At 44.6% G+C, this 144,179-nt stretch overlaps 4 protein-coding genes and 1 pseudogene across 4 annotated transcripts; 4 read left to right on the top strand and 1 right to left on the bottom strand.

The window, feature by feature from the left end:
• Positions 1–20,514: 20,514 nt before the first annotated feature.
• On the bottom strand, positions 20,515–93,654 carry LOC147432659 (protein kinase family protein / protein phosphatase 2C (PP2C) family protein). Its single transcript, XM_086492507.1, has 12 exons — positions 93,499–93,654; positions 62,663–62,780; positions 62,382–62,548; positions 23,789–23,856; positions 23,485–23,708; positions 23,081–23,132; positions 22,485–23,010; positions 22,247–22,319; positions 21,947–22,166; positions 21,745–21,849; positions 21,466–21,561; positions 20,515–20,949 (listed from the first exon to the last, which is right to left on the bottom strand). Exons 1-12 carry the CDS (start codon positions 93,641–93,643, stop codon positions 20,755–20,757), a joined length of 1,989 nt encoding a protein of 662 aa, XP_086348633.1. The 5' UTR covers positions 93,644–93,654; the 3' UTR covers positions 20,515–20,754.
• On the top strand, positions 54,708–55,559 carry LOC147432660 (uncharacterized). Its single transcript, XM_086491488.1, has one exon. It carries the CDS (start codon positions 54,708–54,710, stop codon positions 55,557–55,559), a length of 852 nt encoding a protein of 283 aa, XP_086347614.1.
• On the top strand, positions 55,852–56,848 carry LOC147432661 (uncharacterized; annotated as a pseudogene).
• On the top strand, positions 59,601–60,572 carry LOC147432662 (uncharacterized). The gene has a single exon (XM_086491622.1). It carries the CDS (start codon positions 59,841–59,843, stop codon positions 60,555–60,557), a length of 717 nt encoding a protein of 238 aa, XP_086347748.1. The 5' UTR covers positions 59,601–59,840; the 3' UTR covers positions 60,558–60,572.
• A 32,704-nt stretch (positions 93,655–126,358) lies between the features above and the next one.
• LOC147432663 (uncharacterized) lies at positions 126,359–127,290 on the top strand. Its single transcript, XM_086492508.1, has 2 exons — positions 126,359–126,500; positions 126,596–127,290. Exon 2 carries the CDS (start codon positions 126,662–126,664, stop codon positions 127,112–127,114), a length of 453 nt encoding a protein of 150 aa, XP_086348634.1. The 5' UTR covers positions 126,359–126,500; positions 126,596–126,661; the 3' UTR covers positions 127,115–127,290.
• The last annotated feature ends 16,889 nt before the right edge of the window (positions 127,291–144,179 follow it).

Below are 144,179 nucleotides of genomic sequence, written 5' to 3' on the forward strand. Positions count from 1 at the left end.
CCCGATTGACTAATCCCTATTGCAACCATGACTATCAAGATCATTCAGACCGAAATGCTGCAGTCATTTCGTCTATCAGGTCCCGCACTTAAACAAGTCAAGAAAAAGTTAGTTTCATATTTTCCAGGATTCTATTTCATAAAGTCATCCAGTAGAATACTGTCAGCTCTCAGTATCCCTGAAGCTCAAAGAGACATCAGTGACTAGTATTCAAAAATCGAGGCATCTGTTGACAAAGGAGCGGAGTAACTCCCCTCTCGTTCAAACCCATTGTACCAGATCTCCAACCAAGCTGAATTCTGGGTTCCATTTGAAGTAGACTATGCTAAACCAAAAGCTTCAAGGTAAAGTTTCACAATCTGAGGAGTATCTGCTAAGTCCTCCTCCTCCATCCACTTTGCATCCAATGTAGGATAGTTCTTGAATTTAACCAAGAACTGCCTTCTTGCTTTACCCTTACTTTCTTTCTGTGCCAATGTCTCTTCTGGAACGAGTATCTGCTCGTTTTTGTCCATTTCGTGTTGTTCATCATCAGGCACATCGCCTTCAAAAGGCTTCAAGAGACTCACAAGAAAAACATTGTGAATCCTCCAAGTATTCTGGCAGCTTTAGTCCAAAGGAGACATCATTGATCTTTTCGGAGATCTGGAAAGGTCTGTAGTATCGCATACTAAACTTTGGAAAAAGCCTCTCCTTTCCCTTCTTCTTTCTCAGGCGTGCCTTCTCAAAACGTAAGAGCACCCAATCATCCTCCTTCAATTTCAAATCGCGAAGATGGCGATCCGCTGCCTTTTTCTGTCTTTCCTGAGATTTCTACAAAGCCTCGCGGACTTTGGCAAAAGCCGTGTCTAAGTGGCGCATATATTCATCAGCTTCAAAAATCTTACCTTTCGTGCTAAGGAAGGGTGGAACCTTCGTAGCAAATTCAAGAATCTCAAATGGCATCTTCCCCATCAAAGAGTTAATCGTGTTTTACTGAATTAGCAATCTCTAATTGCCCGTCAGTTTGCAGGTGGAACGATGACGAGAACTGCAACCGCGTGCCTATGTTCTCCCAAATAGCTGTCCGAAACAAACTCGTGAACCTTGGGTCCCTGTCGGAGACAATTGTCTCAGGCATGCCATGTAATCTGTAGATCTGGGCAATAAACAATCGTGCCCACACTGTGTTCTCGGGAGATTAAAAAAAATGAAATCCATTCTAATACTTTCCCAGGGGCGGGTGGGTATGGGTAAAGGCTGTAACAATCCCTGTGCTTTATGCCTGTCAAACTTGACCTTCTTGCATACCAAGCAACTGCACACAAACTCGTCCACATCCTTCCTGAGTCTCGGCCAAAAGAAATATCTCTCTACCCCTTTCAAGGTGGTAGCAATGCCGCGGTGACCCGCAAAAGGCGGACAGTGGCATTCGGTTAGAACCTTTTCCCTCAACGGCTGTGTAACACACAACATGGTTTTCTTCATTAAGTAGCCATCCCGAATGAAATAGTCCACTACTATCTCCCCTTTCTGTATTCAATTGAATACATCTGAAAAATCTGTATTTGTGGCGTACTGACCGACCATATCCTCAAAGTTTCTATGATGTATCGCGGAAATAGCCAGAACCAACGGCTTTTGGAACAAAGTATTTGCCACCAATTTCTTATGCCCCTGCACAGGACAATCCAGAAGTAAACTGTGACAAGATGTTTGCCCACCGTATCTGCTTTTCCGATAGCTGCTTCTGTGACAAGAAGTAGCGTAAACTCCCATCATCTGTGAAAACTGTAAAATCGGCTCCGAGTAGGTAATATCGCCACTGAATAAGAGCATGGATAGCCGCCAAAATCTCTTTCTTATAAATCTGTGCTGTCAATTCCGGCCTTGAGAACAATCGGCTCTCGCAAGCAATGACATGGCCTTCTTGCATTAAGACCGCACCCAGACTACGACCACAAGCATCACAATATACTTCAAATGACTTCTACAAATCCGGCAAAGTCAAAACTGGTCTGTAGTCAATTTCTCTTTCAATGTCTAAAAAGCAGTCACCTCTGTGGGTCCCCACAAAAAAGTGACTCCTTTCTATGTCAAGATATGCAAAGGGGAAGCAACCTCTGCAAACTTTCGAATGAACCGCCTGTAGTACAAACACAATCCCAAGAAACTTCCAAATTCATGGACATTCTTCAATCACAGATAGTCTCTATCTTGGCCGGATCCATCTGCACTCCTGCTGTTGATGCAATGTGTCCCAAAAAGTGCATCTCTGGTAGGAAAAATTCACTTTTCTTTGCATTAATCACTAACTTGTGATCTCGAAATGCATGAAAGACTTGAAGCAAATGATCTCTATGTTCTACCTCATCCTTGGAGAAAACAATGATATCGTCAAAGAAAGTGCCAACAAATAGTCTGTACTCTCGAAAAAAAATAAAAATCCTGTCCATTATCCGGTTAAATGTCGAAGTAGACTCGCGGCTTATTAAGCAGATAGCACAGGGCATGGTGATCAGTAATAACTGTGAAATGGACTCCTAATAAATAATGGTGAAATTTTTGTAAAGCATACACAATAACCAAACCTTCCCTCTCTGTGGTGCTATAGTTGCGCTCTGCCTAGGTGAGCAAGCAACTTGCATAGTGAACAGGGCGATCCAGATTGTACTCCTTACTAGGTTGAATCAGCACAACACCCATAGCCAGTTGACTGGCATCAATATGCACATAAAAAGGAAGAGACCAATCGGGAGCCACTAGAATAGGCGCTTCAGTGAGGCGTTTTTTGAGGTATCCAAAAGCTTCAGCCTCTGCATTGGACCATTGAAAGGGAACAGTAGCATTGGTGAGTTGGGTCAGTGGTTGAGCCACCTATGCATACATGCGTATAAACCTGAGATGATAGCTTGTGTGGCCTACAAAGCTCTGTACACCTTTTGGATTGATGGGAGGCGGTAACTTCAAGATTGCCACGATCTTCTCTGGGTCAGACGCTAAACCTTTAGTAAACACCACATGGCCTAGAAGTGTGCCCTCAGTGACCAAAAAATGACATTTGTTAGGATTGAGCTTTAGGCGTGCCTCTCTGCACTTGAGGAAGACATCAGAGAGCTGAGCGAGGTGCTTCTCTAGATTTTCCACCGGGGTTGAACATTGAGCACCTGAGAAGGTCGAAAAATCGTCCATGAAGATGCGAAGATGATCCGTAAGTGTGATATACTGCTCGATTGAATGAAGGTGGAGCGTTTTTCAACCCAAACGACATTCTACTGTAGATAAAAATACCCCAGGGAGTCACAAAAGCCGTTTTAATCTGATCACCTGGATGGATGCTGTAGCGCAGATAACGTGTCGTGCTCTCTACAGTGGGTGGTCCTCAGTGCAATGTGCGTGACAATCTCACTCAAACAGACTGAATCTCCCTCAAACAGATGAACAGAAAGGAAACAATAGACGTCAACAGAGCTCTCAAAGACACAACAGCAGACCAGAATATATGACTCGACTATCTCAAAGACTGATACAGACTCTGGTATGGCAGCACACTCAGCTCCAGCCCAGGACTCTCAGGTACAATGGGGGTGTCGAGGCTCAGATGTGCCGGGATGGTGCAGACGTGCTCTGTGTAAAAACCCACTCTAGACGACTACTACGTACAAAAGATAATGCCACTGGCCCAAAAGGACTACTCATATGTACAATCATCAAGAGCCACCAACGGCTCATAAAGAACATCATCTAAGTCTATCCCCACTTGGGTGGCGGTGGTGACCTGGCCACGATGTCCACTAGACCACCCTGCCACGTGTCTCTGCCCAAGTGTGAACCGACCAGACCAAAGACCAATTGACCCAAGCCCAACTGTAAACTACTGTCGTATGAAAGTGAAAGTGACACTGTAGCAGGCTACAGATTGCCTGCCACAAGACCGCTGCCCGTCCTGGAGAGCGGAACTGAAGAACTACTGTTGGTGGTCGGATGATGGAGGAGGAGGAGGCTGATAGTAAGGTGGGTAGGAGATGGAGGCCAAGTGTATGGTGAGGGGTAGTGGCCATGAGGAGGGTACATCGGGTATGGAGTAGCCACCCCATGAGCAGCAACCCCATGAGCAGCAGGCTGTGTCATGTGAGACGGTTGACTGTGAGTAGGTGGAGCTGGTGGAAACCCAGGAAAAGACTGCGCAGGCTGCGAGGGTGGAACAGGTTGTTGGAATCCAGGGAAGCCGTAGAAGTGCTGAGGAAAGGATGGAGACTGGGAGGGGGAGGCCATAGAGGGACCCTGAAAGTGTGATGAGACCGATCCTGTTGGTTTAGACTCCATTTTGGTAGGATTTGCTTTCTCTGCTGTTTGAGAATCCCCTGAATGTGCTTTGGAAACGTCTGTCTTTGTCGGTACCTGTGTTGCCATAGCAGGAACTTGCTGAGAAACCGGGGTTGTAGTTGTAGCTGTAGTTGGAACTGCCTGTGAAATGGCTACAACTTGGTATTTTGCGCAAGAAGGACATAGTGTATGTACCATCGGAGAGAGGTCCTGAACTGCTGCGGTCATATCATTTGCCTCTTTTAACTGTTTTTGCTGAGTGTGGACAATATGTTTGAGGTCCACTACCTGTTGAGTTAAGATTCTTATGCGATCTTGAGCTGTAGCAATGAAATTGTCCCTATCCATCGCTCGTTGAAGATGTGTTTGCACTTCCCTTGTCGTACCATCATAGCAAGCGCGATGCCTCTAAAAGTCTGTCGGCCTGAGGCGCAAAAGTATCATACATGTCATGCTTGTCAGATGTAGGCGTCCCAGAGCTAGATGCCCCTGCAGTATCCTTCGGTGCCCCTGCAGTAAGAGTAGTACGTGGTGCTGGCGACACAACTGGAGGTTGTGTTTTAGTGACTGCAATACTACTCACAAGAGGTGGTGTGAAAGTGGAGGTGGCCACAGAAGTAGTAGACATACGCACTGCTGGTGTTGTAGTATGGACGTCCGAGATTTTGACCTGTGATTCTGAGAAAGGTAGTGTTGCCAGCTGCTCAGATGAATCTTTTTGTACCTTTGCCCTCTTGCGCAAGATGCCTTTCCCTTTGGCCATTTTGGAACGTTCTTGTCTTTTGGATCATCTTGAAGGGTGAGAACTGCTTTTGCATCTGTCTTTTGCTGCATAATCTGTACTACCCAATACATAATAGGCGCTGCATAGCAATTGAACCTTTCCGCTTTGCCTTTACGCTGAGTCCGAAAACGCTTTGCCCTGTCCTGTAGCGCTTTAAACAGCAAATTGTGAAATGGGTATGGCAGGCAGTGGTAGAGACAAAAAAGAGCATCGCATATTGCTGGAGAACCTGGAGAAGATGGAACCCCTGTTCTTTCAGGTGCTCGCAGTAAAAAATAGTACTGTAACACTGAATACAATTGCTGACTCCTGTGATAGTCTGGATGTGAGTCCAGCAAAAGTTCCTGACAAGCATTTGCAGTTTCTTCTGGTGAGAGATTCGAGAAGGTTTTTGTTGCGGGCAGAGGTGCCACCACAGTCAATATTCCCATAGCCTGTCCTATATCCTCCGCTGTAAGTGCAGTATCATTCAGCTTTGGAAAATTTAGCAAGAGGGAACATAGCTTGGCAGTAGAGATATTGGCAAACAAATCGGTCTGAGCCAAATTTTGAAGACCCAAGTGTATCAGTTGCTGTTGAGAGAACACATCCTTGAGTGCTGGATTCGGAGCCTGTAAATGATATATCATTATTAGAGGTACCTTGGAGAGGGCCCCAGACGGGCGAGGCACCTGGAGAGTGGTGACCCTGTCAGCAGTGACTGACTGGGGCGACTCTTCCTCTGAAGATTCCTCTGAAAGCTGCTCTGAACTAGGAGTGTAATCTGATTTACTGTCAGAGCTATCCCCAGAGGCCGAGGACTCTTTCTCAGATTGGAGATGCTTTTCTTTATTGCGAGTTCTAACCATCTTTATCAAGTGTGCCTGAGAATCTATACTGATTGATGAGTCCCACTGTAGCAGGAGCAAGGGCGAGACCCACTTCGGTACTGGATGACGGACTGAACAGAGTACCAAGGCTATAATAAAGGCTCTTTGCTTTTCGCGTTGGCTTTTTGCATGTAAAACGTTCTCTCCTCTTCTTTGTTGATTTTCGCAGGTAAAATATTCCCTTGCTGAGAAGTGAGAAACCGCTCGAATTGCGTTTCGCAGATACGCGGCGCTTGCTTGCTTTTAAATATATAAATATATATATATATATATATATATATATATATATATATATATAAAAAGAAAAAAGAAAAAAAAAGCGAAGGGTGAGGGGAGGAAGGGCTCGGTCTAGGGACCAGGGCTAGAGGCTAGAGGCTAGGGACGAGGGACTAGGGGCTAGGGGCTAGGGCGAGAGGGTGAAGGGAAGGGCTAGGGCTAGGGCTAGGGGATGGACAAGGCGAGAGGGTGAGGGGGGCTAGGGCGAGAGGCTAGGGGCTAGGGGCGAGGAAATAGGGGTTGAGGGCGAGGGAATAGGGGCGAGGGAATAGGGCGAGAGGGTGAGGGTCTAGGGGCAAGGGCGAGAGGGTGAGGGTCTAGGGGCAAGGGATAAGGGGGCGAGGGCGAGGGGCTAGGGGCGAGGGAATAGGGGTTAAGGGCGAGGGCGAGAGGGTGCGGGTCTAGGGTCGAGGGGCTAGGGCGAGGAATAGGGGGTGAGGGCGAGAGGGTGAGGGTGGTTGAGGGATAAGGGGGCGAGGGTGAGGGGCTAGGGGCGAGCAAATAGGGGGTGAGGGCGAGGGGCTAGGGGCGAGGGATAAGTTAGGTCAAGGGCGCAGCAGGCCAAGCCTAGGGCGAGGGTGGGAGTAAGGTCAAGGCTAGGGCCTAGGGCCTAGGGCCTAGGGCCTAGGGCCTAGGGCGAGGGGATAGGGAAAGCACTAAGGCTAGGATTAGGGCTGGGGGTTGAGAGGATAGATAAAGTCGAGGGTAGAAAAAATAACGAGGGAGTTTTAACACGTAGGAACTATCCTAGAGATCTTAAAGATTTAGCGGCGACCAATACATAGACTTGATTAATAGAAAGCATGGATAATTTCGAGGTACTGAGAAAGAATGAGCAGTGGCAGATAAAACGCGAAGTACTTTCATAAATATCCCACTCAATGATACAAAGGCATTTATGCATATCAAAGAACTGTGATTCACTTGAGAGGCAAAAGCTGAGAAAAGGTACTGAGTCGAGATTGAGGACTGAGGGGATTTGGTTATGTCCAAGACAGACAGGGATTGAAGACAGAGTGAGTGAAGGATAGAGTTGATCCTAATCCAGAATCAAACCTATGAGCTTAACAGAGTCTGCAGAAGGAGAGCTGTCTAAGGAGAGGGTCTAAGAGATAAGATAAAACGGAACAGCAAGATGCGGAAGATAGTGATTCCGAGGCTATTTAAAGGTTCAGGAGTCGACGAAGCTCAACACTTGATTGTCGCGCGGTTAGACCCTTGAGCGGCTTCTTAAGCATGATAGCATTTGATCCGAGATCCATTGACTAAAGGCAGAGAAACTCCTTCGAGAGTGGCTAATTGTACAGCGCCGTGGGGTAGAATCTCCATCACCTTATATGGTCCTTGCCATGCTGGGACCAACTTTGCTTTTTTCAGAAACTTGGCCTGATAAAGTAGCACCAGTGCTCCTTGCGTTATTTGCGGCTTCCTGAGATGGCGATCATGCCAGGCTTTACGACGAAGCTGCTCTGCTTCTAGAGCCAGTGAAGCCAAACCTCGGCTTTCCTCCAAAAGGAAAAGACGAGAGACAGATGCCGACCCCAAATTTCCATTGGCACGAAGACTCCCCACTCGCGGGGATCCTGAGTTGAATTCAAAAGGTGCTATCGCTTCCAAACCGAAAGCCAATTGGAATGGGGTGTGATTGGTTGTGGCTTTGATAAGCCCAAAGTGTACCGTGGATAGCTTGAACCCAAGTCGAGGGATGAAGATGACATGCTTTCCGCAGAGTGCTATCAGAACCTTATTAGTGCTCTCTGCCTGCTCGTTTGCTCTAGGGTAATAGGAACAAGATTTTCTGTGAAAAATCTTGTAGTTGGCCACCAAGGTAGAAATTGTTTCATTCACAAAGTGACTACCCCTGTCACTGGTGATTTCCAAGGGACATCCAAACATGCACAAAATATTTTCGTAGAGAAACTTGGCTACCGTAGTGCCGGTGCAGTCCGTTGTTGCAAGTACCTCTGCCCACTTTGTTGCGTAGTCGGTAGCCACCAAAAGATACTTCCGATTGCCGGGTTGGGCAGAGGGAGTAATTGGGCCTACAAAATCTATGCCCCATCTCTCAAAGGGTTGCCATGCCATAGAGACCTGCAGAGGACGGTTTGACTGTTTGCTTGGTTTAGGGCCACAACGTTGACATACATCACATACCTTTACATAGGCAATTGCATCGCGGAAAATATAGGGCCACCATAAGCCACACTGGAGAATCTTCTGTGTAGTAATATGGCCAGGGTAATGGCCACCAGTGGGACCACTATGGGTATCCTCTAAAATATACTTGACTTCATGAGGGGAGACACACCGCCGCAAAACACCATCCTGCCCTGATTTGTATAGTTGGCCCCCCGATGAGAGTGAAAGACCTAGACTTCAACAACAGGCGTCTCTTCTGCAGGGGAGAAGCATTCTCTGGGTAGAGGCCAGTAGAAAGCAGATGCAAAACATCGCCGTACCATTCCGGAGTGGTATCCACCTTAAAGAGACTGCTATCAGGAAAGTCGTCAGCAACCCCTGTTGCTTCTTCACCAGTGTGAACGGGAGAAAGGTGGTCGGCAAGGACATAATGTTTGCCGGGCCCGAGTACCACTTCGAAATCGAACTCTTGAAATAAGAGTAGCCATCGCCATACTCTACCTACAACCTGCGGCTTGTTGAGCAGATATCGCAGGGCATGGTGATCAGTAATAACTGTGAAGTGGACCCCTAATAAGTAGTGCCGAAATTTTTGCAGAGCATACACAATAGCTAAACCCTCCCTTTCTGTGGTGCTATAGTTGCACTCTGCCTTGGTGAGTAGGCGACTTGCATAGTGAACAGGGTGATCCAGGTTATACTCCTTACTAGGTTGAGTCAGCACCGCACCCACAGCCAGTTGACTGGCATCTGGATGCACATGAAAGGTGAGAGACCAATCTGGAGCTACTAAGATAGGTGCTTGAGTGGCGTTTTTTAAGGTATGCAAAAGCTTCAGCCTCTACCTTTGACCATTGAAAGGGAACAGCAGCACTGGTTAGGCGCGTCAGGGGTTGAGCCACCTGTGCATACATGCGTATAAACCTGCGATGATACCCTGTGTGGCCTACAAAGCTTTGTACCCCTTTTGGGTTGATAGGAGGTGGTAACTTTAAGATTGCCACAATCTTCTCTGGGTCAGGCGCTAAACTTTTAGCAGACACCACATGGCCTAGAAGTGTGCCTTCAGTAACCAAAAAATGACATTTGTTCGGATTTAGCTTTAGGTGTGCCTCTCTGCACCTGAGAAAGACAACAGAGAGCTGAGCGAGGTGTTCCTCTAGGTTTTCCACTGGGGTTGAACATTGAGCACCTGAGAAGGTCGAAAAATCGTCCATGAAGATGCGAAGATGATCCGTAAGCAGAGGACAAAAGATGAGATATACCGCCCTATTGAAAGAAGGTGGGGCATTTTTCAACCCAAAAGACATTCGAGTGTATATCAAAATACCCGAGGGAGTCACAAAGACCGCTTTCAGCCGATCACCTGGATGGATGCCCAACTGATTGTATCCACTAAACCCATCCATGAAACTGTACAATACATGCCCTGCTACATCTTCGAGCACACGCTCAGTGAAAGGTGTTGGGAAACCATCGAGGATAGTTACCTTATTCAGAGCACAGTAATCGACGCACACACGGATTTTGTTGGATTGCTTCTTAGGTGCTATCACCATGGGTGATAACCACTCAGAGTGCTCCACAGGTACTGTGATCCCTGCTTCTTGCATTTTTTCTAACTCTGCCTTGACCGCCTCAGCATACTTCGGGTTGAGCTTCTAAGCTCGGCCTCTTACAGGCTTAGCCCCTTCAACCAGAGGCATAGTGTGGACACCCAATTCTGGTGGAATCCCCTCTAAATCCTTGTAGGACTAAGCAAAAACATCTTTAAAAGAGTGTATGAAAGAGACTACCTGATTGAGTAATGCGGGATGCTCCCATAACCAAGCTGCTAACAGTACATGCTGAGGGTTGTCAGGATCTCCCAGGTTGACTTCTCTGACCGGGTCTGGGATTGTAGCTGGAGAGGGTGCTTCAGAAGATGAGAGGTGAGTTGCCTCTTGGAGCTTCAAGACATCATGTGCAGGTGTTTGATCGATTGGAAACTCTGCATACTCTTCTTGTAACCATCCCTGTGGGAGCTCCTCGAAGGGTAAATCTTCAGATGCAGACGACATGACAGAGTGCTTTTGAAGGGGGTCCGACTTGGGAGATGCTCCAGGAAGGGGGAAATCTTTGGCTAGTGCATGCAGAGGAGATTTCTTCCCCCTTCGGTGATGTGTTATAGGTTCCCCAAGACCGAGGGCTTCCATCGGCGGGTCATTCGACGCATGAGAATTTGGGACTGACACACTTACTTCTTCGACTACTGTACTGTCTATTGTAGGACTTTGGACATCAGTGTCCTCCTAAGGATTTTGAAGAGAGAGTGTTACTGGCGGCACAAGTAAGTTTTGAGTAGAGACCATGTAGCATGGCATCGAAGTGGTAGCTTCCAACCACTGTAACAGATCCTCGTCAGACCCGTCAGGTGGGATGGGCTGCTTAGGGTCGAGGTTGGACTGTCGGGGTTGGACTGTACTGTCAATGAGCTGTGCTGAGCCACTGGATCCATCCCTCCTTCAAGCCGGATTGGTTGCATTTGGGAGCCGGGAGTGTGTATCCACATGGCGTCGTTTCCCCAATCATGAAGTGCCTTAGTATGCCGCAACCATGGTCTACAAATCAGCAAGGGAAATCCTCCCTCCACCTGAGGAAGACTCACCACCACAAAATCCAAGCTAAATGTGAAGTCTTGTACCTTCAAAGGCACCTTCTCTACTATGCCCACGGGATAGCCTGTCCTCTGGTCTGCCAATGTAACAGTGAATGGAGCAGGGCGAGTAGGTTGCAGACCTAAGGCTGACATGGTAAATTTAGGCATTAGATTGATTCCAGACCCACCATCCACTATGACGCCTGAGAATGACTGCCCAAGAATAGATACAGTAAGACGTGGACTTTTATGTCGATGAGGGGAGCAGCTGGATATGAAATCATGTAGGACTCCAGGGGCTGCACAGGTAGGTGCCCGCCACTAGGCCCTGTACCAGGGTACAAAGATTGAATTATTGAGAGGGTGTCACTTCTAAGAGTTGCATCTAGCCGAAGCATCTCATAAAGAGATACTTGCTGAAAGGTGTTCTTCAAGATTGCTTCCGCAGTGGGCCTAGCTTCTACAACCTGGGCCTCCTCGGAAACTTTGACCTGTTGCAAGTCAGCTACTGCTTCCAGGAAGGCTCCATCAATGTCCGAAAGCATAGAGATTGGCCTATTCTTTGCACCATTTACGGGTGCGACATTTTGAACAGGTTGCTGAAGTGTTGGACCGGATGGTCCAGTTGGCAAACTTAAACCCAGGGCTGCTCTTTGTGCTCGAGTGAGCACCCCAGTAGGCTCTGCTGCTTGTTGTGGCTGAACTGTATGTGTAGCAGGTGCTGGCTGAGGGGTGGTCTTCACTGTGATTAGATTGATTTTCGGGAATGTAAACTCTTGTTGATTTTGATTTGGGACTGAAGATGAGGATGCCCTTTGTTTGGGACAATCTTTACTGTAGTGGTCCTTAGACTCCGGACAATGTCTGCAAGGAGGAGACCCTTCAGGTAAAGGACACTTACTTTGGTAATGCCCATATTCACCGCATCTATAGCATAGGATTGGCCGATTAGACGGACGAAACGGGGGACGAGGTGGTCGCTGCTCTTGTTGTTGCATGGTGCTGGAGGCTGAGGTGTAGAAACTTTGGGGAACTAAGGGAGTATTGGCATGATAAAAACTGTGGGGTGCAAAGTTGTTGTGCATACCTTGCTGCATAGGGGGTGTTGTCAGTAGAGGAGGCAACGGGTTTTGATGGCCGTAGGGTAAGACCATGTTGGATGCAGGTGCTAGCCCTTGTTGGAGAGAAGGACCTAGATTTTGTTGTATTTGCCGCAATCCTTTGATATAGTAACAATCCTTATCTTCGTGCCCAGATTTTTCGCAGAAGTGGCAATAAGCCCGAAGGGCCGAAGGGGACAGTCCTGTGGAAGATGTCCAGGAGAGCGACAAGAGCTGCACCATACCATAGCTTTGGTCTCCTGCTAAGACCGAAGCTCTTCTAGTTCTCTTTTGATTTGATCGAAAGCCTCCAGGTGCGATGGTTTCTCTTGTCTCAGAGAGATTGATTTCTCTTCTTGGAGGGCGCGTTGTAGTTTGAGGGCTTCGAGTTCCCTGTGCAAGGAAGTCAAAGGATCAGCAGGACTACCTTCCGAGAACACAGAGGGAGTATCTATGTGAGGAGAGTTGTTGAACAGCTTCCTAGCCCCCTATATTCTGGTAGCAGCTGCGATGAATTCCTCCAAAGTGGCGTCAGGTCGGAGGCTCTCCCAGAGTTTTTGCTGAGAGGTTTTTGGAAGCGCCTTCTCCACCCACTTCTTAACCATGAATTCACCGGGTTGCTGGGGAAGCTTGGCAACCAGAGACTTGGTTTTGGTCATAAGCTCTGCAAAAGTCTTCTCTGGCTGGAGCACCATGTTGGTCAACTCATCCAACACTTTCTCTTGGTAGTCGCCCAGCCTGAAAGCTGCACAGAACTGTTGTCTTAAGTCTGCCCAAGTTGCAAAATGATTCTCTGCAAACTGGCTGTACCATTTGTCTGCTAAGCCGTCAAAGGTGGAAGGAAAAAGTACCAGATAAGCATCTTCCCTGATAAGACCACGTCCTCTACAGAGAGATACGAACCTCTGTGCATGGTCGTCCGCATCTTCCGAGGAGAGTCCTTTGAAGGTGGGGAACTTGATGTTTACCTTGGCCAACACGCTAGCCAATGCCTCCATGGCCCCTTGTTGTAGCAGAATAGGAGAGAGCTTTACTGGAGAAGGTGATCTGGAAGATGTGGAACCTGATGAAGGAATGGGGAATGAAGGAATGGGAGATGAAGGAATGGGGGATGGCGTATGTGGAGGTAAGGTTGATGAGGTTAATGGACTTCTACTAGATACCACCGGGCGTCTTCTGTTATAATGCTTCAGAGGGCTCAGTAGTGCGCTTTGACGCTCAACTGACCGCCTTGTATGTGTCATGCAGTAAACAGTGAAGAGCACAGGTCTAACACAGAACAAGTGAGGATAGTGGCTAGACCACCTGGTCCAGGACCAATGACTAGAACCCCTAGCTGGCAGGACGAGGAGGGCTGAACCAGGGCGAGGACTAGACCCAGGACCAAAGACCAAGGACCAGGGGCGAGGACTAGGACTTGGACCAGGGCGAGAGAGGACCAGACTTGCAGACTATCTACACAGTGTAAGCAAGTGTGCAGAGCCAGGTAACAACTGATTAGCTTCACGATTCTATCTCCACAAGAGTGAGACTTCCTTTGAGGTCCCACCGTGATCGCCAAAATGAGAGCACCTATAGCGCGGATAACGTGTTGTGCTCTCTACAGTGGGTGGTCCTCAGTGAAATGTGCGTGACAATCTCACTCAAACAGACTGAATCTCCCTCAAACAGATGAACAGAAAGGAAACAATAGACGTCAACAGAGCTCTCAAAGACACAACAGCAGACCGGAACATATGACTCGACTATCTCAAAGACTGATACAGACTCTGGCATGTCAGCACACTCAGCTCCAGCCCAGGACTCTCAGGTACAATGGGGGTGTCGAGGCTCAGATGTGCCTGGATGGTGCAGACGTGCTCTCTGTAAAAACCCACTCTAGACGACTACTACGTACAAAAGATAATGCCACTGACCCAAAACGACTACTCATATGTACAATCATCAAGAGCCACCAACGGCTCATAAAGAACATCATGTAAGTCTATCCCCACTTGGGTGGCGGTGGTGACCTGGCCACGATGTCCACTAGACCACCCTGCCACGTGTCTCTGCCCAAGTGTGAACCGACCAAACCAAAGACCAACTGACCCAAGCCCAACTGTAAACTACTGTCGTATGAAAGTGAAAGTGACACTGTAGCAGGCTACAGATGCCCAACTGATTGTATCCACTGAACCCATCCATGAAACTGTACAATACATGCCCTGCTACATCTTCTAGCACACGCTCAGTGAAAGGTTTGGGAAAACCATCTGGGATGGTTACCTTGTTCAGAGCGCGGTAATCTACACACACACGGATTTTATTGGACTGCTTCTTAGGCACTATCACCATGGGTGATAACCACTCAGAGTGCTCCACAGGTACAATGATCCCTGGCTCTTGCATTTTTTCTAGCTCTGACTTGACAGCTTATGCGTACTTTGGGTTGAGCTTGTAAGCTCGACCTCTGACAAGCTTAGCCCTTTCAACCAGAGGGATAGTGTGGACACCCATATCTAGTGGGATCCCTTCCAAATCCTTGTAGGACCAAGCAAAAACATCTTTAAAAGCGTGTATAAAAGAGACTACCTGATTGAGTAACGCGGGATGCTCCCACAACCAAGCTAGTAAGAGTACGTGCTGAGGGTTGTCACGATCGCCCAGGTTGACTTCTTTGACTGGAGAGGGTGCCTCAGAAGATGAAGAGTGAGCTGCCTCTTGGAGCTTCGAGACATCATGGGCTGGTGTTTGATCGATTGGAAACTCCGCATACTCTTCTTGTAACCATCCTGGTGGAAGCTCCTCGAAGGATAAGTCTTCAGACACAGCAGAGTGCTTTTGAGTGGGCGCGGCGTGAGATTCGGGAGATGTTAGAGGAAGAGGTGGAACGTTGGTGAACTCATGCAGAGGAGATTTCTTCCCCCTTTGGTGATGTGTTATAGGTTCACCAAGGCCGACGACTTTCATTAGAGGAACACTTGAATCATGGTCATCTAAGACTAACACACTTGCTTCTTTGACTTTGACTGACACTTTTTGTTGTAGGACTTGGTGCTGCAGGACTTGGGTCACTAGTGTCTGCCTGAGGAGCCGAGAGAGAGTTTGTTCCAGGCGGTGAGGTTTGAATAGAGACCACATAGCACGGCATCGATGTGGTAGCTTCCAACCACTGCAGAAGGTCTTCTCGGAGCCGTTAGGTGGGATAGGCTGCTCGGGGTCGAGGTTGGACTGTACTGGACAACGAGCTGTGATGAACCACTAGATTCATACCTTCTTTGAGTCGAATTGGTTGCATGGGGGAGCCAAGAGTATGTAGCCACATGGCGTGGTTTCCCCAATCGTGAAGTGCCTTAGTATGCCGCAACCATGGTCTACCAATAAGCAAAGGAAATCCTCCCTCCACCAGGGGAAGACTGACTACCACAAAATCCAAGCTAAAGGTGAAGTCTTGTACCTTCAGAGGCACCTTGTCTACTATGCCCAACGGATAGACTGCCCTCTGATCCGCCAATGTAACAGTGAATGGAGCAGGGCGGGTAGGCTGCAGACCTAAAGCCAACATAGTAAACTCTGGCATCAGATTGATCCCAGATCCAACATCCACTATGACGTCTGAGAATTGATGACCAAGAATAGACACAGTGAGACCAGGACTTTTGTAGTCGGTGAGGGGAGCAACTGGATAAGAAATCATGTACGACTCTGAAGGCTGTACAGGGAGATGTCCGCCACTAGGCCCTGCACCCGAGTACAGAGACTGAATGACTGAGAGGGTGTCACTTTTGAGGGTTGCATCTAGCCGGAGCATCTCATAAAGGGACCCTTGTTGAAAGGTGTTCTTCAATATTGCTTCCGCTGTGGGCTTAGCTCCTTCAATCTGGGCTTCCTCTCTAACTTTGACCTGTTGCAAGTCAGCCACTACTTCCAGGAAGGCTTCATCAATGTCTGAAAGCATCGAGACTGACCTACTCTTAGCACCAATGAAGGGCTCGTCAGTTTGGTCACGTTGTGGAAGTAATGGACGAGATGGACCTGTTGGCAATCTGAGACCTAGAGCTGCTCTTTGTGCCCGAGTGAGTATGCCAGCGGGCCCCGCCACTTGTTGTGGCCGAACTGTATGAGTAGCAGGTGATGGCTGAGGGGTGGTGTTCACTGTGATCAGATTGATCTTTGGGAATGTGAATTCTTGTTGGTTCTGAGTTGGGCCTGAAGATGAGGATGCCCTTTGCTTGGGGCAATCCTTATTGTAGTGGTCCTTAGACTCCGCATAGTGTCTGCAAGGAGGAGACCCTTTAGGTAAAGGACACTTACTTTGGTAATGCCCACATTCTCCACATCTGTAGCATGAGATGGGCCGATTACACAGACGAAACGGGGGGCGAGGTGGTCGTTGCTCTTGTTGCTGCATGGAGTTGGAGGCTGAGGTGTAGAAGCTTTGAGGAGCTGAAGGAGCATGGGTATAAATTTTTTGAGGTGGAAACGTACTTGACTACCTTGGACAGTAGGGTATTGAGCAAAGGTTGCATGTAATTTTCATGGCCATAGGGAGAGACCATATTAGATGTTGGTGCTAGCCCTTGTTGGAGAGAAGGACCTAGACTTTGTTGTATTTTCCGCAATCCCTTGATATAGTAGCAATCCTTGTGTTCATGCCCAGACTTTTCGCAGAAGTGGCAATAAGCCCGAAGGGGACAGTCCTGTGGAGGATGTCCTGGAGAGTGACACGAGCTGCACCATACCATAGCCTTAGTCTCCTGCTGAGACCGAAGCTCTTCTATCTCTCTCTTGATTTGATCCAAAGCCTCGTGATGTGGAGGCTTCTCCTGTCTAAGAGAGATTGATTTCTCCTCTTGAAGAGAGCATTGTAGTTTTAGGGCTTCAAGTTCCCTACGTAAAGAAGTCAAAGGGTCAGATGGTCTCTCCATAAGTACAGAGGCAGTCTCTACCTGAGAAGAGTCGGTAAACAGCTTCCTTGCCCCCTCAATCCTAGTAGCAGCCACAACAAACTCCTCCAAGGTGGCATCAGGTCGGAGATTCTCTCTCAGTTTTTGCTGAGAAGTCTTTGGAAGAGCTTTCTCTACCCACTTCTTGACCATAAATTCCCCTGGTTGCTGAGGAAGCTTGGCAACCAGAGACTTGGTTTTAGTCATAAGTTCTGCAAAAGTCTCCTCTGGCTGGAGCACCATGTTGGCCAACTCATCCAAAACCTTTTCTGGAAGTCACCTGGCCTGAATGCTGCACATAACTGTTGTCTTAAAGCTGCCCAAGTTCAAAGTGATTCTCTGCAAACTGACTGTACCACTTGTTTGCTAAACCATCTAAGGTTGATGGAAACAACACCAAATAAGCATCTTCCTTGTTAAGACCACGACCTCTACATAGAGATACAAACCTCCTTGCATGGTCGTGTGCATCTTCTGAGGAGAGTCCCTTGAAAGTAGGAAACTTGATGTTTACCTTGGCGAACGCCTCCATGGCCGCTTGCTCAGGAGCCCGTTGCTCAATAGCTTGCTGTAACAAAATGGGAGAGAGCTTCACGGGGGAAGGTGACCTGGAAGATGTAGAACTGGATGGAGGAATGGATAATGCCGTATGTGGAGGTATGGGTGATGAGGTTGGTGGACTTCTACTACGTCTTCTGTTGTAGTGCTTCAAAGGACTCAGTAGTGCGCTTCGATGCTCAAATGACCGCCTTGTATGTGTCATGTAGTGACCACAAACCCAACCAAACTTTGGGCAAGAAGGCCTTTAACTGGCTGAATAAACACAGGTCTAGAGAGTCACAGGTCTAGACTCTCTAGACCAGGACAAGTGACTAGACCACCTGGTCCAGGACTAGGGCAAGCGACTAGACCACCTAGCTGGACCAGGGACGAGGACTTGGTTGGACGAGGGCGAGAGAGGACCAGACCAGAAGGGCGAGAGACTAGGTCAGCTAGAGTAAGCTGTCTAGGGTGGAAACCCAGGTAGCTCCTCGATTTGCACCTCAACAGAGAGTGAGACTTCAGTTGAGGTCCCACTGGGCGTGCCAAAAATGAGAGCAACTGTAGCGCGGATAGTGTGTCGTGCTCTCTACAGTGGGTGCTACTCAGTGCAATGTGCGTGACATCTCACTAAATAGAATGAAAACAAGGAAAAATAGACAACAGCTGATCAACACAGAGACACAACAGCAGACCAGACCAGAACATATGGACTCGACTATCTCAAAGAACCGATACAGACTCTGGCCTGGCAGCACACTCAGCTCCAACCCAGAACTCACGGGTACAATGGGGGTGTCGAGGCTCAGATGTGCAGGGATGAATAGCCGTGCTGTGGGTATAGACTCGCTACTCTAGACGACGACGTGAAGAAGATGAGTCATGACCCAACCGCTACTACTCATATGTACAACCATAAAGAGCCACCAACGGCTCATAAATGTCAGCATCTAAGTCTATCTCCACTGAGCGGTGGTGGTGACCTGGCCACGATGTCCACTAGACCACCGTATCCCTACCACGTGTCACTGCCCAGCGAGTCCGTCTAGTGTGAACCAGACAAGACCAAACTGTACTAACTGTATGTCCTGTGAAAGTGACACTGTAGCCTGCTACAACATTCTTGTTGACATTAACAGGAGGAACATAATTACGAGAAGAGAGTGGGGTATGAATCTTCACTAACTTTTTCGGCACCACCCATGAGTTAACATTAGTAGGCCCAACATTTTTGCCTTTCGCAGTAGTCCCATTCCCAGAATCAATGAGTTGTCGTGCCTTGTCTTTCCCTTTTTCCACATTCGGAACCACCTTAGCAATCCTGCTTAACTTCACCTGTAGGTTTACTTGCAGAGATAGAATTGGATGAAGGAACAACCGAAAGAGGGGTTTGCAAGACTGGCTCCGAACATTCAGATTGCATATGACCGAATTTGCCACATCGAAAGAAAGAATTCGCAAATTTACCCAATTTAAGTTTAAAGGGGCGCTTGCCCACCCATGGATCTCCTAAATCAACCATAATTCCTTCAGGGGTTTGTTTGTCAATGTCCCAAAGAATGCAGTATTTGCATCCAATTTTGGGGGGCAAAATCACCTTACCAAGCTGCACGGCCAACAACGGCAAGAAATGTCTCCACGTGCAAGGGAAATCAACAATTTCCACCCACACCGGGCATTTGTGATGAATAAGACTTTGATAATCTTTAGTGAGTGCTCACGGTAGAACATGCATCATCTGCGTATTAAAAAAGAGAGGAGACATCTCAAGCAAAAGATTTCTGGCTTCTGTATCTGCGAGCAAAACTTCATAAAATCCACATGCCCCGAAGTAAACGCCACGGACAGCTTGACGTTTAAGAAGAAAATCGACCATGTCCGACATCTTGTGCAGTAGGCATTTTCCTCGGGAAAAACATGATAACTGCATTCATAGCATACTGCGCAACTGGGTCCGTAAGGTCCTGCACGCGAATGCACACCTCAAGAGCAGACGCTTGACCATTCCAGGCTTGCCGAGCCTCCTCAAAATCCTCGTATAGGCAAGCTTTAATCTCTGAAGCGGCCTCCGAAGTAGGTTCCATTGCTTTCCGACGCTTAAACACACACAGAGTGTCGAACATATATCAACAAGACCTCGCCCAAGAAAACCGAGGTGTAGAAAAACACTGCAAAAAACTGCGAGACTCTATACAGAAATTGCTTGAGGTTGCACCTGAAACCACAACAGTCTTACATCAACCCAAATTGTCCTTTCCTCACTTGTGTACATGTCACACTGCAAGTGCTGACAAATTTTTGTACGAGCTGAGGCACAGAACGTCACACTTAATATGTACAGAAAGACCAAACGGCACCCAGCAGCTAGAATCATGCTCACTGAAGGCTGCCAAAGCTGAGGGCCACGCACGCACGCACCCTTTGCCACAGTATCGTGACTCGCAAAACGACCTGCTACAAGGCACCTCGCGCTGCTGTTCTGCCACAGAGCAGTGGGCTCACACAGGAGACCTGGCACTTGCAGGCGCTGAGGCGCGCGCAGGCAACGTAAGCGCAGGACAGCACTTCGCGAGCAGACAGAGCAGACGCAGGGCAGAAGTACGCGAGCAGGCGCAGGGCACAGGTTCGCTCTCTCACCCCCTCTCTCTCTCTCTCTCACACACACACACACACACACACACACACACAAACAAACAAAACCACATGCCATGGGTCATAATCGCCATTGGGCATGCAAGACAATGCAATTAGCATGGCTCACCTAAATAGTTTTGGCTTTCTAAAACAAGCCTTAGAGAAAAAGAGAGTTAGGCATACATTTGATATTCAAAAGATCCCTTCATTTCACAGCCTTACTTGACTTCATTCTCATTTTATTGTTTTAGAATGCCAACGTGAGCCTTCACCTTGTTTAAAACCAGAAAAAGAAAGGGGACACTTTGAAATCTCCTATTCTTAAGGTCAAATTTTCATGAGTGTGCAGGTTTTACACCGAGACATTCGAAATTTGGCAGTTTTCTTCGAGGTAAGCTTGGAATCTAGCTGGGATTTTGCAATTTTAGCCAATGAAAAATACGCTAATGGTAGACCTTTGGTACAATAGAATCCATACACAAGCTAATCATAGAATAAATAAATAACCACGAATATCAGCCCAAGACAATATAAATTTAAATTAAAACACACGCTCCAATGTGGAGACATGTTTTAGAAAGACTATGATTACTGTGATGTTGTCAGTGCTGCCACGTTCTACCGCTTCAGTTGCTAAACGCTTGGAGGACATGGTTGGTTCCTTGACGGTGTCTTTGACAAAAGAAACAGCTTCCTCATTGCTTATTTTGTCCCAGAGTCCATCACTGGCTATGATCTGACAATAAGCACACCATAAATGATTATTCTTAACAAACATTTTTGTCATTTGCATCTACTAAAGCATACCACATAGCATATACTTGGAAGTTTAGAGCTTATAAATAGCCTTCTCTTTTGTAGGGCGTCCGGGACTGCAATATGCTTGAATTTACTATGTTGGATATGGTCTTTGGTGAGGCTAGTTGTGCTTTTGGTGGTCGCATCTGAGAGGAGTACTAGAGGATGGAGAAAGGCCAATATCTGTAAGCCCTTGACAAAGCCAACCTAATTCACAGGCTTCCAAAGATGCTGCCGCATACTCAGACTCTATTGTAGACATTGCATGTGAAACCTTAGGTATAAAACCTACCTTGTAAAGATGTGAAAACACTTTCATGATTATGCACAATTTCAATTAATGTTTATGTCAGGCTACAGATCATGCACTTGAGATTATTCATTTATTTAGGGAATTGATCTGACAATCCACAACCGTTTTAACACAAAAAAACTAAGTTGCAAATTGTCCTACCAGAAACTCATCATTTTCTGTGAGGATAAGTTCCGTAACTTCTGGCTCAGCAGTCACCGCAGGCTTCAGGTCATCATCTCCAATTGATCGAGTCACCTTCAAAACACGAGCACAGTGATACAATTTTCACTAGAAATATCGGTGTATACTCTAACTTGATGCTTATTACAAGCAACTGAAACAAACAGATATCAACATGCTCTGTAATTGACAGGAGCAGCAAAACTAGGGGAAAAAGAGAGTTGTTCTCAAAAATGAAAGGGAAAATGGGATATACACCTGAAGAGCCGCAGTACCAACACGCCAAGTGTCTACCTGCCATGTTACTTGACCTCCCAAACTCGTAACCCGATCTCTTTCAGTGCAGCAGCTGGCTGTATGATCCTTCAATGTTTGGAAGATAATAAGACTCTTTACAATTTCATCCTCTTGTTATACGAGGCAATGACACAGAACAAGACAAATTTTACTGTTTCCATACCTTGCTAAGAGCCGTTGCTTGTCCATCTCTACATAAAATTGTCCTGCAATCACCGGCATTGGCTACGAGAAGCAAATTATTCACAAGTAAAACAACCGCAGCTGTACACCCTGGATGCCAATTCTTCACCTGACCCTTGCTTCTTTGCCTTTGAAGATCAAGTTCATGTCGGAAGGCAGAATCAGTGTCCGTGAAGGCTGCTGAGAGAGCCTCTAAGGGGCTGCAAAAGAAATTTTGAGGCAATAAAATGACTCTCTGTCAAACCGTAGTATAACGGATGTAATTTGGGTCCACATGTACCTGCATCCCATGTCTGCTCTAGCAATTAAATGGTTTGGAATGGCATGAGTAGCATACTCTGCAGCCTCAGGTCCTGAAACGAAGATAAAAAAGACGTTGGGTAAAGCTAGCTTGTTCTACAGCATAAAGAGACTCAAATTGATGTGTAGGTGTAATGCTCTTTGTTCGAATAATTGTTTGGCTAATGATAGACCTAAGGTTGACCTAAAGGTAGATCTAGTATATTCAAAAACATCACCTCGATGGCCATCTAGAACACCAAATAGAGATATGTTTGTTGCTCCTCCCACTTGCGGTAAAAGGAAACAACTATCTTCCATTGTGTCCCTGCCACCACGGGCAGCGAAAAATCCTGAGGATATTGTAGGCGTACAAGCTGTCTTGTCAACAGAACGTTTGCACCAGCTTGGGCCCCAACTTAAAACAGAATCTTTTGTATTAGGTCCAGCTTTTCTGGGCCAATGTGAATCATCATTCTGCAACTGCACACCCAAGTTCGCAGAAACGGTATTAGAGTCGTGTGTCACTTTTTTAACATCTCTGATTCTTCCCATGTTTAAATCAGTGCAAATTCGATGCAGCTCTTCCAGAATATCATGAAATGATGGTCGCAACTTTGGATCATCGTTCCAACAACGCTCGATCAAAGATGATAAACTAGATGGTATCCCCCATTGAGCATCTGCAAGAACAGGCCGCAACCCCGAGGTAATTGCCACTGTCAGCTGTTGTTCTGTATAGTTCATTTCAAGTACAGTGTGGGCCTGTTAGAACATGTACATGTACAGTCAGCACCTTCCCCATGTGCAAAGTAAATAGAGAGAAAAGCCCTACCTGAGCTTCTGTCCTCCGGTCAGTGTAGGGTAACACACCTGTCGCAAGTTCACTGCATTCATATATATTTCACCAGAAGTTAGCCTATCACAAAAATTACTTCTTCCAGCTAAAGCTTTGACTTCTTTGCCTTCCAGCATCTGCTAGACATTTTTCTTACTCCTTGTACGTTCTAAACTTTCTTTGTGGTGTAGGCAATGCAAGATTTGTCACAAGGAAATCAACGCTGAAGGATCACAGAAGCACCGCAGCTATGGATAGACACACATTAAGACTAGGTGAACTGTTCATGACTCATGAGCCATTTGTGGACTGCTTGATAAAGTTCTTGTAAAAGACCAGTGTGTGAAGTGCAACAAATATATATATCTTTCAAACATAGACAAATTGGTTGATTCCCTTACTTTATGGTAACTGCAAAACCATAGACATCAGACTTCTCTGTCTGAACTTGTTTTCTGAGCACCTCAGGAGCCATATAGAGGAGAGTTCCCACCATGTTCTTTTTATAAAACCCACCGGTTGGTTTTCCTGTAGATTTCCAGCTCTGCAAATTAGTCCCTTGAAGATCCTTCTCAAGCATCGCCAATCCGAAGTCTCCTAAATATGCATTCATCTCAGAGTCCAGCTACCAGACAATGTCGTTTGCATCAGTTTATGTTTAGTAGCAAAACAAAAATCACGTAGCTTTAAACGAAACTAACTTACAAAGATATTGGCAGGCTTGACATCTCTATGAAGGATTCCTAACTTGTGAAGATAGCCTAAAGCATTAGCTGCAGAAATGATTCAATCATATATACTATGTCAATAGAAATACAAAAAACCTGTCTTTTTACAGAAATGCACGACATATGATGAGTTTTGAATAAAATTGAGAACCTAAAAACTACAATCTCACACAAACTGCAAATCTTACAAACACCGTCATATTGACAAATTGTAATAAGTATAATGACAACCAGAAAAATGAAGACGAATTCCTCCTTTTTTTGAACCTGTGATAGAAAATGAAGGCCAAGGGAGGCCACCCTGAAGTGTCTTTTTTATAGCTTCCAATCAATCACAGAATTAAGAGTGTCATTTCAGTTTCTCTGATGAAGACAATGTAGGGTCTTTCATGTCCCATAGTTGCAACATAAAAGAAATTTTAAGGAATGCACAATCAGAGAATTGAGGTACTTGAGACCATTAAATAAAAATGTCATCCAGTGGAGAGGTGCCTTGCTTTTCCCCCACAGTAAATATCTTCCATTTTCCATGCTAGGTTACCTCAGCATCATCAAGTATCAAAACGATTTCTAATCTAGTCAAAATGCCTCAGGGCCCAGAAGGTACCTCCCTGCCCACATTTAGGACCCCAGCTTGGTTGCCTGACCCCCAGATCAGCCCTACAACATGGATAAACGGAGGAAGAAATAGGAAAAAGGGGGAAATTAGGCTTAAGAGGCCCCTAGGGATCTGGAAAATGTACAACAGGCCAGCAGGAGACTCCATAGACACAAAGAGCCTCAACATGGCCATACATGACCCAACAATGAGAATATCTACCTCACTCAGCTCTGGAGTGCGGATGAAACCGGCCCGTTGACTCGCTGAAGGGCTGTCATAAACAGTGTTGCCAAGAAACGCGTTTCTTCACTCATGAAACGTACAAAACGTTTCAGAAACGTTTCTGTATGAGTTTGGACGTTTCAAAGGTAAAGTCAAGGCTCATGTTACATGTAAACCTTGAAGCCTCTTGTTCTTTGTTTCGGTCATGAAATCCTCAATGTCATTAATGTAGCTTCTATCTTGCTTCTAATGATGAAAGTTAGTCCTATTCTCCCTCTTTTTCATGTCTAATTATATGCTAATGCTTAAAACCAAGATCTCAGCTTATACCACTTAAACTTACGTACATTTCTTTACTTTCCACGAAACTTCTGTTTTGACGTTTCTTTCTCATAAGAAACCGTTTAGAAACTTCTGAAACTCGTTTCAAACGAAACGTTTCGAAACTCCATGGCAACTATGGTCATAAACGGGAGCGCACACGAATAATCAACAAGCTGAAAATAAATAAACTTTCAACTCAAAAGAGACGAGTGAGAAGATCAACACAGAATTTGAAACCAGAAGATGGGCTGGTCCCCCCCTTAAAGAGAATCTTTATTAGGGAGAATCTTTTTACAAGCACAAGAACCGGAGTGTCCTCCTCCGTTCTAAATCATCGGACTAGATGGTCAATTCCTTCCCGTGCGGGAAACTCCCGAGAGACAAGCTCTCAATTCTGTTATTGTTTGTTCCTTGAGCGTGAAGCTCTACAGACCGTTCCAGATCCGAGCATAGGCCGAGGCCTTTTTGGTCCTTCTCCGTGAGGGGGGTCGCTTTTATAGGCACCCGCACCTGGCAGGAATAGCTGATGCGGTGCTGGCTGGAATAGGGGTGGGAGGAAACGCTAGAGATATGGGAAGGCTAGCGGCTGAGTTTGCGAGAGAGAGAAATGAAATGAAATGTTATATTAACGTCTTCAGAAGGCCAGAATGACCTATGACACCAGAAAGTTACAATGTGGTGGATCTGATACAAAGTCAGAGTAACAGAAATGGCAGAATAAAATGCTATGGAATCTGAAACAGCTAGGTGTGATCTAAGCAGATAGGTGGGATAGCTAAATCACAGATCACAAAAGATCCAGCGTCGGTCGTTGGCGGATCTCATCAATCTCCTCCATGGTTTATAGCCTGACCGGGCGTCGTGCATGCTGGGCCAAAGTGATCCGAATCCTCTGATGCAACCTCCGTCGATGTTGTGTGGTCCTTCGCAGTCGTGGGCGTCTGGATCTCCCTAGCTCAGTCGCTCGGTCGATCAGTGTGCCTCCAGTGTGAGGCGGCGAGCTCTCCTGTGGTAGCAGCTCCTCCGGGTGTCCAGTGTCTGCTCTAAAGAAGTCTGTGATCTGTCTCTGAGATTGGCTGATCTCTCCTCTCATCAGGCTCTCTCTGTGTCTGCGCAGCTCGAGCAAAAACAAACCCAAGCATCTTTGATCCTCGTACCGCATGACTCTGGAGAGTGGTCCGAAGCCCTCTCTGAACAAGCAGTGGAAGCGGCCGCGTATCTCGTAGTAGACGGGGCAATGGCATGTGTAGTGCAACTCTGTCTCAGGCTCCAGGTCACATAGGAGACATGTCCTGGCCTCTGCTGGTACTCTGCTGTATCTCCCAGTCTCGATCCGCAGCTGGTGTGAAGATGTGAGAGAGAGAGAGAGAGAGAGAGAGAGAGAGAGAGAGAGAGAGAGAGAGAGAGAGAGAGAAATGAAAAGGAATATTATATTAACGTCTTCAAAAGGCCAAATGACCTATGAGACCAAACTGTTACAAAATTGTGAATCTGATACCATGTCTAGGTATAAAAATACTAGAACAAAAATACTACTACTAGAATCCATCCTCATCTGCACTCTGGATGTCGAGAGAGTATGGCTCGAATCCTCTGTTGTAGTCTTCGTCGATGCTGTGTAGCCCCTCTCCTCAATCGTGGCCGTCTGGATCTCCGTAGCTCCAGTGCTCGTCGATGAGAGTGCCGGTAGTGGTCGAATGAGTGTGGGCCGAGCTCTGTAGAGATGGCTGCTCCTCTGGCTGTCCCATATCTAGTGAAAAGAAATCCGTAATCTGTCTCTGGGACTGACTCTCTCTATGTAACAAACTTGGACACTCCAAGTCAAGATTCTACCGCGACACAACAGAGATTCACTTCAAAACAGTTCACAATACACAATTTATCCGACACGGCCCGACGGAGTTCTGTGCCAAGAGGTATTGGCCCCAAAGACTGGCGCCCCTTTCACTATTTCTTTTTGTATTAATCTGTGTTCAAAGTACAAGACAGTGGGAGGGTTCTCACTCTCAGACTCTGCGTCCAGATGCTCTGAGTTGTGAGGCCCTGCCCACTAAGTTACAAGGGATGCCCAAACGTAGAGCCCCAAAAGCTTCTCACTTAAAAGCTCTTAAAATAAAGCAAGTGGCTCAAAAACTGCCAAAATCAGCTTGCGTAGAATTCAGCCTGCTGCTTTTTCCGTACGTTCTGCCACGTCAGCAACTCAGTGCAAAAAGCGGGATTTCCGTACAACAGTCAGCGTGAGAATCAGAAATCTGTATGGTATTGCCACGTCACCCATTTGTGACATACCCCCCTCTTGAAAGCATTGTAATCGTCCTCGATTACGCCTACAAAATAGACAAAGGCCATAAACTGTCTTAGCAGACACTGAGTGTTAGTACCGACGCACTAGGAAACAACACATCTAGCACATGTACCAATCGACAGTCACATCACAGGACATCACTTGACATCACAGGACATCACGTGACAAATCACATTCAACAATCATTCCAATCTCAGACCATGATTAATCGGCAATATATTTAGCAATCGCATCTAGATGCAGTTGGGATCTCTCAGATGCCCGATTAACTAATCATTAGTGCAATCATGTCTATAAAGATTTATCAGACCGAAATGCTGTAGTCATTTCGTCTATCAATTCCTGCACTTAAACAAGTCAAGTACGAATCAGTATCATATTATTGGGAATTCCAAATCTTAAAATCATTCCAGCACAATACTATCAGCTCACAGTATCCCTGAAACCCAATAGGGACATCAGTGACTTTAGTATCAAAAATCGGGGCAATCTGTTGACAAAGGAGCAGAGTAACTCCCCTCTTGTGAATACCCGCTGCACCAAATTCCGCCCAAGCTGAGATAGGGGTTCTATTGGAATAGACTATGCTAAACCAAAGTCTTCAAGGTAAAGATTGACAATCTGCCAAGTCCTCCTCTTCCATCCTTTCGCATCCAATGTGGGATAGTTCTTGAATTCAACCAAGAACCGTCTTATCGCTTTACCTTTTATCTTTCTATCTTTATGTGCCAATATCTGTTCTGGAACGAGTATCTCCTCGCTTTCCTCCACTTCGGGTTGCTCGTCTGGCTCCCCATATCAGGCACATCGCCTTTAAAAGGCTTCAGGAGACTCACATGAAAAGCATTGTGAATTCTCCAAGTATTGGACAGCTTTAGTCAAAAGGAGACATCATTTATCTTTTCTTTTATCTGGAAAGGTCCATAGTATCTCATGCTAAGCTTTAAAAAAAGCCGCTCCTTTCCCTTTTTCTTTCTCAGGCGTTCCTTCTCAAAACGTAAGAGCACCCAATCATTCTCCTTTAATTTCAAATCGCGACCATGTCAATCTGCTGCCTTCTTATGTCTTTCTTGAGATCTCTTCTAAAGCCTCCCGAACCAAGTCCAAGTCCCTCGTGAATTGGTCAAAAATCTTATCTTTAGTGCTTAGGAAGGGTGGAACCTTCGTAGCACCTTCTCAAATGGCGCCTTCCCCATCAAAGAGTGGATCGTGTTACTATAGGCAAATTCCACCAAGGGAAAAACTTTTTCCATTGAGTCTTTTGATCCGAAATGTAAGACCTCAATAAATCCCGTACGACTGAATTTGCAATCTCAAATTGCCCATAAGTCTACGCGTGGAAAGATGACGAGAACTGACCGTGTGCCAATGTTCTCCCAAATAGCCTTCCAAAACAAAGTCGTGAATCGGGGATCTCTGTTATAGAGACTATTGTCTCAGGCATGCCATGTAATTTGAATATCTGGGTAATGAACAATATTGCTAAATGATCCGGCTTGACAGTTTTCTTCACTAAAATGAAACGAGCTTGCTTGCTAAATCTGTCAATAATAGTCCAGATAACATCGTGCCCACTTTGTGTCTTCGGGAGATCAAAAATGAAATCCATAGCAATACTTTCTGAGGGGCAGGTGGGAATAGGTAAAGGATGTAACAATCCCTGTGCTTTATGCCTGTCAAACTTGACCTTCTAGCATACCAAGCAACTGGGTACAAAATCGTCCACGTCCTTCTTGAGTCTCGGCCAAAAGAAGTATCGCTCCACACCTTTCAAGGTGATATCAATGCCGCGGTGACCCGTAAATGGTGGACAGTGGCATTCGGTTAGAACCTTTTCCCTCTACGGCTGTGTAGCGCACAACATCGTTTTCTTCATCAAGTAGCCATCCCCTACGGAATATATCGCTACTACCCTCCCCATTCTGTATTCGACCGAATACATCTGAAAAATCTCGATCTGTGGCGTACTGATCGACCATGTCCTCGAAGCTTCTATGATGAATTGCGGAAATAGCCAAGACCAACGGCTTCCGGGACACGGCATCTGCCACCAAGTTCTTCTGTCCCTGCACATGGACAATAAACTGTGACAAGATGTTAGCCCATCGCATCTGCTTTTCCGATAGCTGCTTCTATGACAAAAAGTAGCGTAAACTCTGATGATCAGTGAAGACCGTAAAATTGGCTCCGATTAGGTAATGTTGCCATTGAGTAAGAGCATGGATAACCGCCAAAAGCTCTTTCTCATAAATCTGTGTTGTCAATTCCGGCCTTGAAAACAATCGACTCTCATAGGCAATGACTCTCATAGGCAATGACATGGCCTTCTTGCATTAAGACCGCACCCAGACTACGACCACAAGCATCACATATACTTCGAATGACTTTTGCAAATCCGGCAAACTCAAAACTGGTCCCGTAGTCAATTTCTCTCTCAAAGTCTGAAAGGCAGTCACCTCTGTGGATCCCCACGAGAAAGGGACTCCTTTCTGTGTCAAGATATGCAAAGGGGAAGCAACCTCTGCGAACTTTCTAATGAACCGCCGGTAGTAAGAACATAAGCATCATCACCTCGCAGTTGCGTTTTTGGGTGGACAGCAGCCTCTTGGCTTGTTTTTTTCACAGAGGATGAAGTTACCTCCTGACAGGACACCCCTTGGAGGTGGTCCATGGGTCTTTCAGTGACTCTTGCAGTACACGGTAGCTTTTACATCGGCTTGATCATCTACGGGTGTACGATCCTTGGGAGATCCATTCATTCCAGCCATCATTCGGCGGTTGCGCACTCCAGAGAGGGTGGTGACTTGTGGTTTCCTAGAGAGAACACCACCATCTTGGGTGGACAGACTTGACCTCGACATGTCAAATCACTGGCTTACACAGGAGCATCCACATGGACTTAGGGAGAGGATCTTGGATCTCTTCTTGGACATGTTCATTGCTTGGATCTACAAACTGGAGTGGGACTTCAGTGCTTTGGACTCCCTTGGAGAGTTTACCCGCGAGATGCGAGAGATCAAGCATCCCGCGACTACATCTGGAGTCACCCCGAGCTTTTGGCTTGGACGGTAGTGCAATTGCTCTTCTACACTCCTCATCATTTGGATTGCTACCTTCAGAGTTGCTTACACTCACCCTCGGTAACCTTACAGCAGACTTATCCCTCGACCTGGGTAGTAGGCCACTCCTAGCTCTTTCACATTGAGCGCCACACCGAGTTGCGGTTTGGTGGCCTTGTTGGCGCGGATTCTGTTTTGGTTGATCGCACCAGAGGATTGGAGGCAGGAGATACAAGCAAGACGGTGCAGACAGATTGGTCTGGCCTTTCCTCTTCTCAGAGGATCTTCATAGCGCAGACTTCTCAATTTGGCTTCCCTTCTTCATAGAGGATGATTACGGTGCACATAGCTTGCTCTGACCACACCTCTTCTCAAAGGCCCTTCACAGCGCAGACTGTTGAGTCTGGCTTTCCCCTCATCTTGGATTACCCTACCCACTGACAGGACACCATCCGGTGGTGGCCCGTGCCGTCTCTCGGTGAATGCTACAGCTTACGGTAGCTTCTACGGTGCAGACTGTTTAGTCTGGCTTTCCTTGTTTCTGAGGACGTTTACGGTGAAAATTGCTACATCTGGCCTTCCTAGAGTTTTACACAACTTAGCCACCTGGCCACACTGGGTTACAGGTTCATGCATTGACAGGCTTCCGATCATTCTCATGACGGTTCCTAGGCTTCTCCATTTTCTCGAGACACCATAGATCCTATTGGGCAGGACACTTGCAGGTCTATTGGCACTTCGTTGTCACACTCAGTTTGGAACCTTCACGCAGTATCTTCACCCTATATCGACGGAGTAAAGCAGTTTGCTACACTGCTTGTGATGGCATCACACCATGGAGATTTCTTGGCGGTTGGGACACCCTAGACTGTTGCAGACATCGTAGTAGACATCTTCATCATTTGCCTCACATCTTCGCCATCACGCAGTTTGTTTAGCATCAGGTGCTGAGAGGGGGTGTTAGACTTACACCACTCTGTTGCTTCACAGGTCTAGGGCATACTTGTACGGCTAGTATGTCTCCGGACTGGCCACCCGTAGTCTAGGTTGTACCTGGTCGGGCCGCCCGAGTTTGGGGCAGGCCGCCCACTTTTGTCCGGGTGCCTACATATAGTTTCATATATCATTTTACTGTTGGGTCGTTAGAATTTTTATTAGGCCTTGCCCTACCTCCCCTTGGGCACCTATTTATAGGGCCAAGGGGGTACCCACTTCCACACCTCATCTCATAGAGATCATACTGATTGTACTGAGGGTCTTTTGCTCATGGTAGTCATGGGGAGCTGATCGCCCTCTCTCTCTCTCTCTCTCTCTCTCTCTCTCTCTCTCTCTCTCTCTCTCTCTCTCTCTCTCTCTCTCTCTCTCTCTCTCTCTCTCTCTCTCTTCCGCACACGCGCACTCGCACTCGCACAGTATGTACATTTGATGTGCTAGCTCCTTTATTACCCCTCTTTTGAACACATTGAGTTGGGCCATATGTAGGTTGTAACCCAAAGGCCTCAAGGTAAAGCTGCAGTACATTCGATGAATCTAGCAGTTCACACTCTTCCATCCACTTTGCATCCATAGGTGGATAGTTCCTGAACTTCACCAAATATTGTAGTGCAACTTTTCCCTTAACTTTTCTTTCCTTATGTGCCAAAATCTACTCAGGTACCAAGATCTCATGAAGCTCCTCAACTGCTAGTTGATCCTCATCTGGCATATCTTCTGGCACATCTCCCACGAAGGGTCTTAGAAGACTCACGTGAAATGCATTATGAATCTTCCAAGTATCATGCAATTTCAGCCTATAAGCAACATCGTTGACCTTGTTAAGTCCTTGAAAAGGCCCATAGTAACGCATGTTGAGGTTGGGTAATAACCTTTCCTTGCCCTTCATCTTCTTTAACCTTGCCTTTTCAAACCGTAAGAATACCCAATCACCAAGTGAAAACAACAATTCACATCAGTAACGATCAGCAACCCTTTTCTGCTTTGCCTAAGTCTTCTCCAAGGCAAGCTTGATTTTCTTGTACATTTCATCCATATTCTCAACTTATCATTTGCTTCAAAAAATTTGTCCTTCGTGTGCAAAATGGGAGGAACCTTTTTGCCACCCTCAACAATCTCAAAAGGTGCCTTGCTTGTTGACGGATGCACTGTATTGTTGTACGCATACTCAAGCATGGGTAGATATTGTTCCCACTTGCCCTTAAAATCTGACATATAGCATTTCAGGAGATGTAAGATAGTAGAATTAGCCTCTTCTGATTGTCCATCAGTTTGTGGATGAAATGAGGAGGAAAACTTGAGCGTGGTGCTCATGTTTTCAAACAAGCCTCTCCAAAACACGCTCATCATACGAGGATCACGATCACTGACAAACATTGTATATAAACAATTGTGCCATCTAATCAGATTTTATCTTCTTCCTGATAGGAATAAAATGGGCCTGCTTGCAGAACTTGCAAATAATGGTCTATATACCATCATTCCCTATCGACGTTCTTGGAAGATCAAAGATAAAATCCATAGCAATACTTTCCCATGGCTTATCTGGAATAGGTAGTGGCTGTAACAATCGTGTGCCTTTTTCCTGTCAAATCATAGAGCATGAATTTCATGTGATGACGTCTTCCTTTGGCAAACAGAGTCTGCCATCTCCCTAGTAGAAAATGCTTGTTCCTTGCTTTTACGCAAGGTAGGCTAATTGTTCCGATCCGAAGATCCCCTGGTGCACTGCAACACCTCTTTTCTGTCCATGAACAAGTGGCTAGGACACCAATTCTTCAGGCTATACCAGTTCAGCCAGCCACCTTTGAGCATCTAAATGTTGGTCTAAATGGACAGGGAGCTACCTTCAAGGCTATGCATCAGGTATTTCCACCACCTACTCCTCGATATTTTGGAGGTAGATCTATGTTTTAAAGTATGGCTGGTTATGTAGCACTATATGCCAAGAACGGTATGCAAGGCATGATGCCAAACCCCATGTATGGTAATGTTGGCTTACAACCAGGGTTTCAGGGTACTCAGGGCCAACTTGGGGTGCCATAGGGCAATTTTGGAATGGCTGGTTTTTCCAATCAGTAAACAAAATATGGCACTAGGAGGCCAAAATGTTATGGTCAAGGAGAACAAATGATTCCAACCAATGTACCCATGTCGCAAACACTTCCTTATGACAATTTGAAATGCTTAACAAGCCGAAACCATACAAAGAAGGTGGTGCAGCTGTAAAGTTCGTTCAGTGGTTTTGATGACAATTCTTTCCTTCCTTCAACAATTTGATATTGCATATGCACGGGATTTATTTTAAACAAGGTTTCGCATCTGCATGGTTGTCAAATGAGTTTGAAGTTGATGTTATGCCAGAGCAAGTACTTGCTTCATTTCTTGCACCAAAATGCTCATACAATGATGCTAAATGATGAGATGATGAGATGCTAACGGGTACTTGATGCTACTAATGTTGAGTACTGCTAAGGTGTTGATGAGGTGCTAAGGGGTACTTGCTTCATTTCTTGCACAAAAATGCTCACACAATGATGCTAAATGATGAGATGCTAACGGGTACTTGATGCTACTGATGTTGAGTACCGATGAGGTGCTAAGGGGTACTGCGTAGATGCTTGATACTACGAGGCTAAGGACTGGGTACCGTTGGTACTTGGTGCTTGGTACTGTCGGTACTTGGTACTGCTCGTGCCTGGGTGCTAAGGACACAGAGGTTTTCAGCCCTCAGCGTTTTCAGCATAGCCTCGTAGCCATGAAAACGCTAATGGCTGCTGGAGAAAACGTTGGCTGATGGCTGCCCAAGCGGTGGTACTGCTGAGAGGCTCTTCTACTGCTCCTCTGCCTTCTACTTGCACCCAAAGGCTTCTTTTATGGGTCCTTAATCCATTTGCCCTACCTATTTTTAATAAATGTCATGTCAAAGTCACTTATTAATAAATGACTTAAGTGACTATTCATATGCCTATATGCTTAAATGACTTAACTGTGCAAGAGAGGGTATGCAATTATGATCGGACTGGACATGCACATCTTGCTAGAGGCTCACAAGGGTGCCAGGCTAGACTGACGCTAGACTGTAGTAGAAGCTTGTCTACGTGGCGCAATTGCAGTGCGCATGTGACATTTGGAATGGGTGCAATCTCCTCCCGAGCTTGCACTAGAGAAGAGGATTCATCGACCTCAAGAGAAACATCATCATCAAGATCTCCAAGTATCAACAAATGTAGGGTTGTCGTGGAAGACTTTGGAGTCGAAGCCCCCTTTGAAGGAATATGCTCGTCGAAGACCACATCGCGGATCAATACAACGTCCTTCACTGGATTATAAAGTCAATATCCCTCGGAAAGACTATTGTAGCCAACAAAGAACAGTCTGTTTTACTTGGGGTCAAACTTCCCGCTCTGCTTCTTTAATACATGGACGTATGAGTTGCTCCCAAATATCCGAAAATGAGAGACGTCATGCATTCTACCAAAGTAAGCCTCAAACGGAGTCTCCCCTAGAACTGAAGAGGTCGGAGATCAGTTTAAAGTGTGAACTATTGTTGCAACTACCTCCGTCCACAAAGACTTCGGCAAATCTCGATGCTCAAGCATAGTCCCCTCCATCTCAACCGCTATCCTATTCTTCCACTCCACAACTCCATTCTCTAAGAGGAATCCGGTATTTGCACACTCCCACTTTATGCTGCAGTAGCGGTGTACAATGCTTCTAAATTCTCTCTCTATGTTGTCATAAAATCTAATATCTAACCAACCCAAATGATTTTCTCATATTAAACTGATCACTTAATGTGGGAGAATAAACGGGAGCAAGGGTTAATATATAGATGTGCTTATAGATCTATTTTAGCACGGGGCCAATGGTAAAGGGGCCCAAATGAGAAAAGGTTTATCAAAGAGCAAGGGTAACCAATGGAGCAAAAGACCTTAGGGTTGTCTTCATTAAAGCCTCCAAAGGTAAGTGTTAAAAGCCTTAAGACATAGTCTTTAAATTTTACTCTTTAGTCACTAAGGTCCAAGCAGGCAAGGGGGCAGCTTGCTTAAGCTAGAGCTGTGCTTAAGCAGGGGGCCTACCTGCTTACCAAGTTCAAAGTACTTGCTACTAATGAGGGGGCAAGTCCTACAAAGGAGGGAGTGGATAGTATGTGAGCACCTCACCAATGACCCATAATCTCATGGGAGGAAAGGGGCTACATGTCAAGTGTAGAGACACACTACTCAAGCAAGTAGGGGTTGTGCTTAAGCAAGGGGGGTGCTAGCTTAGCCTCACAAGGGGAAAGAAGGACACTTGTCAAGAGGCTACACACCTTGCCCAAAGGGAGCCAAGCTCTCATTGCTTAGAGGGCTACATGGCCCAAGAGCTTCAAAGGAAGCTTAGGAAAGGGGGTCGACCTAGCTAGCTCTCTCTCTCTCTCTCATTTGAGAATCCCACGAGCGCTCTCTTCCTCATTCTTCCCTTCACACACTCTTGTGAAGCAAGGATTCCATCTCCTCCTCCAAGCTTGAGAAGTTGAGTGCCTACTACCACAAGCTCTTGGCTATGGATGCAAATCCACACAAGAGAATGCTTATGCTTGCTTATCAATCTCTCTAATCTCCATTAACCCTATGCTAAGCTATGAGTGATTATGTGCAAGGGGTTATTGCTTTCTCGTAGAGCTACTTCTACTTCTCTATTCTTCCTCACTCCCTGCCAGCTCTCCTCACCTTTCATGGTGTTTGAGGTCTTGGGATTGAGGCTGGGCATTTTCCAAGTTCATGCTAATCATGTTTAATGTTGTTATACTTGGTGAGTGAAGCTTACCATCTTCATCTCATCAAGAAGGTCTCAAGGAACACAAACAGTTGTATTGTAAACAAGTCTTCCGTCATGGAAGAATCTATAATACAAATGCCTATTAGAGGGGGGACCGGCTCCAACTAATCCGGTCCTCTACTGGTGTCAATTTCTCTAAACTCTCACTCTCTTTTACAAGTATTGATCATGCCATGTTAATGAAGTAATGCGTTAGTGTTGCTCTCTCCATCCAAGCACTTTCTTTCTCATTATAAATCTACACACAAAAGAATGCTCAAGGAAATGCTCAATCTGTTATTCTCTTTCCACTCCAACTCAAGTTAAAAAGCTAATTCCATTACAATGTTGCTTCCCACGAATGCAAGTAATGCATTTCCCGTGCTTACTCTCAACATCTGGTAAGCCTTCAATCTGTTCACGAAAAGCACAATGAAGAGTGTCAATGTTCAAATGACCAAACTTGTAATGCCATAGATCACTTGTGGGAGTTCTAGTCACTAAAGAAAGAGCATGGAGCCTGTAGAGACCATTCTCCACCATGCCTCCTCTGACCTCTTCTTGAAGTCTCGATTTCAAATGGACATCACATCCTTTGTGAAATCCACCTCCATGCCAGGCTTGCACACCTTGTCCACAAACATAAAATAGAACCCAACTTCGAAGCAGAAAGAACCTTGGAGGTATGCATACCCCCTCTGCCATCTAGTATCGACTCCATGGAACCCTTGTTGTGAACAGGAATTTCAGATTTGTCACAAACGAAAATAGTACCACAGTGCCACCACAAAAGATCCTTGAAGGTGAAAAAACTGTAGGTTTGAAAATGGATATGGTGCTCTTCAAAGTCCCTCCAAGCTCGTCCAAACAGCTCATCAATCGAATGAAGGAGATGGCACGCACTCTCTTGTTGCACGCTTCTCTTTCTCCCTCATTTGGGGTGATGTTGTGGCTACCTCTGTGATTATAGCATCACACCAAAGGAGGTGTTTACAAGGCATAAACAACTCTCTCTCTCTCTCTCTCTCTCTCTCTCTCTCTCTCTCTCTCTCTCTCTCTCTCTCTCTCACTCATGGTGGTCGGTGTGACGAGTCGAGGAGAAACCACCAAGGAGGGGCATAATGCCACGTAATCTGGCCACCTGTAAGTGTGAAGAAGAGTGGGGATCGTGCCCAACGCCGAAGGAAGGCAAATCGGCGAGCCTCGGCTGCTCGAGATGTACCTGAGGAAGAATCCCACTGCCAAATCAGGGTGTGAATGATGTCCAGCCAAATGGCAGTGAGGGTATCTTGAAGGAGCTGTGGAGCCGCACTTAGAATGTGGAGACAACGAGCTCTCCAAACATTCCATACTGTAATACTAGTGATGACTGAAAAAACCCCATCATGTGTCTGAGAATCCCCCTGCCAAGCAATCTGTGGTAGCATAGCCAAAGTCCCTCGCCGATAACCAGCCGAGGTAAGCATAAAGGCTGGATCTGTGTCTGAACCCTCGTAAAAAAGGTGGGGGCCAGGCATCGGCATCAACCATGAGACAGATCCCCAAGTAAGAAATCCATGTTGAACACCTGCTCTGCTAAGCAGAAAGCAAACTGCAAGCCACACTACATGGGAAGCTGAGCATGACCAAAGACAGTGTGCAGGTGACTCAAGGAGTGGCAAAGGACAGCGAGTACATAACGGATCATGACCTATAGTAGCTAGCCAAGTCCCAACTGGAAGTCCCGCATGTGCAATCATCCACATGAAAAAAGAAATACGACGAGCTGCATGTAAATCCCAGATGGCGGACCAAAACTGCTGCAGATAGGCATGAGAGAGGCCTGAATGTAACCAGAAACGAATACGAGTGGGCTGCTCTGACTAATGTCTCATCAATGCTAACCGTCCAATCCTGACAGTGTACTCAAAGAAGGATACAGGTGCACAGGTAGGGTCAGAGTGAGGCCAATGCCACTCTCTTGGATCCCAGTAAAGCTGAGATAGGGCATGACCCTCCCACACCCAAAGACTCCAAAGTGCAGCATCAGCAGAAGCGAAACGGGGGTCAACACAACGACGCTTCCCGCGGGAGCCAACTACTCTGATGGCCTCCCATCGAGCTCCGGGAAGGACAGGGTGCGGAGAGGTGGCATCATATGTCAATCTAGCATGAATCCCCTCAGACTGGTCAGTATCAACTGTGAACAGCATGGTGTCTAAACGAACTAATAAGAGAGTGCTCTGAGCAAAAAGGCCTTCCCAGCCACAATGGGGAGGCATCTGAACCGTGCCTCTCATGACTGCATCTCACTGTGAAGGAACAGCGGAATCGATCTCAAGCAGTCTGTCTGTCACCCCGCGACCAATGTCATAATGATCTGCCACAAAATCAGCATCCAGCATCCGTGTCTCATGAAACAACCGCATAGAGGCAGCAGGGCCAGCGTCCCAGGCAGCCCAATCAATGTGAGTCCTCTCTCCAAGCTGACGAGGTGGATCAACCGAAGAATCAAGAACTGCAGCATTCCAAATGAGAGGCTGGCGCTCAATCTCCTCACGACATGAGGGAGGTGAGCGTATGATAGCCCATCGCATGGAAACCCAAATCTGAAGGAGTGATCGGATGAAGGGGGAGAGGGAGGTGGTGGACAAGGGGGCATCAGTAAAGAGAAAACGATACCCTATCTGCCAAGTATGACCATCTCTAGTGCCGAGTCGTGGAGTGACTATGCAAAGAGCGGCCTGAAGAAGCATCTTCCAAGGTTCTTGTCCGGGAAAAAGACCCGAACAATAAGCTTGGTAAGAAGGGCGCGGCTCTATAACTCTGGATCAATAATGCCAAGGCCTCCCTTTGACCTAGGACGAATAATTGTAGACCAACGAACTCGAGCACGGGTATCAGTAGTCCCATATGTGCCACTCCATAAAAAGTTCCGCACTAGGCGGCGGAGCGGAGCTATCACACCAGAATGTAACATCCAACAAGAAGCCGTATACCATATTGTAGCCAGAATGACCTGGTTGGCGACCAATGCACGGCCAGCCAACGACAGATGACGTGAAGACCAATGGCATAGCTTCCTGCGAATAGACTGTAGTACGGGTGCAAACTGCTACTGCGAGGAAACATCTAATCCAACCTGGAAGCCCACATATCTGCATGTCTGACCCAGTCGCAGCCATGTGAAACCATCAGCTACCCCCCAAGTAGGTATGTCATCACTGCCAACCAGGAACCCATAGGATTTATGCCAGTTAATGCGTGCACCACTGGCAATGCAAAAAACCTCTAGGGCCTCCCGCATGGCATCTAGAGCAACTAGCAAATAGCGTAACATGAGCATAGTATCATCAGCAAACTCCTGATCGATAAGGTCTGGAGCTGTAGGTATTGGCATGGTCAAGCCACAAAATGCATGACTCTGAGCACAAAGAAAGTCGGACATAGTCTCTCCTACAAACAGATGCAGATATGCTGCTAGAGGACATCCCTGATGGACACATCGAGAAAGCTGAAAACTGCGACTGACGCGACCACCAATAGTAATAGCACTGCTGGCAGTCCTAAAGAGAGCGGAAATGCCTGAGATCCATCGCGAAGGGACACCCATCCTGGCTAATGTTCCTTCGAGAAAGTCCCACTCAACACAATTGTATGCTTTCTCGAAGTCAAGGATGAAAAAAGCGAGAGGCTCAGAAGATGATTTGGCCCACTCCACTGCCTCATAAAAAGTGAAGATATTATTCAGGATGCATCGATCCATGACAAAGCCTGTCTAAGAAGTATGAATAATATAAGATATTAGCGATGGCTGATCATTAACGCTAATATCTTATAGACCGAAGGGAGTAGGGTAATAGGTCTCCACTGTCGGAGTTGAGTGGTGTCACCCCCCTTCGGAATAAGAGATATGAGACCTGAACAAAGATCCGGATGCATATATCCTGATGCAAAGATGTCCTGACAACCGCGAAGCAGTGGTATATGCAATACATCCCAATATGTAAAAAAGAAAGCTCTAGTGAGGCCATCCTCTCCTGGACAGGAGGATGGATCAAGACTCTCTATAGCAGCATGGAGCTCTGCAAGTGTGAAGGGTGCCAACAAGATCTCTGCCATAGTGTCTGTACAACAGTGTCGCGTGTGATGCCAGATCTGCTCACCTGCAAGTAAAACCTCAGTAGTGCATACATCAGCAGTGAACAATGTCTCAAAATAATCTGCAGACATATCAAGTATAACATCAGGATGCATATGTAGTGTCCCCTGAGCATCGCACAAAGTCCGAAGGGTGGTGCCAAGAGGGCGCTCTTTATGTGTAGCGAAGAAGTCTTTATTCATTCGATCAGCTTTAGCTATCCAATGAGATATTGAAGCATGATGAGTGAACTCAGACCTAGCCTCCTGTACGCGACGAATCCCCTCTGTGAGCTCTGTCTGTCTAGCAGCGAGAGAAGCATCCTGAGGCCACTCCTCAAGCAAGCGCTGAGTGGAACCAAGAGGGATGTGAAGATCAGACTCGCGTACCCTCAACTGACGATGAATAATAGCGATCTAATCATGGCAGTAAATACTAAACTAAGTAATGCAATGAGCAAGAAACTCTCTAGGGGGTCCACAATAAGAAGCACCCGTGGACCATAAGTCACGAATCTGCTGCTGCAATACTGGAGTATTGAGAACACTGTCAGGGATGCGGCAGCCTCGCCTTTGTGCAGAGGATCTAGTGAAGGAGATAAACAATGAGATGGGTAAATGATCTGAGAGGCTGGTCCCTCTCCATATAGTAGTGAATCCGCCTAGAGCTGTTGCCCAAGGGCCAATGTAAAAACGATCAAGTCGCTCTAATAATCTCCCTTGCTGTCTCTGAAACCCCCAAGAGTAATGAAGTGTAGCAGGGTGGTGACCAAAAGAGGATATGTGTCAGGCGTCAACACCCTGAATAGCTAGAAGAAATAGATCCCAAGCTGGCTGCTCATTGGGAGAGATGGATGATAGAACTGGAGGTGTGATGGCTCGCCAATCAGAGTCGCTCTCAACGTTGTTGAAGTCACCTCCAACAACCCAAGAGTCTACAGCAGGTAGAACAGCAGCCAAAGAGGACCAAAATGTAGCCCTCTGCCGAGGACTAGTGGGTGCATAGACTAACATAAAACCAATGATAGATTCCCGAATCCGATTAGAAACATAAACTGCTCTACCAGCGACAAGGGTGCCATGCTGCTGAACTGAGGCCAAGTAACGTGGTCCCACTGAGATGCATACACCGCAACTCTGTCCATGAAGGCCCAGAGCAGGCTCCCAAAAATTCCGGGCGCCCGAGGGCATGAGATTGCCAAAGGGAGTGGCAATCTTATGCTCCTGTACTAGCAATATATCCACAGTGCCCACCACATGAGTGTGCAAATCTCTGCGAAGTAAAAGCTTACGGGAACCTTTTACCCGAGAAGTCTGTAAACCATTAGCATTCCAAGAAACTACATGTAAATCCATAGACTGCATGAAGGAGTTTGAATAGCATCTGACTAACTGCGCATCTTCTTGGAGGCAGCTGGGCCATCCAAGGGGTGAGTTTCAGGCGGTAGGAAAGCTACCCGCAAGCCCTCTCTAAGATATGGTGTCTCATTGCACCAACTGCGGACCTCAGCTTGTTTACATTGCATTACCGATGCTGCAGCTTTGACACCCCAAATGCGCATAGACATAGGAAGCACCACATCTGAGGATACATGAATGACCATAGGCAATGAATAGCAAGCATAAACATCACTCCACTCCATAGCACCAATACATGACGGGTAGTGAGGAGACAGAACATCAGGAGCGGAAGTAGACAACCATAAATGAAGTTGAGCCATAGTCTGTGCGTGCACAAAATGTATCCTCGGACCATTCCTGAGCAGCGTGGAATTGAAGGAAAAAGGAATGAGTAGGCTGAGAGCGACTGCCTATTAAAGAGGGAACACAACTTGTCTTGTGATGCATAAGATAAAGCTGCACCCGCAGTGGCCCTTCTGAGTCACCGCACATCTCAGCCCGATGAGTGCCCCAAGAAAGAGGGCAAGAGCAGAGAAAACTGCGGGAGACGTAAGTATGAGCTGCTGAGGGAGGGGGAGGACCAGAAGGCGGAGGGGGGAGAGTAAGGGCGAGAGGAAGAGGAGGAGAAGGGAGAGGTAGTAGTGGTGAATGATCCATCTGCATGGGAACAGGGACCTCGGGAAGAGGGGAAGGAGCGGGCGGGGGAACTGCAGGTGAAGAAGGAGCTGGTAGCAGAGGTAAGTGATCCTGTCGCGAAGAAGAAGAATGGCGAGGAGATGCAGGGGATAAGGAGGTGGTGGAAACCTGAGAGGGAGCAGGAGAGGTAACACTGGGAGCTGGCTGCGTTGTTGGTTGCTGACGAGGACGGAAGGAATGATTACGACCCATTGTCTGCCATGCTGCCTCAGTGTGAGCTGAAGCGGAGGGAGGAACATGGAGGGCTGGAGCTCGAGGAGCGCCTGTAGACTGCTAAGGTGCTTGAGTAGTAGGAGGAACCGGCTGTTCACGCTGACCATGTGGCTGAGCATGACTACCGCGGGTCAGCTGTTGTTGCCGTCGATGCCGTGGCAGGGTGGGGCTATCTCGCGCCAAGTGTCCCATCTCGTGACAGCGTAAGCACTGTCCTGGGCGACCTGTGACTACCATACGGATAGAGTAGTCTCGATCGCGCACAGCCACAGTAACTCTATCTGGTAATGAAGTATCCCCAAACACCAAGACCTGAATACGAGGTGGGCCAGATGAGAAGATGCGGGATCCTGGAACTACCGTGCCAAAATGAGCAACAATCATCTAGAGGAGATGTTCATCGATAAAATGGAGAGGCATATCCGGGAAGGAGAGCGTCAGAGGGAATCTGGGAATAAGGTGTCGACTGTCAAACTCCTCAGTGGAAAACTCGGGATACCACCTCGTCAAGTAAATCATCCTGCGATCAGAGAGTATCGAAGAGCGAGCCAGGAGAGCTGAGGCGGTGGCGGGATCTGAAAGACGTACCATGAATATGCCTCTACCAAGGAGTGTAAGCTCCGAGATCCGTCCCTGAGTAGTGCCCAATGCAGTCTGACACCAATCATGTATAGAAGATCGGGGTGGAGACTGTCCAATCATCCCGCCAACTAAGGCATGTTGAGCCAAGTGTTGTACTTTGGAGTCAATGCGTGACAATAGGTCGCCAGTGCAGTCCACGCGACAGGCAAGTGGTGATAGGGCGCCGTGAGGAGCACTCGAGACCGGCAAAGCCGTCATGAAGAATGGGCGAGACTGGCAAATGGTAAAAGCAAGACCCAAAGCCAAAGTGTAGCTTGGACACTCTCTCTCTCTCTCTCTCTCTCTCTCTCTCTCTGGCAGTAGGCAGGTTCGCGCAACCACAGTTAGGGTTTCGCACTGGGAACAGATTTCGCGCAGGCAGTAGCAGGTTCGCGCAGGCAGCAGTAGGTTCGCGCGCAGCAGGAGACAGTTAGGGTTCACGCAAGGCCAGCAGAGTCGCGCAAGGCCAGCAGGCGACAGTTAGGGTTCGCAGGCAGCAGCAGGTTCGCGCAAGCAGGAGACAGTTAGGGTTCACGCAAGGCCAGCAGAGTCGCGCAAGGCCAGCAGGCGACAGTTAGGGTTCGCAGGCAGCAGCAGGTTCGCGCAAGGCCGCAATTAGGGTTTGCTCACAGGCAGCAGGCAGCTTCTTCTCTCTCTCTCTCTCTCTCTCTCTCTCTCTCTCTCTCTCTCTCTCTCTCTCTCTCTCTCTCCCCTTTGTACACAGTCTGTGGGATACTACCAGAGACAGATATGCCAGGGTGGCTCTAGAGTCCTCCAGACAGCTAGCTCTTAATGGGGATACATCATGCTGGTATGCACAGATGGCATCATGGTTTCAGACACATGGTTTCACCATGGACAGGTTGCCTCCTTTTCAATACTCTCTACAGGCACCCTTGAGGTCTCTGACACGGGTAGAGATTAATAGACTCATCCGTCAGGATCTGATCCAGCTCGACACGAGGAGGACATGGATAGAGCCGTTACAAGAGTTGGGAACAAAGATGGCTTTCTATAGAGAGCATCTTCTCCACCTCACGGGGGATGGGTTTGTGATTCGACCTAGCTATATGGACACGCATCTTTCGCATGGTTTGCGTTGTGCCATTGGCGAGATACGCACGTCCTCACATCAGCTCGAGATTGAGACTGGCAGATTCAGAGGGACACCAGCAGATAGCAGAATATGCCACTTATGCCATCTAGAGCCAAAGACAGAAGTACATTACATGTCATTGCACAGTGTACTATGAGATACGAGGCCGTTTTCACTGTCTATTTAGAGAAGGTTTTGGGCCTCTATCTAAGGTCATGAGTTATGAGGATCAAAGATGTCTTGGGCTATATCTACTTGAGTTACACAGGCATAGAGAAACTTTACTGAGGAGAGCTAAAGAGAGGCATCCCCAGAGACAGATCACAGATTTCTTTACACTAGATACTGTACACCTAGAAGAACAGACAGAGGAGCAGCCAACGGCGGTGGAGAGTGGTCTACCCGCACTACTGGCATTCTCATAGACCGAGCATTCGAGCTAGGGAGATCTAGACAACCCCAAGGGAGAAGAGGAGCTACACAGTTTCGAAGGAGGCTACGGCAAAGGATTCAAGCCATACTCTTTCGTCGTCCAGAGTGCAGATGAAGATGGATCTCTACTCCCCTCCCATATTGTCTTCACATTGTACTGCTTAGTTTAGGATCCCGCAGTATTTATATTTTGTTATCCTAGTTTAATTTATTTTGTTAATCTGACTTTGTATCAAATACACCGCATTGTAACTTTCTGGTCTCGTAGGTCACTTTGGCCTTTTGAAGACGTTAATATAACATTTCATTTCATTTCTCTCTCTCTCTCTCTCTCTCTCTCTCTCTCTCTCTCTCTCTCTCTCTCTCTCTCTCTCTCTCTCTTTATTTTTGGATGTGTTGCTCATATTCATGTGCCTTCAAAGAAGAGGGCTTTGGAGGCTAAATCCAAAAAATGATATTTTGCAGCTATGTCTCTCACTTCAAAGGATTTCAGGTTTTAGACCTTCATTGAAGGATATTGTTCTTACTTTGCTTAGACTAGATTAAGTCTTCACTATATTGAAGCTTCTTCATCTCCTTCCCTCTACTTTTTTGGACTATCTTGCTATTGCAACTTCATCTCTTACCAAGATTCTCAGAGTGCTATTGCTCTAGCACCTAATCTTGTTGTTCGTGGACAGACTGAGCACAACAATGTTCATTAACACTTTGTTAGGGATTACATTGAGGATTTTCGTGTCAGTTTGGATTATTGCCACCATTGAAAATCTTCCAGATTTGCTCACTAAGCCTCAGCCTGAACCTAAACCCGATTATCTTCTTCACCAATGCTGAGTTGGAACACTTATCTAGCGCTCAAAAGGAAGTGTTGGAGATATGTCATCACCAAATGGTGGCATTCTAGGTTGCGTATTATGGTTGTATGGCCATATTGGCCTTGCATATGCATTTTGGCCTTTTTTTTATAGTTTTGGACCTTTAATTAGTCAATTGATGCCCTAATTTGATCGAGTTGCTCCTTTTTTTAGATGAGGTGGCATATTCATTAGTTGGGTGCGTCCCAAATCTGGTTCCAATTTGGGGCACCCCTATTTTTCACACCTCTAGGCCACCTTTACTTGTACAAAGGTGACCCCTGCCCTTGCATTCTCATTACCCAGTTGTATGAAAATTCTCATGAGTTATCAAGCTCTCTCTCTCTCTCTCTCTCTCTCTCTCTCTCTCTCTCAAATGGTCTCATAGGTCATTTTGGCCTTTGAAGACAGTTGATATAACATTCATTTCATTTCAGTATAGTACAGCCCAGACATCAGGAGGCAGGTCACATACCCGTTATACATTTACACCAGAGGCTGACTCGGTTTATACAGAGGAGATCTATAGCCGTCTATGCACAGCCAATCCTGGCCTCAGTGGAGGAGTGCACCACTTAACTGACTGAGACACTGCATGGTGCAGCATTAGAGGCATACCCACACACTCAGCAGGGTCGGGGACGACATTCTGGGAGGAGTGCAGAGAGATGAGAGCCCAGCTCCATCTCTCTCTAGTTGGTATGATGAGGAGTGCAGAGAGATGAGAGCCCAGCTCTAGAGAGATCTTCTTTTAGGAGTCATCACTTACAGCCAGTCTCGGATTGCTTCCCGGCGCCTTGTGCATAGGAAGAAACGAGCTTACTTGGCCTAGATGGAGCAAGACTTGTATCAGCTGTTCTTGAGTAGAGACTCAGGAGAGGCATGGCGATTCTTTCATGAGCACTCCCCTCCCCTAGTGATTACTTCTCCTGATGTGTGGGGCCAAGTATGCGACATCGTTATATACGGTTCCTGGATACGATCCCCTTCCAGATCCTACAGAGCCATGCCTACCTACTAGCACCTTCTTTACCATTGAGTTGGTAAAGAGAGCCATTGACAGGATGAGGACCAGCAAGGCATATGATCACGATGGTCAAGTAGCAGATCACTTTATACAAGCTAGAGATATGCTGGTAGAGGTTCTTGCAATGTTGTTCAATCGGGCCATGTGTGAGGGGTTACCTGAACTTGGAGGTTGTCTACTATTGTGCCTATCTTAAGACAGGTGATCCTACATAGCCTGGAAATTACTGCATTATTATGGTTTGGCACACATTGGCACAGTTGTATGCATCCATTCTTGAGCAGCAGTTGAGTGACTGGGCAGAGGGTGAGGGTGTACGGGCAAAGGGCCAGGCCGGTTTTAAGAGGGGTTTCTTCACTCTTGATCATATTCTGACACTCAGAGCCATCATTGAGGAGAGCAAGTCACATGGGAGACGGATTTATTTTGACATGGTACCGAGAGCTTGATTGATGTGCAGACTGCAAGAGATGGGGGTGCCCATAGTGTTGATTTGGGGAAATATGGCTCTATACAGATCAGTGATGGGACATGTACGCACCCCGGAGGGATATCTGCCCGGAGGGGATATCTCATTTAGTTCACTCCACCATTGGGGTGAAACAGGGTTGCCCATTGTCTCCTACTCTATTTGGTATGTATGTTGATGAGGTGTTTGATTACATTGACAGAGAGGGTGATAGAGGTGCCCAACTGGCAGGGACGTGGATCCCAATGTTGTTATATGCTGATGATATTGTGTTGATCTCTGACTCACCAGATGGTATGCAGCGACAGTTGGATGCATTACACAGTTTGCAGAGGATAGTGGATTGTCTGTAAACCTTGGTAAAACCAAGGTTTGGTGTTTAACACCACACCACAGTCGATCAGGAGATCAGCACCGACACTTCACATATGGTCAGGAGATTGTAGAGTATACAAATGCATACACTTACCTTGGGGTTGTCTTCACTGGGCCGAGGTTTTCTTTGAGGAGAGCAGCAGAGACTAGACTGACTAGAGCTTATGCGGCCTTGGGAGGCTTGGAGAGGATGTGTTTGCAGGTTCAGTTCCAGGAACCTCGGACAAAGTTATGGCTCTTTGATACTTTAGTAGCCTCAGCTATGTTGTATGGGGTGTAGATACGGGGACCTTCTATAGGCCAGGATGGTTGGAGACGTATGGAGAGGCCCTTGGTATCTATGATCTCTCGATTGATCAGAGCCAAGGCCTTCGTACCCCACGCTATCATTCGAGCAGAGCTAGCTGCCCCTCCTATGGAAATTGAGGCGCTTACCAGATCAATCTCCTTTGTGCACAGCTTGTGGGATACTACTAGAGGCCCTTGGTATCTATGATCTCTCGACTGATCAGAGCCAAGGTCTCCGTACCCCACGCTATCATTCAGCAGAGCTAGCTGCCCCTCCTATGGAGATTGAGGCGCTTACCAGATGAGTCTCCTTTGTGCACAGCTTGTGGGATACCACTAGAGAGAGAGATGCTAGACTGGCCCTTGAGTCTTCCAGACAGTTAGCTCTTGAGGGGGACACTTCATGCTGATATGCACAGATGACATCATGGTTTCAGACGCATGGCTTCACCATGGACAGGCTGCCCCCTTTCTAGTACTCTCTTCAGGCACCGTCGATGTCTCTTACACGGGTGGAGATTACTAGACTCATTCGTGAGGACCTGATCCAGCTGGATACCAGGAGGACATGGATAGAGCCGCCACAAGAGTTGGGCACGAAGATGGCTTTCTATAGAGAGCATCTTCTCCACCTCACAGGAGATGGGTTTGTGATTCAACCCAACTACATGGACAGACATATGTCTCATGGTTTTCGGTGTGCCACTGGTCAGATACGCACATCCTCACATCAGCTGGAGATTGAGACTGGTAGATTCAGAGGGACAGCAGGATATGCCGCTTATGCCAGCTAGAGCCAGAGACAGAGCTACATTACATATGTCATTGCAGCTTATTCAGAGAAGATTTCGGTCCTTTCTCTAAGGTCATGAGTTATGAGGATCAGAGTTGTCTTGGGCTATATCTACTTGAGTTACACAAATATAGAGACACTTTACTGGGGAGAGCTAGAGAGAGACAGTCCCAGAGACAGATTACAGATTTCTTTTCACTAGATATAGGACAGCCAGAGGAGCAGCCATCACTACCGAGCTCGGTCCCCCACTCATTCGACCACTACCGGCACTCTCATCGACCGAGCACTTGAGCTACGGAGATCCAGACGGCCACATTGAGGAGAGGGGCTACACAGCATCGAAAGAGACTATAGCAGAGGATTCAAGCCATACTCTCTCGACATCCAGAGTGCAGATGAGGATGGATTCTAGTAGTAGTAGTAATTTTGCTCTAGTCTTTTTGTACCCAGACATGGTATCAGATTCACTATTTTGTATCAGATTGGTTGCACAGGTCATTTTGGCCTTTGAAGACGTTAATATAACATTTCATTTCATTTCATTTCTCTCTCTCTCTCTCTCTCTCTCTCTCTCTCTCTCTCTCTCTCTCTCTCTCTCTCTCTCTCTCTCTCTCTCTCTCTCAGTTCACGAGACTCTCTCTCTCTCTATGGCGGGCAAGAGCACATGGCGGGCTGCTGAGCGCCACTGTGAAGCGACCTCTCTCTTCTGAGCACATGGCGGGCTGCTGAGCACGAGGGTGAAGCGACATCTCTCTCCTGCAGCAGTGCGAGGCCTCTCTCTGGCGGGCTGTTGAGCGCGAGGGTCAGGTAGGGTTCTCTCTCTCTCTCTCTCTCTCTCTCTCTCTCTCTCTCTCTCTCTCTCTCTCTCATCGTACACACAACCATCGAGGAGGAGAAGATGCGACAAGCTCGCCGTCTCAATGTGCGAGTGACCGGCATCAAAGAAGAAGAAGGGTCTACACCCGAGAGCGATGGGAAAGCTTTATGCAAGAAAGTGGGATACAAGGAAGAAGAGATCCCTTTTTCCAAAGTTTGGAGAGCCGGCAAAGATCCAAAGAAGAGAGCTCTCATCCTCCAATTCGCCTCCGAGGAGTCTCGAACTTCTTTCCTCCGAAAGAGGGTCATCTTGAGAGGGCTAGAAGGCCCCCCGATTTATCTTGATGATGACCTCACAAAGATGCAACAAGATCACCGTCGCGCGTGCATGCCTAGAGTCCACCAAGCCCGCAAAGAAGGGAAGAAGGCAGTATATCGAGATGGTAGGGTTATCATTGATGGCAAGACCATCGCATAGGGACTCGCGGCCTGTGGGACACACGAGGAGATTCATGTCACGGTTTGGAATTGCAATGGAGACCTATGGACACACCCAGAGAGACTTGAGGAGGTGATGAGAGGTCGAGACATCATTCTACTTACAGAGACACACGAGAGCCCAGAGAGAGGGTTACCACGGATACATGGATTCCAGTGGGAGTCTCTACATCGGGGATGTATGCGCCAGCACACCACTCGCGGTTCAAGAGGAGTGGCCATACTCTTTAGACAGGGGCTTCACAGCAGACTACAGATTGTTGCCCGGGACCCACAGGCCCGCTACATGTGGATTCGCCTCGAGCTCTCACGAGACAGGATCGTCTACATTGCCCTTTGCTACTTCGCTCCCACAGGCTCTAGATTCGCCCCTATTGAGCAGGAGTCACCGTACGCATGCCTCACGGAGGAGATTATGGAGTACTCCACACTGGGTGAAGTCTTCCTTATGGGAGACTTCAATGCTCGTACGCGCACTGAGCAGTGTGAGGCATATGACCACGAGGACCCAGAGGCACTACACACTCTAGATGAGGAGGCTACTATGAGAGATACAGCAGACAGAGCTCCAGTCACAGCCTATGGACGACATCTACTTCGACTTGGCTCCCAGCACCGTCTCGTTATTTATAACGGGATGGCCCAGTGGCCCACCTCAGGGGGCCTGACTTGTATGCCACATGGAGTTACAGAGGGAGGGGGGAGTACAGTCGATTATATTCTGGGACCCAGGGAAGCTACACACCTTATCACATCCTTCACCATTCCACCCATACCCATCGGAGCCGACCACACATACCTCTCTTTCTCCATCACCGGAGATACCATCCCACACAGCTCCACAGCACACACTCCACACACCACCATCCATTTCACACATGAGCTAGCCTCTCTTTACTCGGCCGAGGTCGAGCATGGCCTATGCCTCCTCCACCCATCCACACCACTCTCAGTTCTCACATCACATATCTCTTCCGTTCTCCACACTTCAGCTATTAGCTCTTTTCCACACACCACTCACACAGGACGCACTCCCCCCCCTGGGACTATGCCTCAGAACCGCTGGTATGATGATGAGTACAGAGAGCTATACCGACGCCTCCGTGCACGGCGAGCCTTAGGAGAGATCACAGAGAGAGAGGCCAGACGGCATATGAAGACGCTGACACGCCAAAAGCGGCGAGCATTCGAAGAGGCACAGGAGCTTGAGCTATACCGCCTATTCATGAGCATGGATAGCGCGACGGCATGGCGCACCCTGCGCGAGCCACGTCCGACTACAGCGATTGAGGATCCACAGATATGGCATGATTATGCAGAGCGACTTTATGAGGTGCCAGGGCAGCCTCCTATCCCACAGCCACACGGGCCACGCCCCACGTGCTCCTCCTCCTTTACAGCAGAGATGGTAGAGAGGGCCATACGCCGCATGCAGCACAGACGATCAGCTGACCATACTGGATTACAGAGTGAGCACATCATTTATGCGGCCTTCACTATAGCCCCGTTGATTGCACATGTCTTCAACCGGGCTATAGGGGAGGGCTTCCCAGAGGAGTGGACACAGCACACCATAGTGCCTATCCACAAATCTGGAGACCTCCTGGACCCAGGGAACTACAGGACTATCATGATTGGCCACACGATGGCCAAGCTATATGGAGCAGTACTTGAGGCACAGCTCAGCCGCTACGCAGAGACCGAGGGTTTACGAGCTCCAGGCCAGGCAGGTTTCAGACGAGCTTTCTCCACCACTGATCACATCTTCGTTCTGCGCTGCCTCATTGATGGGGCAAAGGCGCGGAAGAAGAGGCTTTACTGCTGCTTTGTGGATTTCCGCAAGGCCTTTGACACAGTCCCACGCGAGAGACTCTTCCAACGCCTTCACAGCATTGGAGTACCAACAGAAATGATTTGGGCCATATATACTCTCTACGAGAGGGTGACGGGTCGAGTTCGTTGCCCAGGCGGTTTTTCAGAGACCATGCTAGCACCATTGGTGTTAAGCAAGGATGCCCACTCTCCCCGACACTCTTTGGGCTCTACATCGACGAGATCTCCGACTACATACTGCGAGCAGGGGGAGAGGGGAGCGACTTGGTAGGTACTCCGGTCCACATCATGTTATATGCTGATGATATTGTGTTGATTTCAGAGTCACCCGAGGGCTTGCAACGCCATCTTGAGGCCTTGGACGAATTCAGCACACACAGGGGGTTGACTGTGAACCTTGGCAAAACCAAGGTCATGATCTTTCACACATCCAGTGCAGTGAGGAGCGCTGCCACCTTCACAGCAGCAGGAGGACAGGTTGATGTAGTCACCTCCTATGTCTACCTTGGCATCACATTCACCAGCCTACCAGGACCCTTCACTATGAGGCAGGCTGCTGCTGACAGGCTCACCCGAGGATATGCAGCTCTGACCATGCTAGAGCGGAGGTGCCACCAGGCACACTTTCAGGAGCCCCGCACGAAGGGGTGGCTTTTCGACACCTTAGTCACCCCGGCCCTGATGTACTCGGCGGCAGTATGGGCACCAGGATTGACAGCTGACCAGTGGACACAGCTTGAGAGGCCACAGGTATGTATGATCTCACGCTTGCTCCGCAGCAAGAAGACAGTGCCACATGACATTATTAGAGCCGAGCTCGCCACACCACCTATGGTTGTAGAGGCACTATTCCAGACAGTCTGCTTCATCCAGAGGATGAGAGAGCTACCTCCTGACAAACTTACTCGTAGAGCATTTGAGGCAGCTATACAGCTATCAGAGAGTGGGCATGAGAGAGCATGGTACTCACAGGTCAAAGCATGGTTTGAGGGACACGGTCTTGACATGGAGAGCCTACCACCATTCCAGTACGACCCCCACTCACCATATGTTCACCTCTCTCGCAGTGAGAGGAACTTGGTATTGAGACAGGATCTGTGGCAGCTATACACTAGGAGAGTCTGGGAGTCACCTGGCTTGGGGACGAGGATGTCAGATTACAGAGACCAGTTTCTCACCCTATTGTCTGGGGGGTTCATACAGAGACCACGCTATATGGACACATATATGCCACATAGCTCACGGGTGGCGATTGGTCAGCTGAGAGTGGCTTCACACAGGTTAGAGATTGAGATCGGGAGACATACTGGTGTTCCCAGGGAGGAGCGAGTCTGCAGAGCCTGCACAGAGGAGGTGGAGAGTGAGGAGCACTTTGTATGTAGATGCAGAGCATACACTGAGATCAGAGGCAGGTATGAGGCCTTATTCAGAGGACAGCCCACTCTCCGAGAGATCATGGACTCTCGAGATCAGAGACAGCTCGGACGTTTCTTACTAGAGATACAGAGCCATCGGGACACACTACTACAACCACACACAGCTACACAGACAGAGGGGAGACAGTCGCAGCTCACAGACTTCTTTCAGAGGATTGCCGCCCCTCCCTCACCAGACACTCAGAGGGGAGTGACACCCCACAGGCGGAGGTGAGCCGAGCTAGACGACGACCACGAGTCACAGGCTACAGGGGCGCGAGCTCCCACCACCGACACATCGAGGAGATCCGAGCCCGGGAGCGCCGTGCCACTGAGGAGCGAGTAGCTCAGATGAGGGCCGACCCGACAGCTTTCATCCGGGTAGCCTTGGCACCAGCCCCGCCCATGTACCACATCTTACATCCCCCCATTAGTACAGGATGGAGCTAGATAGCTTGATGCATTCTCATGATTGTACTACCTTGAGCATATAGACATGCATATACCCCTAGAGAGATAGAGCTCCATCCCTCCTCAGATACTCCACTACCTACATTCAGTTCAGTTTTGTATTAGTCTTGTTTCATTTGTCTTTCCGATAGACGGATGACATTCACACCATGTACATTTGATTTGTCTCATAGGCCGATTTCGGCCTGACATAGACGTTAAAAATCTTTCTTTCTTTTCTTTCTTTCTCTCTCTCTCTCTCTCTCAGGAGCAGGTCGCGGGGTAGCAGGTTGCGCCCCTACATCTCAGGTTTCGGGTGCATACAGCAGGCCTCCCATCCAGCGGGGGCTGCTTTCGGATACCACAGGTCGCGCCCTGGAAGGGCTGTTTTCATCACAATATTGCAGGTCGGAGCAGCCACAGTAGGGCTTTGCTCGGGATATCATAGAGGGCTCTATCTCGAGCTCTTGCAGTGGGGCAGTACCTCAGAAGGGGGCTGCGAGCAGGTACATTCGTCGCCCTGAGCGGGCTTGTTGACTACGCGTGTTATCTCCAGCAGGGGATTGCGTAGATGCTCTTTTCCTACAGGGGTTGAAGCTAGGGCAGACCCGCTGGGGACTGCATCACCTACATTCAGCAGGATACGTGCTTTGTGCCCTTCGGGGTAGCCTTCACTTGCAGGCATTCTCAAGCTGCCAGGGGCTGCGTGATATGAGCAGGACAGCTTTGGACAGTATTGGGAGTTAAGGCATCTGGCGCAAGGCCCTCTTATCACCTGAGGTTTTACTGCATAAAAGCTGGACAACAGCAGCTGGTGGTCAGTTACGCAGGAGGGTCATCACACGCGTAGGTCAACAGACACCATACGTGTAGGTCGTCATTCTACGCCTAGGTCAGGCATCCTACATGTAGTTGGGCAGACATCATACGCGTAGCTCAGCTAGATATCATATGTGACATCATACGCGTAGGTTTTCAGTGGAAAATTCTGTGCGCGAAATGGTAAGTGAACCCGATACATCTCCTGAACGACAAAGCATGGAAGCAATCTCTTCTACACAAGACCCTGCACAGGACACGGATGCCGTCAATGTCTCACCTGTTTGCAAGTCGCGAGCAAAGGCAACCTTCATGCTCATGAACAAGCGGATGGCGCAGATGGAGAGGGAAATGAAGGAGTGAAAACAGAGATGGAAGGATGGTGGAAGAAGAAGGCCAACCTCCTTCAGATGGTCTTCAATGAAGGCGCACAATGGAAGAAGGAGAAAGAGAGCCTTAACGAAGAAATACAGATACTCAAAGAAGAAGTCTCAACCCTCAAACAGGAGAACCCAAACGCCGAGATACGGACACTCAAAAAAGAAGTCTCGGCCCTTAAACAGGAGCTTGCTGATAGAGTAAGATGTGGACTAGAGGAAGGCGAATTTCAGCCCTCGGTAATAGATGAAATCAAGGAACAGGTAAGGATGATCACAAAGGAAGAAAAACTGAGTGTGGCAAAGACATCTTCATGGGCGGAGATAATAACAAGGACACAAAAAAAGGCAGACGAGGCCGGAAAATGGATTGAGGTCGCCAAGAAAGGGAAAGGCCAAGAAACTCCGTGTACACCAACGCTTATCAACATGACCCTCGAAGAGGAACAAAGAAGGCGGATGCGAGCACTGCATGTGAGAGTGACTGGTCTCAAGGACATAAACAATGTGGAGAAAGAGGTCACAAGCCTTACATCCATGATGGGGATGGAGAAGCCTCTGCACACAAAGGCATGGAGGGTAGGTAAGAAAAGCGATGGCACAGGAGAGTCTTCAAAAGGGAGAGCTCTCATACTACGCTTCCCCTCGTTGGAAGAGAAGAACGAATTCTTGAGGAAGAGGCCTACTCTCAAAAAGACAGGTATTTTCCTTGGTGATGACCTGACTCTCTCACAGCTCGCACATATGAGAGAGGTAATGCCAGAGATTACAGCGGCAAGGGAGAAGGGAAAGATGGCCTTCTATAGAGATGGACGGGTGGTGATTTTAGAGCGGCGCACTGCATGACGGTGCGAGACATATGGGACCACGCTGAAGATGGCTACATGGAATTGTAATGGGTCTATGAGGTTGGACGTGGGTGCATTTGAGGACAGTTTCAAAGACAAGGATATTGTATTCTTCTCAGAGACTCATCAGGCCCCTGGACAGGTGATGCCACATGTGGTGGGATACAGAAGGGAGACAGCTCACAGGACAAATGCGAGATCTGAGCATGGGAGTAGAGGTTCAGGAGGAGTAGCAATGCTATTCAGAGAGGAACTACAACCATTACTGCATATTGTACGAAGAGATGATCATGCTAGATATATGTGGGTAAGACTGAGAGCTGACACAGGTCGATTCCTATATATTGCCATATGTTACTTTCCTCCCAGTACATCAATGTATGCTGCATCCAGAGGGCAGTCGCCTTTCTCTATACTAGATGATGACATATGGGAGTTTTTTAGGGATGGTGATATCATTCTTCTAGGGGACTTCAATGCCCGAACGGGCAACTCACAAACAATCTTCTACGACACTTCAGATGAGATGCTTAGAGAGTTGGATGTGGGTGAGTTGGGACTTGACAGATGCTCAGATGATAGAGAGCAGACGGAATATGGGAGATACCTCATGGAAATGACGACTACACATGGATTAGCTATACTTAATGGCTTACAACGATTTCCTAGAGCAGCCGGTTTCACATGCTTTCCACACAGACATGGGGCCAGTACAGTGGATTATTTTATGACACAACCGAGCTTTATCCCCTACATTCAGGATTTCACTGTGGGAGCCAGGCCAGTGGGCATAGCAGTAGATCATGCTCTCTTGACACTGTCCGTCAAATTTCAATATAGTACAACCCAGGCATCAGGAGGCAAGTCACACACTCGCTATACATTTACTCCAGAGACTGATTTCGTTTATACAGAGGAGATCTAGGACCGTCTATTGGAAGGCACAACTGGTACAAATGATACACGCCTCTCAGTGGAGGAGTGCACCACTCTACTGACTGAGACACTACATGGGGCTGCATCAGTGGCATACCCACACACTCAGTCGGGCAAGAGACGACATTCTGGGAGCATGCCCCAGAATAGTTGGTATGATGAGGAATGCAGAGAGATGAGAGCCCAGCTTCAGAGGGATCTTCTTTTAGGAGTCATCACTTACAGACAATCTCGGATTGCTTTCCGACGCCTTGTGCAACGGAAGAAGAGAGCTTACCTAGCGATGGAACGAGACTTATATCAGATGTTCTTGAGTAGGGATTCAGGAGAAGCGTGGCAACTCTTCCATGAGCACTCCCCTCCTCCAGTGATTACTTCACCTGATGTGTGGGGCCAATATGCGACATCATTATATACGGTTCCTGGACAGGAACCCCTTCCAGACCCTACCAAGCCTTGCCCAGCTACGAGCACTTTCTTTACACCTGAGATGGTACAAAGGGCCATCGACAGGATGAAGACCGGGAAGGCGTATGATCATGACGGTCTAGTAGCGGAGCACTTTATACATGCCAGAGATATGCTGATGGAGGTTCTCGCAGTGTTGTTCAATCGTGCCATGCGTGAGGGATTACCTGAGACTTGGAGGTTGTCTAATATTGTGCCCATCTTCAAGGCTGGGGACCCTACAGAGCCTGGGAACTATCGCACTATTATGGTTGGACACACATTGGCACGGTTGTATGCATCTATTCTGGAGCAACACTTGAGTAATTGGGCAGAGGGCGAGGGTGTACGAGCAAAGGGTCAGGCCGGCTTCAGGAGGGGTTTCTCCACTCTTGATCATATTCTGACACTCACGGCCATCATTGAGGAGGGCAGATCATATGGGAGACGGATCTATTGTAGCTTTGTGGATTTTCGCAAAGCATTTGACATGGTACCAAGAGCTCGATTGATGCGCAGACTGCAGGAGATGGGGGTGCCCATAGAGGTGATTTGGAGGATTATGGCTTTGTACAGATCAGTGGTAGGACATGTACACACTCCGGAAGGGGTATCTGATTTAGTTCACTCTACTATTGGAGTGAAACAGGGCTGCCCATTGTCTCCTACTCTATTTGGTATGTATGTTGATGAGGTGTCTGAGTACATTGACAGAGAGGGTGACAAGGGTGCCCAGCTGGCAGGGACGTGGATCCCATTGTTGCTATATGCTGATGATATTGTGCTGATATCTGACTCACCAGAAGGTATGCAACGACATTTGGATGCACTACGCAGTTTTGCAGAGGATAGTGGACTGTGTGTAAACCTAGGTAAAACCAAGGTTATGGTGTTTAACACCACACCGCAATGATTAGGAGATCAGTACCTACTTTCAAAGATGGTCAGGAGATTGTGGAGTATACAGATGCATACACTTACCTGGGGGTAGTCTTTACTGGGCCGAGATTTTCTTTGAGAAGAGCAGCAGAGACTAGACTAACTAGAGCTGGTGCGGCTCTGGGAGGAATGGAGAGGATGTGCTCGTAGGTTCAATTCCAGGAACCTAGGACAAAGTTATGGCTCTTTGATACTTTGGTTGCTTCTACTATGTTATATGGGGTGCAGGTTTGGGGACCTTCTATAGGCCAGGATGGCTAGAGGCGTATGGAGAAGCCCCTGGTATCTATGATCTCTCGGCTGATTAGAGCCAAGGCTTCCGTACCGCATGATATCATTCAAGCGGAATTAGTTGCCCCCCCTATGGAGATTGAGGCGCTTACTAGATCAGTCTCCTTTGTACACAGTCTGTGGGATACTACCAGAGACAGAATGCCAAGGTGGCTCTAGAGTCCTCCAGACAATTGGCTCTTAATGGGGATACATCATGCTGGTTTGCACAGATGGCATCATGGTTTCAGACACATGGTTTCACCATGGACAGGTTGCCTCCTTTTCAATACTCTCTACAGGCACCCTTGAGGTCTCTGACACGGGTAGAGATTAATAGACTTATTCGTCAGGATCTGATCCAGCTGGACACGAGGAGGACATGGATAGAGCCATCACAGGAGTTGGCAACAAAGATGGCTTTCTATAGAGAGCATCTTCTCCACCTCACGGGGAATGGGTTTGTGATTCGACCTAGCTATATGGACACGCATCTTTCTCATGGTTTGCGTTGTGCCATTGGCCAGATACGCACGTCCTCACATCAGCTCGAGATTGAGACTGGCAGATTCAGAGGGACACCAGCAGATAGCAGGATATGCCGCTTATGCCATCTAGAGCCAGAGACAGAAGTACATTACATATGTCATTGCATAGTGTACGAGGCCGTTTTCATTGTCTATTCAGAGAAGGTTTTGGGCCTCTATCTAGGGTCATGAGTTATGAGGATCAGAGATGTCTTGGGCTATATCGACTTGAGTTACACAGGCATAGAGAAACTTTACTGAGGAGAGCTGAAGAGAGACAACCCCAGAGACAGATCACAGATTTCTTCACACTAGATATTGTACACCCAGAAGAACAGACAGAGGAGCAGCCAACAGTGGAGAGGTCTACCCGCACTACTGGCATTCTCATAGACCGAGCATTGGAGCTAGGGAGATCTAGACGACCCCGATGGAGAGGAGGAGCTACACGGTTTTGAAGGAGGCTACAGCAAAGGATTCGAGCCATACTCTTTCGTCGTCCAGAGTGCAGATGAAGATGGATCTCTACTCCCCTCCCATATTGTCTTCACATTGTACTGCTTAGTTTAGGATCCCGCAGTATTTATATTTTGTTATCCTAGTTTAATTTATTTTGTTAATCTGACTTTGTATCAGATACACCGCATTGTAACTTTCTGGTCTCATAGGTCACTTTGGCCTTTTGAAGACGTTAATATAACATTTCATTTCATTTCATCTCTCTCTCTCTCTCTCTCTCTCTCTCTCTCTCTCTCTCTCTCTCTCTCTCTCTCTCTCTCTCGTTTAGGGTTCGCGAGCTCTCCCTCTCAGGTTGTCCTCCCCTGGGCGAGGGGCAGCCCTGTGGGAGGGCATGTGAATCAGCCTTGCCCTGCCCTACACAAGCCTACAGCATCGCTCCATCTCCAACAGGCTCCCGACAGTGAGGCATGCTGGTCGTAGCTCTGATTCCAGCGGCCTCTGTAGGCGTGCAAGTTGTTGCGCTGCCTTCACCAGAAGGTCTCCACCTCTGGAGTCAGTAGATGCCCATGACAGGCCGTCAGAGCCGTTTGCAGAGATATCTAACGTCATTTTCTTTGGAGTTTTGCTTCCACAACCTAGCAGGGGTTCTTGCATTGAGCTCTCCTCAGATTTGCTGACCTTCTCGAATCTCGAGCATAGGGATGACTACCCCAAAGACCCCTTCCAGAATACGACCGAGTTTTGCAGTTGTGGTAGCAGCCCCTAGCAAACTCGATCGAATCACTAAGCTTCAAACAGCTCTTGATCGAGTCTTGGAAGAGAACCTCGAGCTCAAATCTCGCCTCCGCAAGCTAGAAGAACGCTTCGATTCTATGGTTGACCTCGCCACCGACAAGGTAAAGGAGGTTGAGACAAAGGTTAACCAAGCACATTCAACAACCATCACCGAAGTACAGGCTTGTGTAACAAAGGAGCTCTGCGAACGAAGACTTCGAGAAGAGAATGCCCTCAAGGTACACATCGGTGGACTCCCTCCGCCGTGGTGCACAGTTGAGGATAGTCTTGAAGAAGCAATTACGAAACTCAACGACATCCTTGAACCAATCAACATCAAACCAGAGACGGTCGCTTGGATCAATGATACACACCGACATGTGCGCCCTGAGCATTGTGTCCTTACTTTCAAGGATAAAGAGGAGCGAGTGAAGCTTCTACATCAATCCCATCTCCTCAAAGGAACAAAGCTTTGGATTACTGAGGAGCTGACCACAAATCAACTCAAAATAAAAAAGGACGAGCTCAAGAAGATGTCTGAAGCCCGCAAGCAAGGCAAATGGGCAGTCTATCGAGGCGGTAAAACTATCATTCAGGAGTTTCGAACTCCAAAAGAGACTCTCCCCTCAACTTCTCCCCCCTAGATTTTGTTCCCTCTTTCTTTTTTCTCTTGATGGACCCTCAGTCCTTAACTGATATGTATCTCATGTCTTCACGTATAAGCATGCAATTGTAAAAATTTGTTTGGTCCCATGGGTCATATTTGACCTCCGTGGACGATAATACAATCTCTCTCTCTCTCTCTCTCTCTCTCTCTCTCTCTCTCTCTCTCTCTCTCTCTCTCTCCGAACTTGCTTCTCTCACATTTTCAGCCATAACTTAGACCTACATACTTTCCTCTCCCAGCCAAAGTGTGGGCTCTCCATTGCGACTCTCATCACTACAATTTTGGAGCATCGAGAGTCACTCATCAGCCATACACATACTACATCACATGTAACTTTGGTCCCATAGGTCATATTTGACCTCCGAGGACGATAATAAAATCTCTCTCTCTCTCTCTCTCTCTCTCTCTCTCTCTCTCTCTCTCTCTCTCTCTCTCTCTCTCTCTGTGTGTGTGTGTGTGTGTGTGTGACCTGGAGCCTGAGACAAAGTTGCACTACACATACCACTGCCCCGTCTACTACGAGATACGCGGCCGCTTCCACTGCTTGTTTAGAGAGGGCTTCGGACCACTCTCCAGAGTCATGCGGTACGAGGATCAGAGATGCTTGGGTCTGTTTTTGCTCGAGCTGCACAGACACAGAGAGAGCTTGATGAGAGGAGAGGCCAGCCAGTCTCAGAGACGGATCACAGACTTCTTTAGAGCAGGCACTGGACACCCGGAGGAGCTACTACCACAGGAGAGCTCACCGCGTCACACCGGAGGCACACTGATCGACCGAGCGACCGAGCTAGGGAGATCCAGATGCCCAGGATTGTGGAGGACTACACAGCATCGACGGAGGTTGCATCAGAGGATTCGGATCACTTTGGCCCAACATGCACAACGCCCGGTCAGGCTATTGACTATGGAGGAGATTGATGAGATCCGCCAGCGACCGATGCTGGATCTTTTGTGATCTGTGATTTAGCTATCCCACCTAGTTGGATCTTTTGTTATCTGTGATTTAGCTATCCCACCTATCTGCTTAGATCACACCTAGCTGTTTCAGATTCCATAGCATTTTATTCTGTCATTTTATTTTGTCATTGTCATTTTTGTTACTCTGACTTTGTATCAGATCCACCACATTGTAACTCTTTGGTCTCATAGGTCATTCTGGCCTTCTGAAGACGTTAATAGAACATTTCATTTCATTTCATTTTCATTTCTCTCTGTGTTTGTCTCCTCTTATCTGCTCTCCTCTTTTCGTGCCCTCACTCTCCTCCACAATATATAGCACCTAACCTTTGCGCATCTGGTAGGCTCACAGCTCACATACTTTGTGTGATGATTGTTGACACCCTAGTGACTGTCATGATTCCCGACAAATAAGCCGAACAAAAAATTAACCACAGAAATGAGCTGATAAAAGAACTTAACCCATAAAGAAGGCCATTGCAGAATCAACAACGCTTCCAGAAAAGGGAAGGAATAAGCCCCATAAAAAGCACAAAACTGCATTGTATAAGCTCATGTTGTGACTACCTAGATGAGAGGTGTATTCTACAGCTTTAGCATCCTGGATGTCACCCATCGGTACAAATCGGAGTAGGAAAGATATAAACCCACCAGTGATTACATATAGAATGCATCCATGTATCAGGTTTTCTCGGTTGACTGATTACCATCGACCATAAGGCAAATATGAAAAGAATAGGATGTGAATTGCAAGTCTTATTTCTCAGCTAAAAGCGATGGTTTGCAAATGGTTATTCAGCATACAAAAATTAAGGTATAAAGAGCAACAACCAAACAGTCATACCTAATTGCAGACAGATCTTTGCTATAACCTCCCATGGTGGTGACCATTCCTTTATGTGAAGAGCTTGGGAAAGATTTCCTTGCTCATACATTGGGAAGAGAAAAAAGTAATCGGGAGGCTGGGCATGTGCAGCTACCAATTTGATGATGTTTGGGTGATCAATTTTGCTGAACAAGCATGACACAAATTCTTTAGAGAAATGGAAGATTTTGAAGTGTACTTTTAACAACAAATTATAGAAGAATACGGAATAAGCTAAACCACCACCAGTTTGGGCTTACCTTAAAAGTTGTAACTCTGTATGATATCGATCTATATCATCTGATGTTTGAAGGCGAGGCTTCTTGGCAACTAAGCATTCTCCATGAAATCTTGCCTGATAAACGGTACTTTCAGCACCTAAAAGACATTTCAGCACGCTCCAGTTTCAGTACTTCTGTCGCTGTTACTAAAGAAGTTACTCTTAATCAGCTCAATATGTACTTCATGTGTATTCTGTTATTCAAACCATTGTACACAAAAAGGTGTAAACAATTTAACAATTAATGAATCAAGAAAATTTTCTTGGTCAAAAAGGCATCCTCAGAAAAAAGCAAGACATCAGCAGAATTGGAGCCTTTTCTGTAATCATAAAGGTTAAGTTTACACATGCCTTGGCACAAATGTCCACACACTTGAAGAAACCAAAAAGGAAGGGATAAAAGGGCCTTGAAAGACCCTGGTGGAGAGCCTGGAATATTATAGCTGCTCGAGAAGATAAGTATTTAAAAAGAACTGAAAATTTATCAGCACACCAGCTGATTGGCAAAGTTCGGAGACTTCACTTGCTGCAGACTTCTTACCTTCTGGTTGAATGTATAGATGAACAATAGATCTAGTGTATGAAATTGTGGTTAACATCCTGTTGTAAAGGGAGAAATACATCACAAAGGGCCCTTGCAGTGAGGGCTCAAGTTCAGATTAACAAAGCAAATGTATCAAAACATCAAGACTTGAATAAAATAGAGAGCTAAGAGAAGCAGGAAAAAAATTCTCTATGGTTTCTAAACATGATGAAATAGAGAAACCTGGCTAGTACAAGAGGGGGAAGGTTCGCCTCTTTCTGTGTCATCATCACAAGAAGATAGAATCTCTATCTCACTATCAAAAGATACAAACAGTGAACAAGCCAGCTCTCAGGCTGCTCGCTGCTGCTGCTACACCGCCATCACCAGCACCTTTACCCTCTTGTGCACTCCAGCCCAACCCCCCCTCCCCCCAACAGGGGCCCTCCCGCTCACTGGCTCTCCTGTACTCCCTCCACAACGCGCTCCTGAGTACTCATGCTTGCACACCGCCACCTTCACAGAGGGACTCTGATGAAACCCCCTCGGTCGACCCTGGAGTCGGCCATTCAACTCAAGATTGTCGGCACGCCTCCTCATAGAGGTGGGCAAGGTATCCGATGTCCAGATTCTGGGCCAACTAGGCTACCAGCTAGGGTTGGAGAGCCCGTACATGGTGGCCAAGGTGCTACGATGAGCCCTTTGGTTTTCGGAGCTGTACGGACACTTTTTCAATGTTGGCACCATGTGTGGTTAACCGGCAAGTTACTGACAATGTGGTGAAACAGACACCACACCGTGAACACAAGTGAAACAGCAAGTACTAGAACTGGAAGAGAATCCTTTCCTCGCCTCCTCAGCTGTGTGCGAGTGTGTGAGTGTGAGTGTTCAACAGAGTTTTCTATAAAGCTGTACAATGAGTGCCTTTGAGTTCTGAAAGAAAGTAGCAAAAGAACTGAAAGTTGGTGCAAGGTGAGATAGCTTCGGAAAAATCAGCGTGTTCAAGTTTCATGACAAATAACCTCTGCATCTACAAAAGATGCAAAGCGATGGACTCTTCATCAACTGATCCAATGGCCCTCATCAAAGAATGCTTATGATGGATCCTGTTACCCAATATGCGCTAAATACAATTATACTTTTCTTTCCTGGAAAAATGCCTACGGCACAGGATGTGGGACAATGGGTGGATTTCATGTTGAAACGTTAAGCAGTTCGTGGGGTTTATTTTGAAACTTGAGGTTTCTACGAGGTTTTGTTGGCAGATAGTGAGGCCAGGGAGGGCCTGCTTGAAACGTCGTCGTTGTTCTTCAAAACGCAAATGATGCATGTATTGCCCTGAGCTCTTACTAAGGATTATCAAAGTCTCATTCGACATAAATGCCCAGTATGGGTGGAGGTGGTGGACTTGCCTCGTACATGGCGTCACTTTCTTCCGCTATTGGCTGCCTAGTTGGGAAAAGTGGTTTGTCCTCCCAGGTTAGATGCGAATACTAATAGATTCTGCATCACTTGGGATACAGTTGTCCCTACGCTAGCATGCATAATGATAAATTCACGTGACCCTTTAATTGTCACGTGACACATCCAGCCCTATGTGTCCGTGGACAAGCTACAGCATAACAGGGTTCCGTCAGTCCAATCAGTCTAGATTAGAAGTGATCTAGCACTTTTGTGAGTCTATTCGTAGACCGTGCATGCCTAGTCACTTAGCAATAGATGCATATCCTCTGGTTGCACACAGCATGATCATCAGTATTCCAATCAGAATCCATTAGAATCAGTTAGGGGATTTTTCCAGTGCATTTAGCCTATTTTTCCTATTTTTGACATTTTTCACTTATTATTTTTAAGTGACTTTCCAACAAAAGTAGGTAGGGCAATTTTGCTAAGTTTGTATATAAGCAAACCCAAGTTAGCACTCAATGGCAGAAGACGCAGCAGGAGCTCCCCGCTCAACAGGTAACTTCTCAGCAGAACCCGCAATACCTCAGCAACCCCTTGGCGTTTTTGGTTCCCCCATCATCGCCTACATTCAGCCTGGCGTTTTGTAGCATCACCATCAGCATTCTCAGTTCCCTAGAGTTTGCAGATCCCCAATGATCGCCAGCCTAACCTCAGCCATAGCGTTTTTGGATTTCAGCATCGGTCCCAGATTTGGCCTAGCATTTTACTAACATTACAGCATAGCCCAGCGTTTTTGGCTTTCAGCCCATTTCGCATCAGATGCAGCAGCGTTTTCAGCTTTGAAGACGGTAGCAGATCAACCCCTAGTTGGTTGCAGAGGATCCCCATTTTCAGCCCTCGAAAACGCAACCAAAACAGTCATTTTCAGCCACCCAAAACAGCCCAAAGATTTGCAGATTTTCAGTAGTTAGAAGACCATAGATTTCAGCCCTAAAGTCATCGTCGTCATCGGCATAGTCCCAATTTGCATCAATCCATTGCATACGCATTGTACCACTTTGTGCAATCAAAAGTAGACCACTCTCGCCGACGAGAGTGGGGCCTTCGGAGGAGGGTTTTACAACGTCTCTGGTGTCGTATCTCTCTTTTCTCTCTATCTCTCAGTCTCATACACTTGCACGCACAGTGTCCATTCACTTTGTTTGTGATCATAGCATTCTCTCATTAAGAACGGAAGGCTCTCCCTTCCATAAGAACAAAAGGAACCTTGAGCACAGTTCGGAGCACTCATCTTGAGCAAAGTGCAAACAATCATTCCGCTGCACCTAACCTTGGTATCAAAGCTTTGGCAGTGTTCTGTATCACTCAAGGAAAGAACCACAAGAATCACAAGATTTTTTTTTGCTTGTTGCGGTCGCACGAACCCAAGTCTGCTTGGGTGTATAGATTCCTAATCGTGTTTTTGAAGAGAGACAGGAATAGCAAGAAAAAAGGGCTTGTCCAGCCTCCCCTTGTGTCTCTTTTCACTCATTGAGAGCCGACCGTGCACTTAGCGGCCGGCCAATCGACATGAGGTGGGAAAAAGCAATTTTGGTGTGAGCGCAAGGCCACAAAGGGGTGCGCCCGCAGAAAGGAGTAGAACTCGGGTGAAGAGAAGATCTGTCACCAGGAGGTGTATTTTTCCTGTTGCCTTCCGTAAATAAGTATTAGATATATTTATTTTATTTTTACTTGTTTGTCCCAAAACCCTTGAAAAGGTGCAAGTGGACATTGCATGGCCAGTGTGAAACGGCTGCAGCCAAATGGATTTCTCACATCGGGGATTTAGGTCGGTTAGACAAGGACTGCCCGGGCCAGTTAGCACTGAATTCTGATGAGTATGGAAGCTCGTGTGCGCCAAACTGGAATTTGGGCCACTCGTCAAGTCACTGCAACTTTATAAGTTGAAAGGGGCCAGTAAATTAACCCACATTGTAGATGTTATTCAAATGGTAGTCTTCAATGATGGTCAGGAGACCGATAGGGACACCATGGAAGCATCTCCTAAAATTTAGGGAACTGCTATTTTTGACCGGAAAATGTGTTCGCGTCATTAGCTCTGGAATGACAAGGGGAACATTTTATTGCTCTGCTGCCAAGTCAACTGACGCACCAGTTGAGATATTTTTAGCAGGGAAAGCCCAAACTCGGAAACTGGGCGACGTGTCAGCCAGTGAGCGATTCTGCCACTCTGGGACGCAAAAACGAGCTGCATATCAACAAAGGGGGTGCCATTTTCAGCCTCAGGTGGATTGTAACAGGTACAGAAGCTATGGAATGCTTACCTTGCCCTCTATGCACAGTATGGTGACGGGAGTGATGCCCCGCACGCTACATACTGCTCTCTTTCTCCCCTACGTACAGCATGTTATGCCCCACTAGTGGGCTTCTCATTTGACCTATGTACAGTTCTGGGGGTTTATGCGCGTTTGCCAAGGCAAGAGCCTTCTGAACAGGAACCGGACTAGCTAATTGCTAATCCCCCACAGGTACGCACAATTCCATCACGAAAGATTGCGAGTTTGGAGAGTTTTCTCGCGCGAAAACTCGTCCAATTCACAGGGGAATTGTTCCATTGCGTGCGGGAGCCCTTGGGACATGCATAGGCGTGTTCGCTCCGCTAAAAACGATCCGAAACAGGGAATTACAGCCTGCTGTGTTTTTCTGCAGGTTTAGGGTTTCGCACCTAAACTGCAAGGGAACATCGGGGGAGCCTCGTGAGAGCCTTGGGATGCGTGTACAGGCTTTTGGGCTCCCGGCAGTGAAAAACAGAGAATTACAGCCCGCTGAATTTCTGTGACAGCTCACCAGAAAGCTTCCAGATATCGAGGGAATCCGTCCTAGACAGGTGTTTTTGACCTACAAGGGTTTTTGCGCCGTTATGCTGTCGAAATCCGGTCGAAAACCTGCGTTTTCAGCCCTCGCCAAGTTTGGACAGCTTTGTCAAAGCTTGTGCTAAGTGGTTGGATCGTCTACCTTAATTTGAATAAAGAAATACCGAAAGGGGCACCAGTCTTTGGGGCCTACAGGGTGTCGGTCTCGTGTGCGCAGTGACATTCTAGTCGCTGGACGCAACTGTGTTCTCTTCCCTTCTCAGTGCTCTGTGTAAAGTTAACAGGTAATTGAAATAGTACCGCCCTCTACATTGTATAGGCCGGTTATAAGATCCTTCTCAAACACGGTTTGCAAGCGAAAATCTCTTCTCCAAAGCAAGACACACAGGATTTGCATGATGATTTGAATGATAATGATTTGGATGACAATGACACGCATGATAATTTGCATGATCAAGATGTGATTTCTCACAAGCATGATGATTTGCATGATCAAGATGTGATTTCTCACAAGCATGATGAGTTGCATGAAGATGACGTGATTGTTCACAAGGATGATGTGTTAGTGGATGCTTTTTCTAGAAAAGCTAACCTCGTTGTAGATTCGATCAATCACGAAGATCCGATCTTGGCTTTCGAGTCGAGGTCCACAGAACCCCCACAGAACGATTCGATCATTCAAGAAGAACCGATCTTGGCTCTCGAGCTTAGGACTCAAGAAACCTCACAGGAAGTATTATGTGTTCGCATGATTGATACGCACGCATTGTTCGAGTGTTTCATTCGTGATCGTTTCCTCTATTTTAGTCAACGTCTTTATGTGATCCCTTTTCCTAGGCATGACATATTGTACGTTGAGCACCTTTCACTCATGAATGAGCACGGATGTATGCGGATTCTTCATGAAAAGCTGAAAAGTATGTATTCAAGGAAGTCACATTCCATGTCACTTCCTTGGCACGACACAGTTGTAGAAAGAGCACATGAAAGTGTGACCATCAAGCATGGGCATTTCCGTTGTGAATTGCCACAGTTGATTGCTTTAGATCAAAAGAGAAAGATTCGATCTCATTGTTTGCATGTGTTTGATGAACGGGTTGTAACTCCATCTATTTGTTCATCTACATTGCATGCACAGTCTTTCAGGAAGACAAGATTTTTTCCGCTCACTTTACATGGAATAGATATGTTCATGGTTTTGTGTTGGAAGTGGTTTCAGGAATTTTCAGCCATGGAGATTCTTGAAGACGGAAGAAGCAGTACTCTAGATGAAGTTGAAACAAGGAAGGAGATTCAAAAGATTTTGTGTCGCTTTCGGCGCGGCACAAAGAAGAAGGCATTGCAGACCTTTATGAAGTTCAAGTACAGCACGACCCACACATCAGAGTGGGCCAGCGAAGAGTCCCTTCCAAGATTCCGAATTCTATTGCCGATCTCCCTCGACGCCATACAGTTCGGTACCAGTACCTCACTTTGAAAAGGAGGGGATGTCACGTGACACATCCAGCCCCATGTGTCCGTGGACAAGCTACAGCATAACAGGGTTCAGTCAGTCCAATCAGTCTAGATTAGAAGTGATCTGGCACTTTTGTGAGTCTATTCGTAGACCGTGCATGCCCAGTCACTTAGCAATAGATGCATATCCTCTGGTTGCACACAGCATAATCATCAGTATTCCCATCAGAATCCATTAGAATCAGTTAGGGGATTTTTCCAGTGCATTTAGCCTATTTTTCCTATTTTTGACATTTTTCACTTATTATTTTTAAGTGACTTTCCAACAAAAGTAGGTAGGGCAATTTTGCTAATTTTGTATATAAGCAAACCCAAGTTAGCACTCAATGGCAGAAGACGCAGCAGGAGCTCCCCGCTCAACACGCAACTTCTCAGCAGAACCCGCAATACCTCAGCAACCCCTTGGCGTTTTTGGTTCCCCCATCATCGCCTACATTCAGCCTGGCGTTTTTGTAGCATCACCATCAGCATTCTCAGTTCCCTAGCGTTTGCAGATCCCCCATGATCGCCAGCCTAACCTCAGCCATAGCGTTTTTGGATTTCAACATCGGTCCCAGATTTGGCCTAGCGTTTTACTAACGCTACAGCATAGCCCAGCGTTTTTGGTTTTCAGCCCATTTCGCATCAGATGCAGCAGCGTTTTCAGCTTTGAAGACGGTAGCAGATCAGCCCCTAGTTGGTTGCAGAGGATCCCCATTTTCAGCCCTCAAAAACGCAGCCAAAACAGTCATTTTCAGCCACCCAAAACAGCCCAAAGATTTGCAGATTTTCAGCAGTTAGAAGACCATAGATTTCAGCCCTAAAGTCGTCGTCGTCATCGCCATAGTCCCAAGTTGCATCAGTCCATTGCATACGCATTGTACGATGTACAACAGATTATGCATGCTCTGCATTTATTAGGCTTGGCAGTTGGTGGACTGCATGTTGTTTTTGTAAATCCAAGTTGATGCCTCTGAAGAAATTCAATTGGCATAAGCTTTTATGGCTAGGGGAGGTTGATCCCCCTTAAACCATAGTACGCCATCTAGAATATCCAATCAGTTAGAAAGTGTCCGCTGCGCGGAAACTTGAACGGGTGCTCTAAAGATTGCACTTAAAGCTTAGTTATTAGACATTATCAACATGGCCATTGTATGTGAGACTCAATATTGTCCAATGCATAATGATGACTTACGTGCAGTTCTATTTACCACTTTTATGTAGGCCCTAGCGGTGCCTTGGGTCTCTTATGTCATGTATGTTGGAACATTTCTGGCGCACATCCTCCCACAAGAAGAGATTGCGGTTTTTATCTATGGATAAGTTGTGTACGCCTAAGCGACTAGGAGTTGGATGTCATCGGTCCACTCCCTAAGTATGTAGGCGGCAAGAAATACATTGTAGTAGCCATTGACTATCTTAATAGGTGGGTTGAGGCCAAGGTAGTTAAGCAGGTAAATGCACATACTATGGCTCAGTTTATCTTGGATTGCATTTTTTGCCAATTTGGAGTGCTTGGGTGCTCATTTTTTATAGAGGTCGTGGGTTTAGAAGGAAGTTAATGCAGGAATTGCCATATTTGGTTTTGGTTTGCAATTTAGATTCTTGGTTGTGATCAATTTGGTTGGCAATTTTCATTTCTGATGGTTTGGGGTTGAAGTAATTTCCCAGCTTGTACAAAAACTTTCCCAATTACTTTTAAGATTTTGAAACATTTTAAACACAATGATTTAGTCAAAATGATAAAATTTTATATCCCTCATATTGTCATGTATAGAAATATTCAATGAATTACTGTGTAAATATAAATATTTTAAGAGGGGAATAGATCATTTTTAAGTCGAACATCTCTTACTTATGTGGTATATAATGCACATGGACGCTTCACTCTAAGTAAAAATTCTTTGGTTTTTAGCTTAGGATTTTTTTTTAAAGTATTCTCTTTAATAATTTTATGAACAGTATCAATCTATGTATTAGTGCTTGTAATTTAATATTGTTTGTAGAAATCAAGAACAGATAGCTTCTAAAAGTAATTCATCTTTCATCTTTTGTGTGGACATAATGTATGAATCTTGTTGTCAATATCAGTTTTTTTATGAAACTACTTGTTAACCCTTTTATAGCAATAACACAGTCTCCCATCTCTCTGGATGTTTTAACCATACTTTGTGGTTGTCTTTATTCTTTTATGATGGTACAATATTAGAGTTTTAGTCATCTTCACTCAAAATTCTACTAAGACAAGTTTCACACTTAAAACTTCTATGTTATGCTAGGGCTGTCCATGTCAAATCTTCTCGGTAAAGTTTTTGATTTTAGTTGAAATTAGAAGTGAGTTCCTTGAGTTATAATCCCTTAGTTCCTATTTCTTTTTAATGTCTACTCAAACAAGACCTTAAGAAATACAACGAGTCTCTTCGGAGTTTAAGATTTTGTATCGACGTAAGTTTCAAGTTAACTCCGTCTTGAGCGAATCCCATTTGTTTTATTGTATCATTTGCCATCCATGGGGTATCTACATGGAAGCGATGGGAGTTTTATCTTCAAGCAACACGGTTGTCACTTTTGTGAAGCTATCCCCTTACTCCTCCCATATCACAATTGCAAAACAAATTTGAAAGATTACAAACTTGAAAAGAACAATGCATATGCTCTTTATGATGATTTTTGCTTTAGTGTGGGCCATATATTGCAAACATAGAACTTTCGAGTGCACCAACTTGCAATCGTAACTTCTTTTGAGTAATTACGGGAAACTCACTTCGGTTGGAGAGCATCCATTGGAGCAAATCATTCTCTCTTACTTTGGTTCAGCGCTCTCCTTGACAAGCTTACTTTCTTTCGCAAAAAGGGATCTGCCACGTTGATCAAGTGGTGAATAATGCGGGATAGGTTCTTTCTTTTCCGGTTGCTGCTCTTTGTTATGAGTTGGGATCTCATTATCAGCGTTTGTGGCAGCAAATTCAGCAGTTACTAGCCGATGTTTCTCCAGTGCCTCAACTACTTGGGGACTCTGTCGCGAGGACGTGGCAACTGTTAACTATGTCACGAGGACGTGGCAACTGCTAACCTTAGTTGTTGGTTTCTTTCCAATGATTTTTGTTTTATTTTTGGGACCCTCTTTTTTAAGTTGCAAATGGTCGGACATTGTATGGCCAATGTGAACGGTAGTTTCACCCACAGACGGGAAGTTGGTCGGCACTGAAATTCGTATAGTAAGAGGATGTCTAGGCTCAGTGCAAGGTCATATAGGTCCCCCCGTCGCACTTAGCAAGTTGGTGGATACTAGGAAGTGAACTCAATAAACGCATAAAGTCAAGGTGGGATCACCAACAGAAAGTATTCGACACTTGGACCACATTGCACTTTTGGATGCGGTCCCAATGAGGATAGACGGTCAGATGACCAGTGGGAGCCCAACGGCAACATCTCTTGAATATTAGGAAACTGCTATTTTAGGCCGTGAAATGTGTTCGCGTCATTACCTTCGGAATGACAAGGGGAACATTTTACAACTCTGCCGTGAAGTCAACTGGGTAGCCAGTCAGGAGATTTTTAGGCGGCAACCCTGAAACGGAAAAATGCTTGTAATTGCGCCAAGTGGCACATTTCTGTGCACTTTTCTCTTGCATCAAGCTGTGGAGCTGATTTTTAAGCTGGGAGAGGCCTCATTTTGCACTTGTCACAGGTGAAGAGCTATGGAGTGCTTTCTTTCCACTCAATGTATAGTGTGGTGCTAGAAGTGATGCCCTGCACACTACACACTGCTCTCTCCCTCTCCCCTACGTGCAGTTAAGTGATGCCCCACAAGTGGGCTCTTCATTTGACTGATGTACAGCTGTGTGGTTTCATGCTTTTGTGTTGAGACAAGAGCCTCAGCCTCCTTGAGCAGGAACAGGGGTAGCTAATTGCTACTCCAAAGCAAGCACCCGTGAGGGTCATAACCTCACCGTACAGGTGAATTTTCAGCGTTGTGTATGCGCTGTAAATTGACTGTTTACGCCAGAACCATTGGGAACAGTGCCCCGCTTGCAGAGGACAGTTCGAGGACTGTTTAGGACTGAAAACAGGGCAAAAACCAATAAATACAGCGTGCTGAATTTAATATTTTTGGGCACAAATCAGAGGGTTTATGCCGGTGGAAGTGAGTTCCAACAGGGGAATTGGTGGAGCTGTTATGTTGCCGAAATTTGGCCAAAACAGGTGGTATCTAGCTGGATACAAGTAAAGGATTCCCATGACTCTACTTTGTAATTTACCCTCTCAAAGTATAAAGAAATACCGAAAGGGGCGCCAATTTTGGGACCTACAGGTTGTCGGTGTCTGCTCGGAGCATTCTAGCTTCCAAGCCGTGTATGTGCTTAAGTGTTAATTCCCGTCGCACGTTTCCTTTGCACGTTCTCTCTCTGTGTGTCTAAAGTAAAGAATTTCGGGTGAAAGCCAAAGCCTACCGCCCCACGGGCCGGTTTCAAGGTTCCATTGTTGGGATATCAATCACTTTTTCCGTAAAGAGTGAGCCTCGGTTGTTTTGGGTAAAGACACAAAGTACAGGAATGAGGGATTACACTATGGCCGACAAAGGGAAGGGCATTATGGAAGAGGGTTCCTCTTCGAAGGACAACCAAGAAACCCCTATGGTGTTCGAGATTGGCGAGAGTTCACGGCCACGACTATCTATACCTCCTGTTGATGTGAATGTCCCTCCAGTAGTACAGGGCTTTATGACTAGGCAACTTGAGGATGATGCGTTCAGGACTCAATTAGTTGCCGCGGTGAATGTGTTTTTGCAACTCGTGCAGAACCCAAGGTTTATGGAGTTCTTACAAGCGCCACCAGTGCAACAGCAAAACAGGCAATCTACACCGCGAATGGAGCTTGTTGAGACTCAAGCCCAAGTACTTCGTGCGACTCAGCAAGATAGGGAACACTCGCATGTTGCAGAGTTGGGGGCTCCAAAACAGGTTCCTCTCGTGCTTGAACAGGTGGCTAGAACACCTCTTCCACAGGTTATGCCAGTTCAGCCCGCCACCCTTCAGATCCCGCATGCTGTCTTGAATGGACAAGGAACTGGTTACCAGGCAATGCACCCAGTTTTTCCACCACCCACTGTATATCCTGGGTATTTCGGGGGTGGATCAGTGTTCCAAAGCATGTCTGGTTATGCACCTGGAAATTAGCCGTACATGCCAGAAACAGTGTTTGGGGGTATGCAAGGCATGATGCCAAACCCCATGTATGGTAGCATCGGCATAGAGCAACGTTATCAGTGCAACCAGGGCCAATTTCGGGTGCCACAGGGTGATTTTGACATGGCTGGTTTTTATTTGTAATCCATGTGTAGAAAGCATGCATGAATGGAATTTGAACATTACCTGGCGCGTCGTCACGCTGCACATCCGAGCTAGAGGAATCCATGACACAGCGCGTGAAAAAGTGGAAGTTTCGCGCGAAACTGGGCCTTTTTTTGTACCTTTCGGTCGCAAAAAGTTTAACTTTGAAGAGCACCGCACGTCGGCGTACGCGTCCGAAGGCAAGCAAGTGATGGTGGGAGCGCGGGAGTGCGAGCAGGTGAGAGAGAGGAGCAATAGAGAGGAGCAAAGGGCTAGAAAATGAGTTCTTTGTAGGAAAACTCACTTTCTGTAAGCAATTTTAATGAGTTGCAGGTTTCAAACTTTGGCCTTAAAAAAAAGTCTTGGCCAAATCAAAAAATTAAAGAGCAATTCATAACTTAATAAAAGAGAGCAGCGTTGAAAAAAAAAGAAGCCAGCGCTACGTTGAGGCCTTCGAGCGAAGTGGCTGACACCTAGAGACTTGGGAGAAGGGAATCGGGCACGCTTAAGCCTTGCGCCCACCCGGGGCCAACACGCGCAAATTGAATCCAGCGCTATGCTTTTTTTTTCACGTTGGAGTCCACGTTGGTCGATTCCTCCTCCTCACGCTCCTGCGAGCCCCTTTGCTCATCACGCTACCTGCAGATTTTCTCTTTTTGCGCTGCTGAGAGTCACACTCTCTCTCTCTCTGTGTTGCAACTGCATACACAGAAGCATAAAAAGTCAGAGTATGCTGAATTGCATAAGTTTTCTGAAAATTAAACGGGCAAGATATTCAGTTCTTTGATTTTTCATCGAAAACTAGTGATCCTAGCACTCAAGTTGCTGATTTGTTGTCAAAAAACAGTCAAAAAACACATTAAATTCCACCTGCACCCACGCTAATGAAAAGAAAAACGATTAATTAAATAACCAATTCATCAAAAATTGCATGAAATAAAGATTATCCGACTTCAACCAGTCCGTAGGTGTGCACACGGTCCATCGTGCAGCCAAGCCGGCTCTGATACCATGAAACGAACATAGCGGAGTGGATCTCCCGGCTACACGGACCGCCTATAGACACGTGTTGGACGAACCACCCGACCATAGCCACCATCCGACAGCTCCCCCGTGCTGGGGCCAGCGTCCGAGGACGTAGGCGTGCACCTGTAAGACCGAGCGTCCCATACCACCCGGCCTCGCCTCCTCGAGGTGACCTCGCGCACTCCTAGCCTCGCAGGCTAACCATTGGCACTCTGCCAGTGGGGGTCGATAACTGCAAATGAGTCCTTGGCCTCCCTTTTATAATAATGGCCGGCCACATTGACCGTGTTCACACTACGTCCGCCCGGACACTGGATGCCCATCCCGACGGCATCTGGCCTAGATCCCCTCTCCCAAGAGCGGGACATAACACTTGACCATTGTGTTCGAAGAGCTGCGCAGTCACAAGCTACTTGTCAATCCTAAGAAAAGTGAATTCTTCTTGGAAGAGATCCACTTTCTTGGCCACAGTCTCAAAGGATGGTGTCAGAATGGATCCCGCAAAGGTCGAAGCTATAAAGACATGGCCAGACTTGAAGACTATACACGATATCAGAAGCTTCTTGGGATTGTGTTCCTGCTATAGAAGGTTTATTAGGAATTTTGCAGAGATAGCATCACCTCTTCACGCTTTGCAAAAGAAAGAGGTCACCTTCACATGGACCCAAAAAGAGATTTCAGCTTTTAGTCTCTTAAAGGAAAAGTTGACTTCAGATCCAGTAATTGTTTTGCCAGATCTCAGGAAGTCATTTGTGGTCCAGTGTGACGCGTGTGGCAGTAGCATCGAAGCAGTGCTAATGCAAGATGGACGGGTAGTAGCGTATGAAAGCTGAATTTTGCAAGGGCCAGAGAGGACTATGCAAGTCTATGAGAAAGAGCTCTTGGCTGTGATTCATGCGCTTTCTAGCTGGAAGCACCACCTCTTGGGTGCTGATTTTGTTGTCCAAACAGACCATCAGACCTTGCGATACTTCTTGACACAGTCAAAGTTATCCGAAGAGCATATGCGATGGGCAAACATTCTTTCTATGTTCCACTTCCAAATCATGCATGTGGAAGGCAAGAAGAATGTTGTGGCTGATGCGTTATCAAGAAAGCCACAAATTTCAGCTGTGTCAATTCCTTATCATCATGAGTTAGATGACATGAAGGAACAGTATGCTATTGATGAAGATTTTGCCAGGATCTTTGAGCAGTTGCAAGAGGGGCAACATCATGAGCACTACCGCCTCACAGATGGTTTTATGATGATGCATGGCAGATTTTGTGTCACTAGGCCATTGCGACATAAGGTCATGGAAGAGAGTCATGTTGTCACAAACTGTTGACGTGTCAAAGCCTAAAGAATGGAGTCAACTGACAGATGCCGGTCGAGGGACCTAAACCCTAAATTCTAATAAGAACAAGGAACAGAAGAAGAAGTCCTACCAACTTATGGGGACCCCGTCCAATGGGGCTCCAAGTGACATAAAGATTAAAATAAAGCAGGATCCGCAATTGATGACGTGGCAATTTCCAAAAATTACGCTGACATGATGACGTGGCAGGCTGTACGAAATTTCGCATTTTGCGCTAGCTGATGACGTGGCAAGCTATACGGATTTTCGTAAATTACGCTAGTAGCTTTTCGGCTTAGCTTTTGGACCAGATGCTTTTGAGTTTGAAGGCTTTTTACTGCATACTGCTTTTGGGGCCTAGGGCCTTTAAATATGAGGTTAGGACTCATTCTCTGGCATGCTTCTTGGCGAAGGTGCAGAGTCTCGAGTATCGGCTTGTACTGTGTTGATGCAATATAAAGAAATACCGAAAGGGGTGCCAAGGTTTGGGGCCAATACTCTCTGGGATGGAATTCCACCACTCCGTGTCGCATGTTGTCTCTCTCTCTTTCAGTTCAGTTGTTAATGAAGTTCTAAAAGTCTATTCAGTCTGTTCTTTTCTATTGGCACGTGGTGCCCGTCTTGTGACAGTGGTATCAGAGCATCAGGCGTGTGCTTTTCTGAAAGCATACCGGTCCTACAAAAGAGCAGACAGAGCTATTGGAATTTTATTTGAGGTATCTTCAGCCTCAAACCCGGACTTATTAGCCACTCCCACCCTTACTTCATCGCGCATCAGGCGCGCTCCCATCTTCACCGCTCATGTCTTACAGGGCATAAGCCATAAAGATCACTTACAAGAGAAGGATCCAAGATTTGTTTCCAGGCAGTGCTTTTCTCAGAGGCAATGCTATGCGGATGTTGATAGCTACCAAGCAGCATACTCCAAGTACTTGGCAAGCTTTCAAGAAATTTTTTGCCCGAAGTTATGTGGTTTCTAACATCTTCCTTCGGAGTGCAACTTCTGGTAGAGGGGGGGGTATCCTGAAATGCTTGCCATGGAAACCCTAGCAGATTATAACTTGAAATTTCTCGACATCTCTCAGTAGATGTCTCTTCATGAGCAGATGACCTTGGGGATCCAGTACGATTGCTATCTTGAGACTACTATCACCGCCAACAAAAACATTGTTTATCCAAGAGCTGATGGACCATGCTGTGCTCGGCTACGACCTTATGGAAGGAACCTAACCCTAATTTTTGGTGCAGGTTTCAGGATGGAAAGTCAGTCGACTTTTCGAGCTCGACTAATGTCGAGATTGCTTTTTAAGTTTGAATTTTGTCTGAGAATCTGTTTGAGAACTTGTTTGGTGATCCTGTTTGAAATTTGTTTGAAATGGATGGTATCTGTTTTGAACCTGCTTTGGTGCCGATTTAAAATGTTTGACTCTGGTTTTAATACTGGTTTCATTGATTGGTGATTTTACTCCCAAGTGGAGAAGTGAGAAATACTGTTTTGGTATTGTTTGAACCTCGGAACGACGCACGCCGATGCTTGGGGAGCGTTTCGTTGTATGTTTGAAAACCTCTGAATGACGCAGGCCGATGCCTGGGGAGCGTTTGGTTGAATGCTTGTAAAATAATTGTTGTTGTGACTCCCGGCCCGAACCTGGATGGTTAGGCGGGAGGAGTATTAAGAAGTCTGAGTAGTAGTTACTCTCAGCACCTCCAAACGACGCAGGCTGCGGTCTGGAGGGGCGTTTGGTTGTAAAAGGCCTCTATATCTCCCGGCCCGGACCTTTTTAGCTTATGCGGGAGGAGTGATGAGGGAGTCGTTGAATATCTCCCGGCCTGGACCTTGTTAGGTTATGCGGGAGGAGTGTTCATCGGCGACTTTATGTTTCTGTCTTGTAACATGCATATGTGAGCATTTGTGTTGCATTGTGATGTGCCAACTACTGAATATTCCTAACTGGATGAGATTGCCTGGGTATGTAATTTTAGTGCATCAAGACACCCGTGGAAGATCAGTGCGGTCTTGGTGTGATGGCTAATTTTACTACGCCGGAATATCAAGAGTTCCGATATGGATGAAAGGAGAAGCTACCTCCTTGATCAAAAGAGCCGAAAGGAGAAGCTAACTCCTTAACAAAAAGAGCAAACTGATTGTCCCTCGGAATGACCCTCGGAAATTTTTTTGAGCTAACTTGAGTTGTTTTGCAAATATGTTGTAATCGCGGACAATTACTCTCTTTCATGTCACAAATTGCTGACATGTCAAAGCCTAAAGAATGGAGCCAACTGACAGATGCCGGCCGAGGGGCCTAAACCCTAATAAGAACACGTAACAGAAGAAGAAGTCCTACCAACTTATGGGGGCCCCGTCCGATGGGGCCCCAAGTGACATAAAGATTAAGATAAAGAAGGACCCGCAATTGATGACGTGGCAATTTCCGAAATTGCGTTGACATGATGACGTGACAGGCTGTACGGAATTCCGCGTTTTGTGCTGGCTGATGATGTGGCAGGCTATACGGATTCCCGTAAATTACGCTCACAACTTTTTGGCTTTGCTTTTGGACCAGATGCTTTTGAGTTTGAAGGCTTTTTATTGTAAACTGCTTTTCGGGCCTAGGGCCTTTAAATATGAGATTAGGGCTCATTCTCTGGCATGCTTCCTGACGAAGGTGCAGAGTCTCGAGTACTGGCTTGTACTGTGTTGATGCAATATAAAGAAATAACAAAAGGGGCGCCAAGGTTTAGGGCCAATTCTCTCTGGGGTGGAATTCCGCCACTCCGTGTCGCGTGTTGTCTCTCTCTCTCTCTCTTTCAGTTCAGTTGTTAATGAGGTGCTAAAAGTCTGTTCAGTCTATTCTTTTCTATTGGCACATGGTGCCCGTCTTGTGACACATGTCCCACCGTATGCAGGGCATTGTGGTATTGATGCGACACTTAAAGCGGTAGAGACATTCTTCTATTGGCCTACCTTGAGGAGAGATATGGATACCCTTGTGCGAACATGCGTGATTTGCCAAAAGGTCAAGTTTGACAGACAAAACGCAACAGGGCTGTTACAACCACTGCCGATTCCGGATAAGCCATGGGAAAGAATTGCTATGGACTTTATCTTTGATCTTCCAAGAACGCCAACAGGGAATGACGGTATATGGACCATTATCTGCAGGTTCAGCAAGCAGGCCCATTTTATCCCTCAGGAAGAAGATAAAATCTGATCACATGGCACGCTTGTTTATGTACAACGTGTTTAAGTACCATGGTATGCCACAATCGATTGTCAGTGACCGTGATCCTCGTATGACCACTTTGTTCTGGAGAGGATTGTTTGAGACATGGGCACTACGCTCAAGTTCTCGTCTTCGTTTCATCCACAAACTGATGGACAGTCAGAAGACCTGTCTTAGATCTGTTGAAATGCTATGTGTCAGATAATAAGGGCAAGTGGGAACAGTATTTGCCTATGCTTGAGTATGCGTATAACAATACGGTGCATTCGTCCACAGGCAAGGCACCTTTTGAGATTGTTGAAGGCGGCAAAAAGGTTCCTCCCATTTTGTATACAAAGGACAAGATCTTTGAGGCAGATCGATATGTTGAGAACATGGATGAAATGTATAAGAAAATTCAAGTCGCCTTGGAGAAGACTCAGGCAAAGCAGAAAAAGGTTGTTGGTCGTCACCGTCGTGAATTACTGTTATCACCTAGTGATTGGGTTCTGTTAAGGTTCGAAAAGGCAAGGTTAAAGAAGATGAAGGGCAAGGAACGGCTGTTTCCTAAGCTCAGGGTTACAACCTACTTATGCCCCAACCCAATGTGTGCAAAGGAGGGCTAATGATAGAGCTACCACATCAAATGTACATATGAATTCAGTGTAATAGATGGAAATGACAAAAGTATGAAAGTCTCATTAAGTCATTTGTATCTATGTGTTACGACCTTTCTTGCGGATACATGCGATGATAAAAGAGGGCTAACAACACAAGATCATTGGTGGCGTGTATTTATGGTGTGCAATCGAGGACGTTTGCGATTTCAAGAGGGGGGTATGTCACGAGGATGTGGCAACTGCTAACCTTAGTTGTTGGTTTCTTTCCAATGATTTTTGTTTTATTTTTGAGACCCTCTTTTGAAGTTGCAAATGGTCGGACATTGTATGGCCAATGTGAACGGTAGTTTCACCCGCAGACGGGAAGTTGGTCGGCACTGGAATTCGTATAGTAAGAGGATGTCTAGGCGCAGTGCAAGGTCATGTAGGTTCCCCAGTCGCACTTAGCAAGTTGGTGGATACTAGGAAGTGAACTCAATAAAGGCATAAAGTCAAGGTGGAATCACCAACAGAAGTATCCGACAGTTGGGCCACATTGTACTTTTGGATGCGGTCCCAATGAGGATGGATAGATAGTCAGATGACCAGTGGGAGCCCAACGGAAGCATCTCCTAAAAATTAGGAAACTGCTATTTTGGGCCGTGAAATGTGTTCGAGTCATTACCTTCGGAATGACAAGGGGAACATTTTACAACCCTACCGCGAAGTAAACTGGGCAACCAATCGGGAGATTTTTAGGCGACAACCCCGAAACGGGAAAATGCTTGTAATTGCGCCAAGTGGCACATTCCTGTGCACTTTCCTCTTGCATCAAGCGGTGGAGCTGATTTTTAAGCTGGGAGAGGCCTCATTTTGCAACTGTCACAGGTTAACAGCTATGGAGTGCTTTCTTTCCACTCAATGTACAGTGTGGTGCTAGGAGTGATGCCCCTACACACTACACACTGCTCTCTCTCTCCCCTACGTGCAATTATGTGATGCCCCACAAGAGGGCTCTTCATTTGACTGATATACAGCTGTGTGGTTTCATGCTTTTGTGCAGAGGCAAGAGCCTCCTTGAGCAGGAACAGGGGTAGCTAATTGCTACTCCAAAGCAGGCACCGGTGAGGGTCATAACCTCACCATACAGGCGCGTTTTCAATGCTGTGTATGCGCTGTAAATTGACTGTTTTTTAGCCATACGGACGCCAGAACCATTGGGAATAGTGCCCCACTGGCAGAGGACAGTTCGGGGACTGTTTAGGGCTGAAAACAGGGCCAAAACCAGTAAATACAGCGTGCTAAATTCACTGTTTTTTGGGAAGAATCAGAGGGTTTATGCCAGCGGAAGTGAGTTCCAGCAGGAGAATTGGTTTCGTGCAAGTTTTGGGGCTGTTATGCTGCCGAAATTTGGCCAAAACACGTGGTATCTAGTAAATATAGGGCAAAAACCAGTAAATACAACGAGCTGCATTTACTGTTTTTGGGCAAGAATCAGAGGGTTTATGGCAGTGGAAGTGAGTTCCAGCAGGGGAATTGGTTTCGCGCAAGTTTTGGGACTGTTATGCTGCCGAAATTTGGCCAAAACACGTGGTATCTAGCTAGATAGAGGTAAAGGATTCCAAGGACTCTACTTTGTATTACCCTCTCAAAGTGTAAAGAAATACCGAAAGGGGCGCCAATTTTGGGGCCTACAGGTTGTCGGCGTCTGCTCGGAGCATTCTAGCTTCCGAGCCGTGTGTGCGCTTAAGTGTTAATTCCCGTCACAGGTTTCCTTTACACGTTCTCTCTGTGTGTGTCTAAAGTAAAGAATTTCGGGTGAAAGCCAAAGCCTACCACTCCACGGGCCGGTTTCAGACTCTTGGTTTTCTGACTGGCATCTCGGCCATATTAGGATGGACTGCATATCCGTTGGGTCTGTTTATGCTTTGTTGCAGTCTGATGCCTGGATTGTGGCTCATGGGCATTAATTGTGATCACTCTTAAAATCTCAATTGTGGTGGCAAAAAACACTCTCTCACATTTGGAAGAATCATTTACCACTCAAGGAACGCATTTCCTGCCATGCATTGACTCAGTTGACTTGCATGGACGGCTACGTGCCATGCATGGACTCGAATTAACTTGCATAAAGCCATCCGAGTGTCCACCTACCCTACATGCTCTCCCAAATGCTAGGCGCTAATAGTCTTGCTCCTTTCTCTGCATCCTTTGCTACACTATGGGTCACCCTGCATGCTCTGCCACATTCCCTTCTACTAGGCACCTTGCACTATCATGAACCTGTAGCTTCACAAGCAACAAAATCTCCTCTAGCTCTCCTACGGCTTCTCAAATGTTCCTACAAAAATCAACAAGCATATCAAATGTATTCAACACTTGCATATATTCAGCCTTGTCCATGGCTATGGGTCAAATCCGTGATATGATGTCAAACAATGGATGCCAATTACAACCCTCAACTCTGCCTATAAAATCTTAGCAAAGGATCTGATTTTGAGCATCTCTCCACTCCCAAGTGACTTTATTCATGCCACACAGACTAGTTTTGTCAAGAAGCGACTTCACTTTTCGGAAGACCCCAGCCTCGGCTCATATGCACAATGAGGATTTAATAATAACTTTCTTGGAGGGACTATGTTGAGGATGGGCTTTGCACAGGCGAATACAGGGAGTAGCAGCACTGTATACCACTGCTCAGAGGGAGGTGTTGGTGGCAAGTTGCAAAGGCCAAGGTTTGATTCTCAAGAGCTGTTAGACACAGTTGCCCTCTGCACCTTTCCTATTCTTGTTTTTTTAGGCACAAAGTCGTTATCTCATGGCTCAGGATATTGAGCTTCGAGGGTGGCATATGCCTATTTGTGATGGAGATCTGTTAGATACGGAGTTTGCCCATAACCCTGCCTTAGATTGCATGGCCAGGAGGCCAAAAAAGAAAGTGAGCGAGCTCTTAAGACATTTTGTGTGGCTTCAGGTGTGTTGAACATCTTTTGCAAGACAATTGCTTTCTTGATCGGTTGATCGCCCACCCTTGATTGGTCTCCAAGTTAGGGTTTTTGCCGAATCCCTCTAGGGAGGCATGTGTAATACTTGGGCTGCTGATCTCACCCTAGCATTAGGAGGGAGCTTCTTCATGGGGGCTAAACACATCTTTCGTTGGGAGGACTAATTTCTCTCAGCGACGATGTGATACATTACCACTTGCACAATCTTCTCAAGCTCCTATTATGGCCAGATTTGAGTGGCTTATCAAAAAATTTTATGGTCTGGTAGAGATGGACAGCCTACACACGCCAGGGTTGCTTGGAATGTCATCACTTTACCCACCTCGCACAGCAGATTGGACTCTTCCACCCTCATTATAGAGTCAGGCACTACTGCAAAATCTCATTTTCCGTAGTCTCATCCCAGAAGGAGCTTCTTCGGGCTAGGAATCCACCCTCATTATAGAGTCCGGCACTACTGCGGAATCTCATTTTCCGTAGTCTCATCCCAGAAGGAGCTTCTTCGGGCTAGGAATCAAGCTCAAATTCCCCTAGCAGGTGGCCCATGGCAGACAGGAATACGGTTGAGTTTCACAAAGATTTGCAAAGTCGGATTGAGCTGAAAATAAGAGGACAGATTTGTTGTGAGTATGGGAGCGGCTTTACTTGGAGAGCACAAAGCATGGACAGATGCTTGGCAGCGGCTCCTGTGTAGCTTGAGGTCTATGCTGTTTGCCCCACCCAGAGTTATGGGGGTGGATTCAGTTTTGCAGCTTGCAAGATGATGTACGAAGGGACAGATTGGGGCTCGTGAGGGGGGATCGGACCATGTGGCACGACATTCAAGCAGTGCTTGGAGCAGGTTGGCCAATTCCTTTTGAGCTCCAAAACTCAAGTATGGACAGGGGGTTTCACATAGTTGAAGCTGTTGATTGCATCAAAGCATGTACAAATTGTCAAAGGGGCAAGAAAAAACAATGAATCGAATGATGACCACGTCTGCAACCAGTGAAGATGACTTTCTCGATCAATGGGCAAAGAAAACCAGATGTACCGCGACGAAAACCGACTCCGAATCAGCCCAGAATGCTGGGCAGCCTTCTGCATAAGTACTAGAACACTAGGGCAGCCCCATCTTGTGTATTACCTGCAAAACAAACTCTACAAGGAATGTGAGGGTAATGAGAGAGAGAGAGAGAGAGAGAGAGAGAGAGAGAGTGCAAATCGCAAGCACTCTAGAGAGAGAAAATGCTCCAGTAGACAGATCTCCAAAGAGTGAAAACGCTACGAGAGAGAGATCACTAGAGAGAAAAACGCTACCACGGAGAGATAGCTAGAGAGAGAAAACACTACTAGCGAGAAGAGAGAGGTCTGCAATATTTGCAACTCAAATTTCTACGACCCAAAATGCTGACTGTGACGGGTTTTAGGGTTAGGCTTTCTACATCGAGGTCATAGACGCATCGGATCAATCCATTCGTTTAGCCCACCCCAAAATCACTCCCCCTAGAAAGGTGGTCCATGCCAATCTCTTGGTCAAAGCCGAAAGCCTCTGTGCCATGATCAGTTCTCTCTGTGATTTTTGCATGGGAAATCATCTGCATAATACTAGGACATCTCGATGACCTTCGCGTCAGGAAGTAACTTGACTCTGTTTTGCATGTTCTGGCCAAGGGACCTAAAACCTAGAGAAAAGGGGAAGTACCAACTTATGGGTGCCCGCCGAGGGGCCTAATTTAAAGAAGAAGAAACTGAACCTTTCCAGCTTATAAGGTTCTGCCAAGGGGGCCTAAATATTAAATGGTCCCCCTAGAGAAATTAAAATAAAGCGTGGTGTAAAATCTGTTGACCTTGCTGATTGTACGGACGCCCACGATTTGCGCTAGCAGTGCCACGTGCCAGCTTGTACGAAACTTCCGCAATTTGCGTTGATCAGCTGACGTGGCATTGCTGTATGGATTTTCGCTTTTTATGCTGGCAGCTTGGCCAAATTTCAGCGCGAGCTTTTGGAGGGCAGATGCTTTTGATTGCAAGTGCTTTCTGACCTGATGCTTTTGGGGCTCTGCTTTTAGCATCCCTTGTACTCTTTATAAGTGCCCATAGGCCACTCTCCTTGGGGGGCATCTGGACGCTCATAGGCCACTCTCCTTGGGGGGCATCTAGACGCCGAGTATCAGAGAGAGTCGGACCCTCGGGAGTTGTAAGTTGCGAAGTGTAATACTAAAGAAATACCAAAAGAGGAGCCAGTCTTTAGGGCCAACACATCTTGGATCGGAACTCCGCCAAGTCGTGTCGTCTCTCTCAAATATTTAAGTGTTTGAAGTATTAAAGTGTGACGTTTGCAGTTATCTTTGTGTCAAAGTGTAAAGTTTACCGTTATCTCTATGTTTCCGTCTGGGGCAATCACTGCATATAACGCTGAATATAATACCAGGGGGGCTGGTCCCTATGAAGGGACCATTGGCTACTTCTTGGACCCACACAAATACCCCACGATCCATAAATGGAGGGGTGCCGTGGAAAAATGCCACACCACATCAAAATTGTCACCCAGGCATAAATATGCCACTTGGCATATTTTATGCCACGTCATCAAGGTGACACAAAAGTGAAGAATATGAAACACAGGGTTTCTTGCAATAGCAATACAATTTTGCTTTGTCTCATTATGGTGGCCTTCTGCACGAGGCCACACGGTCACAAACTGATGACGTGGCAACCTCTCCTGACGTAGACAGGGCTGTACGGAATTCCGCAGCTCACGCTGACTAGCTGACATGGCAGCAGTATGGAACTCCGCGATTTGCGCTGACTTGCTGACATGGCAGAATGTACGGACTTCCACGTTTTATGCTGGCTGCTGACATGGCCTAGTTGTACGGATTTCCGCAGTTGATGCTGCTGCTTTTATTAGCAGATTTTTGACCAGTTGCTTTTGGGACCCTAATGCTTTTGAGTTTAATGCTTTTGGGGCTCTGCTCTTAGCAACCCTTGTAATCTTTATAAGTGATCCAAGGGGGGACTCACCTCTCAGAGCATCTCGACATAGAGTCTGAGAGCGAGCACCTCGGCCTACACAGTATGAACTTTTGGAGATGCAACATCGACAACAGGTTGATGAGTGCACAAAACAGATGCTTCAGTTTGCTAAAGACCCCCAGTTTGCAAAATTTTTGACCCAGCAGTCCATGGCTGAAGTGCACACTCAGTGGCAGATAGCCACCAAACCACCAATCAAACCGGCAATCAAGAAACCTCCTACTCCGAGGATGTTTACTGAAGAAGAACTTCAAGAGGTGGTTCAGACCCGGATCAGTCAGCTTTCGAACACGAAGAAGCAATTGAAGAAGCGGAAGAAGGGGACTGACTACCCCGGTTACTTGGGCTATCAATCTTCTTTTGCATCTGGAAGAAAGTAGAAGAAGCGTGTGCGTTTTGAAGGACCACCCAGTTCTTCTTCCTCTTCTTCTAACAGTTCTTCTAGCTCTTTTGACTCGAGTGAGGAGGACAGAAAGGGCAAGAAGCGAAGCAAAAAGCAAAGCTTTGGAAAGAACAAGAAAAAGGCAAAGAAGATCAGATTCCGACCAGTTTCTCATAATTCTACGGAGGAGTCATCCTCTGACAGTTCGGACTCCGACAATCACATGTTTTATGCAAAGAAGAAGCACTTTTACAAAGCCAACCAATACGATTTCCTTGAAGATAAGAGCAAGAAGGCAAAGGAATTTAAAGAGGGTGGACAATCCATAAAATTTGAATCCCTTTCTGGATTCCAAGATGCTCCGAGGGCTTTGGCCTTCATTCACCAGTTTGACATAGCCTTCTTTGGAGGGCATTACTCAGCACACTCCAAGATCAGGAGGGCTGCATCATTTTTTAAAGGAAATGCTCGAACATGGTGATCCACTCTTCTTCTGAGGAAAGAAGCCCCAATCAAGTGGTTGAAGTTCAAACGGCTGTTTATTTCTTCTTGGTTGACCCAAGAGTACGAACAAGATGTAAGAACCGCTTGGAACCATCTTCGGATGACCAAGGGAGTTTCTTTGGACGCATATTGCGAGAGGTTTTGGGATTCTTTTCTACCGACCTCTTCGTTTAAGAAGGTCCCCTTTAAAGAACAGATTGAGCAGTTTTGTTGCGGACTCCCTACAAAGACTCGAGATTACTGCCTTGAACAAAAGTTTGAGTCTATACAACAACTAATGAGACATGCGAAACAGGGATTCTTGATACATTCAGGGAATTTGACTTACCCACTAATGAAATTTTGACTCAGAGGACCAAACAGACCTCGAACAATGAAAATAGAAAGAAAAAGAATCCCCAGGAAAAGAAAGATACACGACCCCGATTGACTCTTAGAGAGAGGGATAACTATCTCAAAGAGGGAAAGTGTTTTGGTTGCGGGGAACAAGGGCACATCTCCGCAAAGTGCCCCAAAAAGGCACCACGAGGACAGACTGAAGACAGGCCAGAGAGTTCTAGAGCAGTGGAGGAACATGGCAGAAAAGGCAAGATGAAAGCAAGACTAGTACCGGATTGCATGGGAACCGACCCAAGCCAAATGGAGGAAAGTACAGAACTTTGCCGCGCTTGGGGCAAAGTGAAAGATCAGGAAGCCCTTATCTTTTTTGATGGAGGAGCCAAGACCAACTTGATTTCACCTAAATTGGCGGCGCGGCTCAAGATTACGCCTGACAGGATGAGGCCCGGCGGTTCTAGCAGCACCCGGACGGGATGTAGCCATTACGCCTGTCATGGGCAAACTTCGTTTGCATTGTCAAGGTATTTAAGGGCACGAGGACTTTTACATCATACCTTTGGAAGGGTGTGACGCCCTTCTACGAATCCCTTGGTACCATAAGAACAACGCCATGGTCGACTATCGGGCCAAGAAAGCGACTTTGACAAATGAGAAGGGCAAAAAAATTGTACTAGATGTAAAATTGAAAGGCCAGTCCGTCCCTATTGTATCGGCTTCAACCATTTCAAAATTAATGAAATCCTGTTTACTTGATCTATTTGAAAGAATTGAATGATGAACATCGAACGAATATGTCTGAACCAGACAAAGAACAACAAGATTTTCTGCACACATGCTGACTGTTTCTCAAAAGGCCTACCAGGCGAGTTACCCCCATCTCGTCCTGAGGACGATACTCACCGTGTTAGCCGAGCCCAGAATGAAGAAATCATGAACCAAGTGAAAGACCTTTTTGAAAAGGGTCTCATCCAGCCAAGTATTTCACCCTACTGCTCTCCGGTTTTACTGGTACTAAAGAAAGACGGATCTTAGAGGATGTGCATTGACTAGAGCTCTCAATAAAATCACTATCAAGAACAGATTTTCGATTCCAAGGATCGATAATATTCTTGACCAACTTTACAGATTCTCTTCTTATAGCAGGATTGATTTGAAAAGCGGATATCATCATATCATAATCGCTCCGGGAGATGTCTACAAGACAGCCTTTCGAACAAGCTTTGGTTTATACGAATTTTTGGTGATGCCTTTTAGACTTACCAATGCTCTAGCGACTTTCAACCGAATGATGGATAGGATTTCCCGAGAGCATTGATCTTTTGTGGGTACTTTCTTTAATGATATTATAGTTTTCTCCAAGGACGAAGCAGAGCATCGACACCATCTGCTACACGTCTTTCACGCACTGCATGATCACAGATTAGTTATCAATGCCAAAAAGAGCGAGTTTTTCTTGCCGGAGATACACTTTCTAGAACACATCGTCTCAGCAGCAAGGGTACAGATGGACCCGGCCAAGATTGAGACTAACCGCAATTGGCCAGACTTGAAGAATGTTCATGAAGTTAGAAGCTTTTTGGGCTTGCGTTCTTACTATCGGCAATTCATTCAGAAGTTTGCAGAGGTAACTTTCCCTTTGCATGTATTGACTCAGAAAGGAGTCCCTTTCTCGTGGGAACCGACAGAGGTGATTGCCTTTCAGACACTTAAGAAAAAACTGACTACTGGACCAGTTTTGGCTTTGCCAGACTTGCAAAATTCATTCGAAGTTTATTGTGATGCTTGTGGTCATAGTCTAGGAGCAATCTTAATGCAAGAAGGCCATGTGATTGCTCATGAAAGCAGAATGTTTTCAAGGCCAAAATTGGTAGCATAGATTTATGAGAAAAATCTATTGTCAGTGATCCATGCTCTTACTCGATGGCGACATTACCTACTCGGAGCTGGGTTCACGGTCTTTACTGATCATCAGAGCTTACGCTACTTCTTGTCACAGAAGCAGCTTTCCGAAAAGCAGATGCGGTGGGCTAACATCTTGTCACAGTTTCACTTCCAGATTGTCCATGTTCAGGGACAGAAAAACTTAGTGGCAGATGCATTGTCTTGAAAGCCCCTAGTCTTGGCTATTTCCGCAATTCATCATAGAAGCTTTGAGGATATGGTTGACCAATATGCCACCGATCCAGACTTTTTAATGTGTTTACTTGAAGAAAGATAAATAAGGTCTCCTTTCGACTCAAGCTGCCCAATACTTGAAAGATTCACAATGCATTCGATGTAAGTCTCTTGAAACCTTTTAAAGGTGAGGTGTCAGTTGATGGGGAGCCTGATGAGCAACCCAAAGTGGAAGAAAGCAAGGAGATACTCGTTCCTGAACAGATTTTGGCATGATGCTGTATTAACTAATCCTTATTGTGATCATGTCGAGATTTATGAGACCGAAATGCTACAGTCATTTCGTCTTTCAATTCCTGCACTCAAACAAGTCAAATGAAAGAGTACAAATCAATCATATTCAATTTCGGGAATTCCGTTTCATAAAGTCATACAGCAACAGAATAGTGTCAGCCCATCAGTATCCCCGAAACCCAAAGGGGACATCAGTGACCTTATTCAATCGAGGTAATCTGTTGACAAAAGAGCGGAGTGACTCCCCTCTTATGGAGACCTGCTACACCATATTCAACCTTGCTGACTTCGGGGTTCTATCGGGGTAGACGATGCTAAACCGAATGCTTCAAGGTAAAGTTCCAAAATCTAAGGAGTATCTGCTAAGTCCTCCTCCTCCATCCACTTCGCATCTAATGCCGGATAGTTCTTGAATTTAACCAAGAACCGCCGAATCACTTTACCTTTCATCTTTCTTTCCTTGATTTGTCATGTGATGTCGTGTGATGTCCCGTGATGTCCTATGATGTGACTGTCGTCTTTGTACAAGTGCTAGATGTGTTGGGTCTAGTGCATTGGTACTTAGAGTCAGTGTCTACTGAGGTAGTTTATGGCCTCTGTCTGTTTTGCAGGCGTGATCGAGGGCGATTAAAATTCGTTCAAGAGGGGGGTATGTCACAAACTGATGACTGGAAGCCTCTGCTGACGCGGACAGGGCTGTACGGAATTCTACAGTTCACCTTGACTAGCTGACGCAGCAGCAGTACAGAACCTCACAATTTGCGCTGACTTGCTAACGTGGCAAAATGTACGGACTTCCCCGTTTTACGTTGGCTGCTGATATGGCCTGGCTGTACGGATTTTCGTAATTGGCGCTGCTACTTTTACTAGCAAATATTTGACCTAATGCTTTTGAGTTTAATGCTTTTAAGGCTCTGCATTTAGCAATCCTTGTAATCTTTAAAAGTGACCCAAGGGGGGCTCACTTCTCAAAGCATCTGGACGTAGAGTCTGAGAGCGAGCACCTGCGGGAAGTTGTACTTTTCTCACAGGTTAATATAAAAGAAATACGGAAAAGGACGTCAGTCTTTGGGGCCAATCTCCCTTGGCACGGAACTACGGCGGGCTACGTCGACTCTCTCTCTCTCTCTCTTAATTTGTGAATTGTTTTTAAGGAATCTCAGCTGTGTTGCGACAAAATCTAGACTTGGGGTGTCAAAGTTTGTTACACACTGCATCTCTAGCCAAAGAGACTCACATGTAGCATTACAAGGAGCACAATAGTTGGCTGCTACCCTTGGTCCTAGCATTAAACACACGGTTCTCACAATAGTTGTACAATTTTGATTGTCCAAATAAACCACCGTGGCCTACTGCAGAAGGCCACTCTCCAAAAGTAACCTCCGTAGCCAAACACTCACACGAAGCACTACAAGGAGCACGATACTTGGCCGTTGTAAGAGACAAGGCAATAGTGGATTGATTCTTACTCCTCTATGAAACTGCTCTTCAATCAAATGAAAAGGTGCAGTCTGTAGTTGATTGTCATGAATCTCAATGTCGACCAAATTTGAATCACTCCATACTCGAAGAGTAATCCTTAAGTTTCTACCTCTAGTGGCATACCAAATGCCCATCAACTATAGCTGCTTCAAATATTGCAAGACTCGAAGAGCTTGTTGAAGGTCTATTCACGGGCCTTTGCATAAAGAATCTGAGAAGTCAAAACACAAAACTGAGGTCACAACAGGTGCTCAACAACCAATTGCGATAGCCGACCAATTTTCAATACTTCCTAGCATCAACTACATTAAAGGGGTCATACATGGAAAACTTTTGGTGGGATCCATAAGAGTAGAGCTAGACTTATAATTGGGCATCGCTTCTAAAAATCCAAAAATCGGAGATATTGAGCTTTCTACCGGGGTAGCCTCAAATGTAGCGCAGATCCCGATGCTGAAGTATAGTTGGGCCATCTCCATCATAGTCCTATTCTTCTACTCCACTAAGGGCAATCCAATTTGCAAGCTCACACTTGATGCATGGTCCACACAACATTGAACAAAAGAATTCGAGATAAACTCTCTACCCTTGTCCACACAATAGTCTTCACTTGCTTGCATGATTCCTTCTCCAGAAGTGTACAACAATTCTTGAAGATCCTAAAAGCCTCCATCCTGTGCTTGAGAAAGTGTAAATAAGTAAAGTGGTTGAAATCATCCACTAACAACGTAAAGTAGAAAAGCTCCACCTAAGAATGAAGTTTGTATAGGTCCATGAAGGTCGATGTGAACTAACTTCAAAACTAGAGTAGCTCGACGTGTAGAGTGATTTGGAATAGCATCTCTATGTTGCTTCCCACGAATGCACGAAGTACAGTATCCTTGCTTACAGCATCTACCATCTAATCATATAAAGCATGACGAAGAGCATCAATGTTAAAGTGGCCAAACCAATAATGCCAAAAGCTCACGTGTAGGAGAGCCTATGACTGAGGAGAGAGCTCAAAGCTTGTAGAGTTCATACACCACCGTCCCCCCTCTGACCCCACCCTAAATTAAGTTCCTGAATGTTGCGTGAAGACCACCTCCATGTCCAACTTGCATGCCTTGTGCAGTGACATAAGATATTGCTTGATCTCCAATACCAGAGTAGAACTGCGGCCAATCTCCCCACTCTTCATCACTCTTTGGACTCGTCCTCTAAAACATCCTCGTGAAGTACTTCATCATAGATTGTATCCTTGTTTGAACCTTCACTCATCTCCATGGTCTCAAAAGAGAACTTGGGCAACTAGGACAAGTAAAGCTAGAGAGGGTTTTTCAAATCAACTCACAATAGCACCAAATCCTCAGTAGGTGAAAAACAACAATGACCAATCATGCACTCCTCTTTGTCGCAAAAAATCAACGCCTTAAATTTTGCACCGATTAGGAATCCGATTCATGAGCACGAGATACCATGTCAAAGGGGCACTAGAGAAAGTGAATCAGATGACGACCACTTCTACAACCGGTGAAGAAGACTTTCAATCAATAGGCAGCCAACGAAACTCGAATGTGCCGCGACAAAAACCTCCTCCAAATCGTACAACACAAAAACTCTACAAGGGAATGTGAGGCCGATTAGAGAGAGAGAGAGAGAGAGAGAGAGAGAGAGAGACCAGACCGCAAGCACCCTAGCATTCTGATACCAATATAAACCTCTTCTTTAAATATAAAAAAGAGCCGATTAGAGAGAGAGAGAGAGAGAGAGAGACCAGACCGCAAGCACCCTAGCATTCTGATACCAATAAAAACCTCTTCTTTAAATATAAAAAAGAGAGAGAAATTGATTAGACAGTTCTGCTTTGCAAAGACATAATGTAACTCTCTCTCTCTCTCACCAGAGGCAATTGGAGAAAGGAGAGTGAGGGAGGATTTGGGGACGATAGCGAGAGGGATGCGATCACTGGAGCAGCATCCACGAAAGCAGGTGGTGCTGCTGCTGCTCATTCTCTCTTCCTTGGTTAGTGACACGTAGGTAAACATGTGATGGTTTTATATTATATATTTTCCGGGAAAAGAAAGTTGTCCATCTTGGATCAAAGGCCTACATTCATTAGACAACGGGACCGTTGATCACATCTTGTGATGTAAACAAAAAAGATGAATGGCATGCACCCCCAACAGCTTTCCTAGGATGGGTTCAGACCGGCCGGCGGTAAACGGAGCTTCGCTTGCTTGGGAGATTTCCATTAGCTACGTCAAAACTTGAAGCTATCGAGGCCACCATTTGCTTTGTGACTCCCTCCCCCCCCTTGAAAGAAACTGTTTCCCGCATAAAAACAATGCATATGCGTACATTGCACGGGCCTTGAAACTGATCAATCACGCAAGAGAGCCGTCGATGCAATATTGCAAGGTGTTGCTTTTCGTTGTTTACTTTTGTCCACATAGACAACTTATCTTTTTGCCGATGCGTTGTGTGAACGTGCTAGTGAAAAGCTTGTTCGTGGAAGAGCTTCTACCGCTACACCATCTGAATCCAGTCTTAGCATGAGTGTTTGAAATGAGAAATAAAAGCACAAGGTGGCATTCACACATTGTTGGCTTTTGGGTCGCTTTGTGTTCACATGAGAACACACAAGTTCATATCGGGTAAACAAGTGGGTTTTATTGGGTTTAAGTGAGATAACATGGGGTTCACCTTAAGTTCGCTTTAAGTGAGATCGATGAGTACACTTGGAGTTAATCCAAGATCGGACTAGGGATATATGACCTTGCCACGTCCATTGACCCCATCTAACACTTGAGGTGGCAATTAGTCATGAGGGGTTTCAAATAGAATGAATGGTCCCAAAGGGTGGGCAGAATTGAGATTGGATGCCCATTTTTTCCTTTTGAGGTGCTTTGCAAGGGTCATCTCAGATTTGGGTCGATCCAAATCTAATCTCTTCAACCCTCGACTCTTGAGGCAAACACTTTAGTCACTAGTCCAAGAGATTATATTTGGATTGATCCAAATCTAATCTCTTAGACCCTCAACTCCTGAGACAAACACTTTAGTCACTGGATTATATACCGGCATCTAATGCCAGTCTTAAGATGCATGCTTATTCCATTTCCTTAGGAAATCACCCTAAAAGAAACTAGGCGTTGTTGCCATATACATGTGGTAGTGATGTGTGAACACACGTAGGATCGCCGGGGTATTTTTTCACTCACTATGAGGTTTTTTCCCCGTGCATTGTATATACGCCCATCACTCTAGGGCTATCTTATCTCTCCATTTCACACTAATTAATACACTTTCTGGTGTGCCTTGAGCTTCCTTTGTCCTCTCCAAGTTGTGTGTGTTTTCTTGCAACCCTAATTTCAACAATTGGTATCAAAGCAGTTATGTCCGCATGGGCTTAGTCGCAAGCAGCTCCAACATACGCCTGCTCACTTTCTCCGATTTCTATGAGATTTAGCCAGCGTCTACAGGTCGACAAATATTTTGAAAAAGCTGAAATAGCTTGGTCTACTCATAATTTTCATTTGGGCTCATTTCGACCTTTGTTTCCATTACAGGCAATACTACGTATGCTATTTTGTCATTTTGTGCAAAAATTCTATCAGTGCCATTTTTTGCATAACAGTCTTCTACGCTTTTTCATATATAGCACGTGTTGTTCCCGCTTCTTTTCTCCTCTTTTCGGGCAGTTTTCACATAAGGTGCAGTATTTACCATGGCTGACAACAACACAGATCTGTTCAAGATGTTTGTTGCTGAGGATAGATTGGATGGGGACAATTACCCTATGTGGGCTTATATGATGTAATATATCCTTGTGTCTGGAATATTGTGCAGGGCATTGATGCATGTCCCGGTTCTCAAGATGTAGGTGATGTTGAGGATGTTGCAGGTTTTGGTGACAGGATTGATGATGTCAGAGCTGTTTTGCCTACTATCGAGAAAGCTCGTTGGGATGTAAAATATGCACAAGCTTATGCATTGATTGAGTTGTCTGTGAAGCCGCACTATTACTCCTCACATTCGTTCAGTGAAACCTGCAAAACAGGCTTGGGATATTCTTACTGGTCTTTATGCATGTGGTTTAATGAGGTAAAAATTGCATTGTTGCATAAAGAGCTGGAGTCGAAGATTATGCATGAGGAAGATGATATGGACACTTTCCTTGTTGGTGTCAAGGATATCAATGAGCAACTTATTTTTGCAGGCGAAGTCATTTTTGACAGTTCCCTTGTGCAGACTGTTCTTGATGTTTTGCCAGATTCTTACCACAATTTTGCTAGTACTTGGAGACTCATGACCCAAGGAAATCCATAAGTTTTCAAGTTTGATGCATTATGCACATTGCTATTGTAAGAGTCTCTTTCTAGAAAAAACAGGGCTAGACAGCGTGCAATTGAACAGGCCTTTATTGTTGCTCAAAGAAAAGGTGGTAACATCAATGTAGCCACTTCGCATGGTTCTTTTACGAGTGGTAAATCATCTTCTCCTAATGCTTTTGTTGGTAGCAATTTGTATGGCAATTCTGGTGGAAAGGGCAAAAAGAAGGTGCATTTCCATTATTGTAAAGCTAATGGTCACTTGATCAAGCAGTGCCCTAAGTCAAATGCCAAAGAGGCTAAGAAGAAAGAGGCTAGCTACACTACAAATGCTGGTTCCACTACAAATGCATCTATTGTTGAGTCTTCTGTGAAAGGAGACTGTGATGATGCTGATGTTAATTCAAAATGGGCTTTTAGTGCAGAGTGCACTTAGATCCTTCTATCCATGATGCATGTTTGTCAGTTGCTACAAATTCATATCCGTGGTATTTTGACAGTGGTGCTACAAAGCACATTACCTCTCATTGTGACTTATTTACCTCTCTCAAGGATGTCCCTCATGGGAATTTGGTCACTTGTGCCAACAATGTCTCTTATCCGGTCAAGGGAGTTGGAAAGATTGTGCTTATTGTCACAAATGGTAGTTCTTTCACACATGTTGATGCATTGTATGTATCTGGTATCAAGAAGAATCTTTTGTCTTCATCTGCACTTGCTAGATTTGGTCTTGTAGTCAAATTTATGGATGACAGATGTACATAACATGATCTCAGTTTTGGTGATAAAATTGTTGCATCGGGCATTTAATGTTGTGCTATATAAGCTCACTTTGTATGACAAGTGTGGGCCAAATTTCGCAAATGTAATTGTGGATTCTAAGGTTATTTTAGATGCAAAACTTTGGCATGCACGTTTTGGGCATCTGAATTTTGTCAATTTGCTGTGTTTGTATAAATCTGATATGGTTGCTTCTTTGCCGCCTCTTAAAGCACCTATCAAACATGTTTGTGAAGGTTGTATTTTGGGTAAGATGCAGCGTTCTAAGTTTTCAAAGGATGGTTTAGTTAGGGCCATATGCAAGTTGCAGCTTGTGCATAGTGATGTTTGTGGGCCCATGCAAACTCCGTCTTTAGGCAATTGCCTGTACTTTGTGACTTTCATTAATGATTACTCCAGGCATGCATGGGTGTATCCGCTTAAGGAAAAGTCCAAAGTGTTTTTGTGCTTCAAACAATTTCTGGCTATGGCTGAAAATGTCTCAAAATGTACTATGGGCACCCTCCGTTCAGATCAAGGGGGGAGGGAGTATATATCTCATGAATTTAATACATTTATGGCTAGTCGTGGGATAAAACACCAATGTATAGTGCCTCATACGCCTCAACAAAATAGTGTTTCTCTAAGGAAAAACTAGTCACTTACAAAAATGGCACGATGTATGGTTAAAAGTCAAGCTTTGCCTCATTCATTTTGGCTTGAGGCCATCATGTGTGCCACTTATGTACTTAACAAGTGTCCTACAAAATTTTTGCAGTCTATGACTCCTTATGAAGCATGGCATGATAGAAAGCCTTCTATTGAGTGCATGCGTGTTTTTTGTTGTTTCGTATGCTTTGGTGCCACAAATGCAATGTAGGAAATTGGATGATAAGGTTGTCAAATGTATTTTTGTAGGTTATAGTCTTGAAAGCAAAGGTTACAGGTTGTATCATCCGCAAACAAAGAGTATCTTGGTCTCACGGGATGTTGTGTTTGTGGAAGATTCTATTCAGTCCTTGTTGTCATGTACTAGAGACTGTAATGTAAGCTCACAGGACATTTATGACACTTTGTTGCCTCTTTTCAGTGGTGGAAGTACGAATGTACATTCCAATGAGGCAAATGTACAGCCTATGGGGTCTCTGAAAATGTTACAGATTAGCCTATTATTAATGCAGATGTACATGATGTACTTGATGAGGAAAGGGCTGAGAAATAACAGGCCAGAGGTATGCCTAAATGGTTGGTGCATACTTTGCGTGACAGTAAATTGGATGCACCTTTGTTTAGTCGTACTCGTTCAGGTTCTCGCCATGCATCTTATGCATCAGATTGTTATGCTTTGGCTGTGTCTAATTTATGTAATGTTGAGGAACCTCTATCTTTTTATGAAGCAAAGAATTCAGAAAATTGGATGGCTGCCATGCAATCTGAATATGATGCACTTATAGAAAATGATTAATGGACTTTATGTGATTTTCCTCCTGGCAAAAAGGCCATTGGTACTAATTGGGTTTACAAGTTGAAACGCAAGTCGGATGGTGACATTGATTGCTATAAGGCTCGACTTGTTGCAAAGGGCTATGCACAACAAAAAGGCATAGATTATGGAGAGACTTTGGCTCCCACTTTTTATATGAATCTGTGCATTTTCTATGTGTACTGCCAGCTCATTCTGGTTGGGATGTACATCAGTCAGATGTTGTTACTGCTTTCTTGAATGGTGACATATTTGAGGAAGTTTATGTAATGCAGCCTCGCAGTTTTGTCATTAAAGGTTAGGAAGATAAAGTGTGCAAATGTCAGTAAGTTTTGCATGGGTTGAAGCAGTCTCCTCATGCTTGGTATGAGAAGGTTGACACTCATTTGGTCAAACAAGGCTTTTGTAACAGTCCAACAAAAAGCAACATTGTATGTAAAGCGTGAGGGTGATGTACCTTTCATTGTCGTTCTCTATATGGATGATTTGTTGATCACTGGACCAAATGAGAGACATATTGATGAATTCAAGGCTGATTTGCATGATACTTTCAAGATGAAAGATTTGGGGCTATTGCATCATTACTTGGGCATATAGTTTAAGCAGTGTGATGGTGGTATTGCTTTGTGTCAAATAAGTTACATAGAGACATTACTATGTAAGTTTGGACTTGAGGATTGCAAACATATTTCCACTCCCATGGAAATAGGTTTGAAATTCAGTCTTCATGGTGATGGGTGATATGCCGAAGTCACTCTTTACCAAGGGGATGCCTCATTTATGTATGCAACACGAGGCCAGATATTCACTTCGCAGTCTCACAGTTCAGCATATTCATGCATAGCCCAAGGTCTAAGCATTGGCAAAGAGGATTTTTCGCTACTTGAGTGGCACTTTACACCTTGGCTTGTTTTATCCCAAGGGGGGATCATTGCCGCCAAAATTACATGCTTTTTCAGGATCATATAGGACTAGTTGTTTTGACACGCGAGTGTCCACAAGTGGTTTTGTTTCATGCTTGACAGTTCATGTATCTCATGGTTGAGCAAGAAGCAACCTACTGTGGCCACTTCCAGTTGTGAGGCTGAGTACAGGGCAGTATTTACATCTACGGTTGAGTGTGTATGGCTAAGACGCCTTATGGCCGATTTGGGTGTTGGAAAGGACACAGCCAACACTATCTACACTGACAGTCAGAGCGCATTGGCAGTTGCGAGGAATCCAATTTTTCATGCTGGCACAAAGCACATTGAGGTGCATTACCACTATGTCAGGGAGAGGCTCTCAATAGGAGAGATTAGCTTGGCTTATGTGCCAACAGAGGACAACCTTGAAGATCTTTTCACAAAGGCTTTGTCTCGTGAGAAGTTTGGAGCTTTCCACAAATCTTTGGGCTTACTCCCATTTGTGGACTAATCATGTCCTCATAGGGCATGGCACTTCCCTATACTCTATGTGTCATCTCTCGTTCATCGCATCACTCCCAAGGGGGATTTGTTACCATATACATGTGGTAGGGATGTGTGTGAACACACTTAGGACCGACGGGGCATTTTTTCCCTCACTAGGAGGTTTTTCCCCCCATGCATTGTATATACGCCCATCACTCTAGGGCTATCTTATCTTTCCGTTGCACACTAAGTAATACAATCTCTGTTGTGTGCCTTGAGCTTCCTTTGTCTGCACTACATTCCACGGCATAACTCAAGCACTTAGGACACTTGGACATGCCATCCCAATTGGCCCTTTCTGAAGCCTTCTTGGACTAGAAAACCACATTAGACATGCATTCCCATCATGGCCCGCTTGCCCAGGGCCTCGTACCTGCCTTAACACTTTGCCATGCACATGTATGCACCCTTAGCACTGCATAGCACACTTTCCATCTTGGACCAACTTTGGTTGCACCAACACTATATTTAATTTATTGAAAGCCTTACATATATAGAGTTATTTAATTGAATGTAGCCACCATGCAGATCTCAACATACAAAAAGTGGTTTGCATGAGTTTGACCATAGGATGTTCCCACATGGGTTAGACACATCAACAAGGGTTTGAACCCAACAATTCCCCTCAAGCCCAAATCAAACTCACCACTCTCATGAAACCTAGAGTTTTAAGTTTACTCTTAACCATGACTTTTTGGTATACTCATAAACAATGAGTTTTAAGTTTTATCACAACCAAGTGTTTTAGGTATACCCATAATCTTGTACTACCACAAAGACCTCGCCCCAAATACATAGGGTATAGGTCAACATAGCTACCATCATATGGAGTTTTTGGTTTACTCCCAAACCTTGGGTTTAGGTTTACCCAATAACCTCATGAGAAGTGGCACAATTCAACCACTTAAAACAATGAGTAGAAGCCCCTCATTGACAACAACACGGGGGTGTATGTACTTCCCTCAGACAACAATCAGAGTAACGACAACAAGAACTTAGAACCAAAATAGATAGGAGGTCTTACCACTTTTTTTTTCATGTGGTAGTGTCTATAATCCGTACAAAGCTGACACGACAATCATTGACAATTGACAGCCTAAAACAAGGCTTTGACAGAAAATAGATAATTGTGAAGACAACAAACAAAACATAACAAATCAATGGCACAAAACAAGGAAAAACAATTTTGAACTTTGCATGTGTTGATTGACTAGCTCGTTGTGGCAAAGCTTCTGAGAAGCACTTTGCACGAGAACCTTGGCAAGAAGACCACCAAGCTGGGGAAGCATTTTGAAAATACCGACTTGGACCTCTATTGTTGCAAATGCCACCTCACCAATGCATAGCCCTATGGTAGCGTTTTAAGATGCAATGCCTGCCAACGACCATGCCTTGACTCTGATACCACTATTAGGATCTGCAACTAGGGTGGGTGATGCCTTGGAGGAGCCATAACCAGGTGAGCATGTAGAGGACGGTAAACGAGAGAGCGAGCGAGAGAGCGAGAGAGAGAGAGAGAGAGCAGACTTGGACACAATAAAATAACACACACTATATTTAGTTTATTGAAAGCGATACATATAGGATAACTTAAGTGATTGTAGCCACATTGCAAAACTCAACATAGAAATAGTGGTCTGCATGAGTTTGACAATAGGATGTTCCCACATGGGCTAGACACATCGATAAGGGCTTGGAACCAACATATCCACCATTTGGACAAAAAAGAAAACTTGTTCTAGTTCATGCAATCCATATATCTTAGATATCTCCCATGTAACAATAGTGATTATTTGCAAATCCTTTATCCACAAACACATTTTTAATGTTACTACCTCAATGCCGCACTGTGTGATCAACGGGGCCCAGTCACCTACTATTACCATATACATGTGGTAGTGATGTTTGTGAACACACTTAGGACCGCCATGGCATTTTTTCCCTCTCTAGGAGGTTTTATCCCATTGCATTTTATATACGCCCATCACTATAGGGCTAACTTATCTTTCCATTGCACACTAAGTAATACACTCTCTGTTGTGTGCCTTGATCTTCCTTCTTCTTCTCCAAGCTATGTGTGTTTTCCTCCAACCCTAATTCCAACAATTGGTATTAGAGCAAGTTACGTCCTCTCGGGCTTTATCGCCAGCAGCTCCAACACACATTTGCTCACTTTTTCTAATTTCTATGAGATTTGGCAAGTGTTCGTAGGTCGACAAAAATTTCGAGAAAACTCAAAGACCTTAGTGTGCTCATATTTCAGATTCACTGTCATTTCGGTCTCTGTTTCCACTACAGGCAGTGGACATGCTATTTATTCATTATGTGCAAAAAAATTGTCAGTTCCGTTTTTTGCACTAACAGGTCCCTTACAATATTCTACAATTTGTGCCATATAGCACGTGTTGTTCTCCCTTTGTTTCTCCTCTTTTCGGGTGATTTGCACATCAGGTGTAAGCATTCGCCATGGCCGACAACAACACAGATGTGTTCAAGATGTTTGTTGCTGAGGACATATTGGATGGGGACAATTACCCTATGTGGGCTCACATGATGTAACACGTTCTTGTGTCAAGGGTGTTTGGAATATTGTGCAGGTCATTGATGTACGTCCTGGTTCTGAGGATACAGGCGATGTTGAGGATGTTACAGGTCTTCCTGCAAGGATTGTTGTTGTTAGAGTTGTTTTGCCTACGGCAGAACAAGCTCGTTGGGATGTAAAAGATGCGTAGGCTCATGCGTTGATTGTGTTGTTTATGAAGCGCACTATTACTCCTCATATTCGTTCAGTGAAATCTACAAAACAGGCTTGGGGTATTCTTGCTGGTCTTTATGCAAGTCGCAATGAGGCTAAAATTGCATTGCTACTTAAAGAGCTAGAATCAAAGATTATGCATGAGGAAGATGATATAGACACTTTCCTTGCTGGTGTCAAGGATATCAATGAGCAACTTATTTCTATAGGTGAAGTCATTTCAGACAGTTCCCTTGTGCAGACTGTTCTTGATGCCTTGCCAGATTCTTACCAAACTTTTGCTAGTACTTGGAGACTTATGACCTAAGGAAATCCTGAAGCTGTCAAGTTTGATGCATTGTGCACATTGTTGTTGCAAGAGTCACTTTCCAAAAAAACAGGATTAGACAGTGTGCAGTTGAACAAGCCTTTATTGCTGCTCAAAGGAAAGGCTATAACAGTAATGCAGCCACTTCTCATGGTTCTTCTGCGAGTGGAAAATCACATGTTCCTAATGCTTCTGCTGGTAACAATTCGTCTGGAAATTCTGGTGATGAGGAAAAAAAGAAGATGCATTTCCATTATTGCAAAGGTAATGATCACTTGATCAAGCATTGTCCTAAGTTGAAGGCCAACGAGCCTAAGAAGAAAGAGGGTGGTTCCATTGCAAATGCTGGTTCCACTACAAATGCAGCTATTGTTGAATCTTCTGTGAAAGGAGACTGTGACGTTGATCTTGATGCAGAATGGGCTTTTAGTGCAGAGTGTACCTATAATCCTGATGTCCATGATGCATGCATGATGACATGTAGTATTTTGATAGTGGTGCTACAAAGCACATTACCTCACGTCGTGATTTGTTCACCTCTCTTGAGTCTGTCCCTCATGGGAATTCAGTTACTTGTGCCAACAATGCCTCTTTTTCGGTTCAAGGAGCTGGAAAGATTGTGCTTACTGCTATAAATGGCAGTTCTTTCACACTTGTTGATGCACTTTATGTACCTAGGATCAAGAAGATTTTTTTGTCTGTATCTGCACTTCCTAGACTTGGTCTTGTAGTCAAATTTGTGGATAACAGATGCACAATACATGATCTCAGTTTCGGTGATGAAATTGTCGCATCTAACATTTTATGCCTGTGGGCTCTATAAGCTCACTTTGTATGACAAGTGTGGGTAGAATTTTGCAAATGTAGTTGTGGATTCAAAGGCTTTTCGGATGCAAAACTTTGGCATGCACGTTTTGGTCATTTGAATTTTGTTAATTTGTTGCGTTTGTATAAATCTGATATGGTTACTTCTTTGCCACCTCTTGAAGCACCTGTCAAACATGTTTGTGAAGGCTGTATTTTGGGTAAGATGCAGCGTTCTAAGTTTCCAAAGGATGGTTCAATTAGGACCACATGCAGGTTGTAGCTTGTGCATAATTATGTTTGTGGATCCATGCAAACTTCATCCTTGGGTAATTACCTTTACTTCGTGACTTTCATTGATGATTACTCCAGGCATGCTAGGTATTTCCGCTTAAAGCGAAGTCCAAAGTATTTATGTGCTTCAAACAATTTTTGGCTATGGCTGAAAATGTCTCAAAATGTACTATGGGCATCCTTCGTTCCGATCGAGGGGGGTAGTATATGTCTCATAAATTCAATGCATTTTTGGCTAGTCGTGGGATAAATTACCAATGTACAGTGCCTTATACATCTCAACAAAATGGTGTTGCTAAGAGGAAAAACAGGTCACTTACAAAAATGGCACAAAATGTATAGTCAAAAGTCAAGCTTTGCCGCATTCTTTTTGGCTTGAGGCCATCATGTGTGCCACTTATTACTAAATAAGTGTCCTACAAAAGCTTTGCAGTCTATTACTCCATACAAAGCATGGCATGATAGAAAGCCTTCTATTAAGCACATGTGTGGTTTTGGTTGTTTGGCATATGCTTTGGTGCCACAAACACATCGCAGAAAAATGGATGATAAGGCTGTCAAATGCATTTTTGTTGGTTATACTGTTGAAAGCAAAGGTTATAGGGTTGTATCATCCACAAACAAAGCGTATTTTGGTTTCACAGGATGTTGTGTTTGTGGAAGATTCTGTTCAGCCCTTGCTGTCATGTACTAGAGACAGTAATGTAAGCTCACAGGACATTTATGACACTTTGTTGCCTCTTTTCGGTGGTGGAAATACGAATGTAAATTCCAATGAGGCAAATGTATAGCCTATGGGGGTTTCTGAAAATGTTACAGATCAGCCTATTACAGATCCAGATGTACATGATGTACTTGATTAGGAAAGGGTTGAGAATGAGCAGGCTAGAGGTATGCCTAAATGGCTAGTGCATACTTTGCGTGACAATAAATTGGATGCACCTTTGTCATTGTTATGCTTTGGCTGTGTCTAATTTATGTGATGTTGAGGAACCTCTGTCTTTTTATGAAGCACATAATTCAAAAAATTGGATGGCTGCCATGCAATCAGAATATGATGCACTTATAGAAAATGACACATGGACTTTATGTGATTTGCCTCATGGCAAAAAGGCCATTGGTTTACAAGTTGAAATGAAGCCAGATGGTGAGGTTGATTGCTATAAGGCTCAACGTGTTGCAAAGGGTTATGCACAGCAAAAAGGCATAGATTATGAAGAGACTTTTGCTCCCACTTGTCGTATGACTACTGTACGTTTTCTATGTGCATTGGTAGCTCATTTTGGTTGGAATGTACATCAATCAGACATTGTTACTGCTTTCTTGAATGGTGACATATTTGAGGAAGTTTATGTAACGCACACTTGCGGTTTTGTCATAAAAGGACAAGAGGACAAAGTGTGCAGATGTAAGAAGGCTTTGTATGGGTTGAAGCAATCTCCTCGTGCTTGGTTTGAGAAAATTGACACTCATTTCATCAAACGAGGCTTTCATAACAGTCCAACAAAAAGCACATTGTATGTAAAGCGTAAGGGTGATGTACTTCTCATTGTGGTTCTTTATGTGGATGATTTGTTGATCACTGGACCAAATAAGAGACATTGCTGAATTTAAGGCTGATTTGAATGCTACTTTCAAGATGAAAGATTTGGGGTTGTTGCATCATTACTTGGGCATACAATTTAAGCAGTGTGATGGTGGTATTGCCTTGTGCCAAAAAAGTTACATAGAGACATTTCTATGTAATTTTGGACTTGAGGATTGCAAACCTATTGCCACTCCTATGGAAACTGGTTTGAAATTGAGTCTTCATGATGCTGGTGATCCTGCAGATGTCACTCTTTACCAAACTACTGTAGGATGCCTCATTTATGTATGCAACACGAGGCCAGATATTCACTTTGCAGTCTCACAGTTCAGAAGATTCATGCATAGCCCAGGGTCTAAGCATTGGCAAAGAGGATTTTTCGCTACTTGAGTGGCACTTTACATCTTGGCTTGTTTTATCCCAAGGGGGGGTCATTGTCGCCATACTTTCATGCCTTTTCGGACTCAGATTGGGTTGATTGTTTTGACACGCGAGTGTCCACAAGTGGTTTCTGTTTCATGCTTGGCAGTTCATGTATAACATGGTTAAGCAAGAAGCAACCTACTGTGTCCACTTCTAGTTGTGAGGCTAAATACAGGGCAGCCTTCACAGCTACGGTTGAGTGTGTATGGCTCAGACACCTTATGGCTGATTTGGGTGTTGGACAAGACACTGCCAACACTTTCTACACTGACAGTCAGAGCTCATTGCCAGTTGTGAGGAACCCAGTTTTTCATGCTCGCACAAAGCACAATTAGGTGCATTACCACTATGTCAAGGAGAGGCTATTAGCAAGAGAGATCAACTTGGCTTTTGTGCCAACACAGGACAACCTTGCAGATCTTTTCACAAAGGCATTGTCTCGTGAGAAGTTTGAAGCTTTCCACAAAGCTTTGCGCTTACTCCCCTTTGTGGGCTGATCATGTCCTCATGGCATGGCACTTCTATTTACTCTATGTGCCAGCTCTTGTTCACCGCATCACTCCAGGGGGGGATTTGTGTGGGGGTTGTTGTGGCAGAGTGTGCGTGTGAGGAATGCATGCAAGAGAGGGGAGACGAGAATTGGGAAAGTGGATGAAGCATAGACAGGGAGTTGGGTTAGTTTAGAGGAAAGTGAGACAGAGTTAACTCTCTCACTTTCTCTCCCATATTGATTAGGGAAAAAGAAAGAGTAAGGGTGGTTTCCCACGGCCACCTGGCCTACATCCCAACAACCTCCCACTTGAAGGTCATGGTGGCCAATAGTGGCATCAATATAGTTATTCTATACAAAACTGATGAAACATCACCTAGGCTTCATCCTACACCCATAAGTTTTATGCAATGTGTAAATTGCTCCAAGGCTAAGCTCTTTGTGAGAGCATCTGTAGGGTTGTCTTCAGTGTGAACCTTGACAAGCTCGATGTGCTTGCCAACCAATGCATCTCGCATGACATGGTATCTGACCTCTACGTGTTTCAACTTTGAGTGAAACAGTGGATTCTTTGCCAAAGCAATGGCACTCTGACTATCACAATGCAGTATTGGAACCTCGTGAATGCCCAAATCTCCCACTAGACGAGCTAACCATATGGCTTCCTTGCTTGCGTCAAATGCAGCAACATATTCTGCCTTAGTGGTAGATGAAGACATTCAATCTTGGAGACATGATCTCCAAGAGATAGCAGCTTTAGCAAATATGAACACATAGCCAGATGTGGATCTTCTACGATCCACACAACCTGCATAATCCGCATCCATGTAACCTACAATAGATGCGTCGCTATTTTCGAAGCATAAACACTTGCTAGTTGTACCCTTTAAGTATCTGAGGATTTTCTTCACTGCTTCTCAATGCTTCTTGCCAAGGTTTGCCATGTACCTACTAACCATTCCCACTACATGTGCATTGTTTGGTCTTGTGGCTACCATAGCGTACATCAAACTGTCAATAGCTGAAGAATATGGCACTTTTGCCATTTCCTCTTTCTCAGCAACTGTCTTGGGAGAATCTTCCTTGCTAAGTTTGGAGTATGCTTACATTGGCCTACTCAGTGACTTCCCCCTCTACATACTAAAACGTTGCAAGACTTTGTGGATGTACTTTTCTTGAGATAATTCAAGAATTCCACGTTGCCTGTCTCTCTTGATGTGCATACCAAGGAAGTGATTGGCATTTCCCAAATCTTTCATGGAAAACTGAGTGCTTAGCTTCTGTTTCAACTGATTGATCTCATCAATTGATTTGCCTGTAATAAGCATATCATGTACATATAAGATCAAGATGATTAAAGAACCATCCTTCAACCTCTTTGTGTATAAACAGTCATCCTCTTGACTTCTTATGTAACCCTGAGACTGCATGACTTTGTCAAATTTTTGATACCACTGCTTTGAACCTTGCTTGAGGCCATAGAGTGCCTTTTTAAGTCTACATGCCAATTCTGCCCTCATTGGCTTTTGGGTTTCACATACAAAACCCTCTAGTTGTTTCATGTAGACATCTTCATCTAGATCCCCATGAAGAAATGTTGTGTTCACGTCCATTTGGACAAGTTTCATATCCTGAATAGCAACCAAGCCAAGCACAGTGCGATCTTGCACTTGAGGATTAGATGCAACACTAATGAATTGAGCTGGTTCAAAGGCTACATCCTCAAAAAAACATGTCTATACTCAACTTCTTTAATGGGCTTCTTGTGCATTTTTGATTCATTGAAAATCACATGTGAGCTACGAATGACTTTGCGGGATTCTGGGTGCCAGAGACGATAGCCCATCTCTCCATTTGCACCATAGCCGATAAAAATGCATTTGTGTGACCTAGGATCTAACTTGCGACGAAGTTCTTTGGGCACATGTGCAGATGCCTCACATCCAAATACACGTAAATGCTCATAGATTGGTGTTTTCCCAGTCCGATAAAAATGCATTTGTGTGACCTAGGATCTAACTTGCGACGAAGTTCTTTGGGTACGTGTGCAGATGCCTCAAATCCAAATACACGTAAATGCTCATAGATTGGTGTTTTCCCAGTCCATAGTTCCTCTGGAATTTTGAAATTCAAAGGAGAACTAGGTGACATGTTGATGATGTGCATTGCTGTCAGAACAGCTTCCCCCCAAAACTCTGGAGTAAGATTCGCCATAGAAATCATAGAGATAACTCGCTCTTGAATCGTGCGATTCATTCTTTCAACTATCCCATTTTGTGTAGGTGTGTATGGAGCATTAAACTGCCAATGGATGCCTCTTCAATTGCAAAAATCCTTGAACTCCGTGAAGACATATTCTCCACCATTGTTCGTTCAAAAAGCTTTGAGCTTTTTTTCCGATTGGTTCTCAGCCATGGCGAGAAATTTCTAGAACGTAGAAAAGACCTCTTCCTTACGCTTAAGGAGATACACCTACACCTTTTTGGTAGAATCATCTATGAATGTGAGAAAGTAGTTTGCCCCCCCTAGACTTTTATGTGGTAGTGGACCGCACAAATCACTGTGCACTAAATCTAGAGGTTCGCCTAGTTTCTTGTTCAATGGCGAAGATGTTAACCTAGTATGTTTTCCATATAGAAAATGCTGACACAATGGAAAGTCCATGTAATCTAACATAGGTAAGTAGCCAAAACGCCAAAGTGTTTTCATTCCCTTTTAGCTAATATGCCCTAGCCAGCTATGCCACAACTCAGTAGACGGTAGCTCGGCAGCATAAATAGAGTGTTCATTTAACACTTAAAACAAACATAGAGTACATGGATCCGTTTTTACTACCTTTCATCATGACAAGGTTGTTCTTGCGGATTAGCCAAGAACGATTACCAAAAACTATAGTGTAGCCAAGATCATCCAATTGCCCTATAGAAAGCAAGCTCTTTGTAAGCTTGGGCACATGTCTGACATTCTGCAACACAAAGGTAGAGCCATTATGCATTTGAAGTTTTATATCACCAATGCCAATAATGTCAAGCTCATACGAATCACCAAGCTTGACTATACCATGCATGGATGCATAAGAGGAAAACCACTCTCTATGCGGTGTGACATGAAAACCTGCACCAGAATCAAGAATCCAATTCTGTGCATAACCCTCATCATGTGCAGCCAAAGCATCTAGAGTGAGATCTGAAGTGAAAATGAGAACATTTGAGGGATCTTATGTGACCTCTGCATGAATCTCTGTTGGCATAATGTTCATCATTGGAGGAGGAGCATCCTCTACTGCAGTGGTAGGTATGGGAGACTCAACCACATTGAGCTCCTCAATCTTTACCATACTTTTTCCTTTGCCAGAATTATCTTTTTGCATGTTTTTTGATCTCTTAGGAAATTACGACAATCCTTTTTGTAATGGCCCTTCTTATGGAAATAATAACACTCGCCATTTTTGGCACTACGGTCTCTACTTGAGTTCTTGTGTCTACTAGGACTGCAAGGATTTCACTCTCTACTTTTGCTTTTGTATTTGTTCCTGTCACGGCCTCTTGCCTTCATTGAACTGCCAGCCATATATGCATCTCATGAATAGCACCGTCGAGAGATTTATGTCAAATTTCTTTAGTGAGCAACGCATTTGTGACATCATTGAACACTAACTTGCCATTTGGAGCCAAATTGCTAATGGCTATGCAAAAGATGTCCCATGAACTGGGTAGAGAGCATAACAAGAATATAGACTTGAGTTCGTCGTCAAACTCCTTAAAGCCCTGAGATGTCAACTGATTGAATAAAGAGTTGAACTCATTTAAGTGACCAAAAATTGTGCTACCTTCTTTCATGTTGAGCTTTGTGCGCGTCTGTCGCACGTGTCAATGCAAGGGACTTGCCAATACACTACGTGTGAGCCACAAATGGCTACAAGCACACAACCAGACTAATCTAACAAACTCAAGAGAGCAAGGGTGTGTCACTCACCGCCATACGCTCGCCTTCATGGAGGATTCCTCGCCGCGAAGAAGAAGGAGCTCCACCGTGCCGCGCTCAACTGCCTCGCCTCCGCCGTGCAGTCGTCGCAATGCTCGATCACTCTCTATCTCTCTCTCTCTCTCTCTCTCTCTCTCTCTCTCACACACACACACACACACACACACACACACACACGCATACACAAACACACAAGGAGATGAAGAAGAAGAAGATGGAGATGGAGCAAGAGCACTCTTCAATTGCACAAATGAAAGAATGAATGATTTTTAGGTTTAGGTGACTTTTATATGAGCTCGCCCCATTCACACTTGGGCGCCCATACTTAGCCAACTAACCCTTGAATGTTCCTGTTAGAGTGCACCTCTCATCGACGATCACTCTTATCCTTTTTCTATTAGATTGACAAGCCCGGCACATGACTACTAGAAGTGGACACCATTGGTTAACATGCCCCCCTTCTTGATGTAGATTTCATCCTCGGAATATAACAGTGCAGCATCGGGATCCACGATAGAAGTACCTGTGTCAGAAGAAAAACAACATTGTGAAAGCTTAAAGGTAGCATGTACAGGTGTGCAATAAGTGAGATGTATACATGATATTGTAGGAAATGCAAAAACAAATTCATGAATTGTACATTGCCAACTAGAACAAGCGTAGTACCTGAATAAAATGCAATTGAGTTAGGGTCTATTAGGTCGAGTCTAAGAGAAGTACACAAGAGCTAAGGCTAAAGTAAGTACTAGATTGACCAACGTTAATTAAAAAATATCGACTAAAGAGTAGTTAACCTTAGGAATGCTCGTTGAGGTCTAAGGACTAGTGGTCTTGTCATTATACCACTTAAGTGTGATCCACATAAAATACAAGGAAGTTTGTGCTATTTGCTTTCTTTTTTCTTTTTCTCTTTTTTTTCTCTTTTTCTTTGTTTTCTTTTTTGTTGTTGTCATAGTTGCTACAAGTAGCTAGGGGACTCGAGGTCTCAATTACCAACAGCTGGGAGACTCAAGGTCTCAAATACCAGCTTGAGCATAAACTAGCCGGGAGACTCGAGGTCTCAAATACCAGCTTAACACATGGGCTTCCATAACACAAGTCACACTCAGGTGGAATAAACTAGAGAGAACTATATCCTCATAGCCTAAAACATTACTAAAGTTACTACAATTAATAGACTATTTAGGAATTAAAGTCAGCAATTAAGTGGCCTAGTTTAGCCTAAGGTCCTGATACCTACTTAAAGCCAACTAATAGACCAAACTCAAAGAGAAGAACAAGGTACTAGAAGTTTGAAAAAATTATAGCATCTAAATTGGCAATGTCACAACTTCATAAATTTTATGTATTTTAGAATTCAAATGACAAGATGCAAACATGTAAATGTGGAAGCATATATAAAAGAAAGTAGTACGCTTTATATAATGGAGAACATCCGTTGTAACATGTAAACATCCATTGTTGTCGTCTTTCAAAGGCATCCTTATGTAGTCACAAACTGCACACTAGTCACCACCAAACATCCACCTTCCATAGGCAATCAGTGGGAAAAGGTACCAGCACTTATTGAACACAATTAAAAAACATAAGGAACCCTAACCTAATTATTTGCACTCCCCCTAGAGAGTCAAGGTAATAGGATATTGTAGAGATTGGGGGGTAACCCTAAGGCTAAACCCCTATCCTTGTCGTCAAACAAAACAAAGTCATCATCCATGTAATCATGTAAATCTTCTTCTTCATCAGAGGCACCAATGTTTACTAAGAAGGTCACTAGACGCCTATAGTCAGAAACGCTCTCTACTAAGTATGGATCAATTGCGGTCAAGAGACGTATCAGCCATTCTAACTCCTCGAAATTCCTCTCACATGCTAGCGTACCTACCAAATCCCATTCACAGGCAAGCACCGAAAAGACCATGTGAAACACTTGTGAAAAGTAACGAGAGTACCTCTCACCCAAGGCAGGAGTGGATGACTCTAGCGTACTAGCCATATCTGTACACACAGATAGATGATGGTTAGAGTGCAAATATTACAAGGGTCATGTTCTTGTGCATAATGTATTTTTACAATTTTGTGTTATGTATAGAACTTGTAAGTTTTCACATTATCGTTTGGTGGCTCTTGCTCTTTTACTTTTTTATCTTGTTTTTGTGATTATAAAGCTTTATATATACATTCCCTAGGATTGGAGATTGAGAGGTCAGGGAGGAATGTTGAGAGGGAAGCAATTGAATGATGGATGTCAGCAAACACTCCCCCCTTCCTTGGGTAGATCATACTTTTTGGAAAGATGTCATCACTTTTTGAAACCAATTGTTCCAAGTTGTTATGGGTGAAGGCTTTAAGTAATAGTTTGATCGCCCTATGTGTTTCATCTAGTTGCAAGGGTGGTAAGGTACTCTCCCATGATTTTATTTGCAACGTTGTTGTAGGTGGTGAACTTACAACGGGAGGTGCAAACTCTTCCTTGTTTGTATGGATATGTACAGTGGCATTAGGAAAAAAATGGACTCTCCATGGGCTTTGTAAGAATCCCTAATTTAAAGGAAGCCTGCCAAGATTAAGGGGGACAAAGGCTTTGAATAGGGCTATTTTGGTAGGGGACAAAGGCTTTGAATGGGGCTCCTCCACCTTTGACCCCTAAAAAGGTAGGGGGAAGGGGGGGGGGGTAACCATTTAAAAAGTAGGGAAGGTGGGGGTAAACCATTTGAAAAGTAGGGGGGTAGGGGGTCTTCTCTCTCTAGCTTTTTGGCCAACTTGTAAGTGGCCTTTGCTACAGACGGGAGTGCGGAAGGCCCTGCAAAATACTCGAAATAGTACATAGCAAGCCATAAATCAACAAAAATGTATACCTGGCACATCCACGAACTCGTAATCGAAGCTATACGCGAACAGTGAGAGACGTAGAGTGGAAGAGAGGGAAAGAGCACGCGCAGGCGCCCCTCCTAGAGCAGAGTGCTACGCCGGCACGACAAGAGAGAAGAGAAGAATAACGCAGACACTGGGTGCAATCTCCCCCCGTGCAAGAGTGACCATTTCCCTCTTGCACGTATTTCATTTATAGATTTCTTGAATGGTCAAATTGAGTACAAACTGGCCGGCCGGTCATAAATGGCCAAAGCTCATAAAAGAGCACTTGAATAATAAAATGGACCATGTATATACTTTCATTCGCATAGGCCTAGCTCGGTCCCAATATTTTCCACCTGTCAGCTGCAATAAATAATAAAATATCAATTCCATAACATACCTCTCCATTGGAAAGCAACTGTCCTCATTTGCGAAGATAGAAATCTGCAAATAATACTTGTAAAAAACAATGATTAGAAATCTGTATCAAATAGTAACAAAATTCATAAATTTAGACAATATTGCTTATGCCTGCCGTCATCCACATACTACCTATTCTAGTGTCCCATACCACTAGAATAAGCAGTATATGTCATACCCTGATGAATCAGGATATCACTGGTCACACTCATCATCAATATCATAATGTCAATCTCATCACATAAACATTGCCATAATAATCACCAGATACCAAATCCCAATCCAATTCCAATTCCACAATATAAGTCCAAATCCAATTCACTTTCATTATATACCCGGGTAACGAAATCATACCAGTTGCAGTGGTGGCCAGCCACTGCAGCATGATTTCGTGATCGGTGTTGCCTCATCCGGCGAGTCTACATCAATAAAACGTGCTGCCTAAATCAGCGAATCTGCATTTGGTACAAGTGTAGAAATCATGAATCTGCAATTTATCAATGTGCTGCCTAAATCGGCGGATCTGCACAGATAACCGGTGTTGCCTAAATCGGCGAATCTACACGAAGATGAGCATTTACACACTGCCTAAATCGGCGGATCTGTGTGCATGTGACCAATGGACTAGACAAGACATAAAAGGGCAAAGCATGTACTACCTGTGTGACACCACATTGGAGTGTAGTTGAGTAGCAGAGTACTTACAAATTTTTGTTCACTAACTCAAAACACCGCAACTCATATGAGTAGCTGCATAGCTTAATGCCAAATCCTCTCAATAGAAATTACATGCATTGAAGTACAAGCCAGAACTTTTAGGGATTCTTAATCTCATATGCCGTAAGAAAATGCAAGGAAGTAAAAGATCTTTTGCTTTCAAATTGTTCAATGGTATTATCCTTAGTTCAAACTGCTTAACGTTGTGTCTTTAAATATATGCACCAACAATATAAACTTCCAAGCAAGTAGAGAAAGTGGGTATTATTGTAGGAGTATGTTAAGGGGTGTCATCGCAATATAGGTAGACGAGATATGTTGCATAATTGATGTGATCTTAAGAGATATGATAGCCATAGATATATATATAGGAATGGATTCATTAAGCAGAATGAAAATACCGTGGAAAACAATGATAAATTACGTACCTGGAGGTGGTTTGAGGAAGTGAATAGTATCCAAATCATCAAATTCTAAACAATTTCTTGAAAACAATGATCAACAACAAAATTCATCATTTTGAGTAATGTTATGTAAGTTAGAACAAACCAAAGTACAGATGCCCTAAAGTTCAAGGTGTACAGATGGGTGTCAGATGTCGGTGAGGTGGATTGTATATGTGAGTACGTTTTGAAACCATTGATTGTTGTCATAAGAAAAGTAGAAGCTAGTAAAATTTCACCCTTGTTATTGAAACTAGCTAAAATAGCAAGACATCGGCTAGATTTCCTAGATTTTCTTTAAATGGATACAACAACACTAAAATATCAAGAGACATAGCAGCGCTTATCGCCACCTTAAATATGGACACACAAATCTTACACTGCGTAGCCATGAACATTAGCTTCAAGTTATAAAAGACCATATAGAATATTAATAGTATGTGTGAGTGTGTATGCATATTATCATCGGAATTGACGAGTGGGTGTGTGTGGGGAACAAGAGGTCATCAATTTGCGAGGTTGGGGGTAATCGAACACAAAGGTAGGGTGCGTAGTTTGGTTGAGGGGGAAAAGAGAGGGAGAGAATGAGATGAAGTGTTATATTAACCGTCTTCAAAGTGCGAAAATGATGGATGAAAGCAAACTGATACAATCCTTGTGTATTTATTTCAATAAAGTAAAGTGAAAGATTGAAACTAAAAGTCTCAGTGGCGTAAATCATCATCTCATCATCACTGCTTGACATTTACAGAGAAGGTATTGCACTGCTTGCTGAAGAAGTTCATCAATGTTCGCCGTTGTAAGTGGCGATACTGGGAGGGGAAAGGGTAAGAGCGAAATGAAATAAAATGTTATATTACTAGTCTTCAAAAGGCCATGGTATCAAGCTCTTGTGGATCTACGATAGTATTTGGGTACAAAAATGAAGTGCAATAAAAGAGACTAAATAATAAAATAAAATAAAATCGTCATCAGCATTGTTGTCGATGCCAGAGGATGGTTGGCACCAGGCATTGTAGGAAAGAAAAAAGAAGCCGATAGGACACATCGATGATATTTTCTTTACCCTAGAAAGACAGTTGATTCCTACATCGAGCTGCTCTTTTGTCAAATCATATTCACGATATGTGACCATGTTTAGACAACTAAGAGTGGGTTGAGATAGGCAATGACGAAATGTGGGTTGACGATGTCACAATGCTAAGAGGCATCTTGGGAAGGTGGCGCACGAGCATTGGTGGAGGATAATTCCCCGGACCCACCTTGGAAACGAGAAATGCACAGCCCCTTAAAAGACAATAACTTTTGCTCAGTTTTCAAACAGGAATGACACGGTAGCACTTTGAGGCAACCTGGAAGGATGGGGTTCAGTTGTTCATAGCAAGCACCTTGAAGACGCATGTGTTCCGCATTGCCTGCATCTTTTTGGCAGAGATTGAAGAGGAGGGCCTGTTGAATCGCATGGAGGTGCAATTCCAAATATAGATTGCTGGCCTGGCGGCGGTGCCGCACGGCCACCTTCAACAAATTGATGCGAGTTGGGGAGGAGCTCCGTCAGGGGATTGATGAGGTCATTGAGCAAAGGCGACAGCAGATGCAACAAAATCTTGATGGCCATGGATACGAGGATTTGCTCAGCCCTAAGAAAGTATTGCGTCGGTCGCTGAAGGGCTTCGCCAAGGTTCGCCAAGAGCTTTGGTAATGTCTGCCGCTGCAGAGGTTTGTCCGGGTCTGCTACTTGCAGGTGAGAGAGAGATGGGGAGAGAGAGAGAGAGAGAGAGAGAGAGAGAGAGAGAGAGAGAGAGAGAGAGAGAGAGAGAGAGAGAGAGAGAGAGAGAGAGAGAGAGAGAGAGAGAGAGAGAGAGAGAGAGAGATAGATTTTATTATCGTCCTCGGAGGTCAAATATGACCTATGGGACCAAAGTCACATGTGATGTAGTATGTGTATGGCTGATGAGTGACTCTCGATGCTCCAAAATTGTAGTGATGAGAGTCGCAATGGAGAGCCCACACTTTGGCTGGGAGAGGAAAGTGTGTAGGTCTAAGTTATGGCTGAAAATGTGAGAGAAGCAAGTTCGGATGTGATCAAAAGCTGAGAACTATAGTAGTGTGTGGTACTCAGCCTCTCGAACTTGCAGTGAGCATAATGTGCACAATCGATTTGACTCTTCTCCATTGCCCCAACGCCCTATCTCGCATCGAAGGAAATGGGAGCTAAGCCGAATTGCTGCGATAGTGCGTATCGCGGCACAGGGCATAGGCTCAAGCATGTAAGTGTGAGTACGGTTTCCTCTCTCAGCGAAGAACATGGTTTTGTAGTTGGGGGCAATATAGGTGGTGTAATGTATGAAGCGTGACCCACCAGATTTCTCCCAAGCCGTAATACATTGGCGTTGTAGAAAAGCTTCATTCACTTGAGAGTCAATTGAAGCATCATGTAGCAAGTGTAATGCATCCCATCTCCCAAACCACTTCTTTATGTCTTGCATCCATCCCGTGCTCAAGATCTTGCTTTTATGCGTCTTTTGAACTTTTTTGCTTGCTTCCCATGCAATTGTAGGAAGTCGATGTGAGGGGTTTTGACGCATCTTTATCATGTACTCCACAACCCTTTCCATGCCCATAACCTCAATTGGAAGAGATCCCGACTCAAGAAGTAGGAGCATATATGGTGTTTGTGTCTTAACTTGGAGAAAGTTTGTAAGAAAACGCTTTTGGACATTCTCAAACTCTTTCCAAGTAGACTTTGAGATGCTCCCGCCCCACACTTCAACTCCATAAAGAAGAACCGGTGTCACCAATGCATCAAAAAGATACTTCTTGAGAACCCAACACTTGATGTTTCCCGCATTACACATGTTCTCAAATGCATAATATGCTCTCTTTCCCGCTTCCAAACGACGCATAGCACATTCATGCCACTTGTGATTGGATGGAACCTCAAGGCCAAGGTACTTAAAGCTCTCAACAACTTCAAGTGTCTCATTGTTGTACACAATGCATGGCTTCTCCTTATGGTTGGTTTTCACAAGCATAACCTTTGTTTTGGATTCATTTACAATCAGCCCACTATGCAAGCAAAAGTTCTCAAGGACAACCATAAGCTTTTGTGCATCTTCTAAAGTGTGTGCTAGAAGCACTACATCATCCGCATACAACAAAAGCATGATTACCGCATTGCAAATAGTGACCTCTTCAATGCCTTCTTCTTGCATAAAGTCAAGTACCATTTGTTCCAATTGATCGATGCATAGACCAAAGAGAGTTGGTGACAATGGACATCCTTGTTTAACCCCAATAGTGCTTACAAAAATTTCTGAAATTTCTCTTCCCATGCGCAATTGACAAATCACCTTCTCATAGATTCAAGAAACCGCAAGCATAAACTCACTTGGAACTTGGAGTTCTTCCATCCTTCTCCACAAATTGTTACGTGGAATCATATCAAAGGCTTTCTTAAAGTCCACAAAACAACAATACAATCGCTTGCCTTTCAACCGACTTTCCTCCATGAGAACACGAAGAGTGACAAGATGATCAATGGTGCTATGGCATCGACGAAAACCCGCTTGTCCCTTTGCACGCTTGTCATTCTCTTCAGCCCAATCACTCAATTTCATCTCCATTATGCACCCAAACAACTTTTCCATAAGAGACCCAATCATTATAGTCCGGTAGTTGCTTACATTCTTTACATCCCCTCCTTTATGCAAAGGCTTAACCCAATTAGTACTCCAATCATAAGGCATACCATGTTGAAGTGCAAGGTTGAACATATCACACATCCACTCATGGGTAAAATCTCCCGTCCATTTGATCATCTCCGGCTTGATACCTTGAAGATCTCCCGCTTTGCGAGTGGCCAACTTTTCAAGCCCACCGCATACATCCTCAATAGTAAAAAAAGATGGCATACATGGGAGTGAACCATAAAATGACATTTTTTCAGTATTTTCTTGCTCATATAATTGCCTACAATGTGTGTACATATCCACTAGACTCAAGTTACCAAAATTCTCAACCCGCTTGCCTCTCAAGTTTCTCCAAAATCTTCCACATGCATGTGCCTTTTCTTGGACTTGAAATTCTTGTTGCTTTACTTCCCATCTTCTTCTCTTCTTTTGAATCAATGCCTTGTATGTATTCAAATGACTTTGATAGTTGTCTTTGTCCATAGTTGCATCAAGCTTTATCAAGGACTTTCGAGCATCTTGACATTCTTTATCAAACCACCTTTTGCGTGATCTATCTTTGTTGATACCATGGAGATGCTTTATGGCAAAGCATTCTTCCGCACAAGAACAAATAGATTTCTTGAAAGCTTCCCATTTAGTTTCCAATGGTGCATCACATTGAAGCTTTGTCATCCATAATTTTTGCTCAACCATTTCAATGTACATTGGTGCCCGTTTGAAATCCATACATAGTGATAACTTCTCTTTCCTTTGGCTGAAATTATCATGCTTAGTTTCTTCTCCACATGAAAGGTCAATACATAAGGTGCGATGGTCGGATTCCGGGGTCCATTGACCAAACATAAAACTCTTTATGCGATACATGATGGCTTCAAAGAGTAGCATATAGTCAATCACACTATCCCCATTATGTCTTCTACATGTAAATCCATTGGTTCCACTCCACAAAGATACACCATTGGCAATGAGCATACCCGTGCTATTACACATGTGTAAAAGTAACTTTCCATAGTGATCCGGCTCTTTCTCATCCATTGAAGTACGATCATACAAGTGAACTTCCTCCAACTCCCTTGAAATGTATGGCATATCAAATTGTTGAGTATCATGTTGCAATGTTTTTGTGCGAGCATTCATATCTCCAAATACAATAACATCACCTTCACCTTTGAAATAAGCAATGTCCTCTTCCAAATCAGAAAATGGTTGATCTCTATCCATGCAAGTAAAAAAGGGAGAATCATGATGAGGAATGTAGCAACCGGCTACAAAAATGGGTGCTCTTTTTGGAGTCATAATTTTCAGCCATACATAACGTTTGTACTTGTCATCTTTCACAATTGATACAAAATCTTCCAATCCTTTCTTAACCATACATGCTAACCCTCCTTGTCCTCTTCGTTGCTTGAGATTCTTTGACCACATCAATGAATGTACATTGTAATCCTCCAAGCCGTTAATCCTTTGTGTATCATGCTCCCAAGTTTCAACAAGAAGTACAACATCGGCTTTGCTTGTTAGTTCATCAATGCCAACCCCCGCATTCCATGGGTATCCATTACAATTCCAAAAGCATATTTTCAATTGTAACTCGGTCTCATAGGTCACGCATCCCTATTTGCTTGAGAGACTTGCCTCCTCCTTGGGCACATTTTCTTCATGAGAGATCTCCTTGTTTTTATTATTCTTTTCCTCATATGCCTTGCGACGCATATTTTGTTGCTTAATAGTGCGATCTTCACATACAAAAAATTTTGTATCCCTCAAATAGATCCAACTATTATCAAGGATAATCTTTCGCTTGGTCTCATCCGGCATGGTGCATACAATTGGCCGTTCTCCCGAGCGAGGAGCTCCTTGCTTCCCCACTCTATGTGCTCCATAGACCATAACTCCGGACATGCCAAAGTGGGTTTTGAAGAAATCTTCAATAACAATGGCAAGAGAAGGAGGTGTCTCTAACTTCTCTTCGGGAATTCCACGAATAACAATGTTCTTGGAACGTCGCTCCCGTTCCTTCAACTCCTCCACATCCACATTCTCAACATTCATTGTTTGAACCATAGCTTGCATGAGTGAGGAATTAGAAACCACATTGCTACCACATACATCAGCCCAAGACTTGTTTGTGCATACATTTTTCATGTCGCATACATCCCGGCTCATAGTGTCAAATTTCTCCTCTTTCAATACATGGTCATGCTCTACTTTGCTCATCCGCTCCTTCAAAGCATTCAAGTCCACAAGAGAGCGTTTACATTCCTTGACTTCCTCTTCAAGTTGCATCAAACGTGTTGTTTGCATCTCAAGTGTCCTCTTGAGATTCTCATTCTCAACCACAAGTACCCTTAGTGTGCCATTCTCCATTGCAAGTGCTCGTAAGTCTTCGCCTTGTTTGTTTACGGTCTCTTGCAATGATACCAAGTACGCCATGATCATGGTTTCCGATGTGGTTGGTTGGGTGGTTGTGTTGCTATCTCCACACTTAGGAGATTTTGGATCATTTTCCACAATGGTTGTGGACCTTGTTGAAGAAGAAGAACCCTTGCGAGTGCCAGAAGACATTGTATGTAAAATAGGAGATGAGAATCAATTTTGTTGAACCTGTTCACTTCGGAAATGCTACTACAGAAACGCCTTCCATAACTCTGAAAATTTCTGTCTTTACATCAATGCGTAGAGGACTTTGTGCTCTTCGATTGAGGCTATAGATCACCCAAATCGGAGTGAGAGAGAGAGAGAGAGAGAGAGAGAGAGAGAGAGAGAGAGAGAGAGAGAGAACTTTTTGGTTGAGGTTGGCGGACGCCATGCATAACATGAAAAAAAGAGAGAGAGTGGTTCAATAAACAGAGAGAGAGAGAGAGAGAGAGAGAGAGAGAGAGAGAGAGAGAGAGAGAGAGTGGACGTATGGCCTGCATGGCGTTGGGTGGTTGAGTCGAACGAGAGAGAGAGAGAGAGAGAGAGAGAGAGAGAGAGAGAGAGAGAGAGAGAGAGAGAGAGAGAGAGCACGTTTGGCCGGCAGTGGACTAGAGAAAGAGAGGGGGATTGGGAATTTCATCTGCTGCATGGCATCAAGAGGGGGGGGGGGCAGCTGGAAACTGAGAGAGAGAGAGAGTTCAACGGGTGCCACCTAACTCTCTCTAGTCTTTGTCTGCAGTTGTGCATGGCGGTTTTCTGAGCGGAGATGATTGTTGTGGTTGGTGAATAGAGAGAGAGAGAGAGAGAGAGAGAGAGAGAGAGAGAGAGAGAGAGAGAGAGAGAGAGAGAGAGAGAGAGAGAGAGAGAGAGAGAGAGAGAGAGAACTGGTGGCTGCTTCGTGGAGTTGGCTGCAGCGGTTGGTGCCGCCATGCAAGAGGGAAAGCACACTCTGTGTGTGTGTGTGTGTGTGTGTGTGTGTGTGTGTGAAACCACAGCCGCACAAGGGGTGGGGAAAAAGAGAGAGAAAAAAAAGGAGAGATTGGGTGGCTGCGATAGAAAAATGGGAGCCGCATGCATGGGCATCGAGAGGTTGTGCTGCCATAATGTCTGCGCCGTCTGTAGCATGGCATCCCCAATGTATCCAAACCTCTTGGCGCCATTAGTATGGAGGCCTATAGCTGGCGCAACTGCTGCATATTCTTCGCGAGGCACCGGCATTGAATAGGACCTTGCAGTCACTTTGCTTATCGTTCTTCGACGACTCGCCTCATCGTCTGCCCCACTGCATGAGTTAGGGACTCATTCCTTCTCTTGAGGAACAAATCGCATTCCCGAGCTCGCTATGATTGCATGATTATGATACAAATCGTCTGCTGAACTCGCCTTAATCATGCAAGAGCCCCGCAGGACATCGGCTAATCGCATGCCTGTTTCTGCCTTAATCTCATCAACAATATGATCATGAGCACCCAAAATTCTATCTCTAATTTCTTTGATCTTGCACGTGGGCAACTTTCGATCTCTAATCTCTTTCTTTCCGTACTTGAATTCGAACACTTGCATCATATTAGCAAGTGTTAACGATATTAACAGTCATAATTCATTCATTAATCCTTTTTAATCCCCTCTCTACTACTTAATCTTTCATAATATCCTATCTAAGGCCGTGTGCTAATCCTTTCTTATTATTGAGTATTTTCATAAAGTTTAATATGTTCAATTATGACGTTTAATTATCATACTTACACTAGTGATTACTATATCATAACAATAAAGAAGAAATTCTCTTTAATTTCAATGATGACTAGTTGTATTATACAATCAACACTAATTACTGCAAGCTGAAGCAACTAACAACACTAACAAGCATGAGAGAACAAAATACTTAGCTGATGTTTGTCTAAATCCATTATCCGGGAGCGTAGCCTATGCTCTGATACCACTGCTACAGACGGGAGTGCGGAAGGCCCTGCAAAATACTCGAAATAGTACATAGCAAGCCATAAATCAACAAAACTGTAACGTGGCACATCCACGAACTCGTAATCGAAGCTATACGCGAACAGTGAGAGACGTAGAGTGGAAGAGAGGGAAAGAGCACGCGTAGGCGCACCTCCTAGAGCGGAGTGCTACGCCGGCACGACGAGAGAGAGGAGAGGAGAAGAGAAGAATAACGCAGACACTGGGTGCAATCTCCCCCCGTGCAAGAGTGACCATTTCCCTCTTGCACGTATTTCATTTATAGATTTTTTGAATGGTCAAATTGAGTACAAACTGGTCGGCCGGTCATAAATGGCCAAAGCTCATAAAAGAGCACTTAAATAATAAAATGTACCATGTATATACTTTCATTCGCATAGGCCGAGCTCGGTCCCAATATTTTCCACCTGTCAGCTACTATAAATAATAAAATATCAATTCCATAACAGCCTTTTAACTCTCCCATGCCACCTAAGCAAATCCGTGGGTCAAAGAGGTCAAAAAAATGATTTTTTTCAAAAACTTTCAAAAAAACTCTATTCCCCCCTAAAAAGTACTCCCAACATATACACATAAAAAAAAATATATTTTTAAGTTATATTACTCATAATTCAACATTTTTTGACTCCCTCCAAAACTTTTAGGAAATTCCCCGCAAAATTGAAAACTTTCCCTCCTAATCTAAGCTCCTCTCCTACACCCATCCCCCTTGCACCTGCACCTGCTGCTGCACCTACACACCCATCTCTCCATCCTTCAAGCTCCATCTCTCCATCCTACAAGCTCTATCTCTCCATCCTTCAAGCTCCATCTCTCTATCCTACAATGCCTCTTGACGACGTGACCAATGTCCCAGCAAGCTCTTCACGTGGTAGGTCTCCAGGGCTTTTCCTACGCCTACCTCAAGAGTATGTTCCGACAAAGAAAACATGCTTGGGTACATTACCTTCAGCCAACGAACGCCGCGCTCAAGGGGAGAAGAATGTGGATCTCTGGACAGACGGATGCTTGTATCCAAAGGATCCTTCTCTCAATGTTCATCCGTCTTTTACAAACATTCCATCACTGTTACAATACGTTGGAAATGGAGAGCAAGGTTTGTTGGGCTACTGCAAGAGACTCAACAAACAGGAGATTGCACGGCCCGAGATCTACTTGCGTCATTGGCAGTTGCTCAATGGGAGTTTCCACAATCTTCAAGATCAGTGCAAATAGCTACTAGTGCGCTTGAGGAGGCAAAGAGCACCATCACAACCAAGGAAAATGTAATTAAAAAGCTTGAGGATACTTTTTCACACATGAAGAGTACTGCCATGGGAGGTAGGGTGAGGAAACGAGAGTTGTCCGAAATTCAGACTCTTGCACCACGTGGAGGTGCAAGAAAATGAATGGTGACAGCTATGAGGTAACATGTTCTGTCCCTCATGTTGTTTAAGTCTAATACCGCTCATCATTGTTGTTTTGGGCAATAGGAACTTCGTCCAAGAAACGTGCGGCGGCGAGAATGCGTCAGCTAGGGCTACTTTACTTCGTTCTTGTTTCAACAAAGAGGATTTTATTGGGATGCTTGATGCTCCAGAGGCAAAACACTTGAAAGACGCAATCACTAAGAGAGTTCTTAGTGATTTTTCTAATATTGTCACTGATCTAGATGTTCAGGATATTTGTGATGCTGTTGGGATTAGTACCAAGGGCTATCAAGTAATACATCAAGTGTTAAAAGATGCATTAAGAAGTCGAGGAGTCACGGAAAACCTATTTCCACTTCCTCACAGAGTGGCGATTGCCAAAAAGGTGTCAAATGAAGATGTTGTTCACCGATTAGGGGACTACTTGTATATTGAAGACACGATGCCTCTTCAGCCGCTCCGTATAGAGGTTGTGTCAAAGCTTCTATTTCCGTATAGGAACTACATGAAGAGCAAGAAGCTTCATTTGACTGCCCTGTTCTTGAGCTAGGTGCAACAAATCGTTCTTTCTTTGGTACCCAAACTAGCTCTAAAGCGGGTGTGTAGCATTCCGTGAGTTTTTCCTTTCCACGATCTTCAATTTGTTTTGAGCCACAGGATTGGGCTCACATGGGCCAGGTGACAAGTAAGAGCACAATTTACGTTTTGGCACCCATATTTGATCATTTCCTTCATAGTAGCCTTGGGCTTCCAATAGTTTTTTAGGAATCCAACGCAACGTTTCTTTACATTTCTTGGGATGAGTGGGACGTCTCTTACCAAGCTCCTGTCTTTTAGCACTAGCTATGGTCGCGAAAGAAGCTTTAGGGACCCACTTTTATGTTTTCTTTGTTATATTGGGATGGGTCTTGTGTGTCTCAAGCTTTATTTCAACTACATTAGTTGAAGCTCTAGAGAGTTGGACTATGGGGACATATGGTTCAACCTCTTGGACATGCAATGTTTTGGGTTTTATTTCCTTAAGAGGTAATATCTCAGGGACTATGGCTTGAGTGGTAGGGCTAAGAGCTGGTTTCTGCGTTGTGAAAACCCCTGCTCCCCAATCAATAGTGCATTTGGTGGCTATCATCCACGTGCGTCCTATGTTTATATTACCCTCCATAGTTCCAACAGGCATGACCAAAAAGTCTTGAGCTACAACCCCATTGTCATAACTGATAGAAGTGTGCCAGATTCCAAAAACCGCAGTTTTTTTCTTGTTGACACCCTTGAGTTGGATAATACTTTCAGATAGATTGAATGCAACACATTGTAAGGTTGTGGGGTTGTGAAAATAGTTCAAATCATGACTTTTGCATTTTTAAAGGATTTTACACCTTTTTACTCAAGTATCTCAATTATGAATTGTTCAATTCGTTCTCTCTCTCTCTCTCTCTCTCTCTCTCTCTCTCTCTCACTCAGACCATGCATGGCATTCGGCTCTAAACCTGACTATTTAGCTTTAATAGCTTTAAGTATTTTTATCTTTCAATTATTAGTTGTTCAATGCGTTCTAACTTACAATATATACCCACATAACTATATATTGTAGATATGGTTTGAAAGATTCAGAAGCCCATTTTTTCACCCTTACTTGAGTATAATATCTTGAGTTCAAGAACCATCAATTTGACTAATTCTTTTAACATTGCTCCTTTTTTCTTTTCTTTCTCTTCTTGCTCTTGCGTTAAGACAATAAACCAACATAAATGTCATTGGCTCTCAACTTGGCTACATTGCAATAAAAATCGTGCTAATTGTGTTAAAATGTTCTCCTTTCTTTTCTTCACTAGGACATTAAACCAGCATGCATGCCATTGGGCTCTTGGTTAGATGCTTGCAGAGTTCGTGCTAGTGTGTCAAAATGTTCTCCTTGTTTATCTCTTTTTCTCTTATGAGGTCCCTTGAGATTGTTCGTACAACGTTATAAAAATTATTTTCTTTTCTCTCTAAATCTTTGAGGTCTTGAGATTGCTCCTCTGATGTTACAAGTCCTCCTTCTCCTCCTCCTCTCTCTCACCCCACCTCAACAACAGGAGTTACCTACTCTCTCTCTCTCTCTCTCTCTCTCTCCACGCAAACACCATGTGTTATACCGAGTCAAAGAGAAGCATATCCTAATGTAGGGTTCCAAGCATTGTTCGATACCAGCAATCGACACTTGGTCTCTTCATCTGTGCAGGTGTGTTGTCGGCTTTGTCGCGTCCTGTTATAGCAGACGAACCCAAAGCAAAGTGTATACGATCTCGTGTACAGGTACCTACACAGGCCAAAGTTTAGCGCGGTGGGGATTACAACAGGTGTACTTTATCTCTTTTGGTGCTTCATTTACTGGTTCTTCTGTGTTTTAGGGTTTCGATCGTCTCATCAAGCAGAATTCCGTCTTTAGAGCCAGCCGGAAGAAGGAAAGACAGGCAATGGCATCGTATCTCGTGCTAGTGTTGACCTTGCTTTTCGCCATAGCCCGGATCTCTGCTGCAGACCCAACAGCGTATGAAGTGCTTGCAAGTTTCGGATTTCCAGAGGGTCTCTTGCCCAAGACGGTCGAAAATTCAGGCGAAGATTACATTCTAGATGGCAGTGGAGCATTTGAGCTGCATCTTGAGGGGTCCTGCCGGTTCACCATACCTGGTAGCTATGAGGTCAAGTATGATTCCCGCATTGCTGGGAAAATTGAATCAGATCGCCTTCATAGCCTTAGTGGCATATCTGTTAACATTTTCTACGTGTGGTGGAACATTGATGCCATTACTGTCAGTGGACAAGATCTCACTTTTCAGGTTGGACCCTTCTCTTCCAGCTTTCCTGCAGAGAATTTTGATGAAAATCCCATGTGCTCTGGCCGCACCCGTGGCCATGCCAGCCATTAATGATTCATCCCTGCCATTGCCAGTGTTGGAAGAAACGGCCTGGCTGGCAGAGCCCATCATTTGTTTGTCTATTACTTTCGAATATGTGCCGTAGTATATCATATATTTCTGTTGCATCCTTTAACATGACAACTTTGTACAAATTATTTCGGTAATCTGTTGCTTTCCATTGTCAACTTTCGGACTTTTGAGGCATGGCTTGTTGTAAGTAGTGGTACAAGAGAATAATAGCACTATGCTGTAATACACTCAGCTTAGTGGGGGCAGTCTTGTAGTCAGAATTGTTGTCGGAAATGACGTGTCTGCCTTCACTTTTATGTTGCAGCTCAATGCAATTCTACTGATATGGTCCTTACATCGTGGATTTCATGCAAGGGCAGAAAGTGCATAATGTGCGTCCAAGCATGTCTGTTATGCTTTTGTCTCAATGTGTCAAAAATATATGTTTATTGAAGAAAATTTCTCTCTTTCGTCTTGTCTATTATGATAAGTTTCAAGTAGCTGTCTCTTTAATAATGCAATCTTTTAAATCAGTCTTTACTTCAATGTGAGAAGTCTGTTGTATGAAGGTATACACCTTTTTGCAGTTTCAGTTTACTTGCCGAATGCTGCTGGGATGTGACTAAGCCAGGAGTTGTACCGCAGTATTGAACATGATTGTTTCTTACTTTGAGCGAGTGTGTCAAATGTCCTTTTTGCAGATACTCTAGGACATGAGATGTCGTGTGCAGGGAGCTAATAATGTTGAAGTTGCAGACATATGGTAGTACAATTTTAATGCTTCCATCAAGGTAAAGACCTCATTTGGATTGGATGCGCTCTTATGGCATTCAATAGGGAAAGTTCAAGTTTGCTCTGTGTCTCTTGGTTGTTGAATGGTTAGTATCAGTTTTTTGTCTTCTGTTATGTGGGATGGTGGCCTTTCCCTGGCCACACAATTTTCCACTGTTTGAAAAAAGTTTGAAGAAAGGTTTCTGCAAATGTGTAGAAGCCATGTATGCGTCACATGGATCGTTCTGTACACAAGTATCATGCTATACAGACCTTATCAGGTCACGAGATGCATAGTTATCAGTTGCTTTTTGAAATTATGCACGATTATACATGCCCCAGTTATTTGCGTTATATGCAACTATGCAAGGCCTTTTGTAACTATGCTGATTTTGGCATAGTTGCATCAGTAACATCTTATTGTTGCTAGTGATTCACATTGTCCTGTTCAGGTCATTTAGCTATCCGATTTTATTTACTGATCCAGTGTCATACAGTGTCCAGGCATCAGTTTTAAGTTTGCAGGTAGCTCATAATATACTCCAACTGGTTACTGTGGGTCAGAGAGGGTCAGCTGGCCCTGTGGTCTGGCAGGGCACAAGGCCACACACACCCTAGGACTGCAGGAGACTCTATGGCCATGGAAAGGAGCCAATATCTCAAGCTAAACATGGCTGGAAAAATCCCAACATGAGAAAACTACCTCACTCTAGCCGGGCACCGGCCACAAAACAGCTCTCGCTGTCTACTTTGCTTAACATGAGGTTTAGGTTTGTACATTAAGGGATCGAGCTGCAGGCGTGCTATACCTTTGCCGTGGCAGCTATACTAGCTCCCTCTGATCTGTAAAGGGAGTCTCCATCACACCTCTTGCGAGAGATTGGTCTACAGCTGTATGCTTCATTCCCTCTCGACAAAGTGACTTGAGCATGCTTATGGGTTTTGTTGGACAGAAATAATCTGTAAAGCTAGGTTGCTCTTCGACGATATGCTGTGCTCCCCCATGACAGGTTCTAGCTAGCAGAGAGAAAAATAGGGCCACACCGAGTTGGCCCATTTTGTTTTGTAGCAAGAAGTTGGCCGTATGGCTCCTTTGCTAGTTTGACATTGATCATTGTCATGGTGAATGGCATATTTCTACACCTGGATGATGCCATCGGTCAGTAAATACCTTCAGGATTATCCTTAAGGGTCACATGATCACAGATCAAGAAGTTGGGTTTGCCAAATTTATCATCACATTATTTGACGCAAGTTGATGGTCGTTCTCAAGGGGTTCCAGTTGCATTTATCAAAGTCGCCATGGATTAAAGCTACCAGCCAGTGATGATTTTTGACTGTTATGGTATTCACAACTCATTTATGGTGTAGTGTCTTCTCTCTATTTCAAACTTAACAATGCCCGAATATGTATGTTCTCATACAATTGATTGGCATTGCTTATGCAGTCCGCGTGTGTTCTTAGTCTCATCACCAGCTTGGGATATGGGGTTTTCATGGATTCAACTTTCTATCTGTGATGTTTAATAGTAATGCTTGAGATTAGATGGTATTGTGTGTTTGCACACTACATATGCGAGAATATGTTGTATGAACCTATAGTTGACACTTCAGAGCTTTGAGCCTTTGTAGCTTCTTCTTCTGAATACTTTTTTCACAAACAGCACAAAGTGAGTGTGAGAAGCCTAGTGACAAAATGAAAGAAAATATGAAATGAAATTATCTTAAAGCGATTGGTCTCACCATAAACGATATTCTAAGCTGAAGGCAATAGAGGCTCTTGAAAAAGTGGCACATGTGACAATTGTAGAGTCTTCTTTTAATGCAGTTTTTGCTAATTTTGCCAAGGATACGCATTAGTTAATTTTTAAAGCACATTGTTGATATGATCCTTCCATTCATAAGGTATGTATGGAAGTGACTCTTATAATTTTTAATACCATTTTGGCTAGTTGTGAGATATAAACACCAATATATCGTGTCACATTCTTCTCACCAGATGGAGTTCACTTATGAAGCTGACATGGTGTATGGTAAAAAACCAAGCTTCGTCACATGTTTTGGCTTTAGGTGATGTATGCTATTCAACGAGTGTTATGGTGGTCATATTGTTACTAGTTCATCATTAGTACCGGGACGCAATGCCTGGCAGCTTCGGCCCTGCTGATTCATGCCAAGAAGGCTTCTGCTGGTCACTTACATGTCTTATGATCTTTGTTACGTACCTTAGTCTCTATGCAAAAATGTAGAAAAATAAATGGCAAGGCTATGGAATCTCTTTTGTTGGCTGCACTTCAGAGAGGAACTTGGGCTAACTGATGAACCTTTGTAGTTGTAATAGGATGATCCTTTACATCACTTACAAGCTACATAGACCGATTTCTATCCTATAATGTTATATATGTGATTTTCCACCACTAATAAATATGGGCAATAATATAGCATACATATCTAATTAGAAAACATTTTGCTCTTTGTGGTACTAACAATAATCGCTACAAAGCATCTTCCACAAAAACTACATCTAGACTTCAAGGTATTTCATGATAACTAAGGGTACAACCTGACTTGATGAAGTAAGGGCTAAAAATGATCAATTTATTGAAAGGCTGGTTTTAAATTTACATGATAGTAAAGTGTATGTATCTATTTTTAGTTGTACTTGGGTACTCAGCATGACTCGTATGCTTCATCTTAATATTATTTGGTTGTTTCTAATGTGTTTTGAGGAGCAACCTTTTTTGTTTGATGCGGTATCTTATTAAATTCAAAAATTATCCTTGGGACACTCCATAGAAATACCAGACCTCTGACGAGGAAGAGGATGACGAGGAAAAAGAGGAATAAGGTTTAAAATTCGGAGATAAAGTGCATCATCTCATAAACATAGTTCTCTCACATAGAGATGAGTCCCTTCATCATTAAAGGGGAGAAGATTAACATCTCCTAAGAAAAACTCTCCTACACGAAAGAGAAAGACCAATCATGCAACCCACACAGTGAGAGGAGCGAGACGAAGAGCACAAATTCCTCAATTGATGAGATAGCTCCTCAAAGAAGGCATGTTAAAATTCTTGTATCTAGTAAAGAGTAAAGTGTATGTACAAATGATGGGCAGTTGGACGCCTCTGGCAAATTCGGTCAAGGTAAGAGACACACCGATCTTACCCGAACAATCTCCTGTTTAAAGACGAGTGTACTGATAAGTCGTACTACTACATGACCTAGTAGTATATACATGAGGTACATGGAGGAATCTCGTTTCAACCTATGTCCATTGGCTCTTTAGAAGTGAATGCATGACGTGATATAGGCTCTAGTTGTATGCAAAAGCGCATTTCCCTGCTAGAATTAGTATGCAAACTTGTAAGTATCTTGTAATCATATGCACTGCTCTATGATGCATCATGCTAGTGTTAGTCATCATTTGACTAACAACCCAACTGCAAACGCTTTTGCTACAATTGTTATGTCGAGTCTCGACACTAAGAGGTCGTACATGAGTCCTGAGGGCTGATGAAAAATGTGTATTCTTTACTAACGTATCCATGGATATTGCATCAAAGCCATGTGCAGTGACCTCTGCCAATCTATCCGTAGCAGGTATCTCAACGATCACTACATCACCACCAAAACTAGTCGCATGGACGTGTCAATCTTGACTCCAAGGTAGTCATCACTCCCTCATCATCCAGAAGGTTATATCCACATGTCATGGCATCACCATATCAACCTCTAGCATGAGCATGTGAAAAAACTCCATATCGGTCATCTCCATGGTAGAAGTGCATCTCTGCTTTATAAGAGGATCAAGCTGTTTTGTCTCACTAGAGCATGGATGCTCTAACTTTGTAGCAATAGACACGTGATGTACATCAATCTGGAGATCGGTGAAAGAGACTCGTGTCGTCTGTCGCTGACATGTTTGTAATGTAATCGAGGTAACCATCACCAAGTCGCACACAATCAAGTCTCCTACTAGAAAAACTACTAAACCACTCATGACATTGTGTGACGTGAAAAGAAGCATCGCCATCTAGTAACCATTGTAGAGAAAGTGTGCTATCCATAGGCATATCTGCGAGAGGTATACCCGAAGCAAGCATGACATCACCATCATTGGCATATACTACCATTGCAATTGCCTCTCTAACATGTGTCAAAGCCGCATATGCATCTCACATACATCTCCTCTATTGCCTCATGTGTCTGAAGCAACGTCGTCTAATGTGCCATGTGTAACCACAATGCCAACAACTCAAGTGTTGGTACAAATGAGATCGTTGTCTCACATGAGTCATCGTTGTGGACTCAAAACTATCACACATATCAATTGCCATAAGTGAATGTCAAAGTGGGTGGGAGGTTGACTGCAAGAGTGGATACAAAAACAACAATCTATATCCAAAACTAACAAAACGTGTTAAAGTGAGTCAAAACTGGAGCATTGTCAGAGTGGGAGTAAATCTCGAGCACAACAATCTCCAAAAGAGGAGTCAAAATCATAAACGGGTAAATACTATTTAATGCCAATGAGTAGAAATGCCAAAAAATGGCTCCACAATGTCACATACAATGACAATCCACACTCAACATACATCAATGGAGTGTCTACGCATAAACAAGCGCCAAGACTATATGCAAATTACCGTGCCAATGACTATAAACCGAAGCACTGAATCAATACCAAAGTGTCATGCAATGAGGCTGTGCACAAAGACCATAGAACAAAGTCTCTCAAAAGCGACAAAAACCATATATCAAGACCATATTAGAATAGCTACCAAAAAATCTCTGAAACCTTGGAGAGAGCACAAGTATGTTTATGTTGGCGAGCAAAAATACATGCCAAGTAGATGAGTTCAGAGACAATGTGTATGCCAAAACCTATGAAAGAAGCTCCACATGTAGCATCAATGCGGAAGACTCCATCTCCAAGCGAGTGTAAGCTCGAGAAATCGCGTTCCTCAAGAGACTGATGCAAGTGTGTGTAAATGTCTCCGTGTTTTTTAACCCAAATCTACCAAAAGACCTCAAACCTCAAGCTCTACACAAGTTTAAATTGTATCTTCAACCTCAAAATTTATGCACCCAACTTCGAGCACATGTCGTGTTTTCAAAAGTGCATCATACTCGCACACTACAAAAAACAAAAAACTTGAAATTTTCTATATACAATCAATCTGAGATGAATACAAAGAAAATGGTGAGAAATTTGAAAAAAAAATCTTTTGTAAAGTTGTAGACCACGTCAAAACGGATGGGCATAGAGGACATAATATTTAGATATGCAATCCACAAGGAGAAGCTCAATCTGCAAAATAATGCTACCGCGCGCACACAGTTTTTAAGCACCTTCACCTACACACTATCCTCTACACTCTCTTCTGAGCTTCCACCAGAGCATGCATCACTTTCAATTGAGATCATAAGCTCACATTAGGTTTTCACAAAGCTTCTAAATTTTCTTGATCTCTCCACATCCAAGAGCGAGCAAGCTACTGCCTCGGAGCTCTCGATGCCACCATGCTCCTCGCCATCACTGTACGCTCTGATACCAATTGAAGGGTGCATGAATGTAGTGCATGTATGGAGAGGGAGAAGGAGAAGGAGAGAGAGAGAGACAACACAGGATGCGGGTGGAGAGAGAGAGAGAGAGAGAGAGAGAGAGAGAGAGAGAGAGAGACAACACAGGATGTGGGTGGAGCAACTTACCACAATGTGAGAGAGTCCCTTAATCTTTTATCTAGTAAAGAATAAGGTGTGTGTTCAAATGATGGGCGATCGGACATCCGATCGCGGTAAGAGTCACACCCCCTTTACCCCAACATGTGCTTGCTTATCGTGGCTATGCATTGAACTCTATCCCATTGTGTGTGTGTGTGTGTGTTTATTCAAACACACATGATTGACATAAAACTTAGTGGGGGTAATGGAGAGAATTGTGTGTGTGTGTGTGTGTTTATTCAAGCACACATGATCGACATAAACTTAGTGTGGGTAATGGAGAGAATTGAGTAGTTTCCAAAAAAACTTGATAGTACCCTTGTTTCCAGAGAAGGGTAGAAAAGGAGAGTATAAATTTTTCCATAACTTATCATGAGCATGAGTAAAGAGTAGATTGCTTGAAAAATGTGAAGTTTCCCTAACGTTACACATAGATAGAAGAATTACCTGAGAAAGACATGACTTATTGTAGTAAACCTTATTGTGGTGTAAACCTTTGTAGTATTGGAGTCCATCTGGATGTGGTTGTGTAGATGAGAGAAAATGGTTGAAGCTTTGGTGTAGTCTACTCTATAGTTCTTTTTTTCACATTAACCCTTCTCAAGTACCCTTTTTAAAAATAAATTTGAGGGATATGGTAAAAAAGGAACCTGCATTAAGAGTAGTTGGAGGAAGAAGAGCATTTAAGTCTACTATGTCGACTTTTTTCACATTACGCCTTCTCAAGTACCCTCTTTAAAATTAAATTTGAGGAGGGCTATGGTAAAAAAGAACATGCATAAGTGTGGTTGGAGGAAGAAGAGCATTTAGTTCTTCTTGGGAAGAAAAGACGGGGTCAAAATTTCTGGTATTAAAGAGCCTTTTGTTGGAAAGGGTGACTGCAACTTCCAAAGAACTAGCTTGAATTTTTTTCAAGTGGTTGTTAGTGTTAGCATTTGAAGGGAAACACAAAATGTCTAATGAAAGGCATGTGCACCTTATTACCTTATGCATCAAAGGGCAAAATTTTCAATTGCTCTTCCTCTGAACAAAGATTAAAATTTGCACCCACCCACATCCAAATATCCAAAATAAAATAAAATTTATCTAAGTTAAAAACTACTTTTAGAAATACATTAATATTTCACTTATCTCATGCTCTTCCATGCATTAAAAAAATTGAAACATGTTTTTTATATAACTTTGACAAAATTTTGTAATAGAGCAAACCAAATCAATAACAAATTTTAGTGAATAGTAAATTTGAATTGATTTGCACGATTAGAGTAGAAAACTAAAAAGAATAAAAATGTCATGAATATTAATTTATAACCTTCCAAAAGTATTTTCCAACTTAAATTGGCCACTAAAGTCCAAGGAAAATAAAAACAAAACAAGTGAAATTGATTAAGTGCTGATGGATCGACCCGGTCAAAGCTTCGGACCAAACGAGAAAATGTCCAAAAAGAGCAAGGGTAATTGCTAATGAATAATCTCAATCATAGGTACAGGTTAAGGAAGGGTAAATGCATCTCGGGAAGCCTTGATCAAAGGTAAAGGACAAAGAAGATGAAGGAGAGCAATTATGGGAGTTTAAAAATAGAAAGTGACTATGCTAAGCTCAAGCCCTTCAAAGCAGTGTGCTAAGGTTTCACATAAGAGGTGAAAGTTTTAAAGCCCAAAGGGTGAATTTTGTTTTCAACAAAGTTTATACTAATTTAACAGGTTCTAAATTAGTAGGTAGGATGTAGCCTCGGGACAGCTTCATAAGCCTCCAAGGTCTGTGCAGAAGTCTTACACCTGAGCTTGTAATGAAAAGGTAAGCTTATGGTTTTATTAAATGAAAGGGAAAAGCTAAATACTAAGGTTAGATCAACCCTTCCTCATTTAGTAAGTTGACTCTAGTCTTTGTTTACTAAGCTTGACTAGGCCCCATGTCCAAAGTAGCATACACTTGCTTTGAGTGAACTTAATAAGTGTGTGTGAGTGTGTGCGGTGTCTCCACTTACCATAATGAGACCACAAAGGGGGAGGTGAGTTTTATCATGCAAGTCAAGCTTGGACAAGTGTGTGGCATGTTTGAGTTGCATTATGAGGTGTTCCCACCTCATTGGTCAAGTGTGAAGCATTCTAATTCAAGTCTAGTTGAACATTTGCACAAGCATATAAGGAGGGGCTCGTGGAGATTTTTGGCTCTTCTTTCTTCTCTCAGACACTCTCTCAAGTGCCCGGGTTGGCAAAGATCTCTCTCTCTCTCTCTCTCTCTCTCTCTCATGGGAGCTCTAGAGATGGATTATATGCTCAAGCTCTTGGCTATGAATGCAAATCCAAGCCAATGCAAGTTTCTTCTTCTTCATCTCTATTACTCTATTACTAAGCTATGCTAAGATCTTGCCCATGAGCAAGGATATACAAAGAATCCATTCTCTTGCTTGAAAAATACTTCTTTTCACCCTCATCTTCCTCTTTTCTCACATTTCCTTTCTTGCCGCTGGGGTATTTAGGGTTTGGGAGGAGGGTTATACCAAATAATCTTGAATAACACCATCTTCTTAATTCAAGCAAGGCTCTGCAAGAGCACAAGCATGTTTTGTAACAAAGCTCTCTTTTGAGAGGATTATAATACAAGTCATTTTAGAAGGGGACCAACTCTGAGCAAATCCGGTCGTCATCGAGTTGTCAATGTTGATTGGATATTCTCTTTCATTTATGTGCATGAATATATTGTTTTTAATGTGTATTTTTGTAAAGAAATCAGCCCAGCACAACCTATATTTTCCTTGCTATCTTTCTTTTAAGGAAAACTCTCTCCTATGATAGTGAAAATTCCGTTGAATCTAAAATTAAGTACTAAATTCTTTGAAAAAAAAGTTTATTTAATATCAATACAATGCAAAAAGGCCTTGGATATCAAATCATACATGCTTTCTTAAATATCCAAAGGGATAAAACTCCAAAGCAACAATCAAATTGTGTTCAAGCTTTCCTTCTTTCGATTCTTCATAGATTTCCACACCTCAAAACATTCTTCCCACAATACATCTTGAGGACATGAAGCATTTGGAGTATTGAGTCAAAAAACATTTCTAAAACCAATGCTTCAAGCAAAAATATGTTTCATTTTTATCTTACTCATTTTACAAAAGACTCTTTCACATGTAAAAAGTGAAAGTGGAAGTAAAAGTACAACTCTCCATGCTTTCATGGTCCATGGAAAGGATACCTCCCATTCTCCATGGATATGACAATCTTGCAAAGCTGAATGGATACTCTTACCTTTGAAGCAGTTAGAAATGCGTGTGATTAAAGATTTGTATTCTTCATTAATGATATAGTCTACTTCTTTTTCAAAAAATTTGCACAATATATCTAACGTATGATGCCAAGGGCTAGGTGGGGACTGGCATGGGGGCTGCCTTATAAGATAGGGTAGGATGGCTAGGTGGAGTACAGGTTTTCACACCCCCTTAGGCCTCTCAATGGTACCAGATTTTGAGTTTTAGTCTCTAATTTTGGGGGGAACCACATGCATGTAAAAGAAGTGGGTGAAGCAAGCAATACAAAGGAGGTGGATGAAGCAAGCCATGCAAAATCTTAGGGCCACATGAAGAGCCTCTAACTTGCAACACCTTCCCCGGATTGATTTGCACAAAATTGATGGAGGTTAGGCTTGGTAGGTGCATGTTGAAGCACTACAGAAAATCGAGCTCTTCCTTGCACACTATCTTTGAAGAGTGCGCATTTTTTACTGCGGATGTGTGAGTACAAAGCTATATGAGGATGGAGATCACAGAGTGGGTGAAGCATAGAGAGTGAGTTATCCTCTATTGGCCCTTATTCTATATTTAAGTAAAGAATAAGCTAGTTAGTAATGATGGGTTAGTAATGGGCATTCGGCCAGCTGGCCTAAACCCCAAGAATCTCCCACTTGAAGGCTAGTGTGGACCAAGTGGCCTTTGTACGTACAACCTATACAACCGTGAAGCATTCCACTGGCTTCATCCTACACCCATCATCTCAATGCAATGTGCAAACTCTGATGCTAGACTCTTCGTGAGAGAATTTGCACGGTTGTCATTTGTATGAACCTTGCCTATCTTGATGTTCTTGCTAGCTAGTATGTCTCGTACCACATGATACTTGACCTCTATGTTTTTGGAATTGCAATGAAAGATGGGATTCTTTGCTAACGTAATAGAACTCTAATTATCACAATGCAGCATTGCATTGTGATAGTTAGAGTACTAATGCAATAGCACTCTAACAATCACAATGCAACACTGCAATTTCATAAATGCCAAGATCTCCCACTAGACGAGCTAACCATACAACTTCCCTGGTAGCACTAAAAACTGCAACATACTCTACCTCTATGGTGGAAGATAAAGTGCAATCATGCAGACATGATCTCCATGAAACGGCTGCACTAAAAAATAGGAATACATAGCCAGACATGGATCTTCAACTATCCACACAACCCACATAATCCACATTCGTATAGCCCACTATGGATGCGACATTGTGCCCAAAGCGTAAGCACTTGCTAGTTGTACCCTTAAGGTATCTCAAAATGTGCATCATTTCTTCCCAGTGCTTTCTACCACGATTTTCCATAAATCTACTAACCACTCCACTGCAAATGTAATGTCTCGTCTGGTGGCTACCATGGCGTACATAAGTCTGCCTAATGCTAAAGAGTGTGGCACCTTTCCATTTTTGTTTTCTCAGCATCAGATTTGGGAGCATCATTTTTGCTAAGTTTTACATATGCTTTCATTGGGGTACTATGTCATAATAATCAATATCTAATTCTCCTAAATGATTTTCTCATGTTAAACTAATCATTTAATATGGGGAAGTGCCAGGGGAGAAAAAGCTAGAATATTGGTTAAGCTAGCAGACCGGCCACAATAGGGATCCAAAGGAGGGAAAATAGGGATCCAAAGGGGGGGCCATCTGTAAAAGAGCAATGTGCAACAATGGGCTTAAAAGACCCTAAGGTTCATCCCATTAAGACTTCCAAAATTCTAAGGTTCAAAAATTCAAAGGTTGTGTCCTAAGGTCAAAAGCCTAGGGAAATTGGATGCTTTGTGTGTGTCCCAAAAGTCTTTCTCAAGGCCTACATCGGAGGGGGCAAGCCCAAGAGGTAGGGGATGAGAGAGAAACTCTCTCTCTCTCTCTCTCACACACACACACACACACACACACACACACAAACACACACACACACACACACACACACACACACACACACACACACACACACACACACACACACACACACACACAAGGTTCCTTTGTACACAAGGGGAAAGAGGGACACATGTCAGCTCCCTAGCCCAGATGCCCACAAGGTGTACTCAAATCCTATTGGATGGCTTTGGAGGTGGACCAATGAGAATTAGGTTGGAGTAAGTCTAGTTTAATTAATTAAAGAACCAATAGGAATTAAGCTCTCTAGAAGACTATTGGACAGTCTCCCAAGGGGTCCAATGAGCATTCAATAGCCCAATGGCTTGACTGATTCCTATTGGCCAGGAGACAAAGGGGTCCAATGAGAGTTTAGTTGCATTAATTAATTAGAAAAAGATCTCACAAAAGGAAAGGGGGACACATGTCAAAAGGCTATCACTTATGCTGCTTAATTTTCATTGGCTAGGCCTGGGGAGGTCCAATAGGGCTGTAGCATGAGTAATTAGCAAGGGGGGTCAACCAAGAGAGAGAGGGGCTGATTTTCTCAAGGCATTATTCACTTACACACATAGAGAATGAATGTGTGAAACAAGAAGACTCTCTCTCTCCTTCTCAAGATTTAATGGAAATCTTACCACCTACTCCAAGCTTGTGAGAAGGGAGGCCTACACCAACAACTCTTGGCTTTGTGATGCAAATCCAACCAAGAGCCAAGCTTCAATGCATCTCATCTCCTCTACCATTCTAATTACTAAGCTAATCTATGCTAATATGAGTGATTATGTGAGGAGATGTACATATTTCTTGTAAAGATACTCCTTCTTCCTCTCAATCTACGCTCATACCCCGCTAGCTCTCACCATCTTTGAAGGTGTGTGAGGTCTTGGGTCTGAGACCTTGAGGGAATTGATGTTGTATTTGATAAGTGTTTTGCTTAGTGCTTGAAGTTCCCATCTTCATTCCACTAGCTAGAATTGAAGGAACACAAAGAATTGTATTGTAAAATGTCTCTCTTGATGGGAGAAACCATAATACAAAGCCTTTTGGAGGGGGGACCGGCTCCATGCAAATCCGGTCCTCAACTATTGTCAATTGCTTAATTTCTCTCTCTTTTGAAGTATTGTTCATGCTATCTAACTAGGTGTTATAGTTTTTGTTGCTCTCTCCACCCAAGCACTCTTGTTATTCTCATTAGGAATCCATTTTAATGAAATGCTCACTACGTTCATGCTATTTTCCGCTACACACAAGTTAATTAAATGTTACATTGGTATCAAAGCACAAGGTTTCTCTTTTCTTGCTCAAGAAGGGAGGTCCTCAAGCTAGCTATAAATGGTTGGTATTATTAATTGCATGTGAGTAAGTAGAATAGGGATTTTTCAGCCTTGCAGTGCGCCTGCCTTTGGGCAGTTAATGGGACATCACCGTTGAGAGCTATGGTCTTAATAGTGGAGTCCTACAGGGCTTGTCTACGGCTTAACCACTATTGAGCTATTAGAAGCTTGACAGGAGCCGGTGCTGTTTTGGTGTTGAACGGCCCTCTCTTCTATTCCTTGCAATTAATGGTATTCGAGCCACGGGTATAGTAGCTTGAGTGCTTTTTCTAAAGGGGTAAAGAGGAGTAGCAACTAGGGCTTGAAGTGCCAAAGTACACCTGGAAAGTTTACACCTAAAAGCTGTTAGAATGGATGAGAATAGTAAAGAGAGTGAAGTTAATGTTGATAACTTTGATTTTGCTAATGAGCAGGCTACTAATGATGCCCCGATGCTTGTTAACTATCTTGTTTCTAGGCTTCAACAAGCCATGGGAAATCCATCCCTCCAAAGTGAAGTGCAATGGCAGCTTCGTGCTCATGGGATTCTCCAAGCTCCCCACCATGATGAGAGAGCATTTAGGAAGCCTCCTTGAGAGACTTCCAAAAGAGGCCTCTCTCCGATTCGGGAAGAAGAAGAGGATCCATATGAAAGGCTCAGAAATTTGCTCCTTGATGACGCATCTCCTTCTCAAAGGATAATTCAAGAGCCCCCACCAAAGGAACAAGAAAGAAGTGAGTCTCCTGCCACCTCGGCGGAGATGGCTCCACAAAGACGGCGGGCTAAAAGCTTTCCATCACCTCCAAAACGGAGAAGACCATCACATACTTCTCCACACCCTACTTCAAAGAGGAATGGCAAAAAGCAAGAGAAGAAAAAGGTGAGAAAGAGGACACCCTCTTCTCCATCTTCTTCATCCTCTTCCTCTTATGAAAGTGATGGTGAAGACAAAGAAGACCAAGGCAAGAAAAAGGCGAGAAAGAGGTTAGAAAGAGGTTACCCTCTTCTCCATCTTCCTCAAATTCTTCACCTTCTGAAGAAAGTGATGGTGCAACCTTTGAACCATCAAAAAGAAGAGGCCATAGGAAATCCTATGCCGCATGGAAGAGGTCGTCCAAGCTCAAGAAGTTCAAAGAAGGATGGAAGAGAATCTCTTTCCTTACCTACGATGGCACCTTTGGTGCTATGGACAAAGTCTTGGCCTTTATCCAACAATTCGATGCGGCGTTTGGAGATGAGGGCTTCACGGATTCCTCTAAGATACACCATGTAGCTATGCACTTTCAAAAGTCCGCCAAACAAGGGTGGCCTAGCCTATGGGCCAACGGTGAAGCTCCACAAACATGGAAAGATTTAAGAGCTTCCATTATGAAGTAGTTTTTGGCCATCGATGCCAAAGACAAAGTACTTACCGAATGGTGAAGCTTGAAGCTCTCTCCCTACAAATCCATTCACAAATATGTAGACAAGTTTTGGGACTTACAACTCAAAGCCACTATCTTTAAGAAGTTGGATTTTGGAGAGCGAAAGCAACAATTTTGTGTGGGCTTAACTGAAGAAATGGCAGAGTATGTCAACTCCCAAAGGCCACGCACCATATCGGCGGTTATACACCATACTATGGTGACTTCTCGAATCAATTTCGAAATGGAGGCTAAAAGAAATTTTAAGCCCATGAAAAACAAGGGTTCCAATGAGCCTAAGGGGAAGGACAATGTCCAAAAGTCTCCTAAGGACAATTCCAACAAAGCTAAAGAGAAGGGAGTTTACAAAGTCAAAATTAAACTCTCTCCTGAAGAGCTTGAGCGTTATCCTCAAGGATAACCGCTATTTCAAGTGCGGCGAGCAAGGCATGCATACCGCGCTTGTCCCCAAAAGAGCACCTGCCATGAGCCTCCTAGAGCTACCTTGGTCAAAATCCAAGAGGAGGAAACTCACCACAAAGGATCTCCTCTATGCCATGCTTGGGGAAAGGTAAGAGAACATGATGCTTTTATTCTCTTTGAACCTGGTTCTACTCACAATTTCATATCCACAGAGTTGGCCACCAAGCTAGGCATACAAGCTTACAAGATGGGAGATGTCCTACCCGCAGACGGTGCTTTCAAGGGGCAAGAAGCTTCAGTCACTCCCTTAATCGGGAAATTGAGCCTCCATGTCCAAAGCTATGTGGACAAAGAGGACTTCTTTATCTCTCCTCTCAAGCATGAGAATGTAATCCTAGGGGCACCATGGTTTGATCGCATGGCTTCCAATGTTAAATTCCCTGAAAGGAGAATCTCCTTTAAGTTTAGGGAAAAAGATATGTATATAGATGCTAAGGAAATCGGTAATACCATACCCATTGTACATACGCAAGCTTTCAATAAGTCAATAAAGAGCTCTATTTTCGTGTACATGATTTTTGTTAAAGACTCTCAAAATGAACCTAATGTTTTAGCAAAAGAAAATATACACAATCAAAAGGAATTAGAGTTATCCTATTTTCTCAAGGGGTTTCCAGACGTCTTTATTGACGGCATCCCTTGTGAGCTACCTCCTAAACGAGGCAATGATGACCATGCAATTGAACTTCTTCCAGGAAGTTCACCGCCTAACAAACCTCCTTATAGAGTTTCTCAAGCTCAACAAGAGGAGATTATGTGGCAAGTGCATGAGTTAGTTGAGAAGGGCATGGTTAGGCCTAGCTCATCTCCATTTTGTTCTCATGTGCTACTAGTGCAAAAGAAAGATGGCACATATCGTATGTGTGTCGACTATAGAGAACTAAATAGGCTCACTATCAAAAATAGGTTTCCCGTCCCAGGGGTAGAAGGCCTGTTTGATAAGTTACAAGGGTCCACCTACTTCAGTAGGATTGACCTAAAAAGTGGCTATCATCAAATAAGGATAGTTGATCAAGACATTGTAAAGACCACATTTCGCACTACGTTTGGTCTTTACAAATACATTGTCATGCCTTTTGGCTTGACTAATGCACCAGCCACATTCAACCGCTTGATGGAGAAGCTATTCAGGCCTCACCGAACCTTTACTGGAGTGTTCTTTGATGATATCATCATCTACTCTAATTCATTAAAACACAAGAAACACCTCCAGGTAATATTTCAAGTTTTAAGAGAGAATAAACTTTATGTTAATAAAAAAAAAAGTGAATTTTTCTTACAAGAGATTCAGTATTTAGGTCACTCAAATGGATCCATCAAAGTTAGAGGTAATAAAAGGATGGCCTAAACCAAGGAATCTTCATGAACTAAGAAGCTTTATAGGTATGTGTGCATACTATAGACGCTTCATAGAAAAGTTCTCACTAATAGTAGGACCATTACATGACCTAACAAAGAAAAATGTTAGGTACACATGGTTTGCCAAGGAGAACAATGCTTTTGAAAAGCTTATCTCTCAACCTGTGCTTACACTACCGGATCTCTCAAAGCCATTTGAGGTCCAATGTGATGCTTGTGGTGATTGCCTTGGAGCTGTTTTTCTCCAAGAAGGGCACGCCATAGGCTATGAAAGTTGAAGGCTTGACCCTGTTGAGCAAGCTCTAGGCATATATGAAAAGGAACTCCTCATAGTTCTACATGCCTTAGACTCATGGAAACACTATTTATTGGGGACGCCTTTCATTCTGTGAACGGATCACCAAAGTCTTAAGTACTTCATGATGTAGACCAAGCTCTTCGACAAACAAATGAGGTGGACAAACTTCCTTTCGCAATTTCATTTCATATTGCTCACATTGCTGGCAAGCATAATCAAGTAGCCGATGCACTCTCAAGACGGCCAAGAGTGAATGCGGTTTCCATAGCAACTCACAATGATCTATCTTCTATGATGGATGAGTATGCTACTGATCCCGATCTTAGAGATGTGATTTCAGCCCTTGCACTAGGGAAGAAAGAGGAACCATTTACTTTACAAGATAGTTATCTTCTCTATAGCAATAGACTACGCATTACTAGCTCACTACGTAAGAAAGTAATGTATGAATCTCATGCTCCTCCTTATGCAGGGCATAGAGGGATTCAATGTTCCCTAAAGGGGATTGAAACATATTTCTATTGGCCTACCATGAAAG

The sequence above is a fragment of the Adiantum capillus-veneris genome, chromosome 20 (genome assembly GCF_014529385.1).
Source record: "Adiantum capillus-veneris isolate H3 chromosome 20, ASM1452938v2, whole genome shotgun sequence".
NCBI classification, from domain to species: Eukaryota; Viridiplantae; Streptophyta; class Polypodiopsida; order Polypodiales; family Pteridaceae; genus Adiantum; species Adiantum capillus-veneris.

Coding starts and splice junctions, on each gene's coding strand:
- LOC147432660 (XM_086491488.1), top strand. CDS start 54,708: ATGGAAGGATGGTGGAAGAAGAAGGCCAACCTCCTTCAGATGGTCTTC.
- LOC147432662 (XM_086491622.1), top strand. CDS start 59,841: ATGACTACCCCAAAGACCCCTTCCAGAATACGACCGAGTTTTGCAGTT.
- LOC147432659 (XM_086492507.1), bottom strand. CDS start 93,643: ATGTTTACCTACGTGTCACTAACCAAGGAAGAGAGAATGAGCAGCAGC. Junction 23,857..62,381: donor AAAGATCTGTCTGCAATTAG/GTATGACTGTTT, acceptor TCATTTCTGCAG/CTAATGCTTTAGGCTATCTT. Junction 23,709..23,788: donor TCAAGCCTGCCAATATCTTT/GTAAGTTAGTTT, acceptor ATTGTCTGGTAG/CTGGACTCTGAGATGAATGC.
- LOC147432663 (XM_086492508.1), top strand. CDS start 126,662: ATGGCATCGTATCTCGTGCTAGTGTTGACCTTGCTTTTCGCCATAGCC.